Source organism: Nannobrachium achirus (genome assembly GCF_963921795.1).
Source record: "Nannobrachium achirus genome assembly, chromosome: 23".
Taxonomy (NCBI): domain Eukaryota; kingdom Metazoa; phylum Chordata; class Actinopteri; order Myctophiformes; family Myctophidae; genus Nannobrachium; species Nannobrachium achirus.
Genome location: NC_137830.1, coordinates 40,396,216 through 40,540,394, shown reverse-complemented (window position 1 = coordinate 40,540,394; position 144,179 = coordinate 40,396,216). Strand labels below are relative to the sequence as shown.

General features: G+C 42.3%; 5 protein-coding genes across 5 annotated transcripts; 2 read left to right on the top strand and 3 right to left on the bottom strand.

The window, feature by feature from the left end:
* The first annotated feature begins 38,428 nt into the window (after positions 1-38,428).
* Positions 38,429-45,698, top strand: trim35-14 (tripartite motif containing 35-14). Its single transcript, XM_080754121.1, has 7 exons — positions 38,429-38,449; positions 41,357-41,815; positions 41,998-42,093; positions 42,180-42,410; positions 42,492-42,514; positions 42,612-42,730; positions 42,930-45,698. The coding sequence occupies exons 2-7, from the start codon at positions 41,396-41,398 to the stop codon at positions 43,472-43,474; spliced, it is 1,434 nt and encodes a 477-aa protein (XP_080610247.1). The 5' UTR covers positions 38,429-38,449; positions 41,357-41,395; the 3' UTR covers positions 43,475-45,698.
* Positions 45,699-48,208: 2,510 nt separating this feature from the next.
* tulp3 (TUB like protein 3) lies at positions 48,209-80,058 on the bottom strand (the record flags this gene model as incomplete). Its single annotated transcript, XM_080753977.1, has 12 exons — positions 48,209-48,342; positions 48,716-48,887; positions 49,789-49,887; positions 50,024-50,141; positions 50,367-50,479; positions 51,987-52,178; positions 53,844-53,977; positions 57,114-57,320; positions 58,109-58,271; positions 69,867-69,918; positions 76,432-76,473; positions 80,003-80,058. 12 exons carry the CDS (start codon positions 80,056-80,058, stop codon positions 48,209-48,211), a joined length of 1,482 nt encoding a protein of 493 aa, XP_080610103.1.
* A 10,500-nt stretch (positions 80,059-90,558) lies between these two features.
* rhno1 (RAD9-HUS1-RAD1 interacting nuclear orphan 1) lies at positions 90,559-93,702 on the bottom strand. Its single transcript, XM_080754059.1, has 3 exons — positions 93,612-93,702; positions 92,679-92,863; positions 90,559-92,058 (listed from the first exon to the last, which is right to left on the bottom strand). The coding sequence occupies exons 2-3, from the start codon at positions 92,841-92,843 to the stop codon at positions 91,294-91,296; spliced, it is 930 nt and encodes a 309-aa protein (XP_080610185.1). The 5' UTR covers positions 92,844-92,863; positions 93,612-93,702; the 3' UTR covers positions 90,559-91,293.
* Positions 93,703-93,914: 212 nt separating this feature from the next.
* On the top strand, positions 93,915-102,666 carry foxm1 (forkhead box M1; the record flags this gene model as incomplete). Its single annotated transcript, XM_080754372.1, has 9 exons — positions 93,915-94,051; positions 95,444-95,795; positions 96,696-96,841; positions 99,427-99,618; positions 99,880-100,008; positions 100,243-100,296; positions 101,113-101,158; positions 101,444-101,625; positions 101,776-102,666. Exons 2-9 carry the CDS (start codon positions 95,489-95,491, stop codon positions 102,664-102,666), a joined length of 1,947 nt encoding a protein of 648 aa, XP_080610498.1. The 5' UTR covers positions 93,915-94,051; positions 95,444-95,488.
* A 2,815-nt stretch (positions 102,667-105,481) lies between these two features.
* On the bottom strand, positions 105,482-117,203 carry LOC308308915 (cystine/glutamate transporter; the record flags this gene model as incomplete). Its single annotated transcript, XM_080754371.1, has 12 exons — positions 105,482-105,546; positions 107,326-107,503; positions 108,059-108,208; positions 109,281-109,377; positions 110,484-110,587; positions 112,138-112,261; positions 112,366-112,410; positions 112,621-112,720; positions 113,474-113,599; positions 114,483-114,598; positions 115,971-116,097; positions 116,975-117,203. 12 exons carry the CDS (start codon positions 117,201-117,203, stop codon positions 105,482-105,484), a joined length of 1,461 nt encoding a protein of 486 aa, XP_080610497.1.
* Positions 117,204-144,179: the final 26,976 nt, after the last annotated feature.

Below are 144,179 nucleotides of genomic sequence, written 5' to 3'. Positions count from 1 at the left end.
ACGCACCCGGTGACATGATTGGTGCCAACCAGAAAACAAGACAACAAAGAACGGTACAGTATAAGCCGTCCAGGGATCATGTCTGGAGCCCGACTCCCTCAGGGAGACATAGCTCCCCTGCATCTGATGTGTACACTTTCCTCTTGTCTGAGGCTGGTAAGTTGATACCATGTGCCCAGGGTTTGATTTGTTAAAAGAAAGAAAATAAGAAAGGGACATTTTCTTAAATTATGCACACTGGGTCCGAATTTGTCCACATTCTGACAATATTGTCAGTTTTTTTTCCCTCATGGACAATTAAAAGGGCTTAAGTCTCTGACCAGAAGCAGGGATAAAACATATCACAGCCGACGATAAGAATGAATGACCGGGGGGAGGATAACACAAACAGATGCCCTTTCCCCCCACCAGCCAAATCAAACTCTGGATAATATGCCAGCGCTGTGACCAAAACAACCTGAACTTCCCGATTCCCCATCCCCTACGGGGAGGCGGCCGAGGAGAGCAAGAGGTACAACTGAGGACACGTAGTGAAGTTATAGGCAAATGATCAAAAATGAATCACGTTAACGATTTCAGTTACACTGTTACAGCGTTCAGTCATCTGTTGTTGTAATCACCAGTATAGTACAGTGGACAGAAACCGAGGCATTCTCTGTGCAATACAAACTCAGTGTCCGTGCCTGACTGCACTTCGCAGAGTTCCGACCGATCCACCGTACATGGTGAATTTAGATCGACATCGATGTCCTCATAATAAAATACCTCTGTCTCATTCCAACTGATCACTGGCTGTCAGGGTTTGGAGTGTCCCCGCTCTCTCAATCGATTAGAAAATAAATTACAGCTACGCCTGCCCGGCAGCCCAGACCTCGCCAGACTTCAACCTCTGTTCCAACTAAACTATAATCATCGCAATCAAAATGGTAAGGGGAGATATAATGGACCGAAGTCAAGTTTCCTTTCTTTTTGTGCTGAGTTTATAATATAGCACCTCAGCTACTTAAAAGAAGTAATGAGTATGGGCGCCCGCTGGCCTGCTGGTCCAGGCGCATACCACTTAGGCATTGCCACATAGGCATGGATGCCTGGCGGCGTCGCCGGTTTGATTCCCGATCCGGACTATTATGGTGTCCCGCCCCCATTTCCTGTCAGTCTACTGTCCTATCAATAAAGGCATGAAAAGTACATAAAAAAATCTTGAAAAAAAAAGAAAAAGTAATGAGTAACCACTATTTTAGGAGCACATCTATATATACTGTAGCACATGGAAAATAAAAATAACAATGGATTTGTCTTTCTTCGGGGATTCACAGAGACAGCTATGTGTTTGTGATTGGCACTATAGGCGCTTGTGGCCTCATTTCTGCTGCTGCAGGCTTCTCTCGGAGTTGCCCGAGCGTATAAGCACACATCAGCTAGTGGGCGTTGGCCATGCCCTCTGCAAAGCTCGCTGTCAATCCAGGAGCTCCTAAAGCAGGGGTCTTCAACGTTTTCAGGCCAAGGACCCCTTAGTTGAGAGAGAGATGAAGCAGGGACCCCCACAACCTTTTCATAGATTCCATTTAGTTTCAATGTTTGACAGCACAATCATCAGTGTATTTTGGATTCATGTCAATTTGTGTTTTCAGATATTTAACCACTTGAGCCGTCATTACCTAATAAACTTGACCTTTTACTTAGTCTGCTCTTTTTCCCCTCTACACCAAACCGCTTTGCCGGAAATAGCCGATCTACAAGCTCACACCGCCTCGCAGCGCGAGGTGTTGTGAGCTTGTAGATCTGCTATTTTTGGCAAAAATTCTCAGACTACGGACACTAGGGTTCAAATCGTTAATATAAAAAAGGAGAGAAAAAGGTTTCTATCACACAAAGATGTGGAGGACCCCCTGTAGTAACTTTGTTGAGGAAGTAAATATAAGACCACTGCTCTGACAACACGTGCCACAGCTCTGACTGTCTGTAATCATGGAATTCGAGACTGAAAGTCTAGTGAAACACACATGTTCTGCACAGCAGCACTCAATATATTGCATTACCAAAACAAACAATGGGATAATAGGAGTGTTGTATATGAACATTTAAACAGAATCAAGTGAAATCTTTTAATTATTCTTGAGCAATTGTTCGAGTTCACCTTTAGTGCCAGATGTGCTGAATTTGATCGATCAATTCGTATGCCATAAGTGTTACTGTAATATGTAATACTTTCCTATGCAAAATATCAAAGGCTTGATCATGAGCCATAGTGGAAAGTGAAGTATGCATTGCCACTTGAAAGGAGCAGGGGTGGTGATGCTCCTCAATGTCAGGTGAAAAGAAGATGGTGGCATGACGGATCGGGTATCGGAGGAGACCCGTTGTTGTCTTCACCCTCCCAACGAATACTGTGGGGATAAGCAGGGATGGGTCTAGCGTAGAGCATGGGAATGGGGGAATTGGCTTAACACTAAATTGGGAATATGAAAGGGAGAAAATGTTTTCTTTTATTATCCTTTATTGGCAGGGTTTTTCTTATTTTTTATACTGAACTTATACGTATCTTGATGGCCTCTCAGATCTTGTACTATTTTTTACCAATGATTATTGTGATGGGAATTGGACTTGAGGTGTCATCACTGTTTATGCATGTACCTGCCTCAATGTGATACTGTGCTTAATAAAAAAGATTTGAAAAGAAAGAAAGGAGCAGGGGTGACCAGCTGTAATCAAAGACGATGAAAAGAGAAACCGCTTAAATAGGGAAACATTTCTGAGCTTAACTTTCATTAACCACTTTGAACCTGGCATCCCTATATTCTGGGCATGGCATTAAATGTGACAATGTTCTAAAGATATGTACAGTCAGTATATTAAAGCAGCACTATGTATCTTTCCTCTTCTACCCCAGATTTGAACCCGGTTTCCAGTGCTGTACAATTGAGCTAACACTGTATAGAGCCGGCCTGCTTGTGCGTGGGATAAATTGAGTCTTGACCATCAGGTCAAAATTCGTGTCAGATATGTGTCTAGGTGAGACATAACCTTTGACACGGATCTAAATATTTCAATAGAAGAGCAGGGAAATAAAATACAATCACCCCAATTGTATAAGTTATAGTGTATTAACATACTCTACCATACTACCATATACAGGTAGGACAAAATTACATTTTATTCATAAAAGAAAGTTACATACTGTAGTGAGGCTTTAATTAATATATTAATCATTTCTTTCATTTATTTCAAAAATAGCACATAATGGCTATTGTCGCTATTCATCCATCATATAACAAAGTAGGAATTAAGTGGTTATCCATCTTTAACAAAACCATATGTACCAATCTCAACGGGAATATTCTTCTGTCTGCAGTTAATTCAGTTCACACATGTGTTTACGTGCGTGCCTGTGTGTGGTTTCATTATGTGCGAAAATGAGTTACATTCCGAGTTAATGTACTGTATGAAGATGGTAGTGCGCGCAAATCCGTGGCCCAGGTGCAAGACAAGCTAAAACATAAGCACAAATATAATGAAGAGGAATAGAGTCTGCACACACTGGTGATGCTGAAAAAGCTCTGCTGTGTTTTTATTGCATCGTCGTTTCGGCCTATTCAGACCATCATCATGTACTGTATTATGTCCTGATGAAGGTCTGAATAGACCGATGCAATAAAAACACAGCTTTTTCAGCATCACCGGCGCGCACATTCCGGGTTATCCCTGGTTGGATGAGACGTGTTCAGAAAACATATGGTCTCTGTCGGGCAGAAACCTTGTCTTCTAGTCTTCTAATCTTCAAGTTTCAAATTTGTACGTTTTTTTTTTTGCAAAGTAAAGGCCTGCTCCATCATACAAGACTGTCGCACAGAACTTTTGAAAATAGCAGATGTACAAGCACACAACGCTTCACGGTGCGAGGTGTCGTGTGCTTGTAGATCTGCTGTTTTAAATCATTTTCAAAATGATAAATACAAAACAAACGGTTTTGGACATACAAGGTTTCCACCCGACAACGACAATATACTGTACTTCTATGCACAGCCAAGAGGAGAGAGCAGTGTCAGTCATGTGAGAAAAGGAGACTCCATTGAACAAACAGCCCTGCAACACACCACGTTCAGCGTTGCTGATGGGTTTTTGGTCCACGTGGGACCATACTAACAATGCTAAATGCTCTGATGCTGGCCTCACACCAAAAGCTCATCTGCAGCTATTAAATGTAATTTATTGCAGAGCTGTTTGTCCCATAGCCTCTGCTCCTGGTTTGGCTGAGAGGACACAAGTGTGCAAAAGTGCAAACCTGGCATATTCTATGGTTCCTGAACTTCCACTGATAACCGCTGCTGCTCACAGTATTGCTAAATTTAAGATAAGTCTGTCAGGTTACGATTGGCTCAGGTCGGCCTCTTATGAATATTAAGTTGCAGTGTTGCAGTATGGAGTATTTTGAGCTAGCCTATTTATATTCACAACCTATACATTCGATGACTGGCCATTTTAGGTAAATCTGAGGCTGAGCCCGGCGAGACAGTCTCGTCAAGCAGATTAGTCAATATTTCTGAAGAATCGTTCACTTTGTGATACAATCACCAAATTTTGCATGATTAATTTTACATTTAATGTTATTATATTATTTTCAGACAGCTAACAATGGTCTGTAAAGGAATCTAGTCTCTGTGACACTTCTAGGGACCGCAGTCTGCCTCCAAAACTATTCTGTTACCTGTGAGAAGCTCTGTCATTGGTCCAGAAATACGTGCCCACTTGCGACTAACCAATCAGGGTGCCTCTCGTTCGGATTGGTTAGACCTGTCTGTCCATCATTTTCTTTAGGGAGCATATTGTTAGCCGTCTGAATATAATAAAGTACATTTTAAAAGTCAAAATAAGCAATTGCCAAAAAATCTGCTTACAGTATGTCAGCAGAAAACTGATTATACAGTGCTCTAGTGTATACTTACTGTGACTGTGCAGTGTGCACCACTGCAAGTTTGGAAGATCTGACCAGGCTGACAATTCTCGCCTGTCAAAAAAGTCTGTCACAGTCACAGTAAGGGCAGGCTAATTGAGCATCGTGTGAACATTCACATAGAGTACACTTTTTGATTGCCTGCGAGTTTGGCCTTTCTTGCTGCTCCTGCAGAAACCATAGAACAGTGGCGTCAGTTCAGAAAAAGCTAAGGTATGGCCCTTAGCAACAGGCATGATGGAAAATGTACATTTTATTATTTCCCCCTGTAGCCAAGGTATGGCAGCTGCCATAGCTTGCCATACCCAATTGACGGCTCTGCCATAGAAGAGTAGAGTACACTGTACATCTTGACCGCATCATCACAAAGTGTGATGCCCAATTTATTTCCCTACGAGTCCTCTCCTCAAACCTGCCTGGGATAGTTTCCTCTGCCAGTGCCAGGAAGGTGTAATAGCAGACATCTTCATTGGAAATGACTAACGCTGTTCTGCCATCACCAGAGATGCCATCACCTGATCTTCTGAGGCAGGAATGTTCACAGGTTTCTCAATTAGTCTGAACAATTTCTGTGGCTCCCCGGGCCCCCTTATGGTTGTGGCCCTAAACAACCGCATACTGCTTACAGCCCTGTGTTGGTGTATACAGGGCTAATTATAGCATTTGGGACATTAAATTATACTGGTAGAAGACTACTTGACATTGATTACAACATCAATGTAATGTAGATCAAAAGACTGCTTATACCTTGGAATACTCTGTTTGAAACTTCATTTCTGATCAAATTACACCAGAAAACGGTTACTTTTTGTCAAAAATGGCCACCATATTGAATTTTGCTGGCACCAAGTAACTAGATCATTAAAATATTCATTCAAGTTCTACACTGTTTTACATTTTGGTGTGACAGCCATCTTGAATTTTTAGGTGGCTAACAGGCTTTTCTGAAAAAAGAAAAAAAAAATAGGTATTAGGCAATATTCCAAATGTGATGCATCACAAAGTGAACGGTTACGGTTGTGTCACTAATCTGCTGCACTATATAGAGCCTACATGGGCAACTGGCAGCCCGGGGCCACATGCGGCCCCCACCTTCATGTAATGCGGCCCACAGGTTAATACCGGAATACTAATATATTATTGATTTCAGCTGTTACAATTCCAAACATAACCTGCTTTAATTCCATCAGTCTATATTAGTAGCTTAATGACTGGTATAGTAGTATTAAAATGTATTTTTTTTTGTATGTCCAATGTATTTGTAATTAACTCTTTGCGTGCCAGCGCCCTCTAGGGGCCAAAGAATGCCAGCGCATCTCTCATAGGCGAGCGCTTTAGCTTCCAGGACTTCAGCTTCCAGGACCTGACGTGCTCACGTTGATGCACGGCATGGGAATGTCCCGGATGAAAATGCTAACAGAATGGCTATTCCCATTTTGTCATCTAAAAGATCATTTTTGGGAGATTTCGCCGTAAATAAACCTCGCGCCGCTTTCCTAAAACACAAAAAAGAGATATAAGCCTTTAAAGATGCGGTCTTCCATTGGATTAGGCGGAGATTGGCGATTGCGTTCGCAAATTACGGCCGGCCGGGACGTTGTTAGCTTTCGGCTAGTAGCTACAAAAATCAAGCCAGGCTTCAGAAGGCCTCTTATCATTTTATTCACTTAATTAAATAAAGCCGAACTACTTCGGGATCGGCACACTCGTGTACTCATCGGAAGCGGCGCCGAACATCGGGTGAACATTGGGGAGCTCAAAAATGTATTTTAAACCATTTTTAATGGAATATATCGTCGGACAGAGTAGAACGGCTAGCTGGCTAGCGGCTAGCGAGCCAGGACCACCCACGACTCTACAAGCAGCTCGGGGTAAGTGAATTAATAAAAAAAAGATTGTATTGGATTGAAATAAAGCCGAACTAGTTCGGGATCGGCACCAGATGAGTTAAGTTCATAAAGTTAACATGAGTATATAACTAAATGCGTTGGAAATTAAATTAAAATGTTAGATTTCAGGATTCCAATTAAAAAATAAAAAATAAAATATTCAGGATTCCATTTGTATAAGATACTAGAATGACAAAGTAGAACGTAGCAATATGTAATGTGGCCCTCTGGAGTGAAGGTGGAAATATAGTGGCCCTCGCCATCATCAAAGTTGCCGACCCCTGATATAGAGCATCAGCCGCATTGACGTCTGTATTAGTGTCCGCCGGCATACAGATGAGTGTGTCTGGTGGTGCACAAGGGACTCCGCGAATTATCTACTAATGAGGCTGGGAGGAGCCCCCTGCTCCGAGCATCTGAGAGCAGACCGTATTGACCTTTAGCAACCCATAACCATCAGTCACGAGGAGCATGCGCTGACCGCTCTGACCACAAGCGCCAGGACAAATCATGCATATCACTCACTGCCATGAGGCGTACCTCGCAACCGTCCCAGAGGAGGAGAGGTCATCAGGAATAGACGGTCAATTCTGAGGCATAACTCACATCGCTTCCATTACTTCACACACAACTAAGACACACTCTCTCTCTCTCTCTCTCTCATTACTGAGAGACACTCACCAAGTTCTTAACAACTTGACCCACAGCCACAGTTCACTACTCTTGCCAGCCTTGTGGTTTTGAGCCCTTACAAAACTGATTTTGTGCAGTCTCTGGTAAAGTTCATTCCTCTTGGAGAACTTCATTCCTCTTGATGGACATACTATATCTTACCTTGAGGACAAAGAAATTCACATATAAACTCCAGTTGCATATCGATGAGCCATTCTTTAAAGTTGTAAAACACTCCGCTATTTGGAGGCCACAGTTTTGATCAATACTACTACAGCATGTATGGTCAGTCACCAGTGCTTCCAGGATGACCTTCAGCCGGGGCCCGGTGTGGTCGAGAAGTGAACAACAGCAACAAAACAATTATCCGTTCTAGTTTCCTGGTCCGCTCAGCCACCATACATCATTGTTTTATCAAAATCGAAGGGCCTGGCTGAATGCCTCTGCAACCACCCCGGGGCTGTGCTATCCCTGGATCGATGGCTGATTATAGCACTGCCTGTTTTAACTCTCAAATACCTGGAACGCGCCCGAGTCGCGTTAGATTTTAACCACTTTAACCATTATTTTATGCTTTAACTATTGAAAAATAGCAGATATACAAGCTCGCAGCGCGGCAGAGCTTGTAGATCTGCTATTTTTGAAAAATCTTGAACATGTGTGCAAGTCTTTGAATATCTTTGACCCGATCTTTGACCCGACTTCTAAATCCTTCTTCTAAATCATGTTGTTCTCAAACCTTTTCATGTCAAGGCCCCCAAAAATTACAGGTATATGGCCGCGGACCCCCATCTAAAATAGGTTGTTCCAGGGACCCCCCAGAAGCAAATATTTGAGTTACAAATGTTTTTCAAAAATAGCAGATCTACAAGCTTGCAGCGCGGCGCTCGGTGTATATCTGCTATTTTTCAGTTGTTAAAGTGATCCCTGATTTGTAAGCCATGTAGGCCTTAATATGTTATAATAACCCTCTTTAACCGAAATATACGTTTTAAAACACTTGGAATATATTCCTTTGAGAGAAAAAAAGTTATATGTTCAACCCCTGGGGGGAGCCATTGCACTGTTCGTCGCATGCAGTGATGACGTAGGCAATGCATTTTTTAGCTGGTCGGGCCCATAGGGTTAATATGGAACGTCAAAACAACGTTCTCTTTACAATATTTAAAACATTGTCTTGAAGCTCAGATTAACTGTAGTTAGTAGTGTGGTGCTTTTCTGTTCTGTTCATATCAAGTAGGATGTTTTGCCGTGCCTGTAAGTGTTTAATTCAACATCTAAAACCTGTTTACACCGCCATTTTAAATGGGCACGACCAGCCAAAATGCATTGCCTATGTCATCACTGCATGCGACGAACAGTGCAATGGCTCCCCCCAGGGGTTGAACATATAACTTTTTTTCTCTCAAAGGAATATATTCCAAGTGTTTTAAAAGGTATATTTCGGTTAAAGAGGGTTATTATAACATATTAAGGCCTACATGGCTTACAAATCAGGGATCACTTTAAAGCGGTCAATAATCCTAGACCTAAATGGGTTAAACAGCTATCATCGCCAGCCAAGTCCAGTTCAATTGCAGCACAAGTCAATACAGATGGCAACGTTACAGACTTCATAATGACACCACGGATCCAGTAACTCTTTTATACAGTACGAGCATGTTAGGGACGGTCCGTTTTTTTATCCACTAGGGGGGGCTAATGCAGTGCATGTGATTTCGTTTAGTTTTTCTTGAGGAAAATGCATGACCACTAGTGTTGCGCGGGTCATGTTTTTTTCATAACCCGCACGACCCACAGCCCGCACGGAACGTAACCCGCCCGCACCCGCGCCGCAGAACAATATACAAATCAACGAATCCGCCCGCCCCGCAACCCACATTTAAAAAAAAGATGGTATATCATCTCCACAATAGCTCATCTTTATATACGGCTCTTCTAAGTACCCAAAGTCGCTTTACAGAAAGGTTTACAGTAGCACAATATTGTCATGGGCTAAATAAACAAACGTGGTGTTCAAATTGGCGTTTAGCCTAAAAGACATTCATTCAAAGACGTTCATTCTCTCTGGGGCATCGTCGGGGTGAGAATGGCGTTTCAGGTTTTATGTCAATCATATTTATACAGCGCCTCGCACATCAGAGTTGCCGTGCGACGACCCATACCTTTTCTGAGCTGAGGTCTCGCAACAGGGTGTTTTAACAAAGAAACGAGCCTATATCCATATCAATAGACCTGTAGGTGTTGAACGACCTTCGCGGGACGTCTCTAGAAGAGCGACCCCCCAAACATTGAATCAGCGCTGCAACACTGCTCGCACTTTAAACAGACAGCAAAAGACGGACAATATTAAATCCTGTTGGTTATTGATTAATCACCAGATTGGAGAGAAGGGAGCGACTCGACTCGAGGTGAGCGTGGTTGGTTCATTCAGTCAAAAAATCCATCTCACTTGCGAAAGTTGTGTTTCAAATCGTATCCGTTGACTGGCTGGTTATATAACTTAACCGACACAAAGTATTTATAAACGGACTTGTGTGGATGAGAGACATATAAGTGAAATCCTGATCAACGACACGCGTTGAATTGTTTGTGCATCTTCTCTCTGCTGTGCTCACGACCTCACGTTTTGTCAAATGTTGGCAAAATGAGGTTCGCGGCCCCAACAGGAGCGGGACGGTCCTCGCACCAAGGAGCGGAGGAGAAACCTCGCTCCTCTCTGGCGCATTTTAAAACTCGCTCCCTCGTGCTATTCAAACGTTGTATTCTTATTCTTATAGGCCTACTCTTATTAAGAATAAAAGGCAAATAAGAACAGGTGATTATTCTTATTTATTTTTTGCACATGAGAGTGGTGATAACCCGCCCGCCCGCCGCCCGCCAATTGAGTCTGAAAACCTTGACCCACCCACCCGCATGCGGGGCGGGTTGGCGGGCGGGTGGGGGCACCGGGTCGGCCCGCGCACCACTAATGACCACCCCACACCATAAACCATATTTTCTGATGTTTATTAAGACAAATTTAGCAACCTATTTGATGTCGGGAGTAAAACAAAAGCAACAAAACCTTTTTAAAATACAAAATTCAACAAGTTTAAAGGAGTAGTTCCCCCCCAAAATGACTTATTTTCTACTGATTACTCATGCCATGGAGACTTGAGTTCAATAATATATATATATATATATATATATATATATATATATAAATATATATATATATATTTATATATATATATTTATTTTATTTATTGTACCCCCATTGATTCCAGATGGGGACCCAAATGCATTTGGGTCCCCATCCGGAATCAATGGAGGTAAATGTACTATAATATGTCTTAGGAATGTGACAAATACAACAAAAATATTATTGAACTCAAGTCTCCATGGCATGAGTAATCAATAGAAAAAAAGTCATTTTGTGGGTGAACTACTCCTTCAAGTTGCATAAAAATAAAAATAAAACATGGCCCCCGTCAGTGCTTAATTTTTTTGATGCCACCCCACCACCACCAATCTGAACCAACTTTTATTAAGAGACACCCCAAAGGGTGATAATAGGCTTAGGCTAAACTGAAAACTCTGCGTTTCTCCCAAGGCCAAACCTTGCAGTTCAACCATCTGTGACTCTGAATTGACTGAAACCACCACATTTTTTGGAAAGAAATGAAAAGGCCCTTATTTAAGATTTATACACATTCTGGGTCGAGTTGAAGACCTTAGCCAGGATCCGAGGAGTTTGCAGTGTCTCTTCTTCTCCAACGGACGTACGGTGCTCCGTCTGCTTTCTTCTCTTTCATAGACTGGTTTTATGAGCATACTAAAACATGCCACGGCATAAAGATCTGCATGCCTCGTAGCCTGATATGTGAACGCAGCCATCCATGGAGTCATTTGGGGACACCATCCCTAGCTTCTACTGGGGAATGCCAACATAATAAAAAGGTACAGACCATGTCCAAAACACTGATGCCATTGATACTTTCAGCCAACATATAACGATCCCTGGAGGTTGAACCCAGTTTTGTTTTTGTTTAAAAAAAAGAATCCTCTAGCGGTTAGTGCCACCTTTATGTCAAACATAAAGATATCTCAAACTGTAAAAGTCATATTGCCATTAAACTTGCTGAACACATTAATTCCCCACAGAGGATGCATAGACATGAAAAAGGTATAAACGCCTCCTCCAACTACAGTATGGGGCACATTTATATGCGGGCACCATGTTGGAAAGCCTGGGCAAGCTCATAAAGAGGCACTGAGGCAGCAACTAGTTAGTTAGTTTCTTGCCAAACTCCAAACTCGGATTTGTGAAATAAATGGGATTTTACGAGCAGTCTAATTAAGGCCCCACCAAGGACATGGTCAGATAGTGTGCAGCTTGGGGCTGTACAAACAGACGTTTGTGTGCAGCTTGGGATGACATTGGTTCAGAACGACGTGTTCAACATTTTATATTATTGTCATTAGTCTTAATTTAAAAGAAAAAAAAAAAAGAAACGTTAAGTTTTGTCCACATCGCCAAACTATAAATTACAGTTTGTTTATTTGTTTACTTACTAACCATTATATCATAATACTCTGCGACTTTGATGTTACAATTGCTTTCAACTGTCTTGAAGTGTTGTGCGTTATAGTTTCAGTGCCATTAAAATATAGAACACAGACTGTCAGTCTGTTTCAAACAGATTTAATTAGTATTTGCAGTTTTCGTTAAAAAATAATAAATAGAAATGATGGACATAAATTGCAGTCTTTCAAAGTTGATAGCAATAAAAGTTTTTGGTCCAAAAATGTCATAATAAATCATTATTTCATTTTCGATTTGATTATTTTCATTGTGGCATTTATTATTTAATGTTTGGACAAAAAAACATCCATAGATAGGCTTAGCTGTGTTCTGACCTAAGGCAATTCTGCAATGTGAACTGCATATTTCATGTATAGGCCTATTGTCTATTTCAGTGGTGGCAAACTCATTTTGGGGTGCGGGCCGCATTGGATGAAAGGTGACTTGATGAGGGCCGCAACGGTGAAACCAGTCATGGATCGGAAGACATGCACACTTGTGCATGCATGTTCGCTCTGTTTTTCTTCCTGTTGTCTCAGTCACTGCTACAGCTTGCAGTATAAATAGAGTTAATTATTAAATAAAATAGCTACATTCATTATTGGTATTACATTTGCAGCCTACAAGAAATTTGGTACGAGAGATGCTATTTGTTTAAGAAGTGCCAATAAGAATAAACCGTTTGATAATAATTCCTAATACAGTCTCTGCTATAATTTGTAAATGGCTACAAAATATTTAGTTTGATGCAGGACAATAATATTTTTAAATAGTTTTATTTTAAGTAATGAACAATAATGGAATATTCAGAAAATATCAGTGAATAATAATACTTTAAAAAACATTCCTGGCAATGCTGTCATCTTCAGAGAGAGAGAGAGAGAGAGAGAGAGAGAGAGAGAGAGAGAGAGAGAGAGAGAGAGAGGCGCTTGCAGGCTGATCACTTAACATTCCAATCAATCAACTAAATTGTCGGCAGCTGGTGGCTGAGGGGAGGGGGAAGATTGAATCATCTCACGGGCCGGATCCGGCCTGCGGGCCATATGTTTGCCACCCCTGGTCTATTTCAAGGACTGGACTGACAGAAATGCTTTGTGACGATTAGATAAAAGTATTTTGGTATGAAAATATGGATTTCAGATGGGGCGGTCTGGGTGGAACATTGGTTCGCACCGGCCCTGGTGTCTCTATAATGACAAACACTTGCGTGTGGAGGAACATCACATCAAGGGAATCGCACAGGTGAATGAAATCATGATTCATATTAATTATTCATATTGCTGATGTAATCATGAAGTGCAAGTGCAGGAAAGTGCATGAAATTTCATCAAAAATTGAAACTTATGGTATGCTAATCTACACTTTTAACAGTCATAAAGACAATACTAATATGTTAAACCTGGATTAAGACAATACACTAATATATTAAACCTGGATTAAATCTATCTATCTATCTAATAAAATGAAATGCAACATTTTCCCATAAAAGATGAGAAAATGTGTCTGACACCACATTACTTTATACACAGGCTGCCTCTCTCGCATTTTCCAGTTTTAGATGTCTTTAAACTATAGCGTGAGCACAGGGATCTATGGATGGCAATGTCCCTTGGTCATGCAGTATGTAAGGGGCAGCACAGCCTCTAGGGACTGTTGGTGGCATTTTAACACTCCCAGAGGCAAATTGACGAAAGGACTGTATGGCTTTTAAGTCCACTAAACCCGTAGCCTAGTTCCAGACCCTGAATCGCTAGCCACACCCCTTTACATTTTTTGTTTTGGCGATTCAGGTCTAGCATCGCTCTCATAAGAAGAGGCCTGCCTCGGTTGAAAATCCGATCGGCGAATCAGCGTCGTGAATCAGCGTCTTGTGATCAGCGTGGGTGGGGGTTTCCCAGAACTCATGTGTGTTTCCAAGTACACCAGCGCCGCCGCCGTACTGTACCGCGCATCGCGTCGCGATAAAATGTGGTAAATTGCGGTAAAATGCGATCGTATCGATCTCGCTATGAAACACCAGTAGCAGGCATGTTATGTTGTGTTTGATTACTAGTTCGTAGTGCTCCTATTCTGACTGTTTCTTTGGTTAGCAAGTAGCACTAGCAAGCAACAGGCTAGCCACTAGCCAGCTACACTGAACCAATCGCTGAAGACTGCCTTTTTTTTGGCAACGCCCGTCCCTGCAATCGCCTTCGGTGGAAGTGAGTTCAGACTGAATAATGGAGTGAAACGAAATGTCAATTCAGGCTGAGTGTCAGGCTACTAAACCTGCACAAATAAGACAAAAAGACACTGTAATTCTCAAAGCACCCGCAAAGGGTGAAACACACGCCAAACTGTGCTGACAAGCAAATAGCGTCTCTGTCCCCTGGTGCTATTTACATGTATTTACATTAGGCCACATGCATATATTTGGTGCAAAACTCACCCTCTCTATGCAGATGAGCCTCACTATAAAATAATTTCCAATTCAGAAACACTAGGACTAACACCACATGTAGTTAAAGTGACAATCATTAGCATATTGGTGGTAACTGAATTTATAATGAATGTGTACACACTGACTTTCTAGTGTGTTTGTGAGCGGATATTTCAAGCCCCTATTGTGCAAAGTAGCAAAACAAATTTAGACCACAGCTGGTATTCCTTAGGTGAAAACAATCAATTAATCAATTCTCAATTTTAATTTAAATGTGTCTAATCCTCCTATGTTTTACTACTTGTACTTCAAACAGTGGAATTTTGTAATTGTACTTTTCAATCCATCTTCACATTTGAAGGCTACGTGTATTTTTCTACTTTATAAAGTTTTAAATCTACATTTTAAAAGTGGGATTCAACATTATGCTTTATGGTGCATGTAATTGGAACCTGTAGTTTACTCTAATGTATTATTCTGCTCTGTGGGTAATAATGAGTTACCTTGATTGTTTTCACCTGAGGACTCTTTTTTTTTTCAATTTATGTGTTGTATTTGTCCTGCACCAGCGACTGTGAGGATGTGAATAACACTACTGTACCCGTTTTGACAGGAAAAACATTGCGATACCGTTCCAATGTGAAGGACCAAACTAAAGACTTTGCATTGGTTCTACAGTGGGGTTATTTTTTAAATCATTTTTTTTTATAAATTGTTCAGTGTGGCATCCCAAATGACTGTCCCCTGGGGCGTGTATCTATTCTGCACCTAGCATGAGGCAAGACCCAAATTCAGAGCAGCAAGGGCGAGCTCCCGGAGTGTCCACGACCACAGACGCGTCCTCCCCCCACACCACCCATCGTTGTGCTCAAACTCGTTGGGAAAAACGCGCACACAGCATCTCACTAGCATCGCACCGTCTTCCTGTGAGGACACCAGGACGGGAGGACGGAGCAGTTAGCATCACCAGCATCGCTCCGTCCTCCCATGAGGGCGACGGGCGTCCTCAGGGGAAGACTGTGCGTCCACAGGTTAGCATTTCACCAGGTTAGCATATCACCAGCGTTAGTTTTACTGAGGTTAGGGTTAGGGTTAAAGGGATATTCCACTTTCAACAGGGAAACACCTTATGGGCTTTTCTCCTCACACACACACATTGTAACTTCAAACTCCATTTTAACCATGATAGATTAATTAAAAACATTTTTCTGGTGACTCATACTACCCTCCTAATACGTGAGCAGGCCGTGTTTTTTTTATAACTTTTTTCATTTATTTTTAATAATTATTTGGGGAAAATGGAAAAAATTAAATACAAAAAATTATTATTAAAAATAAATGAAAAAAGTTGTCGAAAAAACACGGCTTGCTCACGTATTAGGAGGGTAATATGAGTCACCAGAAAAAATAATGGGTGTTTTTAATGAATCTATCATGGTTAAAAGGAAGTTTGAAGTTACAATGGGTGTGTGTGGGGAGAGGCCCTGGGCCTGGAGGGCCTGGTAACATTTACATCAAATATCTAAATATTGAATCAAGCAAGTTAAAAACTGTTCTGGGTGTTCATAATAGCCTGATTAGACGATAAAATTACCAAACGTTTTTTTTTTTAAGTGAAATATCCCTTTAAGGTTAGGTTTAGGTGGTAGGTTAGCATGTCACTAGCATTAGTTTTACTGAGGTTAGGGTTAGGGTTAAGGTTAGGTTTAGGTGGTACTGTAGGTCCTTCCGTAGAGGATGCTGAACTGGGAGTCGGGGACTTAGGGTTAGGGTTAGGCCAGTACACCACTGTGTACAAGTCCGCGGAGTGTAGTGTCTCGCCCGCGGAGAGGCCGCGTCTAATCCGCGTTCCGTGCCTGATGATTGGCAGTTGTGCAGAATGCTCACCCCAAAACATGATTTATGAGACTGTGGAGACTCATTTGGGAAAACCAAGGCATGGATCTGTTTGTAATGACAACGAATAATGGTAATGGGGAAACTGGACAGCAGGGGCATTTCTGCCTAATAGACCCCATGGACAGTCATTTGGGATCAATATAAGTAGGAAAATGAGCCTAGATGTTATTTAGTACGGAGTTGTCCTTTAAGACAGGGCAGATAGCTGGTGCAAGTGATGAACAATCCATGGTGCCATCAGCAGCTGCAATCCATTCTTTGTGAGTCTTGTAAAACCTCTCGTTGGTCCAAATATATTGAGAGAGATGTGACGATGGACTACTTCATGCATGTTGCATAAATGAACTGGAGCTCCTTGCAAAAGTTCAGGAGCAGGACTACACCTCCAATCAATTCACATCTGTTCACCTTATAAATGCTCACCTAAGCCCTCTTCCCACCCTGCTTCTTTCACTATTCCTTCTTCTCTCTATTCATTTTCTCTAGAGCCTTGGCGGACTCCCTACGAAGCTCCCAAGTCAGCAAGTTCTCAGCATTGAAGACTCAGCCGAAGGCCGAAGTCCTGGACCCCCTCCTCAGAGTTACTACAGGGGGCCACCAAATCCTTGTGTGATAGCCTATAGGATCATGTTTTTTACATTAACCACTTGACCCTATAGCATCCCTATTCTGAGTGGAACATTAGACAAAAATAGAGGCGTTGTAAGCTTGTAGATTGGCTATCTTTGGGAAAGAGGTTTGCAAAGTATTTGACAGTTCACACTAACCCTAACCCTAACCCTAACCCTAAGTGGTTAAATGTCTGAAATACACATTACTCCAGCATGATGACAGTGCTGTCAAACAAGTCTATGCTGTCTAAGAAATCTATGAACATTTCTAATCTGCGACACAATTTTATACAGTATATAGTGGGGGTCCCTGCTTCATAACTCTCTCTCTCAGCTAAGGGGTCCTTGGCCTGAAAACGTTGAAGACCCCTGCATTAAAACATGCAGTATGAGAGAGAAGCATCTGTGTCATTTTAGCGTTGGCTGTTCAAAAATAGAAGATATACAAGTTTGTACATCTGCTATTCTTTTTACATTTTTGAAAAATCTTGAAAGTGTTAAATAATTGAATAAATAAATAATGTAGAATTGTTTAACACAAGTCTTTCAGATGTGGGGGCCAAATATTCATCATTTTGGGGGTCCTTGGCACAAAGAAGTTTGAGAACTACTGATTTAGAAGGCATTCGTAGAATCGGCCTCAGGTCTTAACACTTTGACCGCCACGGAGGTCATATGACGTCAGGCTTTTACACCCCCCGCGCTGCCACCGGCGTCATATGACGCCGGAATGTCTTTTTTTTAATTAACACAAGATTAGGAGCATATGTATCACTGACGCTTGGATTCAGCCGTCCTGGGCCCTGGAATGACTAAAATCACCATGGTTACCATTGTGTGGCCAATCAGCTTGTGTTACCTTGTGTTACCATGGTGATTTGGTACATGACCGTCCTCCCCAGGCCTGGGATTGCTGGATGGACGGCAACTTTGGCAAGAAGCAGCAGCTATGTGTTTGGGGGGGGGTTTAGTTTAGTGCTTTACTATACTACTGAGGACTACTTCTACAGCCGTTGTGATCTGAAAAGTTTTACTGGATCGTCATGGTTCATCGACCAGGCCACCAGGGACCACCGAGCCGCGGCGTCGCAGCGAAAAGAAGCAGCAGCCATGTGTTTGGGGGGGGGGGTTTAGTTTAGTGCTTTACTATACTACTGAGGACTACTTCTACAGCCGTTACATGTGATCTGAAAAGTTTTACTGGATCGTCATGGTTCATCGACCAGGCCACCAGGGACCACCGAGCCGCGGCGTCGCAGCGAAAAGAACTGCTATATAAAGTAAGTGGTTGTTGCTAGATTGATTGATTGATACATACAGTGGTGTATTGGCGTGTTTGGGGGGTCGCGACGTCGCTCCGAGAGCAAGCATGAGATGAGAGATGATTATGCTCATCTCGGATCACAACAGGTGGTCCGCGCGCGGACCACCGATCGAGCAGGGCGTTTAGCTCAGCGGCGTCAGTTCAGAAAAAGCTAAGTTATGGCAACTTGACTGGTGTCTTTCACGCGCGCGAGGCTCGCGTGCAAGACACCAGTCATGTTACATACCTTTACAACAGGCACGATTACAGTACATTTTATTATATTCCCCCTGTAGCCAAGGTATGGCAGCTGCCATAGCTTGCCATACCCAATTGACGCCTCTTTAGCTTAGCTTGGTGAGAAAGGAGGACAGATGCTCCATTTAGTGCAAAACAAACACATCCCAGCAAAACAACCACTATAAGTCACTCGCAAACGTCGCAGTCTGACCAATCCAGCGAGATGGATTGGTCAGACCTTGTACCAGTTCACTGGTACAAGGTCTACTAAAAGGAGATCATGAGATCCATGAAAAGACTAGGCTTATTTCCATAGTAAACCATTGCAGTATCTCATATAACATTGAATGACAGACGGATAGAACACAGTACTATGCAGTAGATATAGTCAGGAAAAAAGGGGGAAATAAAAAACAGTATAAAAACATACAGTAGGTAAATACAAAGAAGGGATTGATTGATTGATTGATTGATTGATTGAAGACTTTATTAGAAGTTTGCATAGGAAAAGGTACAGTTTCATGACGGTACAGTTCACTGGTACAAGGTCTACTAAAAGGAGAGCCATGAAAATACTAAGCTCATAGTGCCTTGCTGGGCTATGAGCTTGTAGATCGGCTATTAGGCATCATATGTAAATGGCAGATCTACAAGCTCATAGCGCGGTGCCGGGCTATGAGCTTGTAGATCTGCTATTTTGGAAATATATGTACCTGTGTATATAAAATGTATAGCAAATAATTATATATACCTTATGGTAATTATGTTTTTTTTTTTCATAATTACTCTTACTTGCAGTTGCCTGGTCTGGATTCTAACATGGTGAAGTTTGTCGCAGTTGGCTTGACTTTGTCAATACAAACATTTCCATATGAATGTATCAATTTTTATTTAATTTTATGTATTATGACTTTGAATTGCTCAGGGTAGTTTGACCGTTTTAGTTTGAAGTGACTAAAATGATGATTGCAATGGAACACATCTACAACTATACTGAAGTGAAACAGCAATGTAAAGTTTTTTTTTGTTATCTTTATCAGAGTTTTTATCTTTATTTTTGAGATGTCTGATGTCTAACTGAAGGCTTGAATAAAAAATCCCAGGTCAAAACACAGTGGATTCTACTCTGTCTCTCCTTCATCCTGGGAAGATGAAAAAAGAGCCTCTGTCAGTCTCCTGGCTTCTTCCACTTTCCTGCCTTATAACTAGACCACGGTACAACTTTTTTTAACTTTTTTTTTTACATTATTATGGCCTGCACCCTGTTCTTCATTTAGAGGTACTGTGTGTTCTTGTACCATTTACCAATTTGTTTCTAGGGCTTCTGAAAGTTTTTTTCCTTTGACCTCAATTATCTCAGAAAGTAAATTTCTGATGCTCCTTTTTCATCTGTACAGCTTTCGCTCTCCCTCAGGTTTCTCCACAGCAGAACACCACAGCAGGACGAAATTTTTATGGTGAAAGCTAAGGTTCCGACTCTATATTCTCTGAAATTTTTGTCAATTTTCGTACATCCTACCATTTTCAATTTATTCCGTCAAAAATGAATGGCCGTCTATGGTGGCAAGGGTTTTACCCTTAAAACCCTTAACATTGTGGCAGTCAAAGTGTTAATGGGATTTTATTGGGTTTTTATTAAATAAAATCTTTAAAACACATTTTGACTGGCAGTGTGTGGCCCTTGCTAGTTAAACTCCATAAATGCATGTGTTTGAAAGTCCACTTATTTCTCTGACTGACAGCCTATACTTCAGTGATTTAATCTGAACCACATAAACATAGTTGACCGGGATCCCCCACGGCTCTGTACATGGCACGTTGCGACACATTGCGAGCTTGTAGAGCTGCAATCTTCTGCCGAATGTTTGCACCGTCCAGGCCCAGAATAGGGACTCTAGGGTTCATTTGCAAAATGTTACTGTGTCCCGATGCAGTAAATCCCTACTGATCCGATTCTACATGCTGGTTACAACAAAGCCTACAAATCCAAGAAGGAAGGTGATTCAATGGGCAAGCCCTGGAAGAAAGGAGAGGGGGGGGGGGGGGGAAAGTACAGCGGTCCCACAGAAAGCCTTTGACATCACTGATAAATAGCTGTTGAGCTTTCACGGTAGCTGGGCGATTTCACAAGGGACAAAAGCCTGCTGGGAGAAAGTGGAGCAATGCAAGGTAGAAAGTTATGAGAGAAGAGGTGTGGGTGATGTTAGTAGCTTTAGGGTGTGGGTGCGTGTGTGTGCGTGTGTGTGTGCGTGTGCGTGTGTGTGTGTGTGTGTGTGTGTGTGTAGGGGTAGGGACCTCTGCAGTGCTGCTGACTGCCCAGATTAAAGGATTATTGTCGCTTGGACACCTTTAAGTCAGAAGATGGCTCTGATCCCTTTTCTACAAAATGGGGAATTTTCCAAACCAAATCAAAACCCCATGGCTTAAAAATATATGAATATATTGTTACTGTGCGACCATCTTCAAATCACATGCATATGAATGCTGTTTACCTACTGGTGGATGTTTGCAGAACCTCAGGGGGATGCTAATTAATGGTCAGGTTATTAATGGCCCCTATTAGGCAGGGCTGGGCAAATATTTGAACTAGGCTGAGTCTTGATTAATGCTCTAAGGCACACAACTTCAAAAGTGTACACCTAATTTAAAAGACAAGATAAACCGAGTGACATTTCAGGTAGTCGATATATCAACGGATTCATCTAGGTCATACGACTATCAGGTCAGGAATCCAGCAAACTACATACAAGTACAGTCACTAAGCCTTTTAACCCAACACAAAAAACGCATGCGCACTCGCTCGTTCACTCGCACGCATGCACGCACACACACACACACACAGGTCAATTGTCAAATGCATAGTCATCCACATCATATGTATATCACACACCCGGTCAATGAGAACAGAACAACTCTCAGTCAAGGCAGCTCTTAATGTTCGCTAACATGTGACAGGGGTCCTTTGGGCATCATAGTGGAGCAGCAAGCACATCCATCTGACCTCTAAAGAGACAACCGTTCCCTTCAGTAGACGGAATGAAGGTACAGTAAGATGGATACAGACTGATCTATTCTCGCCTCACGACAGCATGGCCAGACATTGAGAAGCATAACTTTGTGGGCCCAGTCAAGATTAGGTTGTCATCACTGCAGCTGACAAGGACATTTGGTCTAAGAGCCCATACATACTGCAAGCCCAGCGCTCAATCTTCACGTACACCTTGACCTTCCAAAGAGTGTCCCGTCCGAGGTCGATCACGTCATGCCACTCTGGTTGTTGTGACATGCTCTGGCGTGCCTCATGAGTGGCACAGACCAAATGACCCGTAATGATCAGTAATTTGGGGTCGCCAGAGGAAGCCATGTATATGACATATGTACAGTATACTGTATATACTGTATACTGTATATACCAGATTTTGAGCTTGTATCACGGATGTTTTCGCAAATGTCTTTTTGGTTATGGCTTTGTGTGTATGTCTGTCCATAGGTCTGTCCGTATGTTTGTCCGTATGTCCCGCAAAGTTTGGCATTGGCCAAGCATCGTGGGACGTTTAGGCACGTATATGTACATAAAAGGACGATTTTTTTTACCCCCTTTTGGCTTGGCGTACAAAGACATCCCCCAGTCATGATGTATATGTACAAGTGCACCCCCTGGACATGACACAGGCTTAACCCCGATCAAACCCTTGATGCTGAGTGCCAAGTAGGGAAGTGTTGGGTCCTATTTTTATTCTCATCTCAGGGAGGATGCTAACCACAAGGCCATTGAGCTGGTACAGGGGTCTGTTCTTGGCCGCCTCATTTGTTTCCCTCTACACCTCAAGCACCTCAGCTCATAAACTGTGAACTCGTAGATCTACAATTGAAATACTTATTTTCCCCCACATAAACACAAAGTCATGTATTGGAGCGGCTAGCACCACTCAAAAATTATATTGCAGCATACAATATTCAACAATGTATACCCTCGGCAGTGCTAGCATTGTGCAGGACAGGTAAGAGTACAAGAGAACATATAGAAGCATACAGTGTGTACTGGACAGCTTGTCATAGAGCAATTAGTCCTGAGCGGGATGAGCGACCAACATGAGCCTCGGTACACATCTTCATAGCTATCGGCACAAAGGACAGTCTCAGTCTATAGGTTGTCCCCGGGGGGAGAATGAATCGATCATCCCCCTGTTGCTGTGCCTTCCCGCAATCTCCAAGTGAAGGGGATTAGAGTGGTTGTCCCTTATAGCATCCAGGTCCCTCGCTGCTACGTGCACCTTCACCACCTCCTCCACCCCTTCCAGGGTAGCCTCCGCGATTAATGGAGCTAGCTTCCCCGACCGGCCTCTTTCAGGTTTCTCAGCATGCAGTCGCAAAAGAAGAGAGAGCTAGAGCTAGGGGTTACGTTACGCCCAGAAAAGGGACACTAATAGGTTCAAGAGGTGAAGCCATTTTGCAAAAGAGGGGCTGCTGACATGGGTCTTTGGCATGGAAAGGCTTGGAAACTATAATAATGACGTTGACTTTATTAGAAGCATGACCCCCTTCAAATGCATCATCTCGTTTTCGAGGGGGTGGAGATGGTCTACATTAGTGGTCCTCAACCTGTGCCTAAGCCCTCCCTCCCCACAAACCAAATTGTGAAGAAAAATATTTAAGGAAAAATACATAAAATATATTTGAATATGTGCAAGACAATTGACTGACTTCTATGTAAACCATACCATGAAATCATACTTTTTATGCTGGAAAGCGTCTTCAGCCTCATATTCAAACCCTATCCGATAACCTACAGTCCACAGATTTGGAGCTGGCATCTGCCAATGATCTGATCTGTTCAGTTATCCATACTCTAAGCGAGAGAATCTCATTTATCATAAATTAGTATTTTATTCATTATTGTTTGTTGACAAAATTATTATTATTAGCCCCTGCTCTAAAAAAGCCAGCTCCCCCATAGCCCCCCAGTCACAATTCTCTGGAGAATTGCCGCTGCTGGGATGATTTTCCCCCCCAAAATGACAGTAAAGTGACAACTAAGAATAAATAATAAAATAAAAAAGACCATTACTGCGTCAAACGTAAACAATAATCCATACTATAAAAACGTATATATATATATAACTCACCAGTCTATAGCCTGGAATGCGTTGTATCTTTGATGTTCAGCAGACTGCATTTTTGGGACCTACAGAAAGAGAGCATTTACGTTCAGGTCTCCAATTCATCACTTCGAAATGACAAGAAGAGCTGAGAAGGAGGTTGAGGAGCAAATAGGCAACTCAATTCCGGCAGAAAATGATTGCGAGCATTTCTCTGACACCACTAGTACTTCCTGGTACCATTTTCACATCAAACAAATTGTGATGTAGTTAAAAGGATTGAAGATAAGGCTCTGTGTGTGTGTGTGTGTGTGTGTGTGTGTGTGTGTGTGTGTGTGTGTGTGTGTGTGTGTGTGTGTGTGTGTGTGTGTGTGTGTGTGTGTGTGTGTGTGCTGGGCTTTGTACCAGCCATTCCTCCTTCCTAAGAGCAAATTCATTTTTTTTTGTATGTATGAGCATGAGTGTGTCTGTTAGGTTTCATGTGGAATATACTTTCAACCATCACACACACACACACACACACACACACACACACACACACACACACACACACACACACACACACACACACACACACACACACACACACACACACACCTACTACTACTAATACCTGACATTTATTCAAATTCTCTGATTGTACGTGAGATTGCTGTCAAGGTTCAAGGGAAAAAGAAAATCAACAGTGACTGAAAAAGATAACTGGTCTTCGGTTAGAGAGTTAAAAGCACTATTCATTTAATCCAATGTATATGGAGGCCTCAATTCATGTGTGAAAGAGTTTAATGAATGCATTCCATGATTAAATGGATGTGGATTTCTCTTTGATGCTGGTGAACGTCCGTGGTCACGAGTCACGACGTGACAGTAAATGGCAGGATTTGAAGATCGTACTATTTTGCTCTTAAAAGTATCAAATATATACTGTAGATATGGCTTAGTTGAGGTATATAATAGAGGGTATGCGTGTGACATCATTGTGTTCCTGGAAGTTGGCAAAAACACTGACTGAGTGGCAAAAACAGAGTCAGTAGGAGGCATGAGGAGTCAGGAGGAATTTCCCAACGCTTTCAAACTCCAATGCTTCATGCTGCTTTGTGTTTTGCCGCTTGTGGCATATGATGCATACCCTCTATTGAAGACCACTGTCACTTCCGGACATCACCATGGCAGGACGTGTTTTTCGCTCACGCTCCGGAACCAAAACACCAAAGGCTTGGTTCATCCCACATTTTCTCCTATTTCTACTATGGATCACGGATTTATGCTATAAATCACCACAGATCCTAACACCAATGGAATACGAGAATCTTTTATGGGAAATGGACAAAACGGACGAAAAACACAGTGAGTTGTATCTTCTTGCCAAAACGGTAGCTAAGCACCCGAGCTTTGGATCTCATGTTATTCAATCTTTGCTGGCTGCTAACCGGAACAAAAGAGACAAACCCCTGAATGGTTGTATGAGTCGATCTTTGATCTTCTTATTATTACTGCAATCAGGAGATATAGAATCGAATCCAGGGCCTGTAGCTACCAGACAGATGACCCGAAGACTAGCTGCTCTCGCTACTGCAGCTGGATTGACGACGGCAGATCCTTCTTTGTCTGTGATCAGCGAAGCTAACGATGCTAACTTAGCTAGCTCCTCACTGATGAATCCTGAGGGACTAACAACGGGCTACTCCAGATGTCCTGACCAGCCGACCTCCGACGATCACACGGCAGTCGCCTCCGCGGACTCACGGATCGTCGAAGGACCCCCTGGCTCACGGACCCCCGGTGAACCCTCGGCGATCGCCCCCGCATGACTAGCTCAGCACGAGACCAGCATCATCAACGCAAGTCACGCAACACCGGACCCCGGCGGCCCCACCGACCCACCCGACCTGCAGACGCACCCGGCGGACCCCTTCATGGACCCGGCGGACCCCCTCATGGACCCAGCACCCCAGAACAGAGTCTACATTAACTCTGCTCCACGCTGGCTAACGGAGAAGGCCAGAGCGCTGTTTTCAACCTGGGTTAAATCGGTGACCACGGGCCCCCACCACCCCATCCCCCAACTTTTCATGGAGACCCCTTTGTCCCTTTGTCCCCCTCTGAAGCCCCCAGAGACTGCAACCAACCCCCCCTCCCCCACCGACGCCGATGCGAACACTTCCATAGACCTCGCCATGGACTTTGCCAGCCGCTTTGTGAAAAGAGGTATTCATATTATGCACTTAAACATTAACAGTTTGTTTGCTAAATTTGAACAAATCAAGCATATGGTTCACGAAGGTAAGGTCCATTTTCTAACCTTCTCAGAGACCAAACTTGATGACTCTATCACTGACTCTCAGATCGAAATTGACAACTACTCGGTCATCCGAAATGATAGAAACAGATTTGGTGGTGGTGTATGCATGTATGTTCATAACTGTATTAAGTATATCCCCCGCCCTGACCTACAACACAGCTCTTTAGAAACTGTATGGGTGGAAGTGATTCTTAAGAAAGCTAAAAACATACTAATCGGTGCCATCTATAGACCGCCCGACCAAAAATGATTTCTGTGAGTTACTGGAGGAGAGCCTTGCACCGGTGGACAATGTTGAAAAATACATTATTGGCGATTGGAACATAGACATGCTTCGTAAAGAAGCTCCTCTATTCAAAAAGTTCAATAAGCTATGTAATCAACAGGGTTTCACTCAGCTCATCACCAAGCCAACTAGGGTTACAGATAACTCTCAAACCACCATAGATCTCATTGTAACCACAGACAAATCTAAAGTCTCCGCGAGTGGGACTATTGAATGTGGTGGTCTAAGCGACCATGATATCATTTACTGCACCCGCAAAATACATAAGTCCAAAGCTGACGGCCACAAAACAGTTGAAGCTAGAAACCTCAAAACCTACTCTAGCGAAGCCTTTAACCACAAACTGGAGAAATCTGACTGGTCCCCAGTACTAGCTAGCACTCAGGTCGATGAAGCCTGGCTAGGCTTTAAATCCATTTTCAACACTACCCTAGACGAAGTGGCTCCTTTGCGTGGGGTCAGGGTTAAAGCCCGCTCACAGCCATGGTGGAATTCGGAAATCTGTGAATCAATGAAACTCAGAGACAAAAAATACTCTGAGAAACGCAAATATAATCACAAACTCAAAAAAGGCCCCAATAAACACCTTAAAGCCAAATTAGAAATAGTCAGTTTAGAGGCTAATAAACTGAGAAATCGGACAACCTCCTTAATCCTTTCTGCCAAAAAAAACTACTTGGATGAGAAAGTTGAGGAAAACATCCACAAACCACGAGACCTATGGAAGCTATTTAAAACCCAGCTAGGCTGTGGTGCTAAACTCAGATCCATAGCCAGCAACATATCCATCCAAACTCCCATAACCCTCCTCACTGATAGTCTTGATGTAGCCAAAAATCTCAACATCTACTTCACCTCCATGGCCAAAAATCTGGTCAATAAACTGCCCGCTCCATCTGGGCTGTTTGGTGTTAGGCACATCTTGAAATTCTACAGGAACCTTGGGGTATGCAAAGACAACTTTAAACTTGCCACGGTGTCAACTGATGAAGTGTTTAAAAAACTGCGCACCCTACCTCAATTCAAGGCCGCTGGCCATGATAAAATTGCCCCCAAATTTCTCATAGACTCAGCTGCCACCATTGCCCCAATCATTACCCATATTATTAATCTATCTATCAAGCAGGGTTATGTCCCCCAGGACTTCAAATTAGCCAAGGTAACCCCCCTGCACAAAAAAGGCAGTAAACTTGACCCTGGCAACTACAGGCCAATCTCAATCCTTAGTTCCATCTCTAAGGTAATGGAAAAAATTGTCTATGAACAGGTGGCTAAATATCTTGAAGAGAATAAACTGATCTACGAATTCCAGTCTGGCTTCAGAGAGTCCCATTCCACAGATACATGCCTCATCTATTTGAATGATTACATCAAACGTGAAATTCACGATGGCAAATATTGCGGCATGGTCATGCTGGACCTCCAGAAGGCATTTGACACCGTCGATCATTCTATTCTGATCGAAAAACTCAAAGCTATTGGTCTTGATAGCACAGCAGTGAGATGGATGCACTCTTACCTGGTGGGGAGGGAACAGATGGTGGAAGTCAACGGAACCCTGTCCCCCCCCCTCCCAGTAAACTGTGGAGTACCTCAAGGGAGTATACTAGGACCACTGTTGTTCTTAATATACGTAAACGACATGTCATCTGCTTGTGACTGCAATCTGTTTCTGTTCGCGGATGACTCGGCTCTCCTAGTCTCAGGCAGAGACATCTTGCAGGTTGAAAAGGCCCTTAACTGTGAACTTAACAAGATCTGCACCTGGCTCAATGACAACAGACTCTCAATTCACCTAGGCAAAACTGAATGTATCCTCTTTGGATCTAGTCAGAAACTTAGCCTAGTTGAGAACTTCACAATTAAAGTAGGTGACACTGTGATAGAAAGAAAAAACCACATCTGCTACCTGGGTTGCATCCTGGAGGCTAACCTATCCAGTGAAAAAATGACCACCAAGGTAATCAATAAAGTCAATCAACGAATTCGCTTCTTGCAAAGAGTTGCCCCACTGATCAATATTAAATCCCGAAAGACACTAGGAGGTGCTCTTATTGGGCCCCTCATTGATTACGGAGTCCTTGTCTGGTATCGCGACGCCCCAGCTGCCTTAAAGCTAAAGCTCCAAACAGCCCAAAACAAACTAATTAGGGTTGTGCTTGGTCTCCCTCCTCTGACCCACCTTACCGAGCATCACCACGAAAGCGTGGGGTGGCTCAAAGTAGCTGACAGAGTACAGCATCTTGCAATGGGCCTGGTGTACAAGATACACTACACCTCCAAGATTCCCATGTACCTGACAAACTACTTCTTAAAGGTCAAGGATGTTCACGATCATAACACCAGAGGCAGCTCCACTAATCATCATCAGCGTAGATTTAACACTAAACAAGGCGCTAACTCGTTCTCCTGCTATACCATCAACATGTGGAACGCCCTTCCACAAGCCCTAAAGGAGAGCAAATCCCTAGCCTCCTTCAAAATTGGTATGAAAAGTCACCTTCAGACAGCAGCTACCCGTGACTTGTAAATAGACTAAGCCCCCATGCCCCCCCCCCCCTTTTTCTTTGTATTCTGCCTTTTGTATTTGATGTTATGCTTTTGAAACTGATATTATCCTAGATAAAGTACTATGTTCTATCCGTCTGTCTTTCAATGTTATATGAGATACTTAAAGTGTGGTTCCTGTGGAAATAAGCCTCGGCTTTCTAGGATCTCCTTTTAGTTGACCTTGTACCAGTGATTTGTACTGTCATGAAACTGTACTTTTTTCTATTGCAAACTTCTAATAAATTCTTCAATCAATCAATCAATCAAAACCGGGGCCCTATTTTCGTTGGTGCCTTTTTCAAAATAGTAAAAAAAAAGGCAAAGAAGTTTAGGGGTAAGGGGTAACCCTAAACTTCTTTGCCTTTTTTTTTTTACTATTTTGAAAAACATCTTTAAATAGTTCAAATAGACGATCTACAAGCTCAGAACGTATCGATGTAGATTGGCTTACATCTTAAAATGTTTTCCAAAACAGTAAAAAAATGCAAAGAAGTTTAGGGGTAAGGCACAGACTAAAATAGAGCCCCTAGTTCCACTTCTCCACATTTTCTTTTTCCATGGTTTGCATTACAAACTCAACTCAGATGAATTGTGTAATATTTATCGACACTGAATGGCAGATTATATACCAGCTTTTCCCCCTGTAGCAAGCTGGTAGCCTAATATTCAAAGTAACATTTACTGTTTCTATCCATTACCCCATGCAGGTACAGTAAGTACAGTGCACACTGCACAGCCTATGGTGGTGCAGATCAGTATACAGTATGTTTTAAAGTTGGTTACATAAAATGCCTTTTTGGGAGGCATATTTAAGGCATTACGGAGCGGAATGCAAAACACCTTGACTGTAACTCAATGCAATGCTGTTGATTGTTCCCTATAACGACAATGGAATGATAGTGTGTGAGAGTGATGCTGAGCGTCTTAAGACCAAGATAATGTGACGAATAGAGACTCTAGGGAGACGTGCCCGGCTGCTAACACCCACAGTCCACACAATAATCTGATTGCACTCTCTCTCCACCTCCCCACCCATCCCTTCTTCCTCCTTACAACCATTATAACTAATGGCCCTCTGTTTGCTAGTTACTATTCAGCCAAACTGCATAGCACAGCAGAGTAATGGACTATTGACTTTTCGTGGCATGCTGGCAGATAGGTTTATACGAGGCCGAGATAAATATGACAATATGATACTATATTGATGATAACAAACTTTAATATGTCCACTGAGCCATCGTCGTCAAAGCAGCCGTAAAGTTCCTCCGGCTAAAAGAGGGAGCTCTCTGTCCCCGTGGTGGCATGAGGCAAGTCGATGCACACAAGGCCACCCAGACGCAGTGGTGTAAAGAAATGTTGTAGATTTATACTTAAGTACTGTACTTAAGTACAATTTCGAGGTATTTGTACTTTTTCCAATTTACTTTAATACTTAATTAATTAATATTTTTACTCCATTACATCTCAGAGGCAAATATTGTACTTTTACTCCAGTACAATTTGACAACTTTAGTTACTAGTTACTTACTGGTTTTGAAGGTATACCCCTAGCAATAGGGAAGGTTTGGTTTCCTCTGTAGAACAGAGAAGGTATACCCCTAGCAATAGGGAAGGTTTGGTTTCCTCTGTAGAACAGAGAAGGTATACCCCTAGCAATAGGGAAGGTTTGGTTTCCTCTGTAGAACAGAGAAGGTATACCCCTAGCAATAGGGAAGGTTTGGTTTCCTCTGTAGAACAGAGAAGGTATACCCCTAGCAATAGGGAAGGTTTGGTTTCCTCTGTAGAACAGAGAAGGTATACCCCTAGCAATAGGGAAGGTTTTCCCCTAGCAAACAGAGAAGTCTACACCGAAGTAAAGGGTAGAATAGTATCTCCTAGAAAATAGGAAAGTCTGCTCAAAGTGAGGGGTAGAAAAATGTATTAAAATAACAGTGTAAGTATCTCCTAGAAAATAGGAAAGTCTACTCAAAGTGAGGGGTAGAAAAATGTATTATTTGTTTTTATTCTGTATTTTTTATTTGTATTTTATTTTTTCTCTGTTAAGCACTTGTGCTTCATTTTCTGCTCTGTAAAGCGCTTTGAGCTGCATTTCATGTCATGAAAGGTGCTATACAAATAAAGTTTTATTATTATTATTATTATTATTATTATTTGTAGATTTCAATTATTATTACAAAATATACATTAGAAGCTCACAATGCGTCGTAGATCTGCTATTTTCAAAAGACTTTTACACATTTGATAACTTCAAATAGGACATTCTGCATAACGAGTACTTTCTACTTTAATACTTTAAGTACATTTTGATAGCAATACTTGTATGCTTTTACTTTTTTGAATTCCTGACTTTTACTTGTAACCGAGTACATCTACATTGCAGTATTGAAAATTTTACTTTTACTATTACACTGGAGTACTTCTCCCACCCCTGACCCAGACGCTGTGTCAGGGTATCTGTCAGTTAGAGCGAGACAGCTCCAGAGTGGGATTGTTTCTGCTCTGTGTCAGCCTGCCTACTCTCATTAGAATCTGAGAGATTGACAGGCTTCCTCCCCTGGCCCCCCCAGTAAAGCTGCGGCTCTGTGAGCGGTAGCAGGTTGTGAGCAATAATGAATCACCATTAGCCCACATCACTCGAGCTGACATCCAATTTACGGGGGCAGGGGAGGCAAGCAATAGACAATCACGTCCAGGTAAATTTGTGAGTAGATTCGACAGCTCGGCAATGAAAGACCACTGGCATTCTTCACAGGACGCCATCATGAGCAGATGAGGCAATTTATGTCTCCTTTATGCTTGTCTTTTTAGCTGCAGTTACTTTTGATGTTGAACGACAAAGACAAGGACACAGTCCGTTTATGTCTTTTTAGCATCAGTGTGGCCCAGATTCCCCAGTTTGAATGTTATAACTGGGTGTATGCTGACATCTAGTGGTGATCTACTGTACATTCACAACAAAACAGTGAGGCATGCTCACAAAGTAACAGAGGGAGAGTGGGGTAAACTGAGACACCCCCTGTATCTGGGCAATGGAACACATTTGTGGTCATGTAACCATTATATTTTCAAGCCCCTTGAATTTCCCCCTTGCCATGAAGGAGTGGACCTGATAGTGCTGTGGAAAACATGCTTTTTTCACAAAAATATGTTTTTTTGCATGTAAAAGTAAATGTTCTTGCTGTCAACATAATCAGCTGTTGTATCAAAGCAAATTGATTCAGGGAGAACATTTTATATCATACATGTTGATGAACTACCAACATATAAATCCATGTGATAGATGCTAGCTGAAGATTACCCTGAATTGATAAGAGATGTCCTTTTTCCCAAAATGTGGCTGTGGGGTAAAGTGAGACAATTGCTTTGGGGTAAAGCGACTAACCGAGACACTGTCTCACATTACCCCAACATGAGGCACAAGGTCAATTTAGTCTTAAAACTATTTTAATCTAATATTACATCATATATGTTTTATTTTTGATGTCATAAACATTGTAGATAAGCCAAGAGAGGGGCCAGCGCCCTGGTAAGCGTTCCAACCATAGACATAGAAAGGTAGACGCCTCCTTCGACTCTGATGCATGTGCATTGAGGGACTAAGGGAATCACGTGTGCATTGCTTCCACGTGCGTCACACATAGGGAAGTTGCTAGGCCAATCAGAGGTAGGTGAGACACAAGACTTTGACTGACAGATCTTTACGTACACAGCCTGTAAGAACAGCTGAGCCGCGCAACATCGGAACTGGCTATGTTGAATTGAATTGTAGTCCTTGGATAAGTCCCGGAAAGGTCGCGCTGTGATTGGCCAGTAGTCACTTTGACTGATAGCGTTCCCTTAGTTTTTCCAGGATGTCCGGACTACAACTGTTGCACGTCGCTCCAATGAACTGCAGAGGAGAACGAGGCATCTAGCTCTTTATATCTGTGGTTCCAACGGTCAGTTTACACCGGTTTCACTGCCTTTTGTCTTGAATACATTCTGATAACTTCCATTGTTAGGAAACGTCCCAAATTACTGGGAAATGTGTACATTTTTACTGATATATCTTGTAGTTCGCCTAGAGGGGAGCAAATGAAAAGGTTTACAGTTTACCCCACTCTCCCCTATAATAATTAAAAATATAAATGTTATTTTTTCATTGAGCCGCGTGGAGGCCCGACGTGGAGGCCCGACCAATTAGCATACATTTTAGGCTCTACTCGGCCCGGAAATGTCGGGTCCGGTCGGGTAGAATATTGGTTCCATTCAATCAGTGGTGGAAAAAAAGTAATGTAGGCTATTATTTTTTTTACTTAACAGGGAGAACCACCCATTTGTGCGACACATTGTGAGCTTGTAGATCGTCTATTTTCAAATGGACAAAATGTATAGGACTGAAGTGAGTAATGTATGATGTATAATGATACAGATCTACAAAGTAAGTAACTAGTAACTAAAGTGGAGTAAAACTACAATATTTGCCTCTGAGATATAGTGGAGTAGAAGTAAAAGTACTGAAAATTGGAAATACTCCAATAAAATAAACGTAGCTCAAAATTATACTTAAGTAGGCTACAGTACTTGAGTAAATGTACTTATGTTACTTTACACCACTGCATTCAATGAGAAAAGGCTTGCCTCATTGTTGGGGAAATTACAAGTATGTCTTACAAATGTTTGCACTCTCGGCTAACTTCTTGTATAAATGAAACGGTGTTCATGTGAAAGAGAAACACCTCACCTTCTCTAGAGTTTGACAACTCTTCTGAAACCCACTGGTCCGACCGACGACTCAAATGCAGTTGCTGCAGAAAATGCCTAGAATAAAAGGATGATAGCACTGATTATGAGTGGTGTGCATGTACAACGATAAATACGAACATATTACATGACATGGAACGGTCCTCTGTTCAATATTGAAAACAGTTTCCTGTCGGGGCGCCCGCTGGCCTACTGGTTCAGGTGCATACTACTTAGGCATGATTGCCACATAGGCATGGATGCCTGGCGGAGTCGCCGGTTCAATTCCCGATCCGGACGGCCTTTGCCGCATGTCACTCCCCATCTCTCCCCCCATTTCATGTCAGTTACTGTCCTATCCAATAAAGGCAATAGCCCCAAAACAAATCTTTAAAAAAGAAAACAGTATCCTGTCTGTGTCCTTGAGCAAGGGGGGACTGAGTCAATACCATTCTAGTTATTGTAAAGTGCTCTTGATAACAGCCTCAGCTAAACACCTAAAATATAAATAAAATGTATATGGCAGATCATTGCATAATTAAACATGATAGGCTAATACATAGAGCTGGATGTTCAATAACTATTAATAACAGTCACAACACAAATTAACAAAAATACATAATACATTATAATTCAACAAGAAAAAAATAAAAGATGAATTACACAGTGATTGATATCACTACAAAATTGTGATTTAGTGGAATCGTGACTTGGATTTAACATAACAGCATTTACGTGCTTCCCATTCATATGCATTACATTTATAGCAGCACCACTGGGATCATGATACCAGATATTTGGTCTTAAGCCCCAGGGAACAAGCTTGATATTAGAAAATCTGCCAACGTGCCAAAATATGGAAAGATGACATTAAAGTTAATTTGACTTTCTTTGCAGACTGAACTGTAGACTGAACTGATGTAGGTCACACTCACATTTCCATTTATAGTTTCATTTACTGCCTCCCCCTGGTCAGCCGGGGCGCCTGATGGAGGGGAAAGGAACTGGTTGGAATAACGTTTTCCTTCCACACGCTACGTCCTCCTGGGGAAACTCCCCCCTGTCAGGTGATAAGAAGCGGTATGTTCACTCCTCATGCACAGAAAAAAGCATGAGCTCAGTTCGGGGCTCTCCCCAGGTTGGAGGGAGAGCAGAGCCCAGGATTACAGTTTAGGCAATTGGCACTGGGTGAAAAATGAGTTACAAAATTAGAGTTGCAAATTATTTCAAATAGGACAGAACACACATAATATTTTTTTTTATTTTTAGGTCATTTTACTTCCATTTCAGTAGTTTTGCTCCACTACAAATATTTGACAGCTTTAGACTTTTAGTCTTTATACTTTGCATATTTACATTATAAATCCATATCATAAGTTAACTGAAATGTTAATATGTATTTATATTTTAGGTTAAGCTAGTCAGTAGCACATAGAGTAATTCAAATGTGCCCAACCTTTACAGATGCAACATTAAGGTGCTGAACACAATGCATTTACTGTAGGTCTATTAAAATACAACAATGACTCCGAAATCATCAGCATAATGAGTAATTTTACCTTTGGTACAGTAAGTATATTTTGATGCCAATAGTGTTGTATTTTCACTCAGATCCCCGCCACTGGCCGCCAGGCTGGATTGCCTACTCAGAACAGGTGGCGGAAATTTGGGGTTGTTTGGATTTCTGCCATTTCTTTGTAAAATGGGTTGTTGCGTTCTCTGGCATAATTAGGAAGGATCACACAAACTGAATCTATGGTAAGGTTCAACCTTATTCTCTGCTACATCACAGTGCTAGCCCCTCATCAGCTGTTATGGAAAAGATGTGTGTTTTGCTTTGCTTTCACATCATCAGGTCATACAGTATATACATTTATATTGTAGGCTACTAGGGATGCCCCGATCAGGGTTTTTTTGCTCCCGATCCGATACCGATCAAATATTATTGCTTCCGATTCGATCCCGATCTTTCCCGATCCGATCTTTTGGCAAGGCATTAAGAAAAAAAAAATGTATTCATTCTATCACTTAGTGCAGCACTGAATCAACAAATTTAAAACAAAGCGTATGAGTAGTGTATAGTGATATAGGCCTACTAGTGCAGTGTTTCTCAATCATTGTGCAGCGGACCTTTGGTGTGGCATTTGAAATTTGGCAGTTTAAGGACTTTTAAAACCTGTTTAATATCTCAAAAAATAAAATAAAATAGACCATTACAGCATCAAAAATAATCAACAAACTATATAAAAACTGGTAAAACATTGGCCATTTTTAAAGTTGAAACAAAATAAGTTAAGAACCAATTAACCAGTCTGCTTGAAAAGTATGCATCTGTAGCAGCTAGTTGACAGTGCAGAGAGACATAATTGCCTTCCTTTGATCCATTAACAAGGGGCCAATTACTACTTATTGGCATCAGCTGCCAGCTGGACACAGAGTCTGACACAATCACTTTCCCTCTGCAGTGCTCTGTCTGTCTCATTTCTCCAAAAGCCCTTGAATATGATTGAAAATGATTAAGGATTACTGTGATTATGGTAAGCTTACATTTCATATCGCATTCACCTTACCTGTAACTTTCAGTACTCCCAGAAAATATTTTTTTGAGAAAAAAAAAAAAAAAAAACGGCCATATCGGCCAAACGGCCATATCGGCGGCCGATCCGATCACGTGATCGGGCAACACTAAGGCTTACAGGTGTAAACAAAAATAAACCTGATCGTAAACCATACAATATGTGTAGTGCGCACACAACTCCCTAATAACAATACAATACAATACAATCGATGAGAACAACTCAACATGGGTCCTTCTTGAAATTTTGGAAGCCCTATTCACGGCCCGCCCACTCAGCAAATTTCTCAGCAAATTCCTGGTGCTGACGTCAGTTTAGAAGGGTAAAATAACACAGAAATTGCTGGACTTAAAGCCAACAAATCATTATTTCGAACGGTAAAGTAAATTATAATGCTTTGTGCCTTTTACTATCTTGTGTTCTTGATCATGCTAGCCGTATTTTATACTGTACTATTCGGAAATTGCATTAAATTTGCGATTTCTGTGTTAACTCTAGGGGCTTTTAGCAGGGTTTTACCCTTCAAAACGTGACTTCAGCACCAGGAAGTTGCCGAGTGGGCGGGCTGTGAATAGGGCTAATAGGAATGAAGATTTTTATGAAAATCTATACGTTCATCAAATGACTCCAGAGATGTGTAGCCTACCAATAGGCTTATGTGAGTTAACTGAGTTTAGGACAAAATCTGTAGTAGTAGCCTAATTGCGACCGTAGGTCCCATGTTTACTATGAAAACCGGCACATCTTGTCTGTCTGTCTCTCTGTCTGAAGGTCACGCCTGACACTGTGGTTCCCCTGACACATCACTTATGTAAAAATCCATAATATATGGGTATTCCCCTGAATCCCTTTTATGCCCTTATATGAAGATCCCTGATGTCATCGATATACATCACTGGCCAGATGGCCAAGACATTGCCCATATCTGTGTGGCTGGTTCAGATAGGGATCTCCATGTATGGGCATAAAAGGGATTGTATGTTGTTGTGATGTCATGGGAAGCACTCTAACAGAATCCCTTTTATGCCCATATATGGATATCCCTGACGTCATCAATATTAAGCCCATATCTAACAGGACTTCATATGGGAATGCCCATATATGGAGGAACTAGGAAGACTCTCCATATATGGGTACGGTACCAGGGGTCTCCATATATGGGTAACTGGTCCGATATACATCACTGGCCAGATGGACAAGAATTAACGTGACCTCGCTCTGCATGTCGCCCTGAGGCGTCTTACTAGTAGTATTAATTGTAGCCTATGACCTACAGTTCTAGAGTTATAGGCCAAAACGTGAAAGCAGCATGTCATAGCGCCACCATGAGGCCAATTTGAGTGTGCATGTGCAGCAGAGTGGCTGAGAGCCTATGTCTGAGCAAAGTTTCATCTCAGTGTCCGAGATTAGCTGTCTACACACACTCATAGTTGGGCAAAAACATAATATTTTCCTCCCAGCCTGGCTTTGTGGAGATAATCAATCAACTACGTATTATGTATAAACTTCAACAGCAGTAGAAATTGATGCCAAATGACAATTGGAAATATCTAATCATTGTTTCTGAGCTTTTTGTAGTAAAATTAAATAGAATAGCCTTGATTCGGCAGCACTTACACCAACATTTATTAATTAAAATGTGTTTTACAATAGTCTATAATATTTTACACCCAGTCGCCACTAGATGACAGTGTCAAACTGTAGAGGCTGTCAAGGTTGAAGCGCCTGGGCTGGGGCAGTGATAGTGTTGGTTACACCCATAGAGTTATAATAAGAAGGTTACACCTGTTGTCACGCACGTCTGGGGAGGAACTGCGGGTAGTAGGCAAACATTTCTGAGTAAGCCTACTATAATTAACATTTAGATGTATTGATTTTGTGCATTTTAACTTACCTGGTACTGCTGTGTATGTCGTTTTAAAATTACTAGAGCTTTGTTTATGTAGGATTTGGCAACGGCTGTGAGCTGGGAGCTGCTTGTGGTCTTCATGGCCTAGGTCTGGTTCGTGAACTACAACATGACTTCACTCCCAACTTCTAAAAAGCATTTACCGAAGTTCTTGAACCTGCACGTCGGAAAGTCGGAACTCTCCAAGAGACGAAAAGTTGGATGGCCGGAGACCATATGGACAGTCACAGGCACAGCCAGGCTACAATTACAAAGCATCATTATATTATTCACTCATTGAGTGGGGGACTGGGAGCATATTGACTAACTGGACAGACAGGAGCTCAAAGAGTTAAATATTTCCTTTGAGTAGTCCAGCAGGAAGTAGGAGGAACCAGGAAGTTGGGTGAAAAATAAAACCTTACGCGTAGCTTTCGATGCTGTGTTCGTTGCAGCTGCGTAGTCTCGATTTCAGGTACGATTCAGACATTGTTCTGTATGAATGTAACTTTATTTCATACATTTAGTGTACAGTCAATGTAATTTCGTGGGGAGCGGGCGGGGCCGGCGTTGCGACCTGGCTGTCAGCGCTTGTCAAAATCTCTCTGCAGACATCGTACATGTTGTCAATTACACGACAGGGGTTAAACACGTTTTAATAAGTAACTTACCAATGACATTGATTACATATCAATGTCATTTATTCATATCAAACAGCAGTGTGGTGCAGTTCGCCTTGATACAAGACTGACAGATGAAACGCCTTGTGATCCAAGCAATGCAAGCATAGACTGTGGATCCAAGGCTAGCGTGCAGTGCAGCTAGCTCTGGTCTTTTAGAGTCCAGATCGTTAGCAATAAGTTCTCTGGATGCATATGGCTGATAGATTAATCTTCACATTCTAATTTGTAGGATGACATTCAATTCAATTACATTTTCAAGTTAAAGGGCTTATTTGGCATGAGAAAACATACGTTTACATTGCCAAAGCAGAAGTGTACGCAATACAATACAATCAAAACACAATATGTAGTGAAAGGAGTGAAAAGAGTTTTCATGTATCAAGGTTACATGCAGGCAGAGTAGGGATATATACAATGGTTTAATAGTCTTTAAAGGTGGTTGTGTTCCATTTGATATCCTTCTCCTATCACAGCAGCTCACACCTTGACCTTTCTACTTCACCCTGAATATTCACACTGACAGCAGCACTGTTTACACAATAATGTAAACTTCCTCGTTCAGTATGGTCCCATTTCAAGTTTTCAAATGTATAAACAGCTTTTGAAAATGTCAGATCCAGTGATGTTAATAGGTTTTTAATGTAATGAGTCCCGGGACCCAAGGAGGGTCTTTCGGATGAGTCCCAGGGATATTTTATGGGTCCCACAAAAATTCAACGCGTCATGTCATTTTTGACAAAGTGCAGCATTTAACTTGAATTGGTTATTATATGGTTATTTACATTGTTTATCTTACAAAATACATACAAAAACGAATGAAACAATTAAACTATAATAGTACCTTGAGATGAAGAAGCACTAGGGATGGAGCTCGTTAATTTTTATTGATAATGAGCACCTTATCGATGTTGCTTATCGAGCCGGGCTTTTATCGAGCCCACTATTGAGCTTTTTTCTGTTATTTTGTGGAAAGACATGATGAGACACTATATATATATAATTACAGTACTATTCATGAATTAATAATAATAGCCTACTGTAAAACTATACTATAAACTATAGGCTAACATTTCCATGTCTCTCTTTTTTTCTTTTTTACAGTAAATGCATATCTATTTTTTCCATTAAATACATTTGACCAGGGCCTTCAAATACAGTACTTTAACAGACAGAAGGCAAGTCAACCTTTTTATTTTTGGAAAATATTTGAAGAAACTAAATGTGTACCGTCTCTTTAACAATTTATAATGCATAGTACGACGGTGTCACGCAACAAAAACATACCCAATCAACAAGCTCAAACCGTGTCTGCTCGCACCGCGTTGTGATCTCGGTAGACTCAGAAGTCGCGCTGGCAACGCTACGGATTCATTCGCACGCACGGAGCGATACATTATAACTCTATGGCAGTGATTTTGAGTGTCCCAAACGGATTATTATCGATGGAATCATTCATATTTTCAAGCACCACATACTGTGGGTGGAAGAGAACGGTTGTCGCGCTGCTTCAACAGCCCGCGTTGGAGTTGTTTCAACTCGTCTCAGACTAGCTCTGGTCCATAGCGTTAGTGGAGGAGAACTCCACTAACGCTATGGACTAGAGCTAGTCGCAGACGTGCAAAGTTATTGATTGCACTTGGGTCTTATGTGATGCATTATGGACAAGTGCCTGGCTCCGTCTGCATTGTCGAAGACAGTGTTCCCTCCCGAGCATGATGTAACAACCGTGCTGCATATAGCCCATTGTATTAGCTCTCCCCTTGTCTTTTCCAAAAGGTAACCAAACTTTTTAGTGTTTCACGCGTTCCACTGTTGTTCCGCGGCACGCATGCACTTCCAAAGCACACAACTATCGATGACACATTGTACCTCCCGGCCCCCGGCCGCTATAGCAGCCCATGACGTGACGCTTACCCGATAACACCCACGTTCGGTGGGGGGGAACCCTTCTTGGTGTATCACCTAACACGCTGTGCCACTATGGTCAGAGAGCGGCCCGGTGCTACGCTAAAACTAAGGCACCCATTGAATTCTGTGACCATGCAAACACACACTGTCGTTAGTTCTATCGTCTGTTTTAAGACTTTCTACGCGGATTTCATTTGTGTTAACGTAGGGTACAGTAGCATGCCTTCACCCATAAACAATGGTGGCGTCTGTGGACTTTTTAAAATATATATTTTTTCGCGACGTGGTAAATTATTTTCACGTGGACTCTGGAGGCGATGCGTCCGTGGGACCCCAGATCACTGACGTGAATGCGTCTCTAGGCAACGTGAATGCGTCAGAGACGCGGGATGCGCACGTAATGACGTCACTGAGATCTATAAGCTCACAATGCGTCGCAATGTTGTGACACATTGTGAGCTTGTAGATCGGCTATTTTCAAATGGCCCTAAATGATATATGGCTGAAGTGTTTTGTTATAATAATCAAAATCTACAAAGCATAAAGTGTTAAAATAAATGTAGTTGAGTAAAAGTACAATGTTTGGATCTGAGATGTAGTGGAGTAGAAGCAAAAGTATTTGAAATGTAAATACATAAAGTACAAATAATATATACAATATTGATTTGCGATTATATTCAATTTGAAGGCTTTCCTGAATAGTTCTATGAAAGTAAGCTGTGTTAGTGTATTGTATATATTATCTGTTTGTCTGACGCCCACATCTTTTCCACTGTCCTTTTTAATTCTAGTTTCCTTCTCGGACGAACTGTTTCCAGTGAGTGTGAAGAATGGCTGGTAGACTCTCGCTCCCAGAACTGGACCTCACCTGCCCCATATGTTGCGATATCTTCCGAGACCCAGTGGTCCTCAAGTGCAGCCACAGTTTCTGTGCAGCCTGCCTACAGCAGTACTGGTCTCCGCGGGGACATGGCCGCGACTGTCCTCTCTGCAGGAAAGAGTCTGCAGACGAACCTGTGGCCAGTCTGACCCTGAAGAACTTATGTGACGCCTACATTCAGGATGACGAACCGGAAGCTCCAGGAGCAGAGCTTTACTGTCATCCAGGAGAGATATGTCCTCTTCATGAGGAGAAATTCAAGCTATTTTGCCTGCAGGACAAGGAGCCCATCTGTATCGTCTGCCACACGTCCAGAAAGCACAAACAGCACGAGTGCTGTCCACTTGCAGAGGCCGTTGTTGACATGAAGGTAGAGATCAAGGTTTTACGTCGCGTTAACAGAATAATGTGACTGTTTTCAGAAGATGATTAAGAAAAAAAAATGTTGTGTGATTTTTGTCTTATTGTCTGGTAAATCCTCAGTAAAAATATGCAAAAGTGTGTCTAGGCTACAGGTGCTCACTTTGATTTCGCCCACAATTGTCTACACAGGAGGAAATGAAGCATGCAATCAGGGATTTGCAGGAGAAGAGGGAGGCTTTTGAGAACATGAAGAAAAGCTATGAGGATACTGAGGCACACATTCAGGTGTTGTTTTTGTGGTTGTTTTTTTAAGATGTCATAAAACTTTGTAGATGATTTCCAGACTGTAGTGACAAAGGTTATCATTTCAGGTCCAAGCGCAGTTTGTGGAGAGACGGACACGAGAGGAGTTTGAGGAACTCTACCGTTTCCTGAAAGCAGCGGAAGAGGCCAAGGTGGATGACCTGAAGAAAGAGGAGGCGGAGAAGATTCAGGCAGTGAGACAGAGGATTGGTGAAATGACCAGAAATATAACCTCTCTGTCTGAGTCCATCACAGCCTTGCAGGTGGTGATGGATACGCAGGGCATTTCTGTCCTTAACGTAAGTTGGCGCAAGTCTTGTCAGATTGTATCAGTTATAGTTTTTTATTTCCAATGATGATGAACTTGTTTTCTCTTCCAGGAATGCAAGAAGACACTGGAAAGGTGAGTGGCCTTTTAGTCGGTTCTCTCATTCTCTTATGTTGCAATGTCAGTTGTGTTAAATATCGATTTCTTTCTTTCTTTCTTTCTTTTTTTCTAGGGCTCAGTGTCCACTGGAGGACCCAGTTATGACTCCAGGAGCCCTAATAGATGTTGCCGAACACCTGGGGTCCCTAAAGTACACTGTGTGGGAGAGGATGCAAAGTGTTGTCAATTACAGTGAGTGCTTAATATAGGACTAAGATTTTTTTTTAAAAGTGTTATTGCCCTGGTCATAAGGAGGAATGTTGCAACATATTCTAACATGAGCATTAGTCATTCACAAGGTACAAAGAACACATTGAATGAACCAGAACGACAACAACGCTATTACATTCATTACAGTTAGACAGCTAATGAACTGCACTGTTATCTGTAGCTCCGGTGACTCTGGACCCAAACACGGCTGCCCCTTGGCTCTTGCTCTCAGATGATCTTACCAGTGTCAGTGACAGCGATGTCAAGCAACGGCTTCCCGACAACCCTGAGAGATTTGACCCGGACACAGGCGTACTGGGCCGCCAGATGTTCGCCACAGGAAAGCACTTCTGGGAGGTAGAAGTTGGGGGAAACACTGCCTGGGTCCTCGGCGTGGCTAAAGAATCTGTCCTGAGGAAAGAGAAAGTGTCCTCGGTGCTGAAGAACGGCTACTATACAGTGTACTTCTACCACGAAATGTATTTTGCAGGTACCTCGCCTTTAACCAGACTTAACCTGAAGAGAAACCCCCAGAGAATCAGAGTGCAACTGGATTGTGACAAGAGGCAGGTGGGCTTTTATGACACAGCTGACGACAAGCACATCTACACCTTCAAGCACATCCCCGAGATGGTCTTCCCTTACTTCTGGGTAGGATGCAAACAATTCCCTTTGAAGATTGAGCCACTGGAGATTTCTGTGAAAGCAGTTGATTATTGGGTATAAGACCTCAGCCATACATCCTGACCGACGCTATTTAAAGACGATATGAAATGACACCTTGAGAGCCTATTTCCTAGTGTAGCAGCCTAGGCAGGTCTCAGCCAATCAGTGTTGGAGGCAGGGTAGACCACATTAGAAGTGTGCAGCTATTAGAGACACAGGCTCCTACAAATTCACACCCCCTATTGTGACAGCGGCTCCACTTCGGGTAAGGGAGAACAGTGTACTGCAGCTGTCAATGCAATTATGAGAGGCATCGTAAAATACAGTAATTTCACTGGTTGAATACGGAGGTTGTAGGGATTTTATTTGTGTTCTAATGTGTCCCATTTGTTTAATTCTCCTTTTTAATGTGATATAACTGCCATCGCAATATACAACCCACAACATACCATAATATGCTTCATCAGTGAGTCAAAAGTGTTAGCATTGGAAATTTTAAGTTTTAAGTGGCCGCATGGTACTCCCGACATGGACGCATCCCTTGTGGTTTTCAATACCCAGATACGCTTGTATCTCGTGTATAATTAGGCTATTTATTTCGGGAAATTATCGCATCTTGCTTCTTCCAAACGGAGTCTTGCAGGTTATTTTTTGATTAATACTAACCTGGAGAATTCACTCTGTAGTTGAAAATGTCGGGATCTTCAAAGTCAGCGCTCGTAAATGCATTACAGAAAAGACAGTGATGTCACTGAAAAGCGACAGGTTCTCTGTCTGCCTTCTCCCCTCTGCTCTGTTAGCATTATGGGTAATCCATTCAAGTGGCAAATTAAATGTGACACACATCATTTATTTAGAAAACAAGAAGATATGTTGGCAGAGTCAGTCCAAACATTTGGAAAAATATTTGTATTTAAATCAATATAGTCTTCAATTCATGTAGGATTATATTAATATTAGGCTAACCACAGTTGAATTACAATGACTTGCAATGTACTGCAAGCCAGCCTATGGGCTGGCTTGCAGTACACCGTTTTCCCTTACCCGAAGTGAGACCGCTGTCTCAATTGTGGGCCTGAATTTGTAGGCGCCTGCCCTGTGTGTCTGAGGACTGATTTTGGGTGTTGAGGACTACCATGAACCGCCTGGATGTCATTTTTGTCCACAATGTAAAATAATGTAAAACAAAGCAGTGCCGAATAATCCATTACTGCAGTGCCTAATTCATGAATTATTTTAGGGTACTCTTAAACCTTAAAAAGATGATAGTTTGTAATGTGCAGCTGTGGCCATGTTTGTCAATGAATCGTAGCTCTCTGTTGGGAGAATCAAGGGTTTATTTTTCACTCACTCACAGGTGCAAGATTGGGAGATTGATTGACAGATGCCTGTCATATTGGTTGAAATAGATTAGTACTTGCTGATAATCACACATTTGTTTTTGTTTGATGGGAAGTAAATACGATGGACTATACACAATCAACATCTTTTTGCCACATTAACTATGTTAAAAATTAACACTGGTATGTAACAATGTGTGTGTGTGCAATGGAATTAAGGCCAAATACATATTTTACCTTTACATTTGAGAATGGCACTTATCTGTTCTTTTCAAATCTTGTTGGTATTGCACAGAGAGTAGCAGACAATGTCAGATGTGATTGATACTGTTAGGCTACTACTATATTTGCAGAGCAGAGATTTTGTACCTGGCAGTGGCACTGTGGCAAACACTAGGCATTTGTTTTGTTTATTCTTTTTTGAGAACTCAGAACTGCACTGTATTTTTCGTAAACTTTTTTTTAAAATTTTGACCGAGTAACAGACAGCTGTTACAGTTGACTTGTATAGACTTGTATTGATCATTTGTAGTCTGAAGATATCCCCCGACTATTAATTCATGTTTTTGTTGGCCTTTTATCAGTATTGGAGTCTACTATTTAAGTGGAAATGCTGTGGATACCAAACTGTTGACCGCCTTTCATACTTGAACTGGAAGTAACTCTGTATAAAGACACATTTATTCAACTTTGCTGTCAAATCAGTCACAGAGGTCCCCATCATTTAAGGGTCCATTTAGGTCCAAACTACAATTTAGCTGGGGGAAGCCCTGCAAGGACCCCTGAGTGTCCCTCTACCCCACTTTGAGAATCACTAGCTTTTATGTGGGACTAGTGTCAAGATATAGTACATTAATTACAAAATCATTTGCCGGGCCAGATGTCATCACTGGTGGGCCAATTTTTGGCCCACCAGTTGCCTAACACTGATATATAGGATATGGTACTAGTGGTTAATGGATTATATTTGAATTGCACTTTTCTGAAGTTACTTTGATTAATGTATTTTACACTGAAAAGCTTTTCAGGATCTAAAAGAATCATTAAAAAATATCAAACAGTAATTTAATGGTTCAATATTCATTTATTGAGAGCAATGAGTTCACAATGTCAGAATTGAATGTCACATACCAAAGTCCTCTGTAGTAAAGAATGTGATATTCCAAAAATATATGATACAAACCATTGCCTCTTCAAACTGCTACATATTTGATTTATTTGTCTTTCTCATTTAAACAATGAGGGAAAAACAACTCATCGTAGGGTGCTGGCACAATTCTCTATTTGAACATGATTAAACCGCTTGAAAGGAACCAGTTTGCCATTTTCCTGTTAAAAACAAGAGTTAACCTGAGGACCTACTCGAGTAGGAACATACCATACTTTAATAGGTAAACATAAAAGTCCAACCCATCAACATCATCTCCACTTAAAGTCCTTTATCCTTCCAAGGCCAGGTTTAGACAATATTTAAGTGACCATGATCAAAAGCGATCTAGGGATCTCCACTGAATGTCTGGTATCTTAATGTGAAAGGATTAGACATCATGGCATATCAGTAACAACCTGCCACTCTTAATTAAATTTAATTCATATTTCACAATATTTAAAGATCACTGGGAGAAATCAGATATTAAGGCAAAACTCATGATAAATCCCTTTTTCAAATTCATTGTGCAATTCTGCTTTTACGTACAATTCCAAATGGGTAAGACAATATCACAATTAAACATTAAAAACAGTTTCACTAAAACACAAAAACCCATGAGTTTAAGTAAGATATATCCTATTCTCAATAATGCACTTTCCACACCAGCAAACAGAAGTAAGAGAAGAATGAGTTACTGTATGATTAAAACATACAGCCATATTTTAACATGAGTAAAATAGACAAATTACAAAGCAACTGCGGCAAAATCATTGTTAAACATTGGCTAGAGTTATAAATCATAAAATGTCAGGGTATTTGCACTAGTTTTTGATGATAGCGCTTGTCTCACTCAAAGGTAATACAAGTGCTTGGTTTTTCTCTTCCCTTTTATCTTGTGCACATGTGTGCACAAGCATAGATATGCACTGGCTAAAACAAAAGGAATACGCCACTGTCAAGTTTCTGGTTGTTAATCGGTTTGTGACATTAACTGTGTTAACTTTACAAGCAATACCAGACAAGAAAACTAACATTTTACTGCCACACATCAGTAATCATCAGACAGCTCTTTGCTGTCAGATCCTCCTAGAATACCCAGAATTCACTCTAAAGGCAGTGATTTTAGGCAGTCTGTGTGGCCAATATTATGGTGCTTTGAATCGAGGCTTCTGTGATACAGAGAGCGTTGATGAAATTAGCACCATGTACTGTATTGTTCATTACACCTATCAATACAGACAATACAGATTATGTGATATCTTATGTGCAAAGTTGATATTTTATCCAGAGGTTGATGCTAAAGGAAAGGCCATGGATCACTCAAATAGTTGGAGATCATCCTCAGGGACCATACTGTAGTATATATATATTTTGGATTCACGAAAAGTTAGATTTTTAGATAACTTTTCTATAACTATAAATGTAAATGTTGGCCTAAATTTTTATAGGAATGGCCTATATTGGAATCAGTAAGGGGCCGTGTGTTCACCAATACGTTTTTCCCCCCCGTTTTGAATTGTTTACAATGGGACTGCTGTGCTTTTGGAAACTCCAGCAGCATGATGAGGCACTGAGCGTTTATTTCGCGCATGAGCGTGCACTCGTGCTGTTTTTAGGCAAGCACGCACCTTGACGTTTTCAGCCGGGAAAAAACACCTCGATTGACATAGCCTCACACGGCAGTTTTTAAGAAATGTTTTGGACTTAAAGTGGTGGAGAAACAGATGGACCAAACCGACATCGCCTTCTTTAGAGCCCAGCCACAAGCAGGGCTAAAAACAGTGGAATATTCCTTTAAGACAGTATGAAAAAAATTACAAATAGAAGGCAATGTATCCATTGCCAACAAGGGAACACCAACATCACCAAAAAACATCCCCTGCACCCGGTATTGCTTCCACTTCACACCTGTTCATTAGTGTGATCCGAGTGCGAGTCCTGTTAGAGGTGGTGCTAATGACAATAGGCAGTAAGGGTCATGGACATTGGACAGGTCCAGTATGGGTTTACTCCTCTCAAAGGTAGATTTGCTGGTGACTATGACTGTACAAATGTCAAGACGGGCAGACGCACAACAGAAAACACGCTTGGGTACAACTGTTCATTGTCCTGTTGGATGTGTTACACCGTTGAGAGGCGCGTTAGTGTGTTTGTGTGAGCACAATCGATTCACTCCTCCCCAGGAGAAGGGGTTGGTGAGGAGACGAAGGGGGAGGGTGCAACACAGTAAAATCCTCAGTATACATGTGTAACTCAGAAGAGTCCACAAATAAAACCATTTTCTCAGAGTTTAACACTGGTGATTCATTCGCAGGCCAACTTGCTGTCAAAGCTGGACAGGCCAATGGCGAAGGCTTGCAGGGCGCACATGGGGTAGTTGTAGTCGAGAGTGAAGATGTCCTCCGCCACTCTGCCAAACTGCATGACAATGTAATCAGCTGTGAGGGAAGAGAACAAATATGACAAATATAAATATGACTGGGAAATATAGAGGGTATGCGCATGCATAAAGTGAATGGCAAATCGAGTGGCAAATGGAGTTGAGTTGAGTAACGTCGTTTAATGCAATCAGACAGGACTTTTCTGTTGGGATGTATGGGCTGTCAAGGCCAGAAAGTAGTTTTTTGGTATGATGCTGATGTCATGCGCATATCCTCTTTAGGGAAAAAATGTATAGTACAAAGTTGACCACCAAAGTTGAAAACCACAGAAAACTAAAATTCCGATTCCCACGTGATACATTCCAACCCAGTGCCTCCCACTGCAAAAATAAGAAAAAAAAGACAGAAGGAGGGAAAGACAGAAACTTACGGTCATTGTCATGGACAATCTGAAAGTTCTTGACCGAGGCTTGAGTGACGCGGCCGTGGAAGTTGAGCACGTATGACTGGGTGTCGTCATTCCACACAGGGGCCTTGTTGTGCAGCTCAATCAGGCTGTCCAGCGAGTGATTCTGGTACTTATTCAGAAGACTCTCCTGCTCCTGGAAAACAACCATAACCACACAACGAATTATACTTCATGTCACCCACATGAACACACACACACCCACATTTTGACGGGTGATCATCTGATAATTAGGGAGTTCATCAAGGTTCCAATCTGATAATTAGGGAGTTCATCAAGGTTCCAATAAGCACATTTAGTGTTTCCCTGATGTCTACAATTATTGAATATAATCACATGCCCAAAATAAAGTATGAGTGGTTAACTCATTGAATGCCATTTCAAGATGGCCCCCAAGTACCAGACTGCCACTATCCTAGATTTCTAGTGCACGGATCAATTTTTAGTGCACGGATCGTGCACGCCCATGCACCATATATGCATCATATGTGTAGTACTTTTTAACAGCTTTCAAACAAAAAAATCCGCTTGGAAATCCGTTCAGGCATTCATGAGATAGAAGCCTTCAAAGTCAGACAAAACAAACACTGCCACCTTCCAAATTTCTAGTGCACGGATCAATTGTTAGTGCACGGATCGTGCACGCCCATGCCTAGATCATGCACCATATGTGTAGTACTTTTTAACAGCTTTCAAACAAAAAAATCCGCTTGGAAATCCGTTCAGGCATTCATGAGATACAAGCCTTCAAAGTCAGACAAAACAGCCATTTTTGACATTTTGAAAGATGTGTTTGTTATGGGGCTAAACATGCAATTTCGCAATTGCGATCATGCCTAATACATTTGAGGCATTTTTAGAATTTTTTTTTTCAAAATGGCTTCCAACTCGGGAAACTCGGGCTGTGGCAGCCTGGGAGTACTGTAATAACTCGTGAAACTCGTGCCTTGGCAGTCAATGAGTTAATGAAAGGGTTGTATTTGACACAATTGACAAATACTTTCACAACACTAGCAGCAGGAGAGGATAAGACTCACATTGCTTGGCCGCACAGGTACTCTCTCGAAGTTCAAGTCCATCCCAGGAATGATTACTGTCATTTTTCGTGGACCTTTGAATCCTAGCACGTTAGTCTCCTGCAGAATGGGACAATCACAGCGATGGTTAGGCAACGATCTCTTTCATGACAACATGACACAGGGGGGGAAAAACAGATGGAGTGTACTGTACATGTGTATGAGCGTGTGCACTTGTGTGTTGCGTTCAACCCACATAGCAGATAGCAGCCAGCTCTTGCCGTGTGTTGCTCTCATCTAGCAGTGCCCCGGGGTTCTTGCAGGGGTTGGTGCCGTTGTCATACACTGTGAACTTTGTGCCCATCAGGTTGGACCTGCAAAAACACACAGCGGTGACATGCTGCTGAAAGAATGTCTAAAGGGAATTCCTCTGGTACTCAATTCTCAGATGCCAGAATGGTACTGGGTCATCGTGGAGGGCTCAACGCAATTTGGGGAGGATTTGAAAGTGACATTTGAAACTATAATCCATGTGGAGTATTAACCACTGACATTTAGAGATTAGTGTGCTGTGTGCAGAGTGAATCACTAGGCTTTACCTCAGTTTACCCATGAAGCTCTCTCCCTCTCGTGAAAGGTCTGTAGCATCCACTGAAATAAGGTAATTGGACGTCTTGCTCTTTTTCCTCTTCCTTCCTGCTAGCAGAAACACCTAGAGAGAGAGAGAGAGAGAGAGAGAGAGAAATCAGCCATCCCTGCATACCCTCAAGAAGAGCCTCTGTCTGTTTGTTGTATCCGTTCTTGTTCCAATTTCTTACTTTCATGCGTCTGCCTAAATTACTGTTACAGATGTAGGATTCGAATATGGTGTCTCCCCAGCCTCAGTTTGGCTTTGGGGATATGTAGGGTGGGCGATTTAGGGACAGAGACCATAGAAAGAGTTTTTTTTAGCTGCCAGCGCCTCACTGCCATGCATTTCTATGGTAAAGAGTGCTCCTCCTTTTCCCAGTGCCAAGCATCGCGTTTCAGCGTTCTTGGCACCCAGTGTTTTTCTTGGGCGGAGTGCTCAAGGCACTTCACGCTGAAAATGGAGTGCCGCTCATCAATGTCACATTTGATTCTCCGGGCCATGCCTGATAAGTCATTTACGGCGCTATTTCAGCTAATAATGCAGGCAGGGGTGTCGCACCAAATTCTGGGCCCTGGGTACAGGATTCACTGCGGGCCCCCCATGAGTGTTAAAAATAGCAGATCTACAAGCTCGCAGAGCGCTGTGAGCTTGTATATCTGCTATTTTTCAATAGCTAAAGTATAAAATAATTAAGGCCCCTCCACCTTGGGCCTTAGTAAGTCCCACTTTTCCCCCCCTTGTGACACCCCTGAATGCAGTACATTAAAGCACAGCAGTGATAGAAAGGTTTGAATGTTGCGTCAATAAATGCTTCATGCAAGAACTCAGGGCCTCCACTGCTCATAAAACGCTTTCTGTGGGCACGGTCAGGCTCTAGGTAGCTAAGCAGGACTACATCAATCCTCTGTGTGGACAGTTTGTTGCATCGGTTCTTGTTCACTGAAATTACTGAGAAAAATCATTGCATTTTTTAAATCATGAAAATCTTTGCTTTTTGGGGGGGAATGTTTTTTTTTTTAGGTTTTGAAATAATAATAATTAAAAACAAAATGTAGGAGACAAAACATTAAGGCACCCACAAATGGGTCCCAGTGCACTACATCAGAGGTCTTCAACAGGGGGTCCGGGACCGCTAAGGGGTCCTCACAGTTACTACAGGGGGGCCACCAAATCTTTGTGTGATAGGCTCATGTTTTATACATTAATCACTGGAACCCTAGCATCCCTATTATAGTGGAACATTAGCCAAACAATAGCAGATCTACAAGCTCACAATGCCTCGCAGCTATTTTTTGGCACAGAGGATTGGTGTAGAGGGAAAAGAAGAGCAGACTAGTAGGTATTGACAGTTCAAGTGGTTAAATGTATGAAAATACACATTAATCCAACCTACACAGATGATACTGTGCTGTCAAACAAGTCTAAGCTGTATAAGAAATCGATGAACATTGCAGCACAATTTCATACGATATGTAGTGGGGGGTCCCTGCTTCATCTCTCTCTCAGCTAAGGGGTCCTTGGCCTGAAAACGTTGAAGACCCCTGCGCTACATGGATGCTCCTCAAGAGCAATGGCTCGTCTCTCTCACCCTCCGGCCGTCTTCTCTCTCCATGTGCATGAAGTAGGTGGGATAGAGGCCCCGGTCCATGCCCTTCTTGTCCCGGGTGATGCGACACTTGACGGTGACGCCGCGCGGGGCCGGACGCAGGACAAACTCCTCCAGGTTGTCCACGTCGATTAGCGAGCTCTCTGCCGTGGGCGAGCCGGGGGGCACCAGCTCCTGCTGGAGTCAATCCATCAGAGGTATTCATTAGGGGTGTAACGATATAGTAACTGCATCGAAATATCGTTTTTAACTTCGAAGTATATCGAAATGAAAACAGCTAAAATCGAATCGAATCGTTTGATTTTGTATCGTATCGAATCGGCAGTGCAAAGAATCGATTGTATCGATACTACCTACTTGTGCATTGTATTTGGTATTTTTAAAGGTGATACACCATGCATTTAAAAAGTATTTATGTCATATTGTTTATGTCCCCCCCCCCCCCAAAAAAAATCTTTTTGAAAAAAAAATCATTTTTGAAAAAACACTTTTTTTGAAAAAATCTTTTTTTTGATTATTATTTTTTTTATGATGACGTCACAATCGGCAGATGACGTCACAATCGGCAGCAAATCTGGATAGCCTGTTTTGAGAACCCGTGGGATACTTTTAACCTTTGCCTTGTGAGGATAGAAGGTGCTAGTGGGACCCCAAAAAAAGGTTTTAAAATAGGAAAAGTGAAATTTCATGGTGTATCACCTTTAACTCTCCCAACGCTTTGAACGTTCACGTTCGCCCGATTTCGCAAGACCTCTCCGCCAATACGGCGCTCGTTCGGTTCGTTCGTCTGATGACTGTAAGCTGATGAGGGGTCGCGCGGCCGTCTACTGTAAACACATTTTCCGCGGTGATGGTGTAAAAAATCCATTATGCGTTAGATCAACGGAGAACAATTCACTTCCTTGTTGATTTCCTCTGGCTGTAAGGCTCTGTGGCCAGTGACTGGTCTTCTTCTTCTTCAACACATAACAGGCAAATTCACATTCATTCTCGCATGACGCCGCCCTCTGCTGCCTGGCAGACCAAAGTGCACTATTGCACAACCAAAAAAAATTAAAAAAAATAAATAAATGTCTGTCTGTCTGTCTATCTACTATAACGTCGCAAAGGTAAGCCGCTTTTTGATGGCACCAGACCCAATAAATAAATAAATGATCTGGCAGTAGGAGAGTTAAGAAGAAAAAATTAAAAGGAGGGGTTTAATTACTTTTCCATTCCATATAGCTACACTGGTCTATCGATAAATGTGTGTAATCTCTGGGTTCATGTCAAGGTGCAGGTTTGTCAATATACAATGTCCATGTATTTGGCAGATAACCACAGTGTTTACTTATTTATATCCATAATAATACATGTTTCCCTTAAAAACATGCACTATCCCAACTTTCACATAGATTTAATTTCTTTGCTAAATAGTTACTATATCGATTTTAAATCATTGAATCGAATCGTACCGTATCGCCATGAATGAACCAAAATCGTCCATGTATCGTATCGTCAATCATGTATCGTGATATGTATCGAATCGCTATTAAAATGTATCGTTACACCCCTAGTATTAATGTTTAACAACCCATCTTCTCAAATTTGGAAAACATTAACGCTTATAACGTTTTTGAACAAGCGATTAAAACATTTTTGGGGGAAAGACTTAAAAAAATAATAATAATAATAAAAAAACAACTCATATTTTTGGAGTCACAGTGAGTCGAAAATCGATTTTATTTCACATCCCTATTGAGAACGATATTTTTTTATCGTTATCTTTATCTTGCCCGAATGACCCTTTAAAGGGTTAAGACATCAAAAGGTTTCTGTGGGAGGTATTGGGCTACATACCGAGTTGGACTTGATGCTTGAGGCCGAGGCGGGCCTGGTGGCGTCTGCATTAGGCGACAGGGAGCATGTCCGTTCTTCCACTCCATCCTCCTCATCCTCACTGGTCTCCTCGTAGTTCATACTGCCAGACAGACCTGGGGGAAGGAGAACAGGCTTGTGCGCTTACTACACATTTATTCAGGGATGGGAGTAGAAAGCATAGCTATAGGTAGACGCCTCCTCCGGTTCTGAGGAGTTGGTAAAAGAGTACTGGAATTTTTAAGGCAAGCTTCCTGAATTCTGAAGGACGCTTCCTTGTGCGTCACAGAAGGCGGCATTCGGTAGGCCAATCTTAGACGGGGCTAGCCTGGCTGCGAGGTTGTAGATCTGCTATTTTTGAAAAAGTTGTGAAAATGTGTGCAAATCTTTGGCTATATGTATTTTCAAAGCGAACGTTTGTAACTAAAATGCCAATAAAATGCCAATAAAGCTGGAAAAGACACGCTGTGATTGGTCAGTAGTCACTTTGAGTGGCAGAGTGCCTTCCACACTTCCGCCAGTCCTGTTTTACCAGTCGCGCCAATGAACTGCAGGGGCGGATGAGGTATCTAGCTTTTTATATCTGTGGTAGAAAGTACGAGTAAAATGGTAGATCTATAAATATGGTCAATTAATTAAGGTGGTTTTCACTTTTCTTCTACATTTGCAGGCTCATTTATTGAAGAGTTAATTCCAGAATATTTATGTATATAAAAACAAAGAAATTCGATTTCTTGATCACAGGACTGAGTTCAGATCTATTAGAGCGGGGCGATCGCTTGATTTAAAAGTAAATGAACAACCCGCAGTCAGTTGACCATAGAAAGAAAGAAAAGATGACTTGAATTGGCAGCTGGCGCCCTGCTCACTATTCAAGCCCCCAAATTTGTCTGCCCACTAAAATGCCCGTCACAGCCTGCATGCAGCCTTTTTACGCCTCAAAGAGAGGAAGGCGTCCCTAATTTAGGTACGTCTTCATGGGCACATGTGCTCAGATGCTTGTAGATCTGCTATTCATATAATTTGTCATAAGAAAAAACTGAAAAGGATTTTTTATCAAATAGGGTCATCAAATATGAATGTACTTAAAAATGTCCTCCCGTTCCCATTTCCTTTTGCTTCCTGAGAGGCTTGGACAAAGTGTTAAGGGGGACAGTCAGAGTGACAGTGCTGGTGCTCTTATTACACTCTTGAATGGACATGACCAACCACATTCTGGGTGTAAATGGACTGCATTTATATAGTGCCTTTCTAGTTTCTTCGACCATTCAATGCGCTTAACAATGTACATTCACACACATCACAATGACACAGATACACCATTAGACATTATATTGTGCTATTGAACACCCTTTACGTCTGCGTGATGGTGATAAATATTGGACCAATAAAACCTCCTAACTCCATCCCACACTGTCTACCAAACCAGCCAACTCCACCCGTTTGGCCCACCTTTCTTTTTCATAAATCTGTACTATTGAACACCATTTAAGTCTGTGTGTTGGTTAAAAAAATATTGAAAATGAAAAAAATGAACATTTTGGAGTTAGCTGGTTTTGGCGCGACAGCAGAGATATGCTAATGCCGTACACATTCACACGCAGATGGGGGGAGGCAACCATGCAAGGCACCAACCTGCTTATCGGGAGCAGTTCAACGTCCTGCTAAAAACTCAACATGCATCCAGGAGGAGCCGGGAATCGAACAAGAAACCTTCCGGCTACCAGATGGACCCTCCTACCTCCGGTGTGAGCAGGTCAATTTGAAATGCAGTCTGTCTGTTGATAATGCCCTCCCCCTTCTCTGCAGTGACGATTTAACCCATTTAGGCCTAGAATTATTGAATGCTTTAACCAGTGAAAAATAGCAGATATACAAGCTCACAGCGCGGCACCGAGTGCCGCGCTGCGAGCTTGTAGATCTGCTATTTTTGAAAAAGTCGTGAAAATGTGTGCAAATCTTTGACTATATGTATTTTCAAAGCGAACATTTGTAACTAAAATTTTGCTTCTGGGTGGTCCCTGAAACTAGATATTTTGAGATGCGGGTCCGTGGCCAAATAAATATGTTGGGGGTCCTTCTCATGAAAAGGTTTGAGAACCACTGACACAGTAGTCTCTCAAGAACAGACTAACTGAGCTCCAGTTAAGTGAAAAGGACGAGTGAAAAGGACCTTTTCTTTGACGATGGCTGGCCAGATTGCTGACATAGAAACATAGGTTTTCCCAAAAACCTTAAGAAGGATTCAAAAGACACTTATAGAATCAGGTAAAAATTCAAATTTTCATGATTTTTCAAAAATAGCAGATCTACAAGCTCGCAGCGCGGCACTCTGTGCCGCGCTGTGAGCTTGTATATCTGCTATTTTTCAATAGTTAAAGCATAAAATAATAATACACTATAATGTGTACCCGTTCTAAATGGGTTTTTAGTATAATTTTCACAGGGCCCTGCAGGTAGTTCCATTGTTAGTCGGGGCCTGCTTCTCTGTGTCTGGAAGCATGGAGCTGTAGTATAATAGTTCACCGTATGGACGACAGCAGCTCATATGCAGCGCATTATGAATGATGTGCCGCCCTATAATTTAATGAGCCATTCCTCACCGTGTCACTATCAATCTCGCCCCCGTTCTACTTCCCTGCAGCAGCAGTGTCTTATGCTGAACCACATAAAAAAAAAATGGAGGACATTGCAGATCCACAAGCCCACAACATGTCACAATGACGACAAGTTGTGAGCTTGTAGTTGTACAATGACGTATGTCGTCGTTGTCGGGTGGAAACCTTGTACAAAAACGTTCGTTTTGTATTATCATTTTAAAACAGTGAAAATAGCTGATCTACAAGCTCTACAAGTGCTTGTAGATCGGCTATTTTCATAGTGCCAAAGTCTTGTATGATGAAGCAGGGCTTTACTTTACGAAAAAACATACACATTTGAAACTTGGAGATACAAGGTTTCTGCCCGACAGAGACGATATACGGCTTAAAGCATACATGGGCAAATGGCGGCCCGGGGGCCACAAGCGGCCCCCACCTTCACTTTATGTGGCCCGCAGGTTAATAGCTCAAAACGCGTCGCCCTGCGACACGTTTTGAAGGAAGCCCTCTGGAGTGAGTGTGAAAATGTAGTGGTCCTCTCCATCATCAAAGTTGCCCACCCCTGGCTTAAAGGGACTACCATCACGATTCTCAACATTATGTCCAGTGGTGGACAGAGTGCTCAGCGGCCAGTACCGATCGTAGTTCCTACCTCGTTTCTGTAGCAGCTCATGGATGTCTGTCTTGGGCTCCAGGAGCGTCTCTGTGTCCCCATCCCTCTCTGGTTCTTCGGCCGTGGGGGGCTGGAGTGGCGTGTGGGGCTGCGGTGGGAGCTGTGGCTGGCTCACCGACAGGATCTGGATTTTACCACCCAGGTCAGGGGTTTCTGCACCCAGGAATGCAGCAGGACCGTCGATACCTACAGTGTGCGTCGACAGTTTCTTTTTTAGACCAGTGGTTCTCAACCTGTGGGTCGGGACCCCCAGGGGGGTCTCCAAATTTTTTTGAGGGGTCCCCAGATGGCTAACTTAATGTGCAACATTGTTTTCTCACTCAACATTAAACAAATCAGCATAAGGTTTAAGTGTATCCACGGGTTTCCAACGCCCCATAGTGCATTGCGCAGACGTTGTACCGAGCTTCTGGCGCCGCAGCCGAGTGTGATTTACAAGCTCACAACGGGCTGCATCTGCGACGCGACGTGAGCTTGTCTGCTGTTAAACCGGAAGTGTGGTCCAAATAATCTCCAGTAAACTCCCGCGGAAACAGGTGGATATAATGGACAGCCGAAGGGTACTCGCCCTTGCTTTATTGGAAGGGGAGATGCAACAAGCTAAAAAGAGAAGAGTTTGGGTGCATGAGACACTTGATCAAAACAAAACATCTCCCAGTCCCTTCCTGATTCTCAGAATGTTACGCCTTCGACTCACCCGATTGGACAGAGGGGGGAAACCAGAATCTGTGTGGAGAATTTCTTTGCTCCAGCATAAACGCAAGGTCTGCGCGGAGCGCAGATATCCTCCACTGACATGAAACCGCCGCCTTCTCATTGAAATGCATTGGCGGAACGCGGATTCCACTCTCGTAGGTATTTCGGTCTGAGGGCAGCCTAACAGTACATTCTACTTTTGGTACTGTACATTCCAGTATAGATACCTGTACTTAAGTAAAACATTTTGGGCACTTTTCCCACCACTTGTTTCTCACCATCCATGATGACATCGCTAGTGATGCTGAGGCGAGACTCCACCAGCGGTGCCTGCTCCTCACTGCGCCTGGGCCTGGAGCGCCGCGGCCGCGCCTCAGGGTTGGGCTGCACCATCAGAGGCTCCTGTCGCTTCCTCCGCTGCTTCTGCTCCAACAGCGCCCTCTGTGGACCGAGGCAGGGATAGTATTTAGCAACCATTTATGAGAAAGGAATGAGGAGGCTGTATACTGTATGCATGCCATGAGTGAATGTTTTTGTCCAGTGCATAAGTGAAATTAAGTTTACCTGTTTTTTTTTTTTTAAGGGCAACGGTTGTATAATCGCAATATGACACTCGAGGGTGTGTGTTATCTGAATATCATCACTTCTGCGCTGCCAACGGAACTCACCCGTTGGGCTCGTTCCTGAGGAAATGCAGGCGTGATGATATTCACGATAATACCCACCCTCTCATGTAATATTGCTTCTTAAGAATAACACTAGCATCAACAAAGTAACCATCTCTTTATGCTAAATCATGAATCAACATGTCCTTTCTGTATCACACCCTCATCAGATGTATATGGTGTTTTTTATAGCGCCTTTATCCAAAGCGCATGTGTAGTATACTCACTCATTCCCACACATTTGCAAGCTACCAACATGCTTATCAGGAGGGGTTCAAGGACACTCTGACACAAAGCCAGGAGAATCTACCTCCTGAGTCCCTGCCACCCGACAGAAAGCTTAGAACCTCGACTATGGGATCTCGTCAAACTAAAAAGTCTCTTGACGTTAGACTGACCAGGCAATTCCACAAAATGTCTGCCTTTCGTTGTCATCTCATTGCACACTCTCTCTTCTCCTCCCTTTCCTCTTTCCTCTGTTGTTGAGGTGCTACTACTACTGTATTTAGGGATTAGCTCTGGTCCAGAGCGTCAGCGAGTTCTCACTAACGCTCTGACAGAATGTTGACTCACAGACAGACCCTACGAGGGCTCAACTTCAGTCAAAATAAACAAAACTACTTCGCTACTCACTCACCTTAACAAAGGTAGTTTTGCGTTGTTGAAAGTCTATTCTCCGCGGTGGGAAACCTCTCAGCACCCCACCCACTCTGTAAAATACATTATTTTTATCATGAAATAAAACACATCCAACTCGACCGCCACTGTTGAGCATTCTTATTTCCGGGTTGTGTCGGCGGCGGTCGAGTTGGATGCGTTTTATTTCATGACAAAAATATGTATTTTACAGAGTGGGTGGGAGAGGTTACCAACCGCGGAGAATAGACTTTCAACGCGAAACAGTCAGGACCAGAGCTATATAGGGATGACAGCTTATCTGGGTACAAAACCACAATGATTCTCAGTAACAGAACTAAGCAATATCTGATAAAAGAAAAGACTACTGGAGCACATGGACACGTTACCAATATTTATTGGTGCAAACAAAACTGAGATATGTCAGATAGGTCTTATCTTATCCTGATCCTGGTGGAGGCAAGCGTATAGCATCTCTGGGCCTTTTGTCTGTTTTACACTGACTATATAGATCAGCTATTTTCGCTATTATACATGAGAAAAAAGAAAACAATTTCTTTATAATAGATTAAAATCATTCTGCTGCACCCCTGCATGGAGACAGAATGGTGTTTTTTTTATCTACTTGCTTTTGATAACAGGTATTTTGTTTTCCACTTCAGATAATAGTAGTAACCCTTCAATTTAGCTAGTCGTCATGGTGATGTGTAGCCTCTGTGTAGGAGAGAGCTAAACAACATTGTCGACTAGGGATGGGACGTTATGAAAATTTCATATCACAATTATTGTGACAAAAGAAATCGCGATTTACGATATTATCGTGATTATCAAATTATCCTGTGGCGGAACATTTGCCAAAAAATTGCAGATCTACAAGCTCACAACGCGTTGCGACGCGTTGCAAGCTTGTAGATCGACAAATTTTTGGCAAAGACATTTGATAGAGAGTGAAAAAAAAAGACTATCAAGTACGTATATTTTAAGTACCGGTACCTTTAACCAATTATATAGGGTTTAAGTGGTGGTAAGTGGTGAATTGATCCCAGTGCATGACGGAGGGCGATATCACGATTAATTCAATCTCCGCGATACCATTATCGTTATTTTTATCGCGATAAACGATAATATCGCGTATCATCCCATCCTTATTGGCGACTTGTCTGTAAACAGTTTCTGATGAACTTTTAGGCAAGAAATAGGCAATACTGTTGCTCAATATTGGTGAAATTCACATTTACCACTGCTAGTTTAAAGGTTTGTCACGGATTCCCCTATACGGCATGCAAGCTGGTTTTAAACAATGATTCTGATGGACCGTTAGGATATTGCAAGTGCATCAGCGCCCACACCCTAGGTGGGGTCGGTGATAGGGCCTTTCTGTGTGGAGTTTGCATGTTCTCCCCGTGTCTCCTAGGGTTGATACCCTCACAAAAACATGCAGTAATCCTGGTCTCAATAATGCCTCCCCCTGGCCAGCCGGGGCGCTTGATGGAGGGGAAAGGAACTGGTTGGAATAACGTGTTCCTTCCACGCACTACGTCCATCCCGGGGAAATCCCCCCTGTCAGGTGAAAAGAAACAACTTGGACTACTCATGCATTGAAGGAAGCATGAGGTCAGTCCGTTGTCTCCCCAGGTGCGGCAGAGGGAGAGCAGGGCCCATGATTACTTAGGCAATTAGCACTGGGTGAAAAATGGGTTGCAAAATCGTGGGATAAAAAGAATTAGTAAAAAAAAGGATATTGCAAGTGGAAGATTTTAATAATATAACATTACTATTAATTAAAAGACAACTTTGTTTTTTTACAACAAGGGTTCATATTTTAGATTGTAATTAGACAAAAGAAAAAGTAAGTGTTAAAATGTTTTCATTTGCTTTGTTATATTGTTTTATCGCGTTTACCGTGCTAAAATGTGGGGCATGCGTACGCATGGGGGCATGCGTACAAGTGGCTAAATATGTATTTTTAGACACAATAAGCCAGCAGCTTCTTTATTGCTATTTACAGTACACTTCTAGCCCCTAAAGTCACATCCAACCATGAAAGGTTGCGTTGTATCTTGGGAATTTGCTTATTCTGTGTAAAATGACATATTTAGCCACTTGCACGCATGCCCCCAACCACTGAAAGAATCTCTAAAACAATAGAAAGAAGTAAATTAAATCATTTAACACTCATCTTTTATATTCTTTAATTACAATCTAAACTATGAACCCTTGTTTTAAAAAACTAATGTTGTCCTTTAAGAAATCTGGACTTGTGATACCAATAAATAAGACCTTAAAGTATTTTACGTTGGGACCATTGAGCCAAGCCCGAACACAATCAATTGATTGCTGGAAATGCACAGGCCTCACAACTTAACTCATTCCCCGCCTCCCCCGATAGTCCCGAGAAAATCCCAATGTCGTTCCCCGCCAGGCCCGATAGTCCCGAGAATTTGCTTTTATATAATGTAATGTTTAATTACACTCTCCCCCAGCTCGTGACAAATTTTTATCCTTTTATCTTACAGAGAACCTAAAATATCACACATCAAAGTAAGTGTGTTTGAAAAAAAGACTGTAATAATGTATAAATTGCAATACAAATGCATATAAATCTCCCCATAACCCACAGTGAACTGGCACAGTGACGCATTTTGCGCACACAAGGCTGGCGGAAAAAAAAGAGAAGAAAAAAAAAGTGTGAGAACAGCTGTGTGTGTGTGTGTGTGTGTGTGTGTGTGTGTGTGTGTGTGTGTGTGTGTGTGTGTGTGTGTGTGTGTGTGTGTGTGTGTGTGTGTGTGTGTGTGTGTGAGAACATCTCTTAGCTGGCTGGTGGTCCACGGACCACTGTCTGTTTCAGTGGTCCCCCTGTCCTGATCAGCACAGTGCTATCAGAGTCTCTGATTCAGAGATCTGTCTCTCTCTCTCTCTCTCTCTCTCTAGATACAAAATAATTATCGCCAATTCGCCATATAAATGCTTCCAAAACATACCTGAGAATGATGATGGTTGATTAGAATCCACAGGTTATAATCCATATATCCAGGCTATAATATATTGTTTTGTAATGGTCCACAAGCAGCCAAGCAGGCCATTGGCGCCAGGCGGTCCTTTGCAAAGGGGGGTCCCTGGTCGGCTTTCTAACAGGGGGTCCGCGGGCCCAACGCTTCGCTCCGCAGAGCAGTGGGAACACGATAATCAACTCTTACAAAATCAATCAATAAAACTGCCCGATTACATAAAGTTCACGACGCGATCCAGTTGAGTCAGAGACAAGTGAAGTGGTCCCTGGAAGGGGGTCCGTCCTCTCATTACCCTGCCTGGTCTCCAGCCAACACTTCTCACGGACCACCACCAAAACTCCCACGCTCCCCCACCACGCTCCTCCCAAAAAGCAAGAGATCAACTAGTGTCGTTACTAACGAGCAAAGACGCAGAGGAGCTGTTTAGCAGGGCAGTGCAGAGGATTTTTTTAGGGGCAGGGGGAGACATTTTTCCAACATGTCCTAGAATGTGAAAATAGCAGATCTACAAGCTCGACTTTGATTGATTGATTGAAGACTTTATTAGAAGTTTGCATAGGAAAAGGTACAGTTTCATGACGGTACAGTTCACTGGTACAAGGTCTACTAAAAGGAGATCCATGAAAAGACTAAGCTTATTTCCACTGGAAACCATTGAAGTATCTCATATAAAATTGAATGACAAGCTCTCAATGTGTCACAGTCTCAGAGCGATGTGTTGAGCTTGTAGAGCTTGTAGATCTGCTATTTTCACATTCTAGGACATGTTAGAAAAAAGACTCATGCCCCCTTTTATGTCTATTTGTGTGTGTGCACCTGTACAGAGCAAAAGACAACCAGCAGACACACAGAGACAGAGAGAAAGCGCCCCCAAGTGGGGGCTCACAGAAATACTCACAGAAATACTGCAATATAGTATGTGAGTTTTTTGGTCAGATATAGCCAATAAAAATATTTTTCTCTGCATTTTTCTAAACAGAAAATTCTAAAAATAAATCCTATTACATAATTACATTAGTACACTTATCTGATAATGCCTGAAGCCATAAAGACACATCTCAAGTGAGTTATCCACTTGAAAACAGATCATTCACAAAAAGGTCAATAACTCCAATTATTTTGAATTTCCACCTGGATTTTGAAAAAACAAGGGGTTTGAAATGGCCAAAACTCTAGATTGCTACATCGTACATACAAAAAAATATTTTTTGGAGAGACTAGAGGATGTCCTCTTTTAATCCATGCACTGTATGACATTTTCGTGCAAACAGGGAATTTAGGAAAAATGTCTAAATATGAAGAAAATGCTTAAACAAAATGGCAGGGGAGCCTACAGTGAATGTTAAAATGGCGGTCAATGTGTTAACAGGGCAGTCCAACACTTTCCAGATTTTGAAGTTGGCCCTGATCCAGAAAAGGTTGTTTGAAAAATTCAGCCTGATGGTGGCGCTATATGGGAGAGATCGATGTTGATGACATGAGTGTAGACATACTGTGTACCGATTTGCGTGATTTTCGGGCAAAATCTGTAGGAGCAGTGTCCAAAAATGTGTTAGAAAGAATCGGCCTGAAGGTGGCGCTAAATGGGACAGATCCATGTGGATGACATGGGTGTAGACATACTGTGTAGCGATTTGCATGATTTTAGGGCAAAATCTGTAGGAGCAGTGTCCAAAAATGTGTTTGAAAAAATCAGCCTGATGGTGGCGCTATATGGGACAGATCCATGTTGATGACATGAGTGTAGACCTACTGTGTACCGAGTTGCGTGATTTTAGGGCAAATATTTTAGGAGCAGTGTCCAAAAATGTGTTTGAAAAAATCGGCCTGATGGTGGCGCTATATGGGACAGATCCATGTTGATGACATGAGTGTAGACATACTGTGTACTGATTTGTGTGATCTTAGGGCAAAATCTGTAGGAGCAGAATTAACACACTCACAAGCCGTGGCATTGCGGCACGTTTATATCTGATAGTTTTGATTTTTTGGGGTGGAAAATCTTGTTATAAATGCCCAAAAAGGGACACCAGGTTGAAAGTGATTAAATGGAGCATGGACAATGATGGAAATGACATGAATGGAAAGATTTTATGCAAAAATAATTGCGATTCAAATAATTGTGATCGTTCGATTATAGCACCATTCTAAAAGGCTTATGAGTGAAGTTCACAGTTTCATTCTCAGGTCCGTCACAAACAGGTCAGGAGGACTGCGGTGCTCCCTTTCCCTGTACTCTTTACATCCTAAAACGAATAACCGAATATCTACAAGCTTACAGCGCGTCACAGCGCTGTAAGCTTGTAGAACTAAAAGACAAGTAGAACTAAAAGACAAGTAATTTTATGTTTGGTTGCACTCTGATATAGCCGATGTACAAGCAAGCACTCAACGCATCGCAGCGCGACACGTTGTGAGCTTGTACTGTAGATAGGCTATTTTCAGAGCGCAACCAAATGTACAATCAGGCATTATCACACCATCAGGGCACCGTCAAAATACATTTTAGTCGACTAAATCAACTGTAGATTTAATCCACTAACATCTTATGATATTTAGTCAACTAAAACTAGACAAGAACTGAAACATTTCAGATGACAAAAATATGAATAAAACTAAATTACATTCTATTCAAAAGACTATGACTAAAACTAAATAAAAAAATTCTGTCAAAATCAACACTAGTGACTGAGAACTTTAATCCATGTGTGGCGTGGTTTAAGTGGAAGAAACCAGGCCACCGCGACTTTGTGAAGCGGCTCCACGAAAATGTGAAAAATGCCCACTTTGTTTTGTTTTGCATTGTTTTGCAGGCCCTGGCTCCTGGGTCACTGTGGTACGAGCAGGCAATGTGTTTGTGCATCAATTAGAGCTTCCGAAACCATAACAAGTCCTGTTTAGAGATGTTGCTGTTTACTGGGCTGGAAAGGACAGCATGAGCCCTGGTCAAGTGCAAAGAGGCTTTCATAACTCATCAGTGAAAAAAAAAAGTGTGACACAAAGCGCTGTCACGGTTACCAAGTGCTCGCACACATACACTCCGCTGGGGGAACCTGAACACAATTTAATGGTTTTCTGAAAAACCTGTGGTGCTCAACGTTTTTAATGTCAAGGACCCCTAGTATTATATGTCGGCTATTTGACCGTGGATCCCCACATAGAAATATTTTGTTCCAGGGAGGGATCCCCCAGATGTGAGTTAAAAATGTTTGCTTTAAAAGAATATATATTCCAAAATGTCAGGCACCCGGTGCCGCGCTATGAGCTTGTATATCTGCTATTTTTGAATTGTATAAAAAATTGAAAAGTATAAAAAAATAACGATTAAAGTGGTTAGTACGTGACAAAGATGCATTCCCGGTCTTAATGGGTTAATAGCCCATGTATTCAAACAACATTCTTTTTGTGGAGAACCACAATTGTCTTTTATGGGGATATAACAGATTAGCATTATAAAACATTCTATCGCTTCACTATAGTTCATATTTGGAAATGATTACCACATTTGAAGACATAAAGCAAATACTGAATGATGATGAGAAATAAGCCAAGGAGTTTGCTGACAATTGCGTTTAGAGCTGATTAGAACAAGCTTCTTTGTTGTTGTATTGAAGACACCGTTTTTCTGGTCAAAGCAAATGCTTCCTACCGCCGGCAAGGTCGGAGGCGCTGATGTTTTGTCTTCCCTACTCAAATGTGAGCGCCCGGCTCTATTTTAAGCCGATCCATTGTAGTTTTGCTTTCCTTTTGTAAAGACTGGGCACTTGACATTTTGAGACCAGGATGTGAGTCCATTCAGTCTCTCGCATGCTCCTTCCTGTGTGAGCCCAAAACATGGAATTAGAAAGAAAACCAAAAAAGGGTAGTGGTCTATAATTGGTCTAATGTAAATAGCAGATGATATTCACACATGAGGAAGCTTGTCCCCACCATTGAGACCTAATAACAACCATATCACCAAAAGGACAACATAGCAGAAGTATGCTAGCATAGAAAGTCTCTCTGGGATACTTCACACCCCAAAAAACAATTATGTACCCCCACACCCACTCTCTCTCAGGGGTACCCTGAAAGGAAATAATTTTAGATCAAAACGCCAAGACACAAAAGGCAGACAGATGGACAGACAAAATTGCACACAAATTGGCGTCTTTCAAAATCACTCACGACAGTCACGACAACTGTGGAAGAATAATAGCCCAGATGCTAGAAAGTTACTAACCCGTTCCAATGACATCCGGAACGAGAGCGATAAGCAAAAAGCGCACAAGTTTCTCTATGGAACATGCGATCCGGGTGCCATTTGCCCTCGAGACCAGATGAAGCTACAGGCTCACCCACTGAATTGCACTCCTGCTGGGCATGGTAGCTCAGACTCCTTGGTCCCCCCCTCTCTTCCCTGGAACCAGGGTTCAGAAGGAGAGCAGCCTGACAGCCTCCGACTACTGTACGCTCTGGTCTGCGGTTCTACAGCAGGAAGGGTGTCCGTCTCTCATCCAAAGACAGCGAGGCAACGTGAACGCGAGTAAGAGCCTCTGCGTGTGTGTGTGTGTGTGTGTGTGTGTGTGTGTGTGTGTGTGTGTGTGTGTGTGTGTGTGTGCGTGTGTGTGAGAGAGAGAGAGAGAGAGTGTGCGGTCACTGTTGCTAACTGAATCAGCAGTCATTAGCGCTCCACCACCAGAGGGGAGAGGGAGAGTGATGGAGGCAGAAAGGGAACAGGGGGAGTTGAATCAAGAAAGACAGGTGAATTGCTTAACACATTCCCCGCCATTTAACAATACCTTCGTACTCTATGGTGCCTCTGGTCTCCATAGACTTCCATGTAATTCATAGTGCACGGATCATGCACACCCATGCCTAGATAATGCACCACGTGTGTCCACATTGCTCACAGCTTTCAAACAAAAAAATCCGAATGGAAATCCGTTCAGGCATTCATGAGATACAAGCCATTATGTTTTCCTAAAATGTAAACAAAGATGGCTGCCATGTTTGATAGATGGGGTTGCTATGGGGGTTAAACATGCAATTTCGCGATTTCTATCATGCCTACTACTTTTTTGGGGTCCAAAAAAAAAATTGAAAAAAAAAAAAAAAAAAAAAATTATTTTATTTTTTTTCAAAATGGCGGAAATTCTCGGGACTATCGGGCCTGGCAGGGAAAGACATTGAAATAATCTCGGGACTATCGGGCCTGGCATGCAATGAGTTAAAGAGCAGAACAGCTCTGTCAAAAAACCTCCCTTCACTGCTTTTTTACATTGCCGTTTAGTATGAGATTGTCATAGATAAAAGGAAAACATGAAGGAAGGATGGTGAATGTTAGACTGTGTGTGGTTATGTAAGGACACAGGGCTCTTTACTGAGGCGTTTTGGAATCAGTGTGCAATACACACAGCTGCGCTTCGTGCATAAACACACACACATGCCCACGCACAGCCGCACGCACGTGTGCGCACACACACACACGGCTCTCCTAACAGCCTGAAACCCTGCACTAAATCCTCCTCTCTTTTAAACCCATCTTCCAGCTGAATGTTGTGGAATATGGCTGCCAGCATAAATCAAGGCCATTTCTTTGCCGCCCAAGTGCAGTTGGGGACACGGATAAGCACATCTCAACAGAACTTTGGGAAGGAGGATTTTTAATAGAGAACTATCACTCAACAGAGCAGGGGCTCTGTCAGAGAATGGTGCTGTATTGTATTAAAGACTACCTAAAACGAGACAAAGTTGAGACCACCGAGACCAAAGGGGCAGAAGGAATGTTCATCCTTAAAGGATAAAGTCCATACAAAAATTTAAGTCAAATACACATGTTTTTACGTTAGATAATACAGGTGTGTACAAATGTGAATGTGTGTATATATAGAAACAAATAGATACAAATATATTACACCACCATAGAATGTAGTCTCCTGAACCCTAGCATTCCTATTCTGGGGGAACGGCCAAGAGATTTGATGTATTGGTGGAAAACTGTGTGGACCAAGTACAGAGCCTACCCTGGTCAAGTCTTAGTTTACTACAGCCATAATAGAAAAAAACACACAAAACAAACACATACACACACGTATGCACGGACACACACACACACAAACAACAACAACAAAAGAGATTTGGTTAAGCAGAAAATGAAGTCTTTCAAATTCTGAAAGACGGCTTTGGGAGACAAACAGACAAGCTCACAAGCACAGTGGCAGAGGTTGTGTTAGCCCAGGGATTCACAAACTTCAAAAAAGACCAAAAAGATACATTTGGCATCTCAAGAGCTCCCGGGTCCGAAACGTAAAGAAAATACATTATGAATTAACCTATTAAATAGTGAAAATGATGAGCCAATAGATCTAGATCTATATCGTTTTCCAAATGTATGGATCCTTTAGATTTTGTTTGTAATTTCTGAAATTCTTTTGGCAGTAAAAAAAAAAAAAGGCAGCCCAAAATTGGGTCCTGCCACATTGTTTGAGAACCACTGTGATAGCCCATTCCCTATTAGGCCTACTCTGTTCTCTGTGAAGCTTTGTTTTGTTACCAGGCTTCGTCTCATACCAAAGCTTGGCTAAGTTCACTCAGATAAGAGGTTGGGAGTGTATCAATATTTTCCTGTCCCTTGACATCTGACCGCATTCACATGGCAGCTATTTTGCTTTGCAGTGAATATTATGGTCAAAAGTCACCACACCAGTTTTGTGAATCCAATAACATGCCACCCCAAGTTCAACTGACATAATAGAGTCTGTGATGCCTTTAGTATATTAATGGTAACACTAGAGGTCACACTGCAGATCCAACAGAGTTTCTGAGTAATAGTGTCTTTGCCAGAGTACCTGTTGTACCCGTCTGTATATGGAGATCTCTGTATCTGTCTGTCTACCTGTGTTCCTTTTATACCCATATATGGAGATCACTGATGTCATTAGTAAATGCCCTTGTGTATAATTAGCATGCCCATATATAGTAGCCTGGAATCAGACAAATCCGCCCGTTTGTTGTTTTTTTGTTTTTTGTTTTTTTGCCCTTGGCTGATTTGGGTCTGGTCCTCCTAATCAGTTGTGAATCCATTTCCTCACCCCAAAGTGTTGGGTGACCAATCAGGGCCCAGTATTGGTCTGGTCTAACCAATTTTGTTCAGAGCCATTTTTGATTGTGTCCTGAGCCCCTTGGGAGAAAAAAAAAACATGTCCATATCCTGACTCATATCCACGCAGTGATATAGTAGGCAGAGGCTACATATATGGACATATCGGTCGGACCTGGTTCTGGAAACCTCATATCCGAACAACTAGGCGGCGGGCACCTCACTCCCTCGAGTCCTTGCAAGATGCGCGAGCAGAGTTTGAAGTCGTTGTTTCTGGTTATGTCCGAGTCAAGAGTGACGTGGCCGTGGTGCACACAATTTTAATATAAATGGTAAATGGTAAACGGTGCATTTATATAGCGCTTTTATCCAAAGCACTTTACAGAGATTGTGCATTACATTCACCCATTCACGCACACATTCATACACCGGTGGCGGAGGAAACCATGCAAGGCACCAACCTACTCACCGGGAGCAATTAGGGGTTCAGAGTCTTGCCCAAGGACCCTTCGACATTAACTCAGGGGGAGCCCGGATTCGAACTGGGAACCCTTCGGGCACCCTTTGTGCTCTAATAACGGTTTCTCTACCCCCTGTAATATAGGAGAGCCAAATGATATAATCAGAGAATGTTTCTTCTTACCTGTTTTTCCAGCTTCTGCTGCCTAAGACTGGTGCTGTCATCTTCAAGGCCACTAAGGAGACATAATGACAATGCGTGGTTCAAACCAAATGAATCAACCAAATGGGAACTTCACATGAACTTATTAGTAACGGTACATGCTGAATGGGTGCCATTTTTATTCTTGCCATCATGCATTAGCCGAAGAACAATGAAAGGCTTTTTAACTATTTGCACAAGAGTGCCTTGGTCTCATCTTTTTTCGCATCAATCCTGTCACCTAGTTGTACCAAAACCAAAGATTTTTACACCAGCCAAACAGATGTGCTCCTTTTTTCTACACTAGCCCTTACCCGTTCAAAGATATGAGCTCCAAAATGATGTGCAGTGTGTGGGTTATGGGATGTGCACTGTGCACACAGTATATGAGGGATGGAAAGTAACTTTAACTGGTGCTTGCATGATGTAGGAGCATCAATGTAAGAAACCCGTTTCGTTTAATGGCTACAGAGATACTGTTCCCCCCCCCCCCCAGCCCGCCCGCCCACCCGCCTGCACACACACCCGCCTGCCTGCCTGCCTGCCTGCCTGCCTGCCTGCCTGCCTGCCTGCCTGCCTGCCTGCCTGCCTGCCTGCCTGCCTGCCTGCCTGCCTGCCTGCCTGCCTGCCTGCCTGCCTGCCTGCCTGCCTGCCCGCCCGCCCGCCCGCCCGCCCGCCCGCCCGCCCGCCCGCCCGCCCGCCCGCCCGCCCGCCCGCCCGCCCGCCCGCCCGCCCGCCCGCCCGCCCGCCCGCCCGCACGCACGCACGCACGCACGCACGCACGCACGCACGCACGCACGCACGCACGCACGCACGCACGCACGCAAAACATTTTGCCTCAAGCTAGATGCAGAATAGATGTGCCTCATGCTAGATGCAGAATAGATAGTAGATACACCATAAAAATGCTAATATACAGCATACGATTTGTGAAAGTGACAAACGGGCTTCACAGTTATGTCAGGTGTGTTCATATGCTTATGGTGATGCGATTTCAGATCGATTGCTCCAGCCACCGAGGAGAAACGCTGTGACAGACAGACACTCACTCACTCACTCAGACATTTGCAAAATTATAGTATAGACTAGCCCTTACCCGTTCAAAGATATGAGCTCCAAAATGATGTGCAGTGTGTGGGTTATGGGATGTGCACTGTGCACACAGTATATGAGGGATGGAAAGTAACTTTAACTGGTGCTTGCATGATGTAGGAGCATCAATGTAAGAAACCCGTTTCGTTTAATGGCTACAGACCTGCCTGCACACCCCCCCCCCCCCCGTGTGTGTGTGTGTGTGTGTGTGTGTGTGTGTGTGTGTGTGTGTGTGTGTGTGTGTGTGTGTGTGTGTGTGTGTGATTGTGCATGGCCTGAACAACAGCGCCCCTCCCTTAACATGTGTGGTCACAAAAGGTACTGTAGGCTAAATAGATATAGATACACCATAAAAATGCTAATATACAGCATACGATTTGTGAAAGTGACAAACGGGCTTCACAGTTATGTCAGGTGTGTTCATATGCTGATGGTGATGCGATTTCAGATCAATTGCTCCAGCCACCGAGGAGAAACGCTGTGACAGACAGACAGACAGACAGACAGACAGACAGACAGACAGACAGACACTCACTCACTCAGACAGACATTCGCAAAATTATAGTATAGATGGTTCATGCTGAATGTTCCACATGAGACCACTAGAGGGCAATGCTGCTCTCTATATTGAAGTTTACATACTGATATTGCTTAGATAATGGCAAAAATAAATCAAGACATTATTATAGTCACTATAATAATGTTTGGTCGGCTGTGCATCTGAATGAAATGTTTTGGTAGCGACCGAGCGGCAGACATTTCTCTCGCATTTCTCTGTCCAAATTTGAGAGAGAGAAGCTTGACTTCAGAATTCCCTGCTGTTCGACATTAATCCTGGACACCTGAGGGACAGAGGGTCCATGTTGCTTAGCTACACTGTGTCAGGAGAAGGGCAACAGCAGGAGTCTATTCAGACAGTAAATCAAAAGAGACGCACAAATGCACGTGCGCACGCACGCACACACACACACACACACACACACACACACACACACACACACACACACACACACACACACACACACACACACACACACACACACACACACACACACACACACACACACACACACACACACACACACACACACACACTGAAGTACTTTTCTCATTATATATATATATATCTACACAGATCTTGCTAGGCTCCGACTGTACAATGGGTCAGAGAGGAAAAGGGAGAAGAACCCTTCAAATCAAAATCACGTTGCTGATCTAATTAGAGATATCTCCATGTCAAGCGAGCTGGGCTCGTCAGATCTCTATCCCCTCTTGAACTCCCTGCTTCCCTGTGTCTTTCAAACCCAAACCTCAGTGTGGTCCACGTGTCCCTCTGTGAGGGAGAGAAAGCGCCGCTGATGATCAGGGGCGTCACAAGGGGGGGAAAAGTGGGACTGAGTTACTAGGGCCCAAGGTGGAGGGGCCTTAATTATTTTAGACTACTGAAAAATAGCAGATCTACAAGCTCGCAGTGCGGGACTCGGTGCCGTGCTGTGAGCTTGTATATCTGCTATTTTTTCAATAGTTAAAGCACAAAATAATGCGTTCTCAGTCTAAATGGGTTAAACCCCCTCCCCCTATGAAGAACATTCATGGGGGGCCCGCAGTGAATCCTTGTACGCAGGGCCCAGAATTTGGTGTGACACCCCTGATGATGACATGATAAAGCTGACGGGCATGAGTGCCTGTCTCCAAAAGGACAGCCAGAGAATGTCAAGAGGAGACCCTGCATGCTGCCTGTGGTGCACACGTGCAGTGGTGGGAAAATTACGTCTCACTTAAGTAAAAGTATCAATACCGCAATGTAGAAATACTCTGTAAGGGTGCACACAAACCAAAGTACCTATGACAGTGGAATCCGCCAATGCATTTCAACGTTTATGCTGGAGCAAATACACACAGATTCTGGTTTCCCCCCTCTGTCCAATCGGGTGAGTCGAAGGTGGAATGGGGAGGGTTCTGGAAGTGACTGACAGGTGCGGCACTGGCTTTGGGACAGAATGCGCTCTCAGGGTTTTTGGTCAGGCACACACAAAAAGAGTTTATCCGCTGGCGACCATACTTTGGTATCAAAATGTACTTAACCCTCTAGAGCCCACTGTTGTAATATTACAGTAATATTTGATCCAAAAAAAGGTTTAAATCATTTTATTTTAGCTCCCCCTACCACCTAAACGTCACCATTGGATTCTATTGTTTAGTATTACAATGCCATTGGCCACAATATTTGCATATAAATACCCCCCACAGAGGCTGACATTCACACCCGCTGACATTCCAGAGTTTTGACGAACAACACCTCACTTTTTCATGGAAGCTATTCCTCACAAAAACATAAGTAAAATGCCTGCACTATTTTTTTTGTTTGTTGATCATTAGAATGTCTAGAACATGTACATATGTTATTATTGTGAAAAATATCCCCCATATTTAAAATAGAGCATGATTTATGATTTATGGCTATAAAACCTTACAAAAACATTTTTTTTTTATAAAAGCATTACATTTTCCTCTGATTAGGACTCCTACAACACCATCTGATTTTTTTATTTTTTATTTTTTTTATTTCAAGTATTTCTATTTTTGGGTCTTAGAGGGTTAAAGGGATATTACACTTTTGGTTATTTTATTGTCTAATCACTAAACAGGCTTTTGTGACCACCCTGGACAGATTTTAAGTTGCTTGATTCAGTATTTAGATATTTAATATTCATTTTATCAGACACGCCCCCTTCCTATACAAACCCATTGTAACTTCAAACTCCATTTTAACTAAAGTTATCAAATGATTAGTCGAGTAAAAGTACAATATTTGAAAAATACTGTACTTGTACAGTACTTGAGTAAATGTACTTAGTTACTTGACACCACTGCACACGTGCATGTGTGAGGCAGCTGTCTCATCCAAATCCAGTCACTTATCACCATCATGGATGTGTACACCATCCACGGTACTGCTCTTAAAGGGCAATGAAACCTCGGGTTGATTTTGTAGTTTGTTTTTCTGTACAGGTGAAAAACTACGGAAGGGTAAAAACATGGCAGGCTGACCGTAAAGTACACCATGACTGTAAGCAACTCAGCAGCGAATTAAATTCACAACACGCAAGCATCGACAATAATGTGTAATTGTCGCTGCTTGCACATTGGCACACCAAATGTAATTCAGTGTACTATAAGGTCAGAAAGCGCCGAGGTGTTGTGAGCTTGTAGAACGTCTATTTTCACTATTTGACGTACAACAAGAACAAGTATACAGTTTAAGTGGTTACACACACATGAGCAATATTTTGGGTACTTTGTGTGGCTGTGGAACACAGATTATAAGGAGACTATGGCATGGGGCATTCACCAAATATTAGAATATTCAAATATCATAGTCACTATTCAACGTTGTGCACCGAAGTCGAATATTCGCTTTTTTATTTTTTTATTGTTTTCTCTTTAAAAAATATATAGTTTATAAAGCTTGGCTAGATAGGAAGTCATAAGAATGAGTTGTCAATGCCCCTGGTGGATTAATTTGTTAATGCTCTATACCAGGGGTTCTCAAACCTTTTTAGACCGTGACCCCCAAATAAACATATTTGAACTGTTACTGAACTATTCTACCCTGACAAGCACTTGGAATTGTAGGTATTACATTTAACGTGACTCGGTTCCGCAGATAAATATTGTGAAAAATAGATACATGCTCACAACGCCTCGCAAGATAGTCTATTTTCACAATGTTCGCCTCTTGCTTACTTAATATTTGACAGTTTGGCCAGTCCTGTCGAATATTCGACTATTCGAATACTTTGAGGTCGAATAATTCGAATACTAAAAATCACTATTCGTGAATGCCCTGTTATGGCATGCTACTAAAGAATGCTCATACAAAAACTAACACATTGGTTGAGGTGCTGGGTTTGAAAGTATGGTGAAGACAAATAATAAAACCAGCGCACTCATCTCTTAATGATTCGAGCAAGACTCTTCATTGTGTCAAGTTGACTCGATGAAGAGCCTTGGCTTTCGAAAAGCAGAAGCAGATGAGCGTGCGGGTTTATCTTTTCTCTTTTACTTCATGCCACTAAAGAAGCACATCCTGCTCCAAGTGGCTGTAGCTGTTGATAATGGCCAAAAAACTAAATACAAATAAACACACCAGGTGGGTCCCTTGAGAGGCCATTACAGCTCCTCAGAACAGAGACCTGCTTGAACACAGGGTTTAATTACACATCCGGGACTGACGAGGGCAGGGGGGACAATGTCCAGGTAGACTGAAACAAGGCAAAGCCAGCGTCTTCGAAGACTTTGATTTTGAGATTAAAGGAATAGTTCACCCCAAAATGACTTTTTTCGATTACTCACCCCATGAAGACTTGAGTTCAATCATGTTTTTCTTTTCCTCGCATTCCTAAGACAATAATTTGATCATAAATGTATCCCCATTGATTCCGGATGGAGACACAAATGCATTTGTGTCTCCATTCGGAATCAATGGGGATATTCTGGGTGGGGGTGAACTATTCCTTTAAAGAAGCTTTTACACACTATACACAATACATACTATATACACAATATTCGAATTGAAAAATGTGTATGATAAAAAGCTTTCTGTTTTGGTCTGCTCTTTTTCCTCTACACCAACAGCAATGAATAGCTATAGCAGGTCTAAATACAAATAGAATTTACACTTCACTAGTGTCTGAAAGAAAACCAAAGAGGTGGACTCTTGATAAAGCCCACTTAAAGTACCTATGACACGCCCCAGAGATTTACATTATAATACAGTCGGTCATCTGTTTTTTGTAGAAACAAACAACCATTATCACAGACACAGATTGATCACAAAGGCACAAAAACTAGGAAGTCGCCTCTACATAAAATGTCCTTTATTACTAAATCTGTGTATATAAAAATGATATTAGCTCTAAGATATCTTAGTTTTAGCAACATTGTCCATGTCAAGTAGTTAGTTAATGCCTATTTTTTGAAATTATGAACATCGCTATCGCCCCCCGGAGGTCTGTGACCGCCCGGTCTTGAAACTTGATTCAACCCAAAGAGGAGAGGCTAAATGCGGCAGCATTTAGCAGCTCTCTCCGCCGCCGAAAAGAGCAGATCTACAAGCTTGTACGGGTAATCTCCCCCTGTCAGTGATAAGAAGCGGCCCGCTCACTCCTCATGCACTGAAGGAAGCATGAGCTCAGTTCGGGGCCCTCCCCAGGTTGGCAGAGGGAGAGCAGAGCCCAGGATTGCAGCTTAGGCAAAAAAATGTGGGAAAAAAATTATAAGGAAAAAAAAAAGACAACTGACCGTCATACTGTTAGGCAAGAACTGTGTGTGTGTGTGTGTGTGTGTGTGTGTGTGTGTGTGTGTGTGTGTGTGTGTGTGTGTGTGTGTGTGTGTGTGTGTGTGTGTGTGTGTGTTCATTCATGTGTGTGGTGGCGGGGGTATTGCTGCTTACCTTGCTGTTGAGGTAGAGGAGAAGGTGGCAGCGCTGGAAGGTCTTCAGATGTCACCAGGGCAATCAACAGCACAGCACATGTGGATGGTTAGAGAAAGATGGTGGCAAGTTAACAAGGTCAGAACAACATAGTTTTGCCTATTGATGGTTTTCTGAAAAGAAAAAAAAACTTAAGTTTCTTTATCTGTGATGCTCAAAGTTTTTAATGTCAAGGCCCCCTAGCATTATATGTATTTGACCGCGGACCCCCGTCTCGAGATTCTTTGTTCCAGGGAATCCCAGAAGCAAAGATTTGAGTTAAAAATGTTCGCTTTAAAAGAATATATAAATTCAAAGATTTGCTAAAATTTTTCAAATTTATTATCAAAATTTTCAAAAATAGCAGATTTATATACAAGCTCATAGCACTATGAGCTTGTATATCTGCTGTTTTTGTATAGCCAAAGTATAAAAAGTTAATGATTTTTGAATGGCCAAAGTATAAGAATGAATGGTTAAAGTGGTTACGTGACACAGATGCATTTCGGGTCTTATTAATAATATAATTATGTTCAGTTATTATTAATAATGTAAACATTGGACATGGTTATGTTTTTGTTTGTCTGTCTGTTAGCAGAGAGTAAATTATGTGAGCAGATTTTCTTTTGTCACGGGACAAAGAACTGGGCCAGTATTTATCAAGCCTCTGATGAGTAGAAAATCAGAAGTCAGGAGTGCCTGAAAATTCTCAGTGATGCAAATTTGGTCTCATTTTTAGACATAAGAGTAGGGAGCATGTTACCTAGCCTCGCAAGCCATCCCGAGTTACGTCATCACCAATGTGCTTCCTTTCTTGGTCTGGTGTCCCTCCCATTGAGCCTCTTTATTAGCATTTTTTTTCTAATTGCCAATCAAAAGGCTGCATTTCAAGCGAACCCGCCTCACACCGCTCCTGATTGGTCGAGCGGCTGCTACAGCTCTCGCATTTTGACAACAAACATGGCGGACCCCATGTCCGATGCGAGTTCACAAAACGCAAATAAAAGCTGCATTAAGCGAAGTTTTATCTGAAATCAACGGCATCTCATAACTTAAAAACGAACAGTTTGCACCTTTGGAATTTCTGTCTGGAAAAGACGTATTTGATGTTCTCCCGACGATGTTTTGATGCGCTGATGACTACTGACTGGACCTGTCAGTCAAAGTGAGTAACTACGTCATTGCGTAATGCATTGTCTACGGAGGACTCCCAGACTCTCCCCTGGGAGAGTCTGGCTGTTGCGAGGCTACATGTTACCTTCCTCTATGCCTAAACATGGGACCAAATTTGCAATAAGATCTCAAATTTCCATCATAATTTAGAAGAGCTGAACCCTATAACAGAAAGAGCACACACTCCAGACAAGGAGAGGTGTATTAAATGGGAATGCTTAATGACAGCAGCAAATTATTTAAAATACTTCATTTTAAGGGACTTCTCATGGACCCCCTGAGAGTCCCCTGACTCCACGTTAAGAGGTTGTGGTTTGGCAGCCAAGGAGTGTGTGTGCAAAGATTGGCATGGATAGGGGCAACGGTGGCGGAGATATGAGTAGGGCAAAAGTGTGACGCGACGTGACGGACAGACAGACGGACGGACAGCCGGTGGAGGTTTTGAGGAAAGGTTTGCTACGGGGAAAAAAGATGAATTATTATTATACCAGGACCTTTTCTTGTTCCGAAGTGGTTTGTTTCAGAAAGCATTAAAAGGAGTACTGTAACTGCAATCTTTCCATAAAATGAGCTCAAACATGACAGTCCTTATTATCCTGATCATTTTAATCTGTTAGGGCATCATAATGTCCCCTAGTAGCAAAGGTGTTATTGGAAAATACAAACAAATGCATGAAAACAATGTGCCCTGGCCTGCAACAGCTGGGTGCAATCAATATTTCATTTGTCCTTCACAGCTTAGGTGACAAGAGAGGGACACGGCACAGCTGTCCCTCCTGTGTGTTACACCAAGGTAACCATGGAGACCTCTGCTCCGTCAACATTGCACCTCTGCCGGCATTGATTAAAAAACAAACTGCAGCCAATTGGTTGGTTTCAGCGTAAATGGAGTCCATCCTCTCAGTGTACTGTATGGATATAAAGACTAACAACCATGGCGTCCATACAGTTTGAAAAATATTTATTTTTACTTTGTGTTGGTTATTCGTCTATTTTTGTCTAAGACATGTTTGAGGATTAGAGGGTCTGCTATCTATAGCTACGAGCTAATGCTGACCAGCTATGGTAGTTCTATGTACATTAACACAATTCACATAGCATTAAAGATTTTGTGATAGGAACCTATTCTGACTTCTGTCCATTTTAATGAACGTTTCCTCAAATAGACCTTCCCAGCTTTAAAGCTGGACATGGTTCTCCTAATGTCTGCCTTGGGAAATGAAAGACAAGTGATGGCTGTCCCACAGGAATGATGTAGCCTCTCTCTTCACCAGGGTTATCCTACACCTTTGTGAGAACAAATGTAACTAAACTTTAATGTAAAGGGATATTTCACTTTCCAAAAAGCTTTTGGTAATTTTATCATCTACTCTGGCTTTTAGGAACACCCTGGTAATTTTTATGCCTTTATTGGATAGGACAGTAGACTGACAGGAAATGGGGAGAGATGGGGAGCAACACGCGGCAAGGGTCGTCCGGATCGGTACTCATTTTATTTCCGGTCACTATTCAAAGCAGATCCTTGGTTACAGCATTTTAACGGAGCCCCAGGCAGCAAACAGGGCACACATTCTGTACAGTACACACACACACACACACACACACACACACACACACACACACACACACACACACACACACACACACACACACACACACACACACACACACACACACACACACACACACACACACACACACACACACACACACACACACACACACACACAAATCACCAACTCTTGTTACAGCACCCAGTCACAGCCCAATGCCCTGAATAAGTAACGACGTGGGTGCAGAAACATGAGCGAGGCGCTGATCCTTGGTAGTAGATTAGCCATTCAACTGGTCAGAGAGGCACTGAAGACAGACTGGGCAAAGGGATATATGGGAGTTCGCCTTTGTCGTGACGCAAGCGACTTTAAGATTCTCTGATGTTATCATGAACATATTTTGATCGGTGTGATTTTGTGTAGCACTTTGTAACTTCGGTTTAGAAAAGTGCTATATAAAAGCATAATCCACAGTCCACAAACAAATAAAAGAGGGTGATCAGAAACGTGTGTGTGTGTGTGTGTGTGTGTGTGTGTGTGTGTGTGTGTGTGTGTGTGCTGTGAGAACCACTTTAACTTCAGTATCTGAAAACGTGCTGACACTGTAACCCCATGAATGGCATGGCACAGAGGCCAAAACCATCACACAACTTTGACAACTTAGTACAAGTGAGTACAAGTGGGTGTGTGTCAGACTCTGTCTGTGTGTGTGTGTGTGTGTGTGTGTGTGTGTGTGTGTGTGTGTGTGTGTGTGTGTGTGTGTGTGTGTGTGTGTGTGTGTGTGTGTGTGTGTGTGTGTGCGTGTGTCAGATGTCTATTGCGGCTACCTGTAGGACCAGCGGCTGTAGACAACCTGAGATCCTCCACTCTTAACCGTGTCCATCGATGCTCTGCTTCAGGAAATCTAGTCCGGAGCTGCACCAACTAATGTCTGTCTATCTATCTATCAATAGGCCTACAATACTTTACAGTATCACAACGAGTGACATCCATCCACCGCAGTGCCCGTGGCCACTGTGCAGTCCTACCTAGAAAGGGAGTCAGTCAGCCGGGCTCGTAGCTCCTCTGCTCTTGTGCGAGTGAAAAAGAGGAGTAGCTAGCTACTACGTCCCACCCAGAGGAGTGGCGGCCACCGCTGCCAAGCGAACTGAGGTCGGGGGACACTAGGAGCCGTTGCCATGACTGCACACTTTCAGGAGACGACACACATACAGGGATGCAGCTATAGGAAGAGGTGAAAGTGGCAAGCAGCAAAAAGGGAAGGGAACAAAGTGCATTGGCCCGGAAAGATCGCCCTGAAGACCAAGGTTCTCAACCGATTTCTCAGTCAAATTCAATAACGCCAAACCAAACGGGGCAGATGATTCTACATCTAAAATGGTAGGCCATTTTGACAATGTTAGTAATGTGTCTGGTCATGTCTAGTCATGACTAGGCATGTCTGTTAAAGATAACCCAGACGGTGAGTCGGTGACGCCATCGCCCCAAGTTCCTTTTGTGAAATTGACGTACTTTCTGAGGAACAACTCCTTTTTCCTCTGACTCATCGGTTGTTCATATTACATCACAGGACATAGTGATCAAATCACTTAGAAGCAATGTCGGGAAAGCTTTAAATAGCTCACATTTTCACAAAAATGTTGCACAAGTCAACAGATAAAGCATGAGTGAATTGTGTTGTGTGAATAACATCCTCCCCTCTGCGTTACTCATAATGTTTAGGAGGAGCTCATTAACACATTGAGTGCCAGCGACTGCGATTAAACAATTATTTAATCGTCAGTCAGTGCCAGGGTTTTTTATTTTTTTTCCTTATCCTTGTAAATGTAATCCGAGTAAATGTTATCTGAGTATTTCCGGATGCACGATTCGATAATATTTTCTTTCACCGAGAACAGAAAAATTACAACTGCAGTAGGGCTGTCACAATTATTACATAATCGTCTTATCGCAATTATTTTGTCATAATCGTCATAATCGTGAATGTTGAAAAATGTCAGAAATAGTGGAAATAGCAGATCTACAAGCTCACAACGCGTCGCATCGCGACGCGTTGTGAGCTTGTAGATCGGCTATTTCCACTATCAATGTTATTTTTTAAGTAGTAAGTTGTCAAATATGTCAGTAATGTATTTGTATATTTAGGTTATGTGTCATATCTACCATATGCAACTTCAAAGCCTAAAAGCCAAACAGAAATGTAATTATCAACGACAAAAACACAATTAAATCGTTAATCGCCAATTATTTGAGTGACAATTAATCGTCATGTAAAATGTCATAATCGTGACCGCCCTAAACTGCAGCCATCCATGCTTTTGTTACGGTCGATAGAGATTAGAGAAGGGCTTGTTTTAAACAAGGACGTGATCTGGAATAGATTACGAGATAAATTAATTTTGGTGAATTTAATAACATTGGCCTGTATGCAAAACCTGATCATTTTTTTTCCTCTTCTGGGTGCTTCAGACTGAAAGCCACGGTTTAATATAAAACCTTTATCAACCTGTCAATCTCGAGGACGGGACTCGACATCAGAGTTTGTGTGTGTGTGTGTGTGTGTGTGTGTGTGTGTGTGTGTGTGTGTGTGTGTGTGTGTGTGTGTGTGTGTGTGCGTGTGCATGCGTGTGCGAGAGAGAGTCAGGTGAATGCAGCTGAATCATTCACCAAAGGGAGTAATTAAACAGTCAAAAACAAATGATGGAAATAGGCTACAAAGTGTTCATAATATCACGTCCCCAGACGCTCCTCCCTCACTTCTTTCTAGCAATGCAAGTCTCACTTGTTTACAGTCAAATAATAGCCCTAAGTGTACCCTAAATGATTAGCAACTGAGAGAGAGCCTGTCACTTGTAGTAGCAGTCGTGACGTTGATCAAAGCAAACAGCGGGGGACCGGCGGTACGGATCTAAACACAACCTCATCATGAACAAGTGGAGCAGAAACGATAGCCTCAATACATTCATAGCAATGCTGTATTCTTATAACAGGACAAGGAAGCTGCAGCTCGTTACGAATTCCAGAGATGTTTTCTTAGTCTCTTTAGTACATGACCAACAGAGCGCAATACTCAAGCCAACTAGGCCATATGTGTTTGGAATGTGGTGGGCTGCCACAGAGAATTACACTTCAGCCATCCTTCTTTGCCGCAGAGGCTGCCGAACTAGTCCTCTCGTTTGGTTGAAGAGTTGTTCACAGTTGATTTGGCACACTCAAGACATTCTTGGAATACTGGAAATTATGATGGAGGAAAGATGCTGAACAAGCAATTGTGTTGCTAAATTCTAGTTTCCTCCAGCAAACAGCCATTTTCAGCTAAACAGTCTGATTGCTCAAAGACATTTTCTATTTGATTAAAAGATACTTGAAACACTGTGGATGCTCCCAAGGGGAATTTTACATTAAACGCTTCTGGGCAAATTTTTACATCTACTCTTTTGTGTGCACCACTGGATCCCAGACAGTTTTTAAGTTTATTCAACATGTACATACTTAATTAATACACACATTCAACTTTAAACTCTAACTCTAAAACACACATCCCTGCTGTGCCTGATATTGTCCTTCTAATGAATGGGGAGACCGTCATTTATTTATTTAATTATGTTAATATTTTATTTTATGTTGCATTAAAGAGTCCATGCATGAAATGCAGTCCATGCTCAAAATATGAAAATATAAATAAATTAATGTCTATAGGGCATGGGTCGCCCCGTGACACACATAATAAGGACAGGACACCAGGGTTTAAGATGTTGAATATAAAGAGGAGTTTAGTGGCCTGGACCGCTGGCCTACTGTTCCAAAACCCTGTTGATAATTCCCATAAACCATAACCAAACTTTGCAAACAATGGAACTGTTGCTTTGCCAAAACTTGCGGTAAGAAAGGACCAGGTCATTTATTACTATAGCATTATGCTGTTTTCTATTATTATTTATGTACCATACTTCCATTTCACTGACGCAAAGTGTATGTATTAAGCATATTATTTATAAAGCCATAACTCAACTCCACTCAAACGTATTTGTTAGTAGTCATAATAAACCGTTACTGCCTCAAAGGCGAAAGAGAGGAAACTAATGACACTCCCTGTCATAATTCCTCAATTGAGCGAGGAGAAAAAGCCCCTGATTGGGAAAGACCAAGAAGAAACCTTGGGACCTTCACTCCCTTTCAGGGCAGAGTGACAGGTGTGTAATAGAAGCAGACTGGGCAATATCCAACTGCAAAACAAAAGAAAACATTTACATTTCCATCCTGGGATTCATGTTGATGAAGTTATTGCACAGACACAATGTGTTGATTTGTGGGGGTAGCCAATCAGGATGGACTATAAGAAATCAGACAGATCCGTCTTGATCACATGACTACAGATAATGGCATTCTTTCCTCTGCCTCCTACGGCAATCAGCTCATGATTTGAGGCATTCGGTTCAAAGCAAACCACTCCTCCAATCAGGATGGAATATGAAGAATCTGACATATCCGTCTTGATCACATCATGACTATAGAGATCCTGTGTACCGATTTGTGTGATGTTTGGACAAAATCTGTCGGAGTAATAACACAAAAATGTGTTTTGCCAAATGCAGCCTCCTGGTGGCACTATAAGAGGCAGATGTGAAGAAAAAGAAAATACATCTGAAACATACGGGCCAGAGGTTCTGCTCTGGCATTCAGGGAGGGTGTATGCACAGTTTCACGTCGAGCTGCCACACACACACACACAGCATCCAGGGAGGGTGTATGCACAGTTTCACGTCGACACACACACACACACACACACACACACACACACACACACACACACACACACACACACACACACACACACACACACACACACACACACACACACACACACACACACACACACACACACACACACACACACACACACACACACACACACACACACACACACACAAGCATGTGGGCCACTTCCTATGGCACAATTTTGACTGGCCCATCAATCAATAAAAAATAAAATAAAAAGATTATATATATATATATTTGTATATGTTTAAAACAGAATGAAGTTATCATCTTAGTTATCTTTAGCCTAATCACCTTACTATTACATGCATAATCATCCAGGGAGGGAAACATGTGTGCACTCATTCAGAGCAGCAGCGAAGATGAGGCTCAGCAGCAAGCACCGAAAAGTTGATGCCGAGAACCGGCACTTTAACCCAAAACGGACGGATGCTTTCATTTTACCACCTCATGCAAATTCAATACCACTATGTTTCATTTGCCAGAAAACAGTGTCAGTTGTTAAAAGGATCCCTGGCTAATACGACAAATATGCCTTAATACATTATAATTGTCCTCTATAACTACAATGTAAAATTAAAAACACCTTAAATATTTTATTTCTTCTAGAAATAGCTAATCTTTCACTCAATAGGAGAAATGCCTGTTGCAAGTTGATGTCATAAATGTCATGTGTCATTTTTATGGCATGCATGTGCAAAAAAATAAAACACATACACATTTGAAATATTGATTTGATGCTCATATTAACCATAGGAAGTATTACGTTTGTTTTTATTTGCACATGCATGCCATAAATTCCATAGGGATAGATCACAAATTACATTTATGACATCATCAACTTGCGACAGGCATTTCCCCTATTGAGTGAAAGATTAGCTATTTCTAGAAGAAATAAAATAATTAAGGTGTTTTTAATTTTACATTGTAGTTATAGAGGACAATTATAATGTATTAAGGCATATTTGTCGTATTAGCCAGGGATCACTTTAAGATCGAAAATATAAAGACGCCAATGACAGACAGACGTTATCAAGTACCATTAATGTTGTCATCATCAACAGGCCCCTGGCCATTTTTGTAATGTGGCCCACAGGTTCAGCTAGTTGAGTATCCCTGGTCAAGGCCAAGGCCACCCCTTCGTCCTGGCAGAGACCAACATAATATCTAGGGATGTGTAGGCAATCGTGAGTGACCACATAAAGTAGCAGAGGGCATGGTCATTGAGACAATGGTTTTATCCAAACACATACTGTACATATTATGTAGGCTACGTGCTGTAGTGTAATGTAAGAGAGCATTTTTAGTTGGAATCAAACCCTGATCCTGGCAAAGCCGTTATGCAGGACTAGGGAATTCATCCGTGTACCACCAGGGTCTTCAACAGGGGGTCCGGGACGCCTAGGGGGTCCTCAGAGTTACTACAAGGGGTCCTCCAAATCGTTGTGTGATAGAAACTATTTTTTTCCCCCTTTTTCATATTAACCACAGAACCACTTGAACCCTAGCGTCCATATTCTGAGAACTTTAGCCAAAAATAGCAGATCTACAAGCTCACAACGCCTCGCAGCGCGAGCTTGTAGATCGACTATTTTTGGCAAAGAGCTTTGGAGGGGGAAAAGAGCAGACTAAGTACAGTGAAAGGTCAAGTTTATTAAGTATTGACAGTTCAAGTGGTTAAATATCTGAAATCACAAATTGAAATGAATCCAAAATACACTGATTGCGCTGTCAAACAATGAAACTATATGGAATCTATGAAAAGGTTGTGGGGGGTCCCTGCTTCATCTCTCTCAACTAAGGGGTCCTTGGCCTGAGACCATTGAAGACCCCTGGTGTACCAGCTTCAACAACATTTCATCTCTTGTGTAAGAACTCATCTGTGGAACATGCCTCTGACGCTGTTACAATAAAGGTCACTCATTGCCTGTGTGTCAGCCCTCCAAGCACACTCAGTCGTGAGAAGCTCCCAACCATTCTCTGTCAAGTGACTCATCTGCGATCTGCAACAGGGCTCAGATAACCAGCTCCAGAATACATAGTAGCTCTTCAGGACTCCACAAGTCCTGATTAAAATGACATAGAGGGACAGAGCCAGCGGAGAGACTTGCTTTCTGCACGTGTTGTTGTCTTGTCTTATTTAAATTATCCAGCGAGACATTTTGACAGAAAAAAACAGAATCCATTGATATAGACTTAATGGGTCCACAAGTGGGTGCATCATGGCACAGGCCTGTCACATCATGGATGTACATTCATGATGTTCACTTTCAAAAAGACTTTTGGTCATTTTATCGTCTAATTAGGCTTTTGTGATCCCCCTGGACAGATTTTAAAGTGGCTTGATTCAGTATTTATTTATTTAATATTCATTTTATCAGATCCCTTTCTATACAAACCCATTGTAACTTCAAACTCCATTTTAACCATGGCAAATTCATCAAAAACTCCCGTTCTTTTTTCTGGTGACTCATACTACCCTCCTAATAATGTGAGATGGCCGTTTCTTTTCCATAACCTTTTTCATTTATTTTTAATATTTTTTAGGGAAAATGTAAATAATTAAAAACAATAAAAGAATGATCAGAAATAAATGAAAAAAAGTTATCGCTTGCGTATTAGAAGGGCATCAGGAGTCACCAGAAAAAAATACTTTTGTATAGGAAGGGGGCGTGTCTGATAAAATGAATATTAAATATCTAAATACTGAATCAAGGAACTTGAAATCACACAAAAGTCACAAAAGCCTGATTAGACGATAAAATGACCAAAAGTTTTATTGAAAGTGAAATATCCCTTTACCTGTACTGTAGGGGGGGGGGGGAGTTTGAAGGGGGGGGGGAGTTTGAAGGGGGGGGGGGGGGGGGGGGGGGGAGTCTTAACTCTTTGAGCGCCAGCGCCCTCTAGGGGCCAAAGAATGCCAGCGCATCTCTCATAGGCGAGCGCTTTAGCTTCCAGGACTTCAGCTTCCAGGACCTGACGTGCTCACGTTGATGCACGGCATGGAAATGTCCCGGATGAAGATGCTAACAGAATGGCTATTCCCATTTTGTCATCTAAAAGATCATTTTTGGGCGATTTCGCCGTAAATAAACCTCGCGCCGCTTTCCTAAAACACAAAAAAGAGATATAAGCCTTTAAAGATGCGGTCTTTCATTGGATTAGGCGGAGATTGGCGATTGCGTTCGCAAATTACGGCCGGCCGGGACGTTGTTAGCTTTCGGCTAGTAGCTACAAAAATCAAGCCAGGCTTCAGAAGGCCTCTTATCATTTTATTCATTTAATTAAATAAAGCCGAACTACTTCGGGATCGGCACACTCGTGTACTCATCGGAAGCGGCGCCGAACATCGGGTGAACATTGGGGAGCTCAAAAATGTATTTTAAACCATTTTTAATGGAATATATCGTCGGACAGAGTAGAATGGCTAACTGGCTAGCGGCTAGCGAGCCAGGACCACCCACGACTCTACAAGCAGCTCGGGGTAAGTGAATTAATAAAAAAAAGATTGTATTGGATTGAAATAAAGCCGAACTAGTTCGGGATCGGCACCAGATGAGTTAAGAACTATAATAAAACTATATTTAGTGCCTGACAGGCAGAGACTGCAAGCTGACAACTGACAAACAAATCAAATAATCAGAGTGGAACAGGATAGGGTGGGAGCCATTTCAGATTTTTATCTCCTTGCATGATGAAAGCAGGCCTGTGACTCTGAATAGCTTTCAGTCTCTCACTCACTAGAGCCCTGGGCTCAGCACCTGCTGTCATGAGCAAGAGATGACTTCAAACAGACAGCTGCAACACAAGTAGCGGATTTACAGTGAATTTCGTGAACAGTCGACAAGTTGAACTTGAGTCTGTCTCCTTTTGGATATTCTAAATCCGTGCTCTCTCACTTAGTCAAGTCTCCATTGAGTTAATAAAGTACAAATGCCATACATATGGACGAATCAATGTCAGCATCGTGAGCCCTTTATGTCTCCCGGCTCCTCCTGTCCACATGCCAAAGAGTCCGCAAGACTCTGAACCCCTAGTTGCTCCCGGTGAGCAGGTTGGTGCCTTGCATTGTTTCCTCCACCATCGGTGTATGAATGTGTGGGTGAATGTAATGCACAATCTATGTAAAGCGCCTTGGATAAAGGCGCTTAATACAAATGCACCATTTACCATTTATGTCTCAAAACAAAAGAATGCACTAATGAAGAAAATGTACATTTCACTGAGTTAAACGCCCCTAATAAATATTAGGGGGTGGAAATGTAATACAGAGACATGCTCCAACATGACATCATGCAAACATTTTAGGCTTTGTTTTCCTTTGCTTCACTCTGTCCTAATAAAAACTGCAAAGTTTATGCCTTAACTCCTGGGAGTCCTGATGTGACATCTGCGTACATGTGAAAAGTGCATTCAAGTTATTCACATAGAGGCGTTTCCCATGTATTTTCCACATTCCACAGAATTCAGTCAAAATCCACCATATCATATTTATGGGGGTTTGGTGGTGTCATTATTGTATTATATCTGACCAGGAATGTGTGGTAGAACTGGCTTAAATAGACATAAGAAAGAAAGAAAAAAACTATAAAAATGTCAAACTAGACCCCCACCCCCCCAACACACACACACACACACACACACACACACACACACACACACACACACACACACACACACACACACACACACACACACACACACACACACACACACACACACACACACAAAACATCTGGAGCAAAACACAAAATTGCCTGGCTCATGTGCCACAAGAAACCAAACAGACGGAGATGTAACTAAGTACATTTACTGGAGTATTTCCAATACGTCTTCTACTACAGGCAAATTGTACTTTCATTGCACTACAATTATTAGACAACTTTTGTTACTAGTTACTTTTGATTATTACAAAACATAAATTAACCACTTCAGCCCTATATACATTTTTGGCCATTTGAATTTGAAAATAGCCAATCTACAAGCCCACAATGTTGTGAGATCTGCTATTTTCAAAAGAGTTTTGTACATTTTATAGGCCTACAATATTTCATTCGAAAACTTGTGAAATGGGACATTCTGCGTAAATGAGCACTTTTACTTTTGGTACTTCCAAGTACATTTTGATGCCAATACCTTTGTACTTTTACTCAAGTAATCTACATTTCGGAACTACTATTACTTGTACACGGCTGCCAATCGAAACTGGTAACAATAAAAAGCCTTGGCTATAACTTAACCGCCTGACCCTTTTATTTTGCATTGTTGTTGTTTTTTGTTGTTGTTGTTTACAACTGTTTTTTTTGTTTGGTTTTTTTCTGATATACTACTGCACAGTACTGTGTTCTGTGTGTCATTCAATGTTATATGAGTTAAAGAGAAGTTTTAAACTGTACCACTTCACTTCCTATGCAAACTTCTAATAAATATTTCTACATTGCAGTATGGATACTTTTACGTAAGTAAAGAAACTGAGTACTTTTCCCCACCACCATGTTAACATAGATAGGTCTACTAGTGATGGTTGCTACATATACGCTCGTTTTGATCATGATAAACGAGCAAGACGAGTCGCCTTTAGATTAGAACGTTCGCTTTAAATCGCCCTCGGGTGCTGTTCGTCGATGCGAGGTTTAAAGCATCCAGGTAGCGTAACGTTAGTTAAAAAAGAAGCTAACGTTAGCTAGCCCATCCCGACATCTACACTAGGCTACACTACATGCAACAGTTATTTAGGTTGGAGGGGTGGAAAGAAGTCGTGTATTTCTCTATAAAACACCCACGCGTGTCATCTCCTCACTCAAGACTATTTGCTACTTGCTTAAGAATAATTCCTATTACGTTCTGATCGCGATCCGTGCGTTTTTTGCTCACCTTATGCTGTAGTAACTCATGTTTTATCCACGGTTGCTATGGAGGATCCCTCTGCAGTCTACCGCCGTGGAGAGTGGAGACACCAAGCTACGCTCCTTAGTTACCGAACACGCTTGCAACACGCGCGGCTATTGGTCGTTCGTACATTTTTAGGAGACTTGTGATTGGCTGGCCGGGGACACGGCGCACTTATCACAGAAAGAGATAACTCAATGCATACAGACTACAATAAAAGCAGTGTTTCTCAAACATTCAAATTTAAAGGTTTTCCCTTAACTCTGACAGCATACGTTAGGAACGGGTCCATTTGGTTCCATTTGTATGCTGTTAGAGTTACAGACTTGACTTGTATGGTTCAATGGACCCCCATAATTAAATTATGGGCCATAAAGGAACCCACAGGGTCCCTGGAATCCACTTTCAGAACCACTGCAATAAAGGGATGAAAACACAGCAGTCCAAATAATTAAAATTAACGGGAACACAGGAACAAAAACAGCAGACGTGTGTTACACACAAAGCAGATAAAATCAAGGACATTCTGGCAAATGCTTGTTTAAACAGAAGTGTTTATTGCAGATGGCCTGACTCTAAACTTTACATGGAAATATGCTAATCCAAAGTAATAACAAACTGTCAGCAAGGGTCATTTCACAACACATTTTCTTTTTTTAATTTTATGTCTTTTGTGCAATACTTGAGAATAAAAAAATCTATAATTTTGTTATTTTCCACAGAGCATTGGACACAATAGACATGCATTTACAGTTGCATTAGAATGACATAATTTGTAAACCAAGACTTTATTTAGGGCCGGGGTCTCCAATTATGAACATAAACCAAACTCTATTGCATTTTATAGTTTTGTGACTGTGATATCGGTACATCTAGACAGCTTTTTTTCCCCCTGGAATGTTGCTGACTGTCCCCAAAACAGAATACAATCTGGTCAAAGATCAGCCTCAGCGTTGAATTCAGATACACAATTAATTTTTTCTCTGACTGGGTGAGCATGTTTACATGATATACGCGTGCGTATATGCAACCACTGAAAATACTATTATTAATGTAATTCTGGCAAAAAAATGGACAATTTCGTAGTGATTTTTGAAAACCAGGACATGTTACTGATAATAGTGTTTTAGAGAATGATACAAGTATTTGTTCAGGACTCGGGGCACTAAGCTTGAAAACGGGACAATCCCGGCCAAGCCGGGATGTCTGGTCATTCTAGCCATAGTTGAAGGTAGAAAATAAAGCCCTGACAACCATCATCATCATGACAAATAGATTTAGTTGACTGTACTGAACTGGTTGTCCTAGCAGTCGGGTTAGCTCTTCAGAGCAAAGCACAACATGTACAACAATGTATTGTGATACAGACACTGTTGGTGTAATGAATGATGAGGTTGTACAACTGCTGTCTGGTCCCATTTTTTTCTTACTGGTTCTTCATTACTGCACATCAACAGTCAATCAGTACGTCCACATCAGAGAGACTGCCCCTCTGCTTTAATGTCATCATTATCTCTCTCCTCCTTCTCCATGTCACCTTCAGCCCATAGTCCCTCTCTGGGGTGTCTGCCACCAGAATGTCACGTGGCTGATTATATGTCGATGGGGAGAGCTCTGATGAGGAAAATAGTATGTGTAAAAATGCTGAGGAGGGGCTACTACTGCGCTCTTCGTGCAATACCTCTGGAGTGTCCACATCCGGTGGTGATAAGATACCACTCACGTCGGGTGTGCGAGAGTCTGCGGCAGGGGGTGGTGAAGCACTGAATGCTGGGATTTGGCGTTTCCCTGTTGAATGGACGGATGGAGCGCCACGCTGCTCCGCACGCCTGCTAGAGCATGAAGCGCCGTCACATAACCCCGGGACCTCCGCGTTCCTCTTCCTAAGTGTGGAGCAACTTCTCTTTGGGGTTTCTGTGTGTTGTGCACTGTGACAAGAGGCTGTCCTGCTGCCTTGACGAGATCCCTGTTGCTGATGTTCCGGGATTGACGCAACAGGAGATACCGTAGCTTTCTTCTCACGGGCACGGTCTGGCTGATGATGAGACTGGTCTTCTGTCCTCTTATACGATAAGGAGGGGTACTTGCAGACGCTCTTTTTCCTCCTGGTCAGCTGAGTAGATCTATCGGTGACGCCTGTGACGGAATGGCACTGCCTCCGGCCTCGTCTCGCTGGGGGGGCGGCTAAATGGACTGTGTCAAACTGTGGGCTCACCTTTAAGGAGAAACAACACAGTCAATTAAATGAGCTGGTATGTGCTGTATCATAACAAGACTAGGTATAAATGGTGGTCTGTGACTCAAATACCGAATAAATAATGGACCTTGGTATGAAAAGTTTTGAAAAACACTGCATTAGGTGGTGAGTAGTCTGGGATCCCTTCACATTTCTGGGTTTTATCCGGTCGGGAGCGGACACTCTACGTCATGTTGTAGTACTCAAGGACTACAATTTGGCCGGAAAGATCAAACCGGATTCAGTTTTAACCCAAAATAATTCCCCTGTGCTCAAGGACATACTTTTAGGGCCAACCTAATAATAAACCCCTTGATGCGGAGTAGTTTTGCTTTTGAAAAATGTGTTTGGTAAATGCATCTTTTAGTCCAACTCGTAGCGACTGGCAAGACTACACTAGGATAGCATTTTAATATGGATTGGGGAAACAAATGGGAGGAACCAAATCAAAGCGACGCCGCTTCTTCTGCTTGTGGTTTTCGCTTAATCAAACAGCCTGTTGTAAACAGACTGGTGTGACGTGAGTTTAGGTGGTGAGTGTTGAGCTGATCAATATTTTTGCTAGCTTAAATGATGAATGGTAAAGGTCTTACTCTTACCCACGAGGTAAGAGTTGAACTGCCATGCGATTGCCCCTCTGTGATAAATGACTTGGGATAGAGAGCAGCTCGCACTTCAGGCTCATTTAGGTTTCTGGCGCCACCCCGTGGTGGCTCCACGAACAGCAGAGCAGGCTTCTGTGTCTTGCGGGCTTTACGGGGCATCAGAAATCATGACTGCCGACCTGGGAAAGTAAGATAAGAAACATACTTTACAGGTTACATGCCACTGACAATAATCTCTGCCAACATTGTCCATAATATTAGTAAAAGCAGTGGCCTACGGGCGGCCGGGCATTGCAGTCAGTTACCAGTTAGCAGTCAGCCCTGATCTGACAGTTATGGGTCCACCTCAACCTGGTGTTGAGCAGTTTAGCCAATTTGCCACGTACGTCTACACAAACGTTCAGTTTAAAAAATAAAGTGCTTACTGAAGGCTCACAGATGTCACAATATGGTACGCTTAAGCAGAATTACCCGTATCTTCCGTATTGTTTAATAAGACGCATTTTAATCCGATAATCGGTCCTCATTTTCTAAAGTAAAATAGATTTTTTTATGTATCAGAGTGCAGTACACCTCCCAACCAATAGGGTCGTGTAGTTGAAAGTATATTGAGAAAAATCCGAGAAAATGACGATTGGATTAAAATGCTTCTTATTAAAATACGGAAGATACGGGTAATTCTGCTTGAGCGTACCATATTGTGACATCCCTGAGCCTTCAGTGAACACTTTATTTTTTAAATCTGAACTGTTGTGTAGACGTACGTGGCAAATTGGCTACTGCACCGCACCAGGTTCAGGTTGAGGTCGAACCATAACGTTCGTGACGACCGCCATGTTTCGCATGGTTACTACAAAGTCTATTTCTTTCAAATACTAATTTCCTCATGCAAATAAAAACATTTATTTCGTGCAATAGTGTACTCACCGTGATGTGTCTGTCTACCCCAACCAGATTTATAATATAAACAAACCACTGCTACATACATTGTTGTCGATCTGTGTATTTTGTGTGTTCTCTGCATTTGTTGCTGTTGCATTCGCTTCCTGGTTTTCAACTACTGTAGACTCTGATTGGTTCGGTGGTTCTGACGCTGACATCTTTGTCCAGCTGCCACTGGATGATCTTCCTATCACGTGGTCACAGTGACGCCCACAGCGCCAAAATTCAAAAACCTTTTTCCTCAGTCGAGTCGATCAAGTAAAAGATGATATAACAGTGCATTATGACGATCACAATACATGTGAGCAGCAGTAAATATGAGCAGCATTTGTGATCGCATGTAAACGCAGCGGTTGGTGTGAGAGTGGGTACAATAAGAGCCGATCGGAATTCGGAACCGCTCGAACCATGGATTTCTTGTGAAGGTTTGTTTGTCTATTGTTTTGTTCTTTTAGCTAGCTTAGCTTCCACACAGCCAGAGCTAGCACCGATGCGCCATTGCGCCGCAGGAGAGGCTGCGCACCTTGTCGTCTGTAGTAAATATTGAAAATACGGTTTCGCTACTCACCAAGACAAAGACGAATTTAGGGAGTTGAAAGCCTACTTCCCTTAGTGGGAACACTCTGAGCCCCCCACCTCACGTCTAAAATAAAATGTTTAGCCAAAACAGAAAATATTCCACTGGGAGGCAAAATCTGGTCAATGGAATTTTCTATTGACAAGATCTGTAGAGGGCGCTGTGGAGTAGCTAAAACTTCAAGTGAAATATGTTCTTTTCTGGCTAAAAAGTGTATTTTAGACGTGAGGTGGGGGGCTCCGAGTGTTCCCACCAAATCTTAGAACGGTCTTTGTTTTGGTGAGTAGCGAAAGTGTCTTTTTTATTTTGACTACAGACGAGAGGCTGAGCAGCTTGGGCTGGCCTACCATGACCAGAGCCATTGGTTAGCTACATGCTAATCTAATCATCTAATGCCGATCGAGGGACATGATTTTATGTGAACAACATGGGAGTGTGCTAATCTAGAAGATTGTAGAAACACCATCGTTTCAATAACCAACTTCAGATGCATCCAGATCGTCTGAGTCGTAACGTTAATAATGGCGAGTTAGTTATGTCTAAAACTAATTGTAAAGAAGCGATCTTTCTGGCTGCTGTTAGACAGGGTGGGCTAACGTGTTAGCTGAGTTAGTAACTAGTAATTAACGTTTTGAAATAAATGTAGTGGAGTAAAAGTACAATGTTTAGATCCGAGGTGTTGTGTAGTAAGTAAGTATTGGAAATGTGAAATACTCAAGTAAAGTACAAATTGTTCTGTAGTTAAGTAAATGTGCTTAGTTACTTTACACCACTGGTTAGAAATATTTGCTAACTCATTCGTCCTATTAGCCCAGCTTAACTATACCTGTCAAGTCGTGTACTCGTGTATGTAAGTTGTAACAATTGCAATTTCACCTGTAACTGCTTTGTTGTAAAGCAATTAACTGGAGCTCAGTTAGTCTGTTCTTGAGAGACTTCTATGTCAGTGGTTCTCAAACCTTTTCATGTGAAGGAACCCCAAAATGATATTTTTTTTGGCCACGGACCCGCATCTCATAATATTTAGTTCCAGGGACCACCCACAGAAGCAAAATTTGAGATACAAACGTTCGCTTTGTAAATACATATTTAAAGATTTGCACACATTTTCGCGACTTTTTCAAAAATAGCAGATCTACAAGCTCGCAGCGCGGCACTCGGTGCTTGTATATCTGCTATTTTTCACTGGTTAAAGCATTCAATAATTCTTAAATACGGCAATTTGTGTTGTTTTGTGCAGATAACCAGTGATCACAAAGAGGGCAGTTTCTGTGATTGGAGCAGAATGAGACGCAGCCCAAGGAGGCCCCTGATCCTTAAAAGGAGGAAACTGCCTTTCCAGCAGGATGACCAGCAGGATGACCAGCCGTCGTCCGCTTCTTTACGTGGTGAAGCTGAGGGACCGACAACGCGCCACTTCATCCCAGATGGCATCAGCATCACGGACCACCCCACCATGCCTGATGTGCAAGTGGTCGTCATCCCTCAAACAGCAGACCTGCAGAGTGTCATCGGGGCCCTCACTGCCAGGGGGAAAGAATGTGGCCCACGTGGTGGACCCAATAAGTTCATCCTGTTGAGTGGCGGCGGTGGTACTCTGGGGAATGGATCTTTTAGCCAGCAGAGCTTTAAAGAAGGAGACTTTGACGAAAAACAATGTGTGGGCCAGCCTGCCAAAACGGCGCCTATGCACACACCACAGGACATTCAACCTATCAGTGGAACTGGAAACAAACTGTGTATGGAAATGATTTTTTTTTTTTTTGGCAAATTCTATTAGGCCCCATTAGCACTGGCAGTCAAATCCAACCTGAATCAGATCTGTGTCACATCCAGATTGGAGTCTGATTTGTTCCATGTGAACAAATAGATATATTCAAAGATTTGAAGACATTTTCACGACTTTTCTAAACCTTTTATCTGCATGGGCACACTTTTCATGACCCAAGAATCCATGGGCACACCAACATAATACTGGGGTGTAAATATTGTCACTGTCGGGAAGAAACCTTGTATCCGCAAGTTTCAAATTTGTACGTTTCTTCGCCAAGTAAGAAGCCCTGCTTCGTCATACAAGGCTGGCGCACAATAGTAGCAAAAACAGCCGATCTACAAGCGTGTGCTTGTAGATCGGCTGTTTTCACTAGTTTAAATCATTTTTAAAATGATGAATACAATACAAGCTTTCAAGCAGTTTCAAGGGGCACATTTGACCCTTCTCAGGGGCACACCAAAGGTCCCCAGGCACAGTGGTTGAGAAACACTGAGCTAAAGTATAAAATAATGTGACCATTTAAACCAATCGAATTCCAATCTGAATGTGGCACAGATCTGATTCAGGCTGGATTTGGCTGCCATTGTAATTGGGGCCTTAGAGTAATTGTTATTTTATTGATTGTTTAAAAAACAAACAAAAAAAAACCACTGTAGGTATTCACATATTTTTTAGACTTCCATTCTTTCTTTTATTTATTCTACTTCTCTTTTTCTAGTGAATAAAGAGCTTGATTGCAGACCTCTAGATGACAGCCTTACCAACATGCATTGGCTCGGGACAGTGAACATGGATGGTCATAGTTCTGATTCTGAACTTGCCAACAAGGAGAACAACCACAGTCCCTGCCTACAGACTTCCCAGGTCAGCTGTTTCTATTTGTCACCTCCCTCAGCATCCCAGAATGTTCCCAAATCACCCGCTTATCCAGCTTGGCTCAGTAGAATAGCACCCATGACCTTGTGTGATTAATAACAGCTAGGCCTGTCACAATTATTACATAATCGTCTAATCGCAATTATTTCACATAAATCGTCATAATCGTTTTTGTTGAAAAATGTTCATAGATTTGCCAACAAAAAAAATATAATAGTGGTAATAGCAGATATACAAGCTCACAACGTGTCGCATGATCGCCACCCGTTGTGAGCTTGTAGATCGGCTATTTCCACTATCAATGTTACTAAGTATAAAGTTGTCAAATATGTCAGTAATTTCATTTTATGTTTAGGTTATGTGTCACATCTACCATGTGCAACTTCAAAGCCTAAAAGCCAAACAGAAATGTAATTGTCAACGACAAAAACACAATTAAATCGTTAATCGCAATTATTTGAGTGACAATTACTCGTCATGTAAAATGGCATAATCGTGACAGCCCTATCCCATACTCTTGTTACATACTACTTTAGATTAGAAGTGACATATAGTTGCCAACTTGCCACAAAATCAGTAGGAGCGAGATCATTTAGCGACCTACAACCGGGTCGCGACGTGGTCGGTAGTTTTCAGCGACCGGGTCGCTAAATCGAGCGACCGGGTCGCTAAATCACCGACCGCGCCGCTAAATCGACCGACCCGGTCGCTAAATCTACCGACCTGCCTGCAGTTTTAGGTCGGTAGATTTAGCGACCCGGTCGGAAGATTTTGCGCCCCAGTCGGTCGATTTAGCGACCCGGTCGCTCGCTTTAGCGACGCGGCCGGTGATTTAGCGACGCGGTCGGTGATTTAGCGACCCGGTCGGGAGGTTGCGTGGCAGGTTAGCCTAACTGAGGTAACGGTCGGGAGGTTGCGTGGCAGGTTAGCCTAACTGAGGTAAGGTTACTGAGGTTAGGTTTAGGGTTAGGGTTAGTAGGTCGGTGGAAGCGACCACCGGTCGGTGGATTTACCTACCCGGTCGCTGGATTAGCGTCCCAGTCGGTGGAATTAGCGTCCCGGTCGATGGAATTAGCGTCCCAGTCGGTCGATTTAGCGACCCGGTCGCTCGCTTTAGTGCCGCGGTCGGTGATTTAGCGACCCGGTCGCTCCATTTAGCGACCCGGTCGCTCGCTTTAGTGCCGCGGTCGGTGATTTAGCGACCCGGTCGCTCCATTTAGCGACCCGGTCGCTCGATTTTGCGACCCGGTCGCTGAAAACTACCGACCACGTCGCGACCCGGTTGTAGGTCGCTAAATGATCTCGCCCTCTCTCCACAAAATTAAACTTGTGATGCTGCTTTTGGTACGTCATCCAAACTATTCTGAATGAAGTAATCATTTTGAGATTGTCTACAGATGAGTCCCAAGCCTTCTTCTCTTACCAGCGTTAGGACATTGAAGAGCAATTCAGAAGAGATGCAACTAAAATGCTAAATGAATACTGTATAATCTTGAAACGGCAACAGAATATCAGTGAGATGTAGATTTATGACTAGCATTACCTGACTCGATACCTGAGGAACAGACAAAGGAAAGTTAAGACCTGGAAACAATGACCCATAGTCGCACACAACACAACACAACAGTACTACAGCCATCACATACTGTACCAACAAAATGTATTATACATGTTTATACATTGGTGTGTGTTTGTGTTCCACCCAAACTACACGTACACTGAACTACATAGTAGTGTCATTGTCCAAATCATTCACCCATGAGACATTCATTCATGTACACTACAGTATATCCACGTTAGTAACCAGGTGCAGGAAAAATGAAAAATCAGCATAAAGAAAACAATCAATTCTGCACACTGCTATTTACTCCCACTGTTTATTGCAAGTGTAGTGATACGCGGAAGCGGGGATTGAACCCGGGACTCCCACTCGCCAGTCCAACGCACAACCAGTCGTGCTAATAGGGCTGAGCCTGATTAGCAGGGCTGTTGTCGCTGGTTCATGGCTGATACTAACTGTGGGGTGCTACACAAGCAAGGATCAATCTTTCCTGATAAAGATTCAGACATGAGCAAAATGTGAATTTGCAATGCAGAGTGGTAGTGAATGGCAGTGTGCAGACTTTTTCTTTATGCTTATTGTCCAAATACTTCACTGCATTCAGTGAATTGTAGTGTCAGAGCCACACATCAGTGTTATACAGTATTTGTGTATACATCCGTATAAGTTTGCAACATAATCAGGGGTGTCGCACCAAATTCGGGCCCTGGGTAGTGGGTACAAGGATTCACTGTGGTCCCCCATGAATGTTCTTCATAGGGGAGGGGGATTAACCCATTTAGACTGGGAAAGCATTATTACGCATTATTTTGTGATTTAACTATTGAAAAATAGCAGATTTACGAGCTCACTGCGCGGCACAGTGCTGTGAGCTTGTATATCTACTATTTTTCAATAGCTAAAGTATAAAATAATTAAGGCCCCTCCACCTTGGGCCCTAGTAACTCAGTCCCACTTCCCCCCCCCCCTGAACATAATAATCCATTTACACTTTTTTCTTTCACATTCACAGAGTACACCGGTGGATGCGGATGCCCCTGTCCTTAGAAACCTTGAGGCAGAGAGGCCACCATACTCCTTCATGACCATGATCCAGTTCGCCATCAACAGCAGGGCAGACAGGAGAATGACACTGAAAGAGATCTACACCTGGATTGAGGACCGCTTCCCTTACTTCCGAGATGTGGCCAAGCCTGGCTGGAAGGTAGTTAATTTCTGGGAAAGAATCAGTTTGTAATCGGCACCATATCTCTTCATTGGCCATGACTTTAGAACCACCCCAAGGGTGAGATGCCGCAGGCTCGGTTAGGCTCGGTGAGCCCAGACTTATCAAGCTGCACGCACGCATGTGACGTCATGCATTTAGAGGGCCACCACTTCAAAAATCCATATCACACCACTGAACCACCCTCACAAAAACATGCAGTTGGCTCATTAGCAATTTCCTTGTTTCTTTCACTGACAGAATTCAGTCCGCCACAACCTCTCTCTGCATGACATGTTCACTCGTGAGACATCACCAGATGGCAAGATATCTTACTGGCACATCCGTCCTGAAGCCAACCGATGCCTCACCCTGGACCAGGTGTACCAGGTGGGCACAACAGCAGTTATTTTTTGATCCTGTCTAGATGTGACAGTATTTCTGAATTCAGCACATATCATCACATTCTGACAAATTAATATACTCCCACTTTGTCGTGTCCTTATTGTTACACCCTTTGGTAAGCTAAGCTTCTTTAGATCAAGATTGATATACAGGAAACAGTACTTTTTTAGTTTTTCCTATCTTTGTGACAATTATTTTCTTCCCTCTTCTACCTCACAGCCGGGTTGTGACCCAACTTCAGTTCCAGTACCATTGATGTTATTCGCTAATCAAGTAAGACAATTTCTTCTTATCGTCTGTGGTGAGGAAGGAAAGAAAAGAAGCAGAACAAGAACCTCAGAACTCAGAAGACCCTCTTTTATACAGCGTTATTGCAGGGACAGATGAAATGTGGTGAATGGTTGCATCTCTATAGAGGCCATATTCTTGCCATTGATGCGTAATGCATTTGAAATATCAGTTCATGCTGTGCTACCCACTATTTCCATTTATTTTCACAGTTCTGACTTAGGGCTGTCACAATCCTGTTGTTAATCATTAATTGTAATACAAATAACTGATTTTCTAAATTGTGTTTTTGCCATTGAACAGTGGAACACATACCAGTACATGTTTTGTAAACAAAACTGCACACAGCAGATTTGACAAATAACATGCCGACTGGTACCAATAACCAAAATAAATACTGTACTATGGACAAACTGGGCCACATTTAATCCTTTTATAATTTAAAAAGAAAAATACTAGAAATCGTCCATCTACAAGCTCACGAGACACATTGTGCCTTGAAGATCTGCTATTTCCACTAATGATGATGTACTATGAACAGTATTATCTTCCTGCCAGAAGAAAGATGAATGGAAACGATTCTCATTCTAAAAATAAAATAATTGCAAGTAATTGTGTGTAATAATTGTGACAGGCCTTAGGTTCTAAGCTTATGCTCCCAAAATGTTTCACACTTTTTACTTTTTAGCAGGAGTATATAGTCTTAAAGTAACTCTAATATTTAGTTAACCCCAACTTGCACTGTTCTTTCACAGGCTCTAAACATATATACTGTATTTATTTTTCAATACTTATTCACAGCATAAAAGAATGGATCCTGAAGCAAAGAAAGCACCAAGTGGCTCTGGTGAGTTTGATATAACAGAAAGTCTCAGCAAATGCACTCATTTTTGAGGGCCTCAGAGAAGTGATGATCTCCACAAAATACTCGGCATTTGCCAATCTGTCGTCAGTTTGACCTCATAGTGCTGTTGTTGTTGGGGTATTTTATCATTATCATTATTGTCCTCTACATTTACCATCTACCCAGGCTAACTATTAGGAGCATTGGCTGCGTGGACTTGGTGTTGCAGCATGGTCTGAGATTCTGACAGGCATCTAACTTAAAAAATGTTTTCCCCCTTATGTTTAGAGCGTAAGATGAAGCCTCTTCTCCCTCGTACCGAGTCTTACCTGGTTCCTATCCAGCTACCAGTCACCTCATCTGTGTACGTGCCTTCCTCCTCTTCTTCCTCTACCCCGTTTCCCTCCTCACGTCTGCAGCAGAAGCCCAACACACCAAGAGGAGGCAAGAGAGTGCGCATAGCTCCTAAGGTAAAGACCCATGCACTGATTGAATTGCAGAGTAAAAAGACTGAGATGGTGCATGAATTGAATTGCAGAGTAAAAAGACTGAGATGGTGCATGAATTGGAACTAACGGGGAGTGTTTTTCTTCTTCTTTTTTGTTGTTGTTGCTAAATAGGTGACACACAGCGATGCCCCCACAGTGATGCTGCACCCAACCATCAAGGAGGAGATCAAAGAGGAGCAAGTATCTGTGCCTCTGATTAAAGAGGAGCCGGTATCTGTGTCGCTGAGCTCCGACACTTATCAAACGCGTCCACGGAGAGAAGCCAGCAGGTCCCGGCGGAAACAGCGCCTGGTTCTTCCTTCACACGAGGAGCCCGTCCTCCTCTTTCCCGACAGCACGTTCTTTGACTCGGGCATGGCCTCGGACGCCTCTGCCTCTGCTCTGCCGGACACTGAGTTTTTCGAGTTGGTGGACAGTCCCTGTAGAGCCGAGTGCTCCTTCAAGACCCCCATCAAGAGCAGCTTCCACCCAGCCTCCTCCACCCCGAGCAAGCCCGCCGCCAGCGCCTTACCGGAGTCGTGGAGGCTGACACCTGTGGCAAAGGAGAAGCGAAGCCCGGAGTCGTGGAGGCTGACCCCCATGGGCAAGGAGAACCGAAGCCTGCTGGACTTCAGCCCCATTCGCACCCCCAGCTGCCCGGCGCTCACCCCGCAGCGCCACGACTACTCCAACTTGAGCTTCTGCAGCAGCACTCCCTTCAAGGAGCTGCCCATCTTCAGCTCGCCCAGAGAGCTGCTCACCTCCAGCTGCTCCAGGGTGTCTGACCCCTCCAACGTGCCGCCAGCGACGCGTCCGCCAGGCTGCTCCAGGGAACTGCTCCAGGCCGGAAGCGGCGTGGCGACCACTGCGGCCAGCCACTCGCTAGCCGAGGGCCTGGTCCTGGACACCATGAACGACAGCCTCAGTAAGATTCTGGTGGACATCAGCTTCACCGGCCTGGACGACGACGACCTGGGCATGGCTAACATCAGCTGGTCAGAGTTCTTCCCTCAGCTCAAGTAGCTTGGAGTGGGAACTGGGAAGTCTCCTTTCTTTAACGTTTCCTCTGACAAGGACCCTGCGATCGCAATATTTCCAAGCTGCTCAGTTCTCATCTCCAAGTCTTCCTTTACACTTGTGGGATGTTCCTGCTTTTGTTCGTCGGTTGCCTTTTTCACTACCTATTCTCCATTTTTCCCCTTTTCTTAAAACCTCTCTTTACACTAGCTACTCTGCCATCCTTTGTATCCCTTTGTACACAATTTTCTTTAATTTGTCTGTCTGTTTGATTTGCACTTTTATAATGTAAATAAACCTTTTCAAAAATGTAAATGTAAAAATATTTTATCTAATCTTCCAGAGAGACACTACAATTCCAAAATAGAAGGTAGAGGTAATTGCCAGTAGCATATGCAAAACGGCTTTTACAGTGAAACATCATTTCCAAAAATAAATGTTGGTAATTTTATTGTCTACTCAGGCTTTTAACACCCCGGACAGTTTAAGTTTCTTGATTCAGTATATTTATCAGACACCCCTTCCTAGGTTCCTATTCCTATACAAAGCAAACCCATTGTAACTACGAACTCCATTTTAACCATGATAGCGGCACCGTTGGCCTAGCAGTCCAGGCGCATACCACATAGGCTCTGATGCCTGACTGCGCGTCGCGGGTTTGAGTTCCGATCCTGACAGCCTTTGCTGCATGTCACTCCCCATCTCTGTTTCCTGTCTACCGACTGTATTAACAAAGGCAAAAAGCCCCAAATTGATGAAAAAAAAATAGAGAAAAAAAGAGATTCATCGAAAACCCGTCCTTGGTTCAGGTGACTCATAGTGCCCTAATAACTAATGTTTTCATTTTTTATTACTTTCATTTATTTGTAATTGTTAGATTAACCAGAACCAAGGACGTGTGTTTTCGATGAATCTATCATGGTTAAAATGGAGTTTTGAAGTTAGAATGGGTTTGTATAGGAAGGGGGCGTGTCTGATCAAATTAATATCTAAATACTGAATCGAAGGGGCACGGTGACGCAGTCAGTAGTGCTGTCGCCTCACAGCTAGAAGGTCCTGGGTTCGATTCCCGCCGGGGGACACTGTGGGTGCTGGGGGCGTGTTCCCTCCTCCGCGTCATCAGTGCCCACACCCTAGGTGGGGTTGGCAAAAGGGCCTTTCTGTGTGGAGTTTGCATGTTCTCCCCGTGTCTCCTAGGGTAGATACCCTCACAAAAACATGCAGTAATCCTGGTCTCTATAAAGCCTCCCCCTGGCCAGCCGGGGCGCCTGATGGAGGGGAATGGAACTGGTTGGAATAACGTGTTCCTTCCACGCGCTACGTCCAACCGGGGAAGCTCCCCCTGTCAGGTGATAAGAAGCGGCCTGCTCACTCCTCATGCATTGAAGGAAGCATGAGCTCAGTTCTGGGCCCTCCCCAGGTTGGCAGAGGGAGAGTAGAGCCCAGGATCACAGCTTAGGCAATTGGCACCGGGTGAAAAAAATGGGTTACAAAAATCGTGGGATAAAAATTTAGAAAAAAAAAATAAAAATACTGAATCGAGGAACTGTCTGGAGTGTTCACAAAAGCCAGAGTAGATGATAAAATGACCCAACATTTCTTTTGAAGTGAGATATCCCTTTGAGCCTCCTGGAAGTGAAAATGTAGTTTATTATAGAACTGACAGCAATAATTAATGGGAAAGTAATAAAAACAAGAATAGTGTTACTAACAGCAATACAATCCATATCCATCCAACGTTATCACTTGTATTAATACATAGGTTAGTTTTGATGAATTGTCGCTAGCAACTGCGGTGCTTGTTATACATACGGTGAGGGACATTTTGCATGTAAAGTGTTTTCATGTCAATACCTGAGTCAATGTTGGCAAGGTAAAACCAAGGAATATTTATATAGCTATGTAGTACACACAGATTGTAGAGTAGACCTACAGTTTGTGTTTGTTGATGTGTCCTTTTTAACTTTGTAATGTAGAGAGCTTTGGAGTTAGAATACCAGCAATAGAGGGAACATGAAATGTGCGCTAAATCCAAGCAGAGGCTTTTTAGCAAAGCGTTGTCTTGAGAGTGGATTAGAGCATAGGTTAGAGACTTTACCAAAGCCAAAAAATTATATACAATATGGCTTTAATGATTTCGACCAGGATTCATTTTGTTGTTGGAGATTTTACGCTGTAGAGAGTTGACCAATTTTACTTTTTAGGTCAAATGTTTAAGATATAGAGCAGCCATCCACCCATATCTACAGTTGCCTCTTAATATTCATGCAAGGTTTGTTTTCTGTCTTGTAGGAAATTACAGTGTTGCATGTGAAAATACTTTTGCCTTTGTTTTTGACAAAGCACACTTTAAAAGTGCCTTTAATATTGGCATGCTTTTGGTGCAACTATGTTAAACTTTGAACTACCACTATGCTCAAATCTTGTTTTAATCATTGCAGGAGGTATTCCAATGAACTGTAACATGCCAACACTAGAGCAATACAGCAAATTGCAACTACATACTACACTGTCTTCCGTCACATGGGCTTCACAGCAGTACTATCTTCTCTGCAAAGTATTTTGTATTTAGGGACACCAATTCAACGAGCTATATGCAATGTAATTATCGAATAAAGGGTTGAAACGTCATCGGTTATTTTTATTCGATTAAACGCTGTATTCCTCAAAGACGTTATTTGCAGTAATAAACGGCTGATGAAGCTTCAACATCTTTCCTTGTCTGTGGTGAAAAGATATGATTCTCTTCCATGAAGGGGGGGAAAAAAGGATCTGTCCATGCATCCATCCAGTGAGCGTGATGTCCTCATGTCTTCACTCTTCAGTATGTCTGCACCTCCTGTTGAGCCACTTCTAATAGGATCTGAAGTTGTATACTGCAGTAATCTGGGGGTCAGACAGAGGAGAGTCAGAGGGGTCACAGACAGGTAATCTACCCCTCTCCTTTAGAAACAATGCTCTACATTAGGGGTCTTCAACAGTGGGTCCTCAGAGTTACTACAGGGGGTCCTCCAAATCTTTGTGTGATAGGAAAAAAAAAAGAAAATCTCCTTTTTAGCCAGATTCAAAACCGGATTCTGAGAACTTTAGCCGAAAATAGCAGATCTACAAGCTCACAACTCCTCGCGGCAAAGAGGTTTGGTGTAGAGGGGAGAAGTATTGTCAGTTCAAGTGGTTAAATATCTAAAATCAAACCTCGGTTCGAAGTGGAGCGGTGAATCTGAGCAGCTATACCCTTTGTGTGTTGCTAAATGCCTAAACTGTAAACTGTGCCTGTGAGTGAGTGGTGAGTGTGCCTGGCCTGCACAAAACAGCGCCCCTCCTTTAACTAGTGTGTTGTGTGTGGCCACTCAAGGTATTGCCAGGCTACGGACACGGCCAGCCACCCAGCCACCCACCCACCCAGGGACATACCCACGGACATACCTGTCTATTGGGAGCGCTTTCACCGCTCCAAAAACACAAATTGACATGAATCCAAAATACACTGATGATTGTGCTGTCAAACAATTAAACGATAGGGAATCTATGACAAGGTTGTGGAGGTCCCTGCTTCATCTCTCTCTCAACTAAGGGGTCCTTGGCCTGAAAACGTTGAAGAACCCTACTCTACATCACTTAACTTTTTAGCTCAAGACCCAAAAGAGAAATTAGTCATTTGCCCAGGACTCAAACTAGTGAAAACAGCAGATCTACAAGTAGATCTGCTATTTTCACTACTTCTTAAACATTTGCTATTTTCACTACTTCTTAAACATTGTGTTCTAATTTAAGGAATTTCTTAGATTTCATTATGAAAAAAATAATAATTAAATTTTGTTTTTAATTCATGAAAACTTTAGCTTTTTTGGGAATGTTTATTGAAAAGGTTTTGAAATAATTAAAAACAAACTGTAGGAAACAAAATGTGTCCGTACCACAAATAGGTCCCGAACCAGTGTTTGGGGAAACAGTGCTCTAAATCAGTGGTTCTCAAACATTAAGGGCACCCACATTTATTTGGCCACGGACCCCTATTTGAAAAGATTTTGTGCCTTGGACCCCCATAGGAGATTTGTCAAAGGCTTTCTTTTTTTAAAGAGCTGATGTACATTAGCTATTTTTTAATAACCCCCAAATGAGATGGGCCTATGAGCTAGGGCATTCACAAATAGTGATTTTTAATATTCGAATTATTCAACCTCAAAGTATTTGAATATTCGACAGGACTGGCCAAACTGTCAAATATAATAACAAGTAAGCAAGAGGCGAACATTGTGAAAATAGCCGATTTAATGTGAGGCGTTGTGAGCATGTAGATCTGCTATTTTCACAATATTTATCTGCGGAACTGAGTCACATTAAATGTAATACCTACAATCCCAAGTGCTTGTCAGGGTGGGGGTCCCCAGTTCAAATATGTTTATTTTGGGCGTCACGGCCTAAAAAGGTTTGAGAACACCTGGTATAGAGCATTAAATTCATCCACCAGGGGCATTGACAACTCATTCTTATGACTTCCTATGTAGCCAAGCTTTATAAACTACCTGTATATATTTTTTAAAGAGAAAACAATACAAAAATTAAAATGAACGTCGAATAGTGACTTTGATATTCGAATATTCTGTGAATGCCCTACTATGAGCTCTAATAATGTTCAGTTGAGTCGGTCATTTCATGACTCACTGAAGACGCGTCTCAGTCTGGGCGGCAGGCGACTCCGGTGGATAGTCAGGTAGTAGACGGGGACCCCCGTCAACGTGAGCGCACAGCTTCCTCCTGTATTCCAGGGGTCCGAGTACAGAGACAGCCCCACGATGAAGAAGCATACGACCGTGAAGATGATCGCTATGGGGAGAGGCACCTGTGGGTGAAGTTCCGCCAATAACACAAACTTGATATTCCCAATAAGGTGGAATGGATTCAATATAAATCATATAATTTATAATAACATATCAATGGTTCCCAAAGTTTTTTAGCCTGTGATCCAAAAGAGAAATTACACATTCGCCCGCGGTACCCAAAATAGTGAAAATAGCAGATCTACAAGCTCACAATGTGTTGAGAGCTTGTAGGTGGGCTATTTTCAGTACTTCTTAAACATTACTTTAAGGTTTACGTTTTTAAAATGTATGGAATGTCTTTGATTTTTCTTTGAGTTCTTAATGAAATTATTGAAAAAATCATTGAATTTAGTTTTTAATTCATGAAATGTTTAGCTTTTTAGAGAATGTTTTGTGAAAATGTTTTAATGTAATAATAATATTAATAAAAATAAATAAATTAGAAAACAAAACATAAAGGTACCCATAAAAATGTGTCTGTGACCCACAAATGGGTCCCGACCCACTGTTTGGGAAAGTGATATAGAATAGGCCCTATATATAACATGATGTATGTACTCTGCAGCCATAGTAACCTTAAAGGGTCTGGGGAGGTGAGGGAAGCGATAGCGATGGATGAGCATCCCCAGTGTGGCCAGGGCAATGAAGAACCAACGAGAGAAGGAGGCAAAGTTGATCAGCCGGAAGATCTCTCCTGTGGATATCATTATCACCACCAGGGGGTACTGTAGACACATAGGAAACATGGCTGTCCTGACAAACCTTCACTCTGTCCAAGGTTAAGACAATGAATGACATACATACAGTACATAGAGTAATAGGCTGATAACACATCTCATCATTTCTTTTTTTACTGACTTTAAGGGGCCATGGCCATTGGTGGAAAGTAACTGAATACGTTTAATTTAGTACAATCTTGAGGTAGCCCACTTACTTAATGTGAGTCAATGAGTGTTTCCACTTTTCAGTAGGCTACCTGGATACTTCTAATCCACTAAATATCAGAGACAAATATAGTACTTTTTTACTCCACTACAATTATTTAACAACTTAAGTTACCGGTTAGGCCTATACTTTTGCAGACTATTACAAAACACATTAACTGATCCATTATGGGTTATTGAAGGTAATGTTACCCTGTAACGCATCAGCACAACAAGTACTCAAATCAAACAAGTAACAAGTCAACACATGAATTCATAAATAATTACATTTCAGTACTATTATTGTTTTATAATTACTAAAGTTTGTTCATATTTACAGTACCCCAAATAAAGGGTGGATGAAAGAACAATAGTCTCTAAAACTGAGCTTGTATGTCAGCTGTTCTCCAGAAGTGTCCCACAGATAATGCTACAGTAAATTCTCGCAGAAACAGGTGGATAATGGCAAGTTTACAAAGTCCATTCCATTTGACATTTAAAGGTGAAACAGGTTATTTTTCTTATTGTGAAATGGGCCATTCTACGACGACGACTACTACTACTACTACTATACTACTAAGTATATTTTGCCAATACTTATGCACTACTTCTACTCAAGTAACATTTTGAATGCAGTACACATTGTTTGCTACTTTTACTCAAGTAAAAAATATGAGCTCTTCTTCCACCACTGGTCAAGGCTCACACAGGTCACACAACAGGTCGAATCCAATCAGCCTTCCTTTTCCAGAACATCATCACCCAAAATAGCAGATCTACAAACTCACAATGGGTAGGCCAACAACATTTTATAATAACAGACCAAGTAGGCCTACTTTAGGAAGTATCGAGGGTTTTAGGTGAAGCATCTCACCAAAAGCAGCACAGCAGGCAGAGGTGTGTGTCTACGGATGTGGATCATTGAGAACAGTGCTGGCCAGTGGCCCTCCCTGGCCCCCACAAACAGCATCCTGCAGTGTAGGCATAAAAGTCAGGCTCGATTGATACTTACAGCAAGGGTTCACAAACTTTTTTGTCTCAGGGTACCCCATAAACATTATAATTTTCACTCCCAGCACCTTATATTTATAGCATATCGTCGTTGTCGGGTGGAAACCAAAACCGTTTGTTTTGTCATCTATAAAATGTACTAAACTAGTGAAAACAGCAGATCTACAAGCACTCAGAGAGTGGGCGGGTCTATTGGCTGGAGCCAGGCAACGACAGTCTTAGCCTAGTTCCAGACCCTGAATCGGTAGCCACAACCCTTTAATTTTTTTGTTTTGTGAAACGAAATGTCAATTCAGGCTGAGTGTCAGGCTACGACAGTCTTGTATGATGAAGCAGGGCTTTGCTTTACCAAAAGATGTACACATTTGAAACTTGGAGATACGAGGTTTCTGCCCGACAGTGACGATATTTTAGTGATTATGTTGTGAGGAAAATGTTGAGATAATAGCCTTTTTGGTTAGAACTGACTGAAAATAACTTTGTACTTCAAGTTTAAAATGATACTAAATATTTTTTCAAGTGTCCAAATAAATTCCAAACATTATCAAATTATCTCGCGGCACCCCTGGACTGCTGTCACGGCACCCCAGAGTGCCCCGTCACCCACTTTGAAAACCCCTGACTTACAGTATAGTTGGACTCCGGTGTCACGCACTGAAAATAGCCCTATAAGGGCGAAAATGTACACGCTCACAATGTAGCATGAGCTGTTAGATCAGCTATTTTCACTGCATGACGATGCTCAACCAAGTATCAGCGTATGAGTAGCACGGCTTGGGTGCGGCAAGTCGTGTGGCAAGTACAGGGAGCTGATTGTAGGTGTGGCGCTCCACCGACAATAAGCCACTCCCGACCTACTTGTCTATTAGGATGGTCTAGCTGTTAGTGCACAAAATAAAGATATGTTCAGACTGGCAGCCCAAATCAGAGCTTGTGTCACCATTGTACAACAGAGTAAGTTGAACAGGTCGACAATGTCTGTAAATCCGATCTGATCACTTGCAAATATGAGATTTTCCTGCAGTCTAAAAAAGCCAATTATCAAAGTATCGCTCAACAATTTTACCTGGGTGATCCGAAGAAGCCGCCATTCAGTGCTCCTAGGCAGGACATGGCCACTAGGACGGGGATTACAGACGCAAACCCCTGGAGAGCACGATTGGCAAACGTCTGCACAGACAGAGATAGTGTGTGACACAGACATTCTCATTATATTTATATACTCTCTGAATTACAAATGGATAAATTAACACTGAGGATTTTGCCGTGCATGTGTAAAACATAGTGAAAGGATTACCTCACACATTTGACAGTGTGAGAAGCAGAGAGCTAAAAAAGAACAGATTGTGGCTGTAAATGTTTATCCCTTTCACAGCCCAGGAATGTGGGGCAGAGTGGAAGAAGGTCTCATAAAGATCATAAGGTTACACCTCTTGTCTACATCGCTTGCACTGTGTGCATCTCACACTGGGGTAAAGAATTACATTGGCATTTACTGAATGTACTTCTCTGCACAATGTCCACTTACTAACTACATGTAATAACTTGGAACGGAAGCCTTCAAATGTGTGTACACTCTCAGGCCCCTTTTTCACCAAAATAACTTGGATGGTGCTTTCATGGAATCTCCACAACTTTTTAATCAAAGCCATTTTAATTGGGAGTGGAATAGCTGAATGGGTAGAGAGCCTCAGCCTACCTGGGGGGAAGGAGTACCTATTGCCCCAGGTTCAAATCCAGGCCTTACCAGCAATATGTGTTGAATGTAACCGGTCTATTTCACAGGGGAAATTCAATCATCAAAGGTATTTACGGTTTCCCATTTATTTGTATTTATTTTTAATTCTGACTATTTGCTTGCTTTTGTCATTGTTTATATCGCATCTGCATCTTCCAATCTGTAGATTAATGACACAACCACCTTGGTTCCCAGTTCCCAGTAAATTCAAGCTTCAATCCCGAATTTACCCACCGTATTCACCTTATTGCACTTAAAAATGACGTAACGTAAGATTTGTGTTCTGTGTTATGACACAAACACCAGTGTGTGAGGACCTTAAAACTGAGGTTTGTACTGTCAACACTAAAACCTAAACCATGACTAGTTTTTAAATAGCAGGGGTCTTCAACGTTTTCAGGCCAAGGACCCCTTGGTTGAGAGAGAGATGATGCAGGGACCCCCACAACCGTATCATAGATTCCATATAGTTTATAGTATGTTTGACAGCACAATCATCAGTATATTTTGGATTCATGTTTTCAGATATTTAACTACTTGAACCGTCAATACTTAATAAACCCTAACCCTAACCCTTGACCTTTCACTGTACTGCTGTACTTTGGTCCCCCTCCAAAGCTCTTTGCCAAAAATAGCCGATCTACAACTCACAACACCTCACAGCGCGAGGTGTTGTGAGCTTGTAGATCTGCTATTTTTGGCTAAAGTTCTCAGAATATGGACGCTAGGGTTCAAGTGGTTAACCCATTCAGGCCGGGTACACATTTTAGTGTATGGGAGGGGCTTACAGTACATGTACAGTATGTTGCAACTTATTTGTTTTTGTAGGCTAAATTCTGATTTAGGCCTAACTATAGGTAAAAGGGGGGAAAGGTTTCTATCACACAAAGATTTGGAGGACCCCCTGTAGTAACTCTGAGGACCCCCTAGGGGTCCCGGACTCCCTGTTGAAGACCCCTGTATAGTATGTAGGCCTACTGACCACGGCCACAGCGTCAGACGCGAGCAGCTCCGCGGGCGTCATCATGGTGTAGTAGGCCACGTTGACAAGCACATACAGCACCGTCACCGTCACCATGGACGAGCTGATTGCCAGTGGGATGTTTCTGACAGGCCAGGACACAACACACACGCAGTTAGCAGTAATATCTGAGAGACAGGTGAGCAAGACCTTGCCTTGAAATTCAAATGTCAAATATGAATACTCTACCTGTTTGGGTTAATGACTTCTTCTGTGACAAAATTCAGGTAAAACCTACAAAATGGCCATGTTTAGTGTATACTGTTACTTGTCAGTTTTATGGAATTAAATGGCTTTTTATATTGTATACCTTCAAACAGATATTACTCTTGTGTACCAGTATATGAGATGTGACAATTAATTGTATCTCATATACATTTATATTTTACATTATTTAACAGCTGTGTGTTATTTCAATCTATACAATCTATCATCTAAGCTTACCATCCACCATAAGCGTATAAACCATTATAGAAGGCCAGCGGCAGCTTATCCATTTTTATCGCTTCCACCTCAAAACCATTCTGGAAATTCTCTGTCCTTCCTGAGCAAGAGAAGAAAACATAGCTCATGCAATTGAACATTAAACTCAGTAACATGGCAACTGAATGGACTTGTCTTTATAGGGTAAGTGATTTCATTTAAAGGGGAAGACCACCCATTTTCAATATAGAACTGTGTCATTAATATACCTTAGAGGAGTTGTGTGGAAATAGAAAAAATGTTCCCCCCTTCTTTGTATTGTAAAGTACAATGTGATGACATCACACCGTTGTACTTTACAATACAAACCCCAAAATCAATCCTCCAGTTCTAGGCAACACAGAAGGGGGGGAACTTTTTTTCTATTTCCACACAACTCCTCTAAGGTATATTAATGACATATTTCAATATGGAAAATGGGTGGTCTTCCCCTTTAAGTTTGAGTTTGAGTTTTCATGTAGGTGACAGGCGGGGGCCTTCCTCCAATCATGATCAAGTGGGGCGGCCAGACAGGCCTTGGTGCGTGACCATGATGGAGGAAGGCCTCACTCTATCCTGATTGGAGGAAAACCTGTCTCCTCCACCAAAACTGAAACTGCTTTTTTTCTCTGAACAGGGGATAAGGCTGAAGTCCAAACATGGACCAAACACTCTATAGTATAACTAGTACTATCAGAACATAGACCCATTTTGTTATTATTTTAATTAAATGAAATCACTTACCCTACCTTTAACTAGCATACACACATCTGCTTTAGTAACGATCTAATTATTCACATTCTTTCTTTCTTTTTTAGGTCGTTCTTCTCCTCACCTTTGGCCAGTGCAATGAAACCAGGTATGATGATGAGTACAAGGGCAAACATCTTGATGAAGGTCAAACTGACCTGAGTACGGGAGGCCAAGGTCACACTCCAGCAGTTGACTGCCACCACAAACGCTAATGGAAACAAGACAAACAACTAATCAAAGAGAATATACTATTCATATTGCCTAGGGCAGGGTTTTCCAAAGTGGGTACCCTAGCGTGCTGTGATGCCAGTCCAGGGGTGACGCAGAATCATTTGATGATATTTGGAATTGGAATTCATCAATATCACTACATCAACATCACTTCACTATGCTTAATAAAACAGACCTGATTTGCACTGTACTTGATGAGTTATTCTTCTATCTATGGCCAACTCTTTCATCAAAAATAGCTGATCTACAAGCTCACAACGCGTTACAACGCTGTGTGAGCTTGTAGATCAGCTATTTTTGGTGACCCTTCCCCCAGAATAGGGATGCTGGGGTTCAAGTGGTTAAACGTCAAGAAGTTATTTTCAGTCTGTTCTGATGGAAACGGATATCTCTCAGTGACATAGCCTACTGTATCTCAGGTGGAAAGATTTACGTGCATATTTGCGTCACGTAATATGATGTAATATTTAAAGCAAATTACAGCGTAATTCAGGCGTGCTGTGCAGGAAAAGGTTCTTTACAGGGGTTCCCTATCTGAGTCAAAAGAGTTGGCCAGGGGTTATAAATAGTCCTTTATTAACCAAAATCCCTGTGACCATATGTACATGCTATGATTTCACTATAGGGTGTGCCAAATGTAGTTCTAAGAGCGGCCATTTCTTGGGTAAACGCAGCCTTACACAGGTGTTCTGATTGGAGTAAAGCATTTAGTTCTATGCAATCAAACAATTGAAACACCTGTGTTTTTACCCAAGAAATGGCCGCTAAGGACTACAATGACGTAGCCGCTGGCACACACTATACAGTATGTTTTGTACTGACATCATGAGAAAAAAAGGTACAATATACAAATTACTCACTCACTCCAAGGATGCTGACCATTTTGACAAGCACAGTGGGGGCAGCACAGGGAGCAAAGAATGGCTCCACCACATAGCGACCAAAGGCCAGGGACACATAGGATGCCACAGATGGTCTGTGGAATCAAATTTGAAAAATACAACATGTTTGGTACACCGTTATAAGTGATTATGCGTTAATCACTTAAGCCCTAGTCATATGACAAACAGCAAAGTAGCCCTTGAAGAGGCGATGCCATAGTTTTGTACTTTTTCTGTTTTTCATGTGTGTAGGAGGTTGACAGTACTTCATTAGACCCCCTGGTGTGGTTGTTATGAGCAATTATGTATTCTCTTTGTATTTGGATTTTTTCCTGGAGGCTGCCACCTTGTGGGTCAAAAGTGCCGGTCCAAAAACACAGATACAATTACATCATAGAATCAACCCCTCCCCTAATTACCATTCACCCAACACTGTGGGTGTGGCTAACTTCAGCTGGGTCACCACCCACCATGACAACCAGGCATTAATGAACTGGTGGGTGTGGCCACATAAAAACCTAATTTTAACTCTTTCTGTACACTTTTTTTTGGAAAAAATCTTCCTCCTAGTATAATCATAATAGTAGATAATCATGTTTTAGAGGGGAGAAATCATGGCACCCCATCTTTAAAGAGGTGGTGCCATAATTTTGTACTTTTTCTGGTTTTCATATGTCTATGATGTTGACAGTACTTCATTAGACCCCCTGGTGTGGTTGTTATGAGCAATTATGTATTCCCTTTGTATTTTGGATTTCTTCCTGGAGGCTGACACTTTGTGGGTCAAAAGTGCAGATCCAAAAACAGTGCAAGACATCATAAATCATCCCCTCCCCTTTTACCATACACCCAACAGTGTGGGTGTGGCTAACTTCAGCTGGGTCAACCCCCCACCTGACAACCAGGCATACTTAATGAACTGGTGTGGCCACATAAAAACCTAACCTTTCTGTAATCTGTACACTCTTTTGGAAAAAGTCCTCCTCCTAGTATAATCATAGTACCTGATAATCATGTTTTAGGGGAGAAATAAATCATGACACTTTCATTTTGTAGTTCGAACCGGACCTTTCAGACAAAAAAAGTTCGGTTTCGGAGAGAGTATACTTCTTTAACCTGCTGAATGGTAGCACCCTGCAAAAAGAGAGGCCTACTTTCTGATCTGTCCCAAGAGCATGTTTAGAGCCTATTGCCATGCATTTTGCTTTTAAGACATTTAGTATACTCCGGTTTTAGGTGAGTAGCAATTCACCGCGGTGTAGTTTTCTAAAGTCAGAAAACCACAACATTACGTCACTCACCGCGGTGAGTAGCAACTCACCTCTCATCCTGACACATCTCTCTGTTTTTACTGACCGACAAAAGGCGAGTATAGCTCACCTAAAAGTGAGTATAGCTACTCACCTCACCTTGGAGTATGAATGAGCCTTTAGACTGCTTTACCTTTAGAAAGTATAGTCAACTGACCTAATAAACAAGAACTCTGCCCAGAGGCGCAGGAAGGCAGGCATGGGGCCCAGGGTTTCCAGCAGGTAGGTGTAGTGGCCCCCTGACTTTGTAAACGTAGTGCCCAGTTCAGCATAGCACAGGGCCCCTGACAGAACCAGCCAAAGAGAGGAAACTGAGAGCTTATACCTCATAAACATAAACCACAGCAACGAGTCCATCAAGTTAGAACATACATGGGCAACAGGCGGCCCAGGGGCCACATGCAGCCCCCACAAATGTTATTGTCCTTTTTATGTCCAATGTATTTGTATTTAAGTCCATAAAGTCTAACTAAATGCACTGAAATTAAATACAAATTTAAATAATAGCAGATCTACAAGCTCAAAACGCTTGTAGATCAGCTAACATTTGCTATTTTTGACTGTATATGCATTGTGACCCTCTGGAGTGAGTGTGAAAATATAGCCCTCTGTCCTAGTCTCTATAGGCCCTCTCCATCATCAAAGTTGCCCACCTCTGAGTTAGAAAGATCAAGTTAGATCATACATGGGCAACTGGCGGCCCGGGGGCCACATCCGGCCCCCACAAATGTTATTGTCTTTTTATGTCCAATGTATTTGTATTTAAGTCCATAAATTATAACTAAATGCACTGAAATTAAATACAAATTTTACTTTTCATGATTCCAATTAAATAATAGCAAAACATAATTCAGGATACCAATAAAGAAATATATAGCAAAAATAACAGATCTACAATCTGAAAACGCATCACAGTGGGACTCAGCAATTTTTGCTACTTATGTGTGACATAGAATGTCGAAGAAGGGCATTAATTACTGTTATAATACAGAGATAACAGGTTTCACTTTCTGCCTGACAGTATGCAATGAGGCACTCTGGAGTGAGTGTGAATAGTGGCCCTCTCCAACATCAAAGTTGCCCACCGCCCCCTGATTGAGATAAATGAAAACAACAAATACTGTGTTCTGCATTGATGAGATGACAGATCAGCCTCCTCACCGAACATGGACAGGACCCCGCAGAGCGCCCACACCAACAGAGAGAGGCCCACGCTCCCGCTGTTCATCAGGACACCCTTGGGTGCGATGAAGATGCCGCTGCCGACCACCGTTCCGATGATGAAGGACACAGCCGTCAGCGGGCCTATCGTCCTCCGCAGGTGCACCGCGTCCGCCTCATTCTTGCCCGTCACCTCACCCTCCCTTCCTTTCGTCGCGGCTCCGTTCATGATCTGTTGACGGCCCTCATTGGCAGGGAACATGCAATATACCATTGGTTCTCAAAGTGGGGTCCGGGGACCCCCAGGGGTCCTTGAGGGAGTTCCAGGGGGTCCTCAGCAAAATGATAACCCAAATGGACCCTTATGGGTCTGTAACTCAGAGAGTGTACAAATGGAACCAAATGGACCCGTACATTCTTTGAGTTAAATTAACATCAATTGTAGGCCTACAGCATAAATTGGAGTCTCAGAGATATTAGAAAAGCAATTAAATGGGGGTCCGTGGCCTAATGCATGTCAAACTGGGGGTCCTTGAAATTAAAATGGTTGAGAATCACTGCTAGAGCCGTATAATCTTCTCTTATATGGGGGACCCTAGCATTATTTTCAAATGGGGATCCGCGGACTGAAGTGTCAATCTGGGGGTCCTTGACATGAAAAATGTGAGAACCAATGCAATATACCGTAGACTAGTAGTTCTAGTGAAACTGCTTGAAGCTGCAATCCATGTTGTCAAATTCAAACCCTGCATGGTCACCTGCTGTGTTGCATGACTCACGAGTGCCAAAGTTCCTATATGCAATGCATGCAATACCACTCGTCATAGGTGGCATCACCAGTTTTAAAGCAGAATTGCCACCTTTTTTGCCAACCACAATATTGTGTGAGCATAATGCATTAGATGAAGGACTGACTAAAACATACCAATTTTTGTACTGTCATACATTTCTCAACAGAAGAGCAGATAGACCAACTACAAAAAACAACCACTTAGTTGTACAACCACCACAAGTTATATCCATACTCTGCCCTGGTGATTGGTCAAAATTTGGTTTTATAAACTAAATAAGTTATGAGTTGCAGCTTTAAAAAATAAAGAGTTGGACAGAATACAATTGTTTAACTTCCCACTATGATTACAAAAATTAAATTCTAAAAAGCAAACAATGTGAGTCTCTCTATACTTACAGTGATCCCTTCTGGAGTTAGATTGGTAGTAGTTATGGTGTAAGCACTTGAAGCTGAGGTTAGAAAAGGACAGGGAAAGCTGTGAAGTCTCTGCTCTCCGTAACCCTTGCACACATGGTTGTTTCTCCCTCTAAAGTAACCAATGTTTTCCCATTCCTCCGTTGGCTCGTGTCAATCGGCGCAGTAACCACGGTTACGCACCCATCCCGTCTGAGTGGGGAACAAAGCAAGCAGTCTTCCAGGCTTCAGCACGTAATTAAGGCTGTTTAGAGGCTCAAAGCAGCATGCTGAATTCACCCTTTGTCAAGTCCCGCCCGTTGTCCTGCCCCTCTCCACACCCATTTGTTGCTGTGTCTTGGTGGGACATTCAGTGGGACACTCCATCCACTACCATGTTAATTCAGTGGCTTCGTATTGTTATTCTGTGTGCTCAATTCTAATTTCAAACTTGGTTTCAGTCAAATGGAGCTGCTCAGTGGCAGCATAGTGAATCAGCATGTTTTTATATGTTTTTATTTCTCCATAAATTATGTTTTAGCAAATTCAACATAAAAAAGGCGGAACCAGGGCGGGACAAGGCAGATAGAGCCTGCTGGTTGGTCAGTCAGGGACCAACCAGAAGGCTAACAAAGGGTGAATTGTACTGACTGCTGAGTGTGTGTGTGTGTGTGTGTGTGTGTGTGCGTGCGTGCGTGCGTGTGTGTGTGTGTGTGTGTGTGTGTGTGTGTGTGTGTGTGTGTGTGTGTGTGTGTGTGTGTGTGTGTGTGTGTGTGTGTGCGTGCAGTGCGTGCGTGCGTGCGTGTACATTATGTTTGCTAACGTGAATGAATATTTCTGCATGTGTAGGCTACACATATATGTACACACATAGGCTATACTATGTTTGAATATAGGCTGCATGTGTACAGTGTGTGTGTGTGTGTGTGTGTGTGTGTGTGTGTGTGTGTGTGTGTGTGTGTGTGTGTGTGTGTGTGTGTGTGTGTGTGTGTGTGTGTGTTTGCGTGTGCGTGTGTGTGTGCATATTTCACTTCCATGCGGTTTAGAGAGACTTTGGGAAGGCCAGCAGCTGCACAAACCGCAGGTCAACAGCATGCAGTCCCCTCTGAGTCTCAGACATAATTTCAGAAACATGCCTGCAAACAGCGGTGGGAAAACAACTCAAATGTTTTACTTAGAGGGGCACTCCACCACTTTTCAACCTATGTTCATATAATTGGTCCTCACTCAAAAATAGCTTTTTTCTTTTTTTTTCTTTTTTTTTTCTCAGAGGAGGGCTGTGGGCAGGTCAGAAACCCATAGTCTTGTGACATCATCGATTGTCAATCCAGCTTATAGAAACTGCAGGCTTTCTATTCCTGAAAAGTTGCAATCTTAAAGTGGAAGCCATTGTTCTCGCGATAATAAAAATCTATTTTTTTTTTTCAAAAATATTGATAACATTTTTTTTTGTGGAAAATGATGATGTCACAAGACTATGGATTCTGAACTTCCCACAGCTCTCCTAGGAGACTTGGACTGAGTAGAAAAAATCAAACCTCGGTTCGAAGTGGAGCGGTGAATCTGAGCAGCAGTGTGTGTGTGTGTGTGTGTGTGTGTTGCGTGCGTGTGTGAGTGAGTGGTGAGTGTGCCTGGCCTGCACAAAACAGCGCCCCTCCTTTAACTAGTGTGTTGTGTGTGGCCACTCAAGGTATTGCCAGGCTACGGACACGGCCACCCAGCCAGCCACCCACCCACCCACCCACATACCCACGGACATACCTGTCTATTGGGAGCGCTTTCACCGCTCCAAAAACTCGTGATATTTTATCATGAACATTAGTGAGGACCTATTATATAAAGACAGGTTGAAAAGTGGTGAACTACTCCTTTTTAAGTAAAAGGATATTGCAATATAGACTAGAAATACTCTGTTACAAGAAGACCGGAATTCAAAATGTACTTGAAGTACCAAGAACTCATATGCAGAATGTCCCATTTCAGGTTTACAAATGTATAAAAAAGCGTATGAAAATAACAGATCTACAAGCTTGTGAGCCTTTCTTGTTTTTTCTTTGCACTGACCATTGGACACCTTTTTTTGTTTGGCTCTGCACTATTAGGTTGTGTTAGTAGTATTGAGTATTTTGCTTGTGTTTGACATGGTGGTGAGATACTTGTAGCACTGACTAGCATTGACTGTTATGGACATTTTTGATTGGGCACTGTATTGTATTATAGTTGTGCTTAAAGGAGTAGTTCACCCCCAAAATGACTTTTTTTCTATCGATTATAGTCACACCATGGAGACTTCAGTTCAATAATTGTGTGCTCGAGCACACTTTAGATATTGTCATTATTGTGGGCTCGCCTGTAAGGCGAGCACACTTTAGATATTGTCATTATTGTGGGCTTGCCTGTAAGGCGAGCCCACACATACTAGGCAGTCAGTCGGTGCAAGTTCTCCTCAAAACTTCAGTTCCTTTCAACTCCTACATACTTAGTGAGAAAATGAAAATAAAAACATCAATGGGTTCAGCTTACTGTGGCGACATGTGCTATTATTTTTTAAATGGTGGCGCTGTAGGAAGCCTTCGAAAGTGTGAACTTTGAACACGTAGAGCTCATGCTCTGTTTTAGGTACAGCCATGAAACCTGTATACACGTATGCGTCTCCTCATGCCAAACAACTTTTACGCTCTGACTTTTGACCTTTGACCTTTAGAAACCCCAGAATTTTGAATTATATGAAAATCTCCTCCTGGGTTTTTTTTTCGTTACGCGCACGAAACTTTTTCCACATGAACTATCTACACAGGCTATGTAGTGAGAAGTTTGTACGTTAAATAATGATCTTTTAATAATTCAATGTATATTGCAGTTTTATGCAAATTATTCTTTTGCCTCTAAATCATACATGCAAAGTTACACGTTCATGGCATTTGGCAAAGATGTAGAGGGTTAGTCAAAATATCACTGAAACCAATCTTATTCCAATCGGCCAAAGGGGGGCGCTATACGAAGCATTTGAAAATTCAAACTTCAAATGGGCATAAGTCATGACTCGTTTTGTTTGAAGACATGCAACTTGCTTACACGCATGCTTTGACTCAAGCAGAAGACATCTGTGTCTTTGTTAAGTAAGCTCCGCCATTAGATTTTCCGCCATTTTAAGCAGTTTGCAAAATGCTTAAACCCGCTTTTATTCTGGAATTTTCACGTTACGTGCACAAAACTTTTTTTACATGAACTTTGGACCAATATCTAAAGATCTGTCAGATCGGATTTTTTTTACAATTGAAACATGCTTTTTTAATAATTCAATGAATATTGCAGTTTTATGCAAATTATTCTTCTGCCTCTAAATCATACATGCAAAGTAACATGTTTATGGCATTTGGCAAAGATGTAGAGTGTTAGTCCAAATATCACTAAAACCAATCTTACTCCAATTGGCCAAAGGGGGGCGCTATATCATTTTGAGCAGTTTGTGAAACGCTTAAACCTGTTAGGATTTTTTTTGCAATTTGCATGAAACATTCTACACACAATCTAAGGACCTTTATCTAATATGCCTATGAAGAGCACACACACACACACACACACAAAAAAAAATATATATATATACTGTATATAGCTGCAAGCAGCGATAAAGTGGCCAAAGCCAAAAACACCTCAAATCATGAACACAGCCTGCAATGTGCATGAAATCTTGCAAGCACATTCCCAATAGGTCAAGGAACAGATACCACCCTTCTCACATTGGCCTGTTATAGCGCCACCAGCGGGTCAACTTTTGCACTACACATTTTTGGAACAAAATGGACCAATCTTTGACGTCAGTAACGTCAAAGAGAGCACTGCCTGCGATCTTGACATTTTGTACTTTTATAGCCATTGTTTTCTGGCTTGAAGCGAGCCCACAATTGTTTCGAAGGAACAATATTTTCTAGTTTCTATACTATACTATATCAAGTTCTCCTCAATACTTTGGCACCTTTCTACTCCTGTATACTTAAAGCTATACTGTGTAAGTTGCTCAACTAGTGGTCAGTAGCTCTATAGCAAACCTCGTCGCGACCGCGTCTTTCGGCCGTTTTTCGCCGCGGACCGGGCTTCACACCCCCGCGTCTGCCTCCACCTCGCCAAGATCTATCTTTAGAGGGGTCCCTGGTTCCTGTGCATTCAGGCATTCCGGAGAAACGGACCCCTTCACCCATGCTTCACCGTTCACCCGAGTATAGAGACACACGGGAGCCTACAAATATGGCCGCCCTAGCGACCCCACTTCAAGATGCGCTGTGATTGGCCGGCAGCATATAACCCTCGCTGTGATTGGCCGGTAGTGTATGATGACGTAATTTTTCCGCGAAATTCTCCTCCCTCACGGCTCATAGAAAACATATAAAGAGAAGGCTTTTGAAGCTGAAAATAACGGAGTGGGTGTTCTAAAACTTTAGCGATTTAACAGTTAGGACAATTTTAAAGCTATACTGTGTAAGATGCCCAACTAGTGGTCATTAGCCCTATAGCAAACCGCGGTCGCGTCCGCGTCTTTCGGCCGTTTTTCGTACCTTCAGACCCCCGCGTCTGCCTCCACCTCGCTGAGATCTATCTTTTGAGGGGTCCCTTGTTCCTGTGCGTTCAGTAATTCCAGAGATACGGACTCCTTCACCCTGCCTGGTAGGCGAAATTACCTAGAGAAGGGATGGTACAAACGGGCGACAACAAATATGGCTGCCATAGCGACCCCACTTCAAGATGCGCTGTGATTGGCCGGCAGTTGTATAACCCTCGCTGTGATTGGCCGGTAGTGTGATGACGCAATTTTGGCGCGAGATCCGGTCCACGGCAAGGATCGCAGTTTACATATATAGAGAAGGCTTTACAGGCTGAAATTCACGGAGTGGGTGTTCTAAAACTTTAGCGATTTAACAGTTAGGACAATTTTAAGATTTGTTTTATAAAAAAAGTTACATGGTACAACTTTAAGATTTGTTTTATAAAAAAAGTTACATGGTATAACTTTAAACAGAAAATGAAAATAAAAACATCAATGTGTTCAGCTTACTGTGGCGACGTGTGCTATTACTTTTTACAGCAATCGGCCAAATGGTGGCGCTGTAGGAAGCCTTCGAAAGTGCGAACTTTGAACAGGTATAGCTCATGCTGTGTTTGAGGTACAGCCATGAAACCTGTATACACGTATGCGTCTCCTCATGCCGAACAACTTTAGATCCCCCACAATTTGGAATTATATGAAAAACAGTAAAAATCTATCTCCTCCTGGAATTTTTGCGTTAAGCGCACAAAACTTTTTTTACATGAAATTTGAACCTATATCTACACAGGCTATGTGGTGAGAAGTTTGTACGTTAAATAATGTTTTTTTAATAATTCAATGTATATTGCGGTTTTATGCAAATTATTCTTCGGCCTCTAAATCATACATGCAAAGTTACACGTTCATGGCATTTGGCAAAGATGTAGAGGGTTAGTCAAAATATCACTGAAACCAATCTTATTCCAATCGGCCAAAGGGGTGCGCTATACGAAGCGTTTGAAAATTAAAACTTCAAACGGGCATAAGTCATGACTCGTTTCGTTTGAAGTCATGCAACTTGCTTACACGCGTGCTTTGACTTGAGCGGAATACATCTGTGTCTTTGTTAAGTAAGCTCCGCCCTTAGATTTTCCGCCATTTTGTGCAGTTTGTAAAACACTTAAACCCCCTTTTATTCTGGAATTTTCGCGTCACGTGCACAAAACTTTTTTTACGTGAACTTTGGACCAATATCTAAAGATCTGTTTTTTTTTTATTGAAACATGCTTTTTTAATAAATTCAATGAATATTGCAGTTTTATGCAAATTATTCTTCTGCCTCTAAATCATACATGCAAAGTAACATATTCATGGCATTTGGCAAAGATGTAGAGTGTTATTCCAAATATCACTAAAACCAATCTTACCCCAATTGGCCAAAGGGGGGCGCTATATCATTTTGAACAGTTTGTGAAACGCTTAAACCTGTTTTTATTCTAGGATTTTCTTTTGCAATTTGCATGAAACATTCTACACACAATCTAAGGACCTTTATCTAACATGCCTATGAAGTGCACACAATAATGGTAATAATAATAATAATAATAATAAATATAGCTGCAAGCAGCAATAAAGTGGCCAAAAACACCTCAAATCATGAACACAGCCTGCGATGTGCATGAAATCTTGCAAGCACATTCCCACTAACCTGACTTGCGTCAGATGGTGGCAGTAGTGCGTAGGCTACCGCCCTACTTTACCATCTGAGATCTCTCTGGGAGAGTTGATCACACTCGTAAAGCCCCGGGCCGGACCAATCAGCGGCAGCTACGGGCGGGCTCTGAGCGGCTCTGAACCAATAGAGTCTGATTACAGACCACGTGGAAACCCAGGAGGCGGATGAGTGGTTGGAGTTGGCACTCCCAGACTGTGATTGAGAGACGGCCCCATCCAATCACCTGCTAAAGAATTTCAAAAAATGACCCGCCCCTTATATCGAGTCTGCCGGAGGGATCCCAGATGAAGGTAGAAGAGCGATATGCAGCGCAGCCAGGCATACGCACTGCTGCCATCATCGGGCGCAGTCAGGTTACATTCCCACTAGGTCAAGGAACAGATGCCACCCTTCTCACATTGGCCTGTTATAGCGCCACCAGCGGGTCAACTTTTGCATAACCCATTTTTGGAACAAAATGCCTCAAATCATGCATGCAGTGTCCGATTGCGTCAGTAATGTCAAAGAGAGCACTGCCTGCGATCTTGACATTTTGTACTTTTATAGCCATTGTTTTCTGGCTTGAAGCGAGCCCACAATTGTTTCGAAGGAACAATATTTTCTAGTGTCATTATTGTGGGCTCGCCTGTAAGGCGAGCACACTTTAGATATTTAAGTGTGCCTGCCATGCAATGGCAAAACACTTATTGTACTCGCTCATACTTAAGCCAGGCAGACGGTACATGCATGGCGTTTCCCCAAAGTTTGGCACGTAACTAGTGCCACACCATTTACACCATGCACCCCCGCAATATATACATCATCATATATACATCGAAAGTGCAAACTTTGAACAGGTATAACTCATGCTCTGTTTGATGTACAGCCATGAAACCTGTATACACGTATGCGTCTCCTCATACCAAAGAACTTTTACCCTCTGACTTTTGACCTCTGACCTTTAGATCTCCCACAATTTGGAATTATATGAAAAACAGTAAAAATCTATCTCCTCCTGGGATTCTAGCGTTACGCACACAAAACCTTTTTTACATGAACTTTGGTCCAAGACGGTCAAACTGATCAACCAGATTTTTTTTAAAGTGAAACATTATTTTTTAATAATTCACTAAATATTGCAGTTTTATGGAAATTATTCTTTTGCCTCTAAATCATACATGCAAAGTTACACGTTCATGGCATTTGGCAAAGATGTAGAGGGTTAGTCAAAATATCACTGAAACCAATCTTATTCCAATTGGCCAAAGGGGGGCGCTAAGCGTTTGAAAATTCAAACTTCAAACGGGCATAAGTCATGACTCATTTTGTTTGAAGACATGCAACTTGCTTACACGCGTGCTTTGACTCAAGCGGAAGACATCTGTGTCTTTGTTAAGTAAGCTCTGCCCTTAGATTTTCCACCATTTTGAGCAGTTTGTAAAACACTTAAACCCGCTTTTATTCTGGAATTTTCGCGTCACGTGCACAAAACTGAATGAACTTTGGACCAATATCTAAAAATCTGTCAGATTGGATTTTTTTTTTTAAATTGAAACATGCTTTCTGGCAGTCCAGACATGCTCCACCAGACCTAGGTGTTCAGCAGTCTGATGGAGGTGGGCACAAAGCTGTTTAAGCCCCTTTTTTTAAAGGTCGAGGCTCTGTATCGACGGCCTGAGGGCATTAAGTTAAAATAGTTGTGGAGGGTGTGTGTATTATCCTCAACTATTTGAGAGGCCTTTGAGAGGCCTTTGAGTGGCCAAAAACACCTCAAATCATGAACACAGCCTGTGATGTGCGTGAAATCTTGCAAGCACATTCCCACTAGGTCAAGGAACAGATGCCACCCTTCTCACATTGGCCTGTTATAGCGCCACCAGCGGGTCAACTTTTGCAGAACACATTTTTGGAACAAAATGCCTCAAATCATGCATGCAGCGTCCAATTGCGTCAGTAACATCAAAGAGAGCACTGGCTGCGATCTTGACATTTTGTACTTTTATAGCCATTGTTTTCTGGCTTGAAGCGAGCCCACAATTGTTTCGAAGGAACAATATTTTCAAGTATTACTTTACCACCCCCTGCTACCAGATGCAGCGCAAAGCCTCCGGCCAGGCATTCAGTAGAGTATGATAGAAACCCTTTAAACAATTACATTAGATCAATTTGTTCTATAAAAATATGTATACATGAGACGAAATAAACATGATGGAGAATGGAATTTTTACTTGCCTCAATGTGTAGCGTACTTGCTAAACTAAAAGAAAAATGCATTTTCTTCATATATGTAGGTAAAAATATATCCAGTACAGCCATGAAACCTGTATACACGTATGCGTCTCCTCATGCCGAACAACTTTTACGCTCTGACTTTTGACCTGTGACCTTTTGTTCTCCCACCATTTTGAATTATATGAAAAACAGTAAAATGTTATGCGCACAAAACCTTTTTTACATGAACTTTGGACCAATACGGTCAAACTGATCAACCAGATTTCTTTAAAAGTGAAACATTATTTTTTAATAATTCACTGAATATTGCAGTTTTATGCAAATTATTCTTTTGCCTCTAAATCATACATGCAAAGTTACACGTCCATGGCATTTGGCAAAGATGAAGGGTTAGTCAAAATATCCCTGAAACCAATCTTATTCGTCTGTCATTCAATGTTATATGAGATACTTAAATGGTTTCCTGTGGAAATAAGCTTAGTCTTTTCTAGGATCTCCTTTTAGTAGACCTTGTACAAGTGAACTGTACCGTCATGAAACTGTACCTTTTCCTATGCAAACTCCTAATAAAGTCTTCAGTCAATCAATCAATCAATCAATCAATCAATCAATCAAGGCTTTTGAGGATGCAACAGTATAACGCATCTGCCTGTCTGCCACGATTCATCATGTAGCTATAGTCTAATCAAGACATCAAGGTCACTCTGACATTTTGATATCATTTTCCTTGCTTATGTGCTCCAGTGGCTCTAGCCTCTATTCATTCTATTCACACTCATTTTCACATTCATGTTATTGTCTGCTCTGTTGGGTTGTGTTACTTTCTGTTTTTTTGCATCTCTCGGTCAGTGTGTTGGACACACACACACCTGTGAGTGTGTGTGCGTGTGTGTGCGTGTGACCACTTTGGGTTGGGACCATAGTTTGAGAACCGCTGGCCTATTGATTAAGGGCTGAAGTGATTGATTTGTATTAATAATCAAAATCTACGGTCGGCTTCCGGGTCACGAATGGGATAGCAGTGTGTTTGAGGAGCTGCTGCTCCCACTTTCTTTGAAAAGTTATTTTCCAAAGCCTCACTTGCTTTTAAACTCCACTAAAAGTGCAGTAATAGCATCCTTTACTACTTTTCATCGATTTTAACCGAAAAAGAAGTTTGTAGAATGTCGAACTCGCAGAAAACAGCGGTCCCTGCAAAACCGCAGACACGCCAGGTCACCAAGAAGGACGACCCGCCGGCGCCATTAATCACCGCGGACTTGGCCATTGTTCTTACACGGTTTGACGACTTAAAGGCATCCATAACCTCCGAATTCAAGACAACTAATGCAACTATCGCTTCACTTGAGGCGAAAATAGACAACGTGCAAATCCAGCTCTCTGACCAGGGACAGCGTCTGACGTCACTGGAGGAGGACGCGTCCCGTTGTTCCGACAAGCTCGCCGAGCTGGACGCTAGATGTGATACTTTGGAGGATAATTATGTTAGAATCAAGGCCAAGGTCGTCGACATTGAGTCCCTGGGGCGTAGAAATAACGTCTGTATAATTGGATTACCCGAACTAATCGAAAAAGACCAGCCTAATAACTTTTTTTCTAACCTACTTGTCGATATTATGGGCAAGGATCTGCTACCAGAAGCGCCCGAGCTTGACATAGTGCATCGGGACTTGGCTCCCAGGCCTGGGCCTGGGGGCAGACCTCGGGCTGTAATAGCTCGTGTCCACTGTCACCGCATCAGGGACGCCATAATTCGAGACGCCAGGAAGAGGAGGGGACCCCTGTTCAGATCTTCGAGGACCTGCCGCAAGAAATCGTCGAACAGCGTTCGGCCTATCGAGACGTGATGTCCGCCCTGTACAAACGCGGCCTAAAACCGAAGCTTCTACATCCATCTTGGCTCTTCATAACCACCGCGGAGGGAAGGAAACATCTTGCCTCTCCAAAAGAAGCCGCAGACTTTTTGAAGAAGAACCAGGGGCAGGACGAGGGGACATCGCCTTCAACTTCGACCGCATCGGATTGAGAATGGACGGTAGTAGTATACTGGACTGGCTGGCCAGCTAACACATGCTAACAAGCTATATATCCTACAGTAATTTTATTTTTCTACTATTCTACACATATATATGGTCGATCTCTTGTACTCCACAGTTGATACTACAGTGTAAAGTAACTGTTTAATGGGTTTGACTCTTGTAGTTTTGTTATTTGCTATGTCACTTCTCTTTTTATTTATTTGTTTTGTTTTACAGTAACTTGTGGAATGGACCATGGTATGTGGGGTTGGCTAGCTAGCTAGTGTATGCTAACAGGGTTTTTTTTTTTCGTTTGTTTGTTTTTTCCTTTCTTTAATATTTCCTATCATTTTTTTTTGTATTTATTATTTTTTTTCCTTCTGAAGTTAATGCTACATTGTGAAGCGGAACGTCCAGACATGTCCTATATTTATATACTATTCTTTAGCTCTTAAACGTCACCATAACATCCTATGGCATGTCTGGACTCATCCGCTCTTAATATCAATGGTTTTATTTTAATCAGTCTTTATTATTACTTGTGTGTATGTATGGATACGTGGGTTTAACTTTAACATTCATCGCTAGCTAATGCTCGCTCTATTATTTTTCTTCTAACGACTGATGTGGTGCGGATTTTCTATAAGTGTTACGAAGCGATCAGATGCTCCGCGCTTATATGGATGGTGTGGTCACGATTGAGCTTTATTGGCTTGTATTCTTTCGTTGACTAAACTGATTTGTCATAACCATATCCATCACGTTTAGTTTTGGCTTAAACGCCTATTAACCTGACCACCATATTAGCGCCTCCAATCCGCACTGTGTGCAGCCTCTTATGTGTACTATATCATCTCTCTCACAATCAGACTGATATTATATTATCCAACGGTGTATGTAGATATGCTCGTTCCAATGATTAATGCGTACCACTTGTTTATTCAATTACGTATTCTGTTTACGGCTAATTCTATTGCGCCCGCGGTATGCTAACATGCGCCGTTTCTTTCTTTCTCTCCGTATATGACGATTACGTAACGGCGGTTTACTTAAGTGTTAGAGAGCGATCGAATGCTTTGCACTTTATGATGACATGGTTGTAGTCGAGATCTCTCAACATGTTTTTGTTGCTTCATTTTCCTATGATGTGGCTGAGTTAGTTGTTTGTTTTTGTTCAGTGGCCGCCTCTGACCGGATGGACCAAACTGTGAACTCTGAACTCTGAACCACGCTCGACAATGGTTCTTTACTGCCTCTGCCGGTCGGGAGGTGATATTACTACTATTTTTGTTACTTTTTCTTTTTTGGTCATAACAGCAACCTCTCTGGACTGGTGGACCTCACTTTATTTTACAACTGACTCATGGGCATTAGTTTTTAATTTTTTATTTTTTTAGATGGATATGTCGCCGGCACATAGCGCTTTCTCTTTTGGGGTATATAACTTGTGTTTTTCTAATTTCCGATGTCTGGGGGCTGCCTTTTACGACCCGGTGGCATTCCAGTATTGGGGCATCTGGGTGGTACAGGTTAAACTTCCTGTCCACCACCATGGAGCATTACCTTCATGGTGCATTCGGCTTGGCCAGGCGCTCCAACGAACACAATTGGCTGTGTTCGTGGGAGGGAAGCCGACTGGGGAGGGGGGACAGATTCCTGTCTCTGCATTAACGGTTTCCACAGTGGTCAGGGCGCCTGTTCAGAGAGGGGTGGAACTGGGGAGGATAGCGTGTACCTCCGCACGCGTTACGCCCCCCCCCCCCCCCCCCCCCCCCCCCGGTGATGCTCCTTAATGTCAGGTGAAAAGAAGATGGTGGCATGACGGATCGGGTATCGGAGGAGACCCGTTGTTGTCTTCACCCTCCCAATGACTACTATGGGGATTAGCATGGATGGGTCTAGCGTAGAGCATGGGGAATGGGGGAATTGGCTTAACTAAATTGGGTATATGGAGGGGATAAAATGTTTTCTTTTATTGTCTTTCATGGGCAGGGTCTCTCTTCTTTGTACTAAATTTGTATGTACTGTGATGGCCTCAGGTCTCGTGCTAATTTGTACCAATGATTACTGTGATGGGAATGGGACTTGGGGTGTCATCAACATGTGTACCTGCCTCATTATGACACTGTGCTTTAATAAAAAAGATTTGAAAAGAATAATCAAAATCTACAAAGTAACTAGTAACTAAAATCTCCAAATGATTGTGGTGGAGAGATAAACGGGAAAATTGCTCTCTTTCGAACGACCATCATTTCGACCGGAGGGTTAGCGACTCACTCCACGGAGGTTAGGGTATGGGTGAGGCGGGTTAGAGTCGGGTGTCGAAAAGATGACATGTAGTAACAGCGACACGCTCCCGAGATAAAGTACATTTGCCTCTGAGATGTAGTGGACTAGAAGTATAAGTATTATTGGAAATACTCAAGTAAAGTAGGCTACAAATACCTCAAAATTGTGTACTCAAGTACCGGTACATGCACGTACTTATAGTTACTGCACCATAATAATACTTGTGAGAATGAGAGGAGTGGGAGGGCTTGGCTTGGCCTTTGGGGGGGGGGGGGGGGGGGGTATGGAACAGAGGCAATGATTGACAAGAGAGAGGCCTCAAACATGGAAGATGCGGGTAATTCAGCATGCACATCCCCTTTTCTGACATCCATGAGACTTCAGTGAGAAAGTTTGGTGAAAATGTGTGGCGAAAATAAACTTGTGTGACTCCCAGGGAGACACGCAAGTTTTAATTCGCATTTTAATCCACTCGGTGGCCAGGTTTCAGGGATATATGTTAGTTAGTGTTTTGACTGGGTTACCTGTTAAGTCACATTTTGACTGGGGGCAGTCACACAGTGACTTGCCCTGTTGTAACCAAACATCAAAATCTGACTTGTGTTGAGACTGTGTTGGACCGACGCAGCTGGCATCAGAGGACGGAGGCGAGGAACAAAACCTCGAGCTACAGCTACAGGTGATAACCATTAACTTAATTTAACTAATGCCAATAACGCATTAATGTTGGGAATAACATTGGAAATCCTGTATATTGGCTCCCAAATAATTTTAGCCGATCTACAAGCTCACAACACGGAGTGCGCGCCACGTTGTGACTGTGAGCTTGTAGATGGGCAACAATTAGACTAGTTGAATAGTTAGAAAATAAAACAACAGTGTATTTCACTATATAGATGATGATGCCACCTCAGACATCGAGGACAACGTTGGAACGGAGCCGGTGACTCCCTGCTAGACTCATTATTTTCAGTCAGTTCTAACCAAAATGGCTATTATCTGGGGGGGGATAGAGGTGTTTCGAAAAAGGGGGGGGGGGGGGGGGGGGGGGGGGGGGGGGGGGGGGGGGGGGGGGGGGTGGGGGGGGGGGGCGCCGTCGGGCGTCTGAAATGACTCTGAATGGAGGTCCGTCCCAATGATTCTGACACTGACAGTCAGTGAGGAGTAGCCTAGGAAATGTGGTAGCGGGCCTACAGCATAAAACATCATATTTGGAATGTCATATGCAAGCAGGCTCACACAGTTGAATACAAGAGGGTTAAAGGTCGTTTACTCAAGCCACCACGTTTAAGAGCCAGTTGTCTCTTATCTTATTCTAGACCATAGTGGCTTTGTTGTCTTTGACTGTCCCGACAGTCAAAGGCTTCTACCTGCTGGGTTTATTAGATCACAATCAAACAGTGAGTCGTTAAGGACTCACATTTGGGGCAATTCGGACTTTAAAACCTTAAGGGTAGCAGCCATCTGGCTACTGTCTTTTATCTTAATTTAGACAAACCACAACATGGACTCAACATTCCTCTGGTTTGATTATCTTATCTTTTGGGTCAAGAATGACCCCTGTGAACAGTAAACAGAGGGCCACAGGGAAGAAGCCATAAAAACAGTGACCCCAGGCATACTGTATGTGGATAAATGCACCAACAGGGCAGCTGTTGAGCTTGTCAAATCCTTCTACGAAGAAGTTCTAAAATACAGGTCTAAATGTTCCAACATTTACAGGGTTTGTCATTGGTTATATTGTGTAACATTATACTAACTAAATAATCAAGTAAGTTGGTGAAATGTGGAGTTACAGCTAGAGTTAACGATATGCAGTCACTATCTGCCCTGTGGTACTCAAGGGAGACCCCCTGGTGATTCTAATGAGTTGCTGGCAGGCTGACCATGCCTGACATACCCAAATGTTCCTTTATGATTTATTCTTTCTAGCATTAACCTTACTGGGCGAATCAACATGATGACATAACTGAAACATTACTCGTGCCAGAAACATATAGGACTTCAATCTAGACAATAGTTATTGGTTAAAAGTTAAACCGTCCCTTTGAGCTAGTCTCCCCAGGGGGGACCAACAGCCAAGGGGGGTGAAACACACCCACTGCAGGCGGGGATGGGCTGTAAAAGACCATGTATAAATAAGTGTGTTGAACGGAGGGGAGGAGAAGCTAGTGGGGTGTGCTATTGGGACCTGAGGGTCAGGAGAGTGGGAAGGGGTGAGGAACCGGAGGGTGGCTGTGGAGTGGGATGCTGTGGGAGAGATGCTGTGGTGTGGATCTGGTGGTGTGGACCTGAGGCCTCTGAGCATCAGAATGCTGTAAACTTCTCAACTCTGCCTGTCAATAAAGCTTTTTGGAACATCCATTGAAGCCTGCCTGGACTCAACTACTTTCCAAGGAAGATCCACAGAACCTCTCATACTTTGGTAGCTCATTGCCTCCGTGTGTACAACAGTATAGCTCAGAACAACAACCAGTGCTCTGCTGAAGAAATAATTGATAGGATCACACATTTTTGGGGGCTCGTCCGTTGGTACATGGTTGATTCTGTTTTAATGTCAGTTATCTCCATTTCAAAGAACTTGGGACTTCTTCAATTTTTTCTTCGGTGGGGCCCTGGGTGGGTTCTGGGCTTTTGGCACGAGGAGGTCACATTGCGCTTTTTGCTGTGAGTATGACCTGTGGAGTTTTTTGTGACTGTGTTTGCCCGGCAGGGGGGTGTCAGCTTTGACGACAAAGGACAGGACTTGATGCGTTGTGGAGAATGAACTACTGGGATGTGGATAGGCATTGAACTGGTGCTTAGACGCTGTTGTGTTAAGTTTTTTAGCTTTTTGGGGACTGGGCTTGGACAGTGTAGCTTATTGGGTTTTAAGGGGTATTTTCAGTTTTTTTCTCATTTGTTCTCCTTTTTCATTCACTCTTCTTTGTTCAATGTTTAAGTTTGAGATTTTTGTTAGGCAAAACTGGGGGCTGCTAACCCTTAATTTGACGGTAGGACAGTTTGGTTGTCTTTCTGTAAATTTACTTAATTCAGTAGTTCCGTTTCGGCTAGAATAATTTGAATCTTTTTCATTGAACAACTTTCCTTTTTCTTTTCCTCTTGTGTGTGTGTTCGTTGTCTGCTACTACACTAAGTGTGAATGACAGGGGGTTATTCTTTTTGAGTGTTGCGTTTGTGTGTGTGTGTGTGTGTGTGTGTGTGTGTGTGTGTGTGTGTGTGTGTGTGTGTGTGTGTGTGTGTGTTTGTTGTGATTAGGAATTGTGTCTGTGTGTGTGTGTGTGTGTGTGTGTGTGTGTGTGTGTGTGTGTGTGAGTGTGTGTGTGTGTGTGTGTGTGTGTGTGTGTGTGTGTGTGTGTGTGTGTGTGTGTGTGTGTGTGTGTGTGTGTGTGTGGTTCCTTGTAAGAAGGGGGATTGACCCCTGGGGTGATGAGGCCTGCTGTGTGTGTCGTTTACTTACTACCTTGGGACGATTTGCGTTAAAGGGTTGATTTGTATTTTTTGGGTTTTTGTTGGTTTGTGAAACATAATTCTTATTGTAATTCTTATGTTTCACAGGGGGGGTATGATATAAGAGAAACATAATTCATTTCATGGGTTTTTAATGTGGCTAAACAATTTTTAAGATTACATTTTAATAGTAATTTTAACTTTTTAGTGTAAAAACAACGACCATTATCAATTTCTTTTGCACATTTCATGTAAGGTTTCATAAAACTTTAGGCTGGGATATCAAACTTAAAGGGGTTTCATTTTTGATTTGAACCATAGGGGGATTATTTCATTCAAGCAGGCACTGTTTGTTTTGAGTGACTGAGTGACTGAGTGACGTGGGTGTGGAAAGGAATGTGCGTCAGTGAGATTGGATCAAGGGGGGTGTTTATCTTTGGGGAATCTGTGAATCTTTCTCTCTCTCTGTCTTTATTTCACTTGACCGCTGACCTCTTTCTAAATCTTAATTTTTCCTGTTTTTACTGGCTTTCTTAAAGATAGTCATAAAACATGCTGCATCCTGCGTGCAATCTATCTCTTTCTCTCTTTCTCCCTTTGTGTGAGAACACCAAACTGCAGCTTTAGGAAGGGATACAATGAGTGTCCTCTCCGCCCATTTTTTAGCCTGAGGGCAAAGTCTTTTATTTTTACTTTTAGTAGTTTTTTTTAAGAATTCATTATGGATTCAACTGTCTGTCACACACCAGTTGAGATCATCCAGGAGACTAGCCCATTAGGCATATTAGACGTCTCAAAAAAGTGGGCAATAAGGTGGTTGTGATCTAGAAACTTCATGGCCAGAGCAAGGAAGTTTTGATTTAGACCTTATTAAAACAATGCAGGTTTTAGTCCGTACCTTCAGGGCTGAACAGAAAACGGGGAAGAGAAGGAGAAAGAGACAGTTAGAACGGGAGGTGTTAGATTTGTTTTTAAGGAAGCTGAGAAGAGGTTGATTGCTTCACACCTGTCGGTGTGTGAAGAGACACAGTTTTCCTCCACCATCCCTCCCCCGCCTATTTTTTATGCGGACCCTGTGCCACACCTGCCCCTGCCACAAGGGGCGGCAGAGAACAAACTGTTCCCCTGCGCAGAGCCACCCCGCATGGTGACTGGGGCGGCAGGAGAGGATCAGAGGTTGGACTGCAGGAGTGAGGAGAAACCAGAGAAGTGGCTGAATGGAGCGGTACCTGAGGTGCTCAATTCCACAAGGAGTATGCCAGTGAGGACAACAGCAGCTCCTGGACCCAGCACGGAAACCAGTCACAGAGGGGAGGATCCAGTGTGGAGAGCAGCTGATCGAGGGCGTTCTGGTGTTTCTCAAGCCAGAATCCGAGCGGAGCACAGGAGAGGAGCGGCTAACTGTCGCAGTGATGACAGCAGACACCGTGAGTGTGACATCGGGCACCGTGAGTGCTACAGCCGACATCGGGAGCATGCCAGACACGGCAGGAAGTGCACAGAGCGTTCCTGGCTACCGGACATCAGCCGAGCAGAGGACGACTCCACAGAGTCTCAAGTGGACAGCGACAGCGACAGCGAGGACAATTCACATGGACATGAGCAGAAAATGCTTTTTGAAACGCTAACCTCTGTGGGAGCTCAACTGGAGAGACACCACAAGATGTGTTCTCTGTTGAGTGAACAGTTAATTGAACTTCGTGCAGCAGGAGCTGACATGAAACTGACATTTAATGACACTGTGCGGAAAATTAAGGAGTTTCAAGCTGGAAAGAGGAACGACAAGGCTGGAGCAGAGACATGCAAACGGATGGATGACAGGGATGACAGCTGCTATGCGAACCGTTTGAGAAGTGTAAAGAGGGTGTGGCAGTCACCGAGCAGGAGCAGAAGTCCTTCACCCAGCAGGGGGGAGGCTAAGAGACAATACACTGCAATACAAGCTCCAGTTATCATCACAAACCAGTGTCTGGACTATACACCTTTGTCAACCGCAGACCTCATAGACCTCGAGGATGCGTTGCCATTGATTAAGGAGGGGGCCCATCCATGGCTTACCAAATTAGAGCAGATCACTGCGAAGTCTCCATTAAAGATGGGTGACTTTAAGAGGCTGATCACACGGGTGACTGGATGCAGTGGAGAGCATGTGTTGGCGGACATCTTGATTGAAGCAAGACTACCCCAATACGTGGACAGCGAAGAGAACGATGCAGACCTGTTTGCCAAACACAGGGGTGTTCTGAAGCATGCTTTGAGAGTCTGCTATCCGTGGAATAAGTCTCCTGAATCTGTACTCATTGACCGATTGCAAGAGGGTGAGGATCCCAGGAAGTATGTCAACAGAGTGTACCAAGAGTGGGGATCTGCGACAGGAAGCAACGTCACCCGGAACGGGGCAGAAGCAGTGCTGCTGAGGAGGAAACTTGAAAAGGGGTTGCCAGAAACAGTGCAAAGGATGCTCAAAGAGGTGATATGGCTAACTGATATGTCATTGCCAATCTATACTACCCATATTGATCATTTTGTGAAGTTGGACCGGAAGAGAGTCGCTGATGGGAAGGAGGATGACGAGGAGACAGTGAGGAGAAATAATGCAATACAGTTAATGATTGCGGAGCGGAGGGTGACAACACAAGCCACAGTCATAGCTGCTGGCAACTCACATGCTGACCAAATGGTGCCCCAGGAGGCACCCATTTCCCAATATCCATCTCCGCAGGGGGGACCCACTTTCCAAGAACCACCTCTTCAGAATACGAAGCCGCAGGGCAATGTACCTGGCTACCAGCCAGTCAACTCCCAGAGATTCGGAGGGTGTCATTCCTGTGGGAAACCAGGACATTTTGCAAGAGAATGCAAGACTCCACCCAGATTATTCCCACAGCAGCAGAAACGATGTTACACTTGCAACGAGACAACACATTTCTGGAGAATGTGCAAGAAAACGATGGACCGACCACTGTCCAGAACGCAGTGTCCACCATGGAGGCGCAACGCCCAACAGCGGGAGCAAATGGAATCATCGATCTCAGTCAATGGCGATCTGCAGATGGGAGCTTTCTATAATCAGAAGAAAGACAACTACCGAGAGATTGACTTTGGAGACCGCCCGTTGGAGCAGGGCATGGAGATTATGCTCTGAGACCCAAAAAGATGCCATCTGCCCTTTTTTCCCCTGAAAGAAGATATGCCCCGTTTCCCCTTTCCATGAAGGACAACTGACGTGTCTGGCCAGTGTCATTTCTGACACAGTGTGCATTAGCACACCTTATTTCTACCTATTCTATTCTTTAAATCTATCTCTATTCTATGTCGAATCTCTATCCTCTATTCTACTTCTAACTCTTTACCTATCTCTATCTATTATCTATTCTCTATTCTTGCTCAGGCACGATGGACAGTATTTTTTGTGCATTTTTGTGTACGAAGAACAAAGAAGAAGATTGTGTTTTTCCATTTCTTTTAGCATAGGAAAGTGACAATTCTTCTGTAGCGAAAGTGTTTGTAAATTAATACATGCATAAGTCTACATTTCTCTCCTCTGATATCATGGTGATTTTTTACATCCACGCCATGCCCGGGAAAAAAGGAGAGGTCTTTTTATTATTATTTCGTTTTGAGTTATGACTTTAGGTATTAATGTGTTTATGATGATGATGTGTTAACTATTTGACCCATAGGTATTCAACTGTCCAGGGGGGACAAGACACCTGAACTGTGAGAACTGTGACAATTGGAGGGTTTTTTCATATGGATATTCGGTTCCTAAAACAGGAAAAATATTATTTTATGATATTTCAAAAATTATAATATTCCAAAATTATGATATTTCTGATTATGATTTTGTGGCAGATCAATCTGGCAGATGAATCTGCCAAGGGGGGATTGTGGTAGCGGGCCTACAGCATAAAACATCATATTTGGAATGTCATATGCAAGCAGGCTCACACAGTTGAATACAAGAGGGTTAAAGGTCGTTTACTCAAGCCACCACGTTTAAGAGCCAGTTGTCTCTTATCTTATTCTAGACCATAGTGGCTTTGTTGTCTTTGACTGTCCCGACAGTCAAAGGCTTCTACCTGCTGGGTTTATTAGATCACAATCAAACAGTGAGTCGTTAAGGACTCACATTTGGGGCAATTCGGACTTTAAAACCTTAAGGGTAGCAGCCATCTGGCTACTGTCTTTTATCTTAATTTAGACAAACCACAACAGGGACTCAACATTCCTCTGGTTTGATTATCTTATCTTTTGGGTCAAGAATGACCCCTGTGAACAGTAAACAGAGGGCCACAGGGAAGAAGCCATAAAAACAGTGACCCCAGGCATACTGTATGTGGATAAATGCACCAACAGGGCAGCTGTTGAGCTTGTCAAATCCTTCTACGAAGAAGTTCTAAAATACAGGTCTAAATGTTCCAACATTTACAGGGTTTGTCATTGGTTATATTGTGTAACATTATACTAACTAAATAATCAAGTAAGTTGGTGAAATGTGGAGTTACAGCTAGAGTTAACGATATGCAGTCACTATCTGCCCTGTGGTACTCAAGGGAGACCCCCTGGTGATTCTAATGAGTTGCTGGCAGGCTGACCATGCCTGACATACCCAAATGTTCCTTTATGATTTATTCTTTCTAGCATTAACCTTACTGGGCGAATCAACATGATGACATAACTGAAACATTACTCGTGCCAGAAACATATAGGACTTCAATCTAGACAATAGTTATTGGTTAAAAGTTAAACCGTCCCTTTGAGCTAGTCTCCCCAGGGGGGACCAACAGCCAAGGGGGGTGAAACACACCCACTGCAGGCGGGGATGGGCTGTAAAAGACCATGTATAAACTAGAAAAATATTGTTCCTTCGAAACAATTGTGGGCTCGCTTCAAGCCAGAAAACAATGGCTATAAAAGCACAAAATGTCAAGATCGCAGGCAGTGCTCTCTTTGACGTTACTGACGTCAAAGATTGGTCCATTTTGTTCCAAAAATGTGTTGTGCAAAAGTTGACCCGCTGGTGGCGCTATAACAGGCCAATGTGAGAAGGTTGGTATCTGTTCCTTGACCTATGGGAATGTGCTTGCAAGATTTCACGCACATCCCAGGCTGTGTTCATGATTTGAGGTGTTTTTGGCTTTGGACACTTTATCGCTGCTTGCAGCTATATTTATTATTATTATTTTATAATTTTTTTGTGTGCACTTCATAGGCATGTTAGATAAAGGTCCTTAGATTGCGTATAGAATGTTTCATGCAAATTGCAAAAAAAATCCTAGAATAAAAACGGGTTTAAGCGTTTTACAAACTGCTCAAAATTATATAGCGCCCCCCTTTGGCCATTTGGGGTAAGATTTGTTTCAGTGATATTTGAACTAACCCTCTACACTATTTTGTCATGAAAATGTGACTTTGCTTGTATGTTTTAGAGGAAGAAGAATAATTTGCATAAAAATGCAATATTGTTTGAATTATTTAAAAAAGCATGTTTCAATGTTAAAGAAATCCGATCTGACAGATCTTTAGATATCGGTCCAAAGTTCACGTAAAAAAGGTTTTGTGTACGTGACGCGAAAATTCCAGAATAAAAGCGGGTTTACGCGTTTTACAAACTGCTCAAAGTGGCGGAAAATCGAAGGGCGGAGCTTACTTAACAACGACACAGATGTCTTCCGCTTGAGTCAAAGCACGCGTGTAACAAGTTGCATGTCTTCAAACGAAACGAGTCATGACTTATGCCCGTTTGAAGTTTGAATTTTCAGACGCTTCGTATAGCGCCACCCTTTGGCCGATTGGAATAAAATTGGTTTCAGTGATACTTTGACTAACCCTCCACATCTTTGCCAAATGCCATGAACGTGTAACTTTGCATGTATGATTTAGAGGCCGAAGAATAATTTGCATAAAACCGCAATATATATTGAATTATTAAAAAATTATATTTCACTTTAAAAGAAATCCAACCAGACAGTTTGACCGTATTGGTCCAAAGTTCATGTGAAAAAAGTTTTGTGCACTTGACGCGAAAATCCCAGGAGGAGATAGATTTTTACTGTTTTTCATATAATTCCGAATTGTGGGAGACCTAGAGGTCAGAGGTCAAAAGTTAGAGGGTAAAAGTTGTTCGGCATGAGGAGACGCATACGTGTATACAGGTTTCATGACTGTAACTCAAACACAGCATGAGCTATACCTGTTCAAAGTTCGCACTTTCGAAGGCTTCCTACAGCGCCACCATTTGGCCGATTGCTATAGAAAATAATAGCACACTTCGCCACTGTAAACTGAACACATTGATGTTTTTATTTTCATTTTCTCACTAAGTATGTAGGAGTAGAAAGGAACCGAAATCCCGTCTACTGTTGATTGCCTGCCTGATAGATAAACTAGAAAAATATTGTTCCTTCGAAACAATTGTGGTCTCGCTTCAAGCCAGAAAACAATGGCTATAAAAGCAAAAAATGTCAAGATCGCAGGCAGTGCTCTCTTTGACGTTACTGACGTCAAAGATTGGTCCATTTTGTTCCAAAAATGTGTTATGCAAAAGTTGACCCGCTGGTGGCGCTATAACAGGCCAATGTGAGAAGGTTGGTATCTGTTCCTTGACCTATTGGGAATGTGCTTGCAAGATTTCACGCACATCCCAGGCTGTGTTCATGATTTGAGGTGTTTTTGGCTTTGGACACTTTATCGCTGCTTGCAGCTATATTTATTATTATTATTTTATATTTTTTTGTGTGCACTTCATAGGCATGTTAGATAAAGGTCCTTAGATTGCGTGTAGAATGTTTCATGCAAATTGCAAAAAAAATCCTAGTATAAAAACGGGTTTAAGCGTTTTACAAACTGCTCAAAATTATATAGCGCCCCCCTTTGGCCATTTGGGGTAATATTGGTTTCAGTGATATTTGAACTAACCCTCTACACGATTTTGTCATGAAAATGTGACTTTGCATGTATGTTTTAGAGGCAGAAGAATAATTTGCATAAAAATGCAATATTGTTTGAATTATTTAAAAAAGCATGTTTGAATGTTAAAGAAATCCGATCTGACAGATCTTTAGATATCGGTCCAAAGTTCACGTGAAAAAAGTTTTGTGCACGTGACGCGAAAATTCCAGAATAAAAGCGGGTTTACGCGTTTTACAAACTGCTCAAAATGGCGGAAAATTGAAGGGCGGAGCTTACTTAACAACGACACAGATGTCTTCCGCTTGAGTCAAAGCACGCGTGTAACAAGTTGCATGTCTTCAAACGAAACGAGTCATGACTTATGCCCGTTTGAAGTTTGAATTTTCAGACGCTTCGTATAGCGCCCCCCTTTGGCCGATTGGAATAAAATTGGTTTCAGTGATACTTTGACTAACCCTCCACATCTTTGCCAAATGCCATGAACGTGTAACTTTGCATGTATGATTTAGAGACCGAAGAATAATTTGCATAAAACCGCAATATTGATTGAATTATTAAAAAATTATATTTCACTTTGAAAAAAATCTGGTTGATCAATCTGACCGTATTGGTCCAAAGTTCATGTGAAAAAAGTTTTGTGCACTTGACGCGAAAATCCCAGGAGGAGATAGATTTTTACTGTTTTTCATATAATTCCGAATTGTGGGAGACCTAAAGGTCAGAGGTCAAAAGTTAGAGGGTAAAAGTTGTTCGGCATGAGGAGACGCATACGTGTATACGGGTTTCATGGCTGTACCTCAAACACAGCTTGAGCTATACCTGTTCAAAGTTCGCACTTTCGAAGGCTTCCTACAGCGCCACCATTTGGCCGATTGCTGTAAAAAGTAATAGCACACGTCGCCACAGTAAGCTGAACACATTGATGTTTTTATTTTCATTTTCTCACTAAGTATGTAGGAGTTGAAAGCGGACAAAGTATTGAGGAGAACTTGATATGCTCTGGTTGATAGATAAACTAGAAAATATTGTTCCTTCGAAACAATTGTGGGCTCGCTTCAAGCCAGAAAACAATGGCTATAAAAGTAAAAAATGCCAAGATCGCAGGCAGTGCTCTCTTTGACGTTACTGACGTCAAAGATTGGTCCATTTTGTTCCAAAAATGTGTTGTGCAAAAGTTGACCCGCTGGTGGCGCTATAACATGCCAGTGTAAGAAGGGTGGTATCGGTTCCTTTACCTATTGGGAATGTGCTTGCAAGATTTCACGCAGATTGCAGGCTGTGTTCATGATTTGAGTTGTTTTTGGCTTTGGCCACTTTATCGCTGCTTGCAGCTATATTTATTATTGTGGGCTCGCCTATAAGGCGAGCACACTTTAGATATTGTCATTATTTATCTATCAGTCAGTCAGACAGTAGACGGGAACTTCGGTTCCTTTCTACTCCTACATACTTAGTGAGAAAATGAAAATAAAAACATCAATGTGTTCAGTTTACAGTGGCGAAGTGCGCTATTACTTTTTACAGCAATCGGCCAAATGGTGGCGCTGTAGGAAGCCTTCGAAAGTGCGAACTTTGAACAGGTATAGCTCATGCTGTGTTTGAGGTACAGGCATGAAACCTGTATACACGTATGCGTCTCCTCATGCCGAACAACTTTTAGCCTCTGACTTTTGACCTCTGACCTTTAGATCTCCCACAATTTGGAATTATATGATAAACAGTAAAAATCTATCTCCTCCTGGAATTTTTGCGTTAAGCGTACAAAACTTTTTTCACATGAACTTTGGACCAATACGGTCAGATTGATCAACCAGATTTTTTTTAAAGTGAAATATAATTTTTTAATAATTCCATCAATATTGCGGTTTTATGCAAATTATTCTTCGGCCTCTAAATCATACATGCAAAGTTACACGTTCATGGCATTTGGCAAAGATGTGGAGGGTTAGTCAAAGTATCACTGAAACCAATTTTATTCCAATCGGCCAAAGGGGGGCGCTATACGAAGCGTTTGAAAATTCAAACTTCAAACGGGCATAAGTCATGACTCGTTTTGTTTGAAGACATGCAACTTGTTACACGCGTGCTTTGACTCGAGCGGAAGACATCTGTGTCGTTGTTAAGTAAGCTCCGCCCTTCGATTTTCCGCCATATTGAGCAGTTTGTAAAACGCGTAAACCCGCTTTTATTCTGGAATTTTCGCTCCACGTGCACAAAACGTTTTTTACGTGAACTTTGGACCGATATCTAAAGATCTGTCAGATCGGATTTCTTTAAAATTGAAACATGCTTTTTTAAATAAATTCAATGAATATTGCAGTTTTATGCAAATTATTCTTCTGCCTCTAAATCATACATGCAAAGTAACATGTTCATGGCATTTGGCAAAGATGTAGAGTGTTAGTCCAAATATCACTAAAACCAATCTTACCCCAATTGGCCAAAGGGGGGCGCTATATCATTTTGAGCAGTTTGTGAAACGCTTAAACCCGTTAGGATTTTTTTTTTGCAATTTGCATGAAACATTCTACACACAATCTAAGGACCTTTATCTAATATGCCTATGAAGTGCACACACACAAAAAAATAATAATAATGAATATAGCTGCAAGCAGCGATAAAGTGGCCAAAGCCAAAAACACCTCAAATCATGAACACAGCCTGCAATGTGCGTGAAATTTTGCAAGCACATTCCCAATAGGTCAAGGAACAGATACCACCCTTCTTACATTGGCCTGTTATAGCGCCACCAGCGGGTCAACTTTTGCACAACACATTTTTGGAACAAAACGGACCAATCTTTGACGTCAGTAACGTCAAAGAGAGCACTGCCTGCGATCTTGACATTTTGTACTTTTATAGCCATTGTTTTCTGGCTT

What these genes read in the sequence shown, in the direction of transcription:
- trim35-14 (XM_080754121.1), top strand. Translation starts at nt 41,396, where the DNA reads ATGGCTGGTAGACTCTCGCTCCCAGAACTGGACCTCACCTGCCCCATA. An exon ending in ATACTGAGGCACACATTCAG is followed by an intron (nt 42,094 to 42,179) that starts GTGTTGTTTTTG and finishes TTATCATTTCAG; the next exon opens with GTCCAAGCGCAGTTTGTGGA. An exon ending in AGGGCATTTCTGTCCTTAAC is followed by an intron (nt 42,411 to 42,491) that starts GTAAGTTGGCGC and finishes TTTCTCTTCCAG; the next exon opens with GAATGCAAGAAGACACTGGA.
- rhno1 (XM_080754059.1), bottom strand. Translation starts at nt 92,843, where the DNA reads ATGCCCCGTAAAGCCCGCAAGACACAGAAGCCTGCTCTGCTGTTCGTG. An exon ending in GTTCAACTCTTACCTCGTGG is followed by an intron (nt 92,059 to 92,678) that starts GTAAGAGTAAGA and finishes TTCTCCTTAAAG; the next exon opens with GTGAGCCCACAGTTTGACAC.